At 42.1% G+C, this 144,179-nt stretch overlaps 1 protein-coding gene across 1 annotated transcript; it reads right to left on the reverse strand.

The window, feature by feature from the left end:
- Positions 1 to 1,719: 1,719 nt before the first annotated feature.
- Positions 1,720 to 107,513, reverse strand: fat4 (FAT atypical cadherin 4). The gene is given in 18 exon segments (XM_028588729.1): positions 1,720 to 4,466; positions 7,194 to 7,455; positions 10,387 to 10,604; positions 12,160 to 12,284; positions 12,754 to 12,933; positions 14,248 to 14,333; positions 18,474 to 18,781; positions 19,166 to 19,270; positions 20,861 to 25,210; positions 25,491 to 25,741; positions 29,098 to 29,278; positions 40,725 to 40,899; positions 42,550 to 43,472; positions 46,320 to 46,670; positions 47,421 to 47,682; positions 53,591 to 53,722; positions 102,299 to 104,962; positions 104,964 to 107,513. Coding segments are annotated over 18 exon segments (14,922 nt in total). The 5' UTR covers positions 107,403 to 107,513; the 3' UTR covers positions 1,720 to 2,556.
- Between the last annotated feature and the right edge of the window lie 36,666 nt (positions 107,514 to 144,179).

The following is a 144,179-nucleotide window of genomic DNA, read 5'->3' on the forward strand; positions in this document are numbered from 1 at the left end:
TATGTTTAGTGTGGAGATCTGCAGAACACATTATGGCCGACTTGTTTTGAAATCACTTTGTTCCAAGCTAAACTCTGCATCTTCGTGATTTTATAAAGCACGGACACGGTTACTTTGCTGCACCGCTCTCCAAAATGAGAACCGTAATCACGTGTGTTTGTGCGCTGTAGCATGTTCCTTGTGTCATTACTAACACACATAGCTTATCGCTCACTGAAATCGCACCACTGGAGTCGACAGGAATAACACACGTTGTATTTTTCCAAGGGCCATGTCCTACAATGTAACATGCAATGTTCGCACTTAAGATAAATACTGCAATTAATCCTTAAACACATCATAAGCTCCTCTGCTGTTCGCTGAAGTCCAGCAGCCATCTGGATAACATCCAATAACAGCACTCCCACCCTAACTCTGCCCCCCAAAAAAGTCAGAAAGACAGATTCATGTCAGTCCTCATGAGTGTTTTACATCCTACCATACTGTAGAACAATGTGCCCTTTGTGTATACAAGCCTCTCCTGCTTACCTATAGGGTAACCCTGGAGTTCCCTCTGCCTGATAGCTTTCAGATTCTGCCATGTCACAGCAGAGGAGATGCTGTGAGGTTTATTTGAATTCGTCTCCTATTTACTCGCCCCACCACCCACCCACCCACGCTCTCATTATCATTGCGAGTGTTATTATTATCTCAGCATCAGCATGTTACAGCCTTCCCCAAAAGAGGCTTCGGTCAACAGAGCTCTCGGCAGGACCGAGCCCCTCCGAGAGCTCCTAGTAATTTACCCAGATTCGGGCTGTCACTCTACGCCGGGTTCGCGGCTCCCTGCGTTTTCTCTCGTGGCCTCTCTCCTCTCGATGAGGGAGAAGATAAGCATGTTACATACCGAATCACTGAGCTATGACAAAAAAAAAAGGGGTTCTGCTCAATAAGCCAGATGTAAATAATTGTTGAAAGCAATATAGGGCCCTGCGTTGCGAAGTCCGCTTGGTGTTTTGCTTGGCTTGTGAGCGGGGGTGGCTCAGTTTCATTCAGTCCTGAAATGCCTTTTCAAATGTGTTGTTCAGGCCCAGTATTATTTAAAGACTGCACAGAGTGAGCCTTGAATCTAAAATATCTTACCCCCCCTAAATGATTTGGGATGGGAGGTAATCCGAGCTTGAAGGTGACCATTTTTTTTATAAACTGCCAACGCTTACATGCATCTAAATCAGTTGCTTCACCCTGCAGGAAAGAAAACGTTTCGAAAGCAGCTCTTAAATAAATACGTTTTTTTATTCTGTTATTGGCTTTTTACAGGTACAAAGCATACAACATGTTATAGTTTTATCAAAAGTGGAAAATACTGATGTTACATCTGTAACAAATGTAAAAAATAAGTCTTCAATCTTACTTTCCCCGAAAGTAAGAACAAACATTTCAGCATATGAAAATAGCCATAAAAACACAACTTAAGTAATTTAAGTTAATAAACAGTACAAAAATGTAGAAACCATACGTGTCAAAATAATTGGACGAGGACACCAACAACAAATGACTCCATGATTTCTCATGAATTAAAAAAAAAATGTACACATGTTCATAGTGTATTAGTTGGGGTCATGTTTATAGGATCCATACATCATCATCATCATCATCATCATCATCATTATGAAACGCTTGGCTGGTCAAAAAGAGCAAATCTGTGACAAACAACACTACCCTCCCCAAAACCTTCTCTGCTACTGAAGGCCAGAAAAACAGAAGAGGAGATGTGCTCCCCCGTACTGAAATCCTCAAATGTCTATAAGGCAGGGGACTTGATTAATCCTCACTCTTGGAGCGTTTAGCCAGTCTTCTGTGAGAAACCCACCAGGGCAAAGACAGAGAGAAAATGGTGGGGGGTCTGCCATACCGTGCGAGCAAAACGGCGTACTTACTTTCACACCGAGGGCTGCCGACTGTCACCTACAGGTGCAGTCGGATCAAACACACGTGCTTCCTTTTAAGTCAATAAAAAATTGACCCCTAAAAAGACGGAGACCGGGAGTTTTCTTTTGCTCCACGGCCCGTTGGAATTCTCTTCCTGTGAGCGTTAATATTATCTACCCTCTTATCTCTCAGCTGTAAATGTGACAGACGTTTTAAAGGAGAGGCAATACTGGTAATACAAAACAGAAATGTTTGATCAAGATAATGTGAATGGAGCTTTGCAATCACTAAATTGAATTCAGACATGGATTACTTTTTTTTCCTTTTTTTTTTTAAGTCTTTCAGCGTCAATGGATACTTTGTAATGAGGCCTCAGAGGCATGAATGCTCGATTGTACTGTTGACTCTGGACCTAGAAAAGACTGGTAAACTATTCCAAGGTGGCTAATGACAAAATCTGTCATGTTACAGGTGCCATGTTTCTGCCTTACTGCATTGAAAGTCGTCTTATAATTTTGTACAACGTGAAAAAAAAAAACGTGTAGTCCGATGTTCTCTTGAAATGTACAGTCTTCCTTTTTTTTTTTTTTCTTCTTTTTTTTTAAGAGAACATCACCATATTCTACAACACTGTAATAAATAGTCTCATACATATTGCTCAGCTTCTCCTTCGTTTAGAATGGTAACCGAGCCATCCCCACTGTTCATTTCAATGTCTCTTGCTGCCGCGTTCTCGGGAAGCAAGGCTAAGTCCTTGAACACATCTACGTAATGTCCAAAGCCGGGGCCCCAGTTCAACAGATTGTCCCAGTTGAAGCCCCCAGCTTGCTGGCCCAGTTTGTGGGGCAGGGTGTAGTGCTGCTCAGAAGGAGGCATCTGGGGAATGCCAGGTCCTCCTTCTGCCCTCCGGCTCGAGTACCGCCTCTGCTTGAGCCTCCCGCCGTAGTCCTCGTCGTCAGCGTCCGACTCGTTGACTTGCGAGAGCTTGGGAACTCGGGAGCTGTAAGCCACCGGCTTGTCCCGGTCGTACTCCATCTCTGAGCAGGTGAAGGAGTCATGTGAGTCACTTTCCGAAGAGGACTCTGGGGCAGGGATGCCATCAGCGGGGTTGCGGACCCTTGACAGCGGCCTGCGGCAGTCCTCCTCTGAGCTGGAGCGCCCGTGGTCAGCGCTGCAGATGCTGGGGTTGCGTGGGCGTGGAGTGTTCAGCCGCTCCACTTCCTCTATAGACAGCCCCACAGGAGGCCCCGTCTCCAGGGGGATCTGCTCGATCGGCTGCTTGAGCCGACTGCCGGGCCTGGATGTGTGGCCGTGGCTGGCCATGGTCTGCGGACTCTTGCTGCGCCTCCCCAGCCGGGTGGCGTAGTTGAACATGGGCGGTGGCTGGCACATGTCGTTGTGCAGGTCCAGGGGGCTGCCCTCACGGCGAGCCAGGTTGAGTTCTCTGGTTGGAGTGTTTCGGTAAAAAGAAGAGGGCTTGGTGAACGGGGCTGGAGAGTGTCTGGAGAGAGGGTTTGGGGTGGGGCACGCTGAGTGGGAGTGGCTGAGCGGGGTGGACCTCAGTGCTTGGGTGTACTGAGGCTGGTAGGTGTAGCTCGTTGCTCCGAGGGGTAAGGGAGACTGTCGGGCGAAGCCCAGCGGGCTGTGTCTCTGGATGGAGAACTTGGGCGTGTGGCTGCGGAACTGCTTATAGTGTTGGATGATGTCTGCATCTGAAGGGGCGATACTGCTGGCATTGTCTATGTCATAGTGTTCAATGTCTGCCTCTGGGCCGTTACAGGGGACGCAGGGAGCACTGGGGACGGTCTCGTTGTTGTGGGGAATGTCTGTTTCATCGTAGATCAGATAGGGGTTCTCCCTCTCAATGATGTCCGGTTTGGGGTTCCCTTCTGGTTGTTTCCGTACCGTCATGTCATCTCCGTATGGCGGGATGTTATCTGGGTCGTCGAACGCCACGTTCTCGCTACCCTTTTTCTTTTTCTTCTTCTTCTTCTCCTTGGGTTTCTTCTCCTTGGCTTCCTTTGGCACTTTGGTCTTGTTGCGGCCCTTGCAGTGGTTGCACAGGATCAGGCTGAGCACCACCAAGGCAAGGACGGTGGCACAGCTGCCAACAATAGCGGGCACCGCCCAGATGGGGAGGACCATCGTCTCCGCTGTTGGACTTGGGCTGCAGACAAACCCGCCGTTGTTGGCTGACTTGCAGACATTACCCTGAGGGCATAGGACACCCAGACAGGCCACCAAGGATTCACAAGTCTTGCCTGTGTAGAACTCAGAGCAGATGCAGGTGAAACCTGAGCGGGGATCCGGCACACAGCTGCCATGGTTCTGGCAGGGATTAGAGCTGCAGTCGCCGGGTGGAACACACTGGTACGTGTACCACTGGTTGACGCACATCAAGCCGTCCCAGCATGGGCTGCTCTCACACAGGTTGGGACCTCTGCAGCCGATCTTGACGGACGAACTGGTCTGAGTTAAGGTGACAAGGCTGTGTTCTCCGGTAAATGGCAGGTTCTTCCCATTGTACTTCACATAGGCCAGGCAGCCGTCGAAACCTGTAAATGAATGAGAGAGGAAACCAGATCAGATAACAAGAAGCAGCCATCAGCAACAAGGACATAACAGTGGCCTGGAGGGGAATGCTTTCCGATTGCCACCGGACTGATTGGTTTTTCAAAATGTCTGCCGACCCTTGATCGCTTCCTTGTAAATAACAGGAACTGGGAGCTATAATCAGAGCTAAAGCAATTTTGTTTAGACTGGTAATTGGTTCAAGCTTAGGACAACAGCAAAAAAAAAAAATCTTATGGAAAAGCAGCTCCTCAAAACAAATGCATGATTTTAAAATCAATCGCTGGCCAATTTGAAAGAAATATGAAATATTTTCTAACAGAGAATCCATCATCACAGCCATTATAGCTTCATGACATACATCTGGGTTGGATGAATGTCTCTGTGTCTAATTTAATCTTTTGCTTCGTGTGTTGCCTAACAGCACTGCCTCACCGATGTAAATAGATTTTTATTGAATTTATCCCAGTGCAGATTGAATCCATTTGTGCCTTTTCATTATTCCTAGAAAAGTGAGTACACAAAAGAACCTGACTGTTCAGACACACATTGAGGTAAGGGTTGATTAACAGGCAGTCTGCATGCTCAGAATATGTTTGTTTTATGTATGCTCTGGTCATTATGTAAGAAAGGTCAACAAATAATTCAAATGGCTCATTTTTCACCATATTAGTGCATAGTATTAGGTTAGTTTTTCCCTCCCCTGAAATTCTAAAATTTACTGTGTTGCATTACCTCCCTCTGGAAACCCCCTCTTTCACCTTTTCCAAACTCTTTCCCAGCTCATGTTCGAGGAAATCTGATCTTTGATTTAAGTCTAAACTCAGATGAGAGTCCATGGAAATAGGACCAAAACACAGAAAGTTCTCAAGATAAAGTCAAATTAAATTAATATTAGTTATGTTGTCCATAAATGATACTCTGAAACATGTATTCAACTAATGTGACCTCATAGCAGGTAAATCTCAGCAGCTTTAGATAGAAACAGATCTCAGGCCAGTTCCACAGAGTCTTGTTGGATGGCCACCAAATATGGTCAACACTTTGAGCAGCAGACTATCAATTCATTTCAGGGAATAAAAAAAAAAAAAAAAGGTTTGTACTGGGTTTATAAAGGCTCACAAGAGCATGAGTTCTCTGTCACAGATAACTACAGTATGTGCATGTGCACGAATGTAGAAGAGGTTTCCATAACGTGAAAACACTGTTGCGTTAGTAATTTACGGTAGGTGAAGAGTGGGCGAGTTTTTTTGGTCAAACGCCAGTCTTTGAAAGCTTCAGCATTTGTGTTTGACACAGCTCGTAAATACACATGTACTGTACTTCACAGAGTGCACATTCATCAAGGGTTTGACTGTCATAGTTAGTTTTGGAGAAAGCAATATCCAAACTGAGATGTTTAAACTTTAAATATGACACGTTTGTTGTCAAAACTACAGTGTTTTGCTGTGAAATATTTTCTTGAAAGGGTAGAAAAGCCTCCGAGACAACGTTTAGACTATCATCGGAAACTCAAACTGTACTTCAGAAATTATTTATGGTAGGCTAGAAGCTAGCAGCTCCTTTAAAGGAACACGACCCACTCCCAACACATGTATCAGATACGCTGAATTTACGCTGAATTGAAAAATGACATCATGTCCATTATGTGCACAAAATATATGATTTCCCTGGGCACTGCAACGATCTCTCTTATCAACTCTTTTTGTAAGGAGCAGTTGGGGGTTGACTGGCTTGCTCAAAGGCACCTCAGCTGTACCCTGGAAATCCAGAGTTCTCGCGAGAGCACAATTTGAATTTGCTCAGTGAGTCACTCTGGCATTCAGTAATGATGCTCATTAACTATGCCCTTGTAGCCGAGCTGCACCAATCACATCGGTGTATCTGATATAGGCGGGCCAGAGGCGAGCTAAACAGATGACGACAGTTTAATCTAGCAGTTAGCTCCGTAGCTAAGCGTATAGGGCTCTGGATACGTCACCCCGTGTATTGTTGTGATTGGTCGTAGTGTTATCCAATTGCATTATTACATTACATTACATGTCATTTAGCTGATGCTTTTATCCAAAGCGACTTACAATTGCTATATATGTCAGAGGTTGCATGCCTCTGGAGCAACTAGGGGTTAAGTGTCTTGCTCAGGGACACAATAGTTGATGTATCGCAGTGGGAATTGAACCTGGGTCTCCCACACCAAAGGCATGTGTCATATCCACAATATCCAATTGCATACAGTTATATTTTCAAATGCATGCTTGGTGCCACCCCTCGAGTTGGGCCATTTTCATTACTCAGTGCCATACCCTTAATCTTTCGGATTTAGGTCTGGATTTCCAGGCTACCTCAGTTGTGGTAATGAGAAGGGAATCTGCAGATTATTATTATTTATTATTTTTCCAGGTGATCCAAAATGAAAATCTGGGGAATTTAGTGGACTTGTTTTGTTAACATTCTGAGTTTTATTAAAAAAAATTTAATAAAATCTGCGTAGAATCTACGTAAAATCTGCACAATAATCTACGAAAAATGTTGCTTTTTTTTCTGTCCCCAGATTCCGTGTGGCCCCTGGCAATGAGGGAGACACTGGCAATCACAAGCCAGAAAATAAGGTTTTTAGCACTCACTCATAGACAGACATGACCTGATCTGATGACCTACTGTCCTAATCCTCCCCAACCAAAACACATGATAAATACACCGTTGAGCCTCACCTGCTACAGTTTTCTGCTGAGCAGGTCCGGGTGGGATCCCTCCCAGGGAAAAGATTAAAACGCCGAGTCCTCCAAAGTCCTGGGTGGCATGCTGGATGACCCTGGAGTGGATGCCGTCTACCTGGAGCACCGTGGCGGAGCCGTTCTTGATCAGCTGGAGCGTGTGCCACTGGCCGTCTGACAGCAGCGCCTCTCCCACGGTCCGCTCCACCTTCCCCCCGACACCCGCGTCCGAGACGTAGTGGATGTTGCCGTTCCTCAGCTGAGAGAAGGAACAGAGGGTAAAGTATAGCGATATGTCTCGGTGTTGACTTCCACATTAGACATCATATCATAAATTAGAGATGAGTAGACAGGCTGGATAAATCCATGAATCTGCATACTCTTATAATTCTTAATTTCTAGCGTAAGATAAATAATGTTCCCTGATGAGAGTTGCATGAACTAGCGTTTAAAAAGGAAGTGTTTCAGATTAATGCAATGACTTATGTCAGCATCAATCATGGGCGATGAGAGGAAGTCTTCTCTCAGTCTCCACAAAACTACCACCACACTGCTTTCCGAATCTGATGTTGAGGTCAGAGATCGAAAACAGAAATGCAGCCTGACTGTCGTAAATCTTCCTCCCGGCGGGGACATGCTGCAGTTAATCATGTTCTCACGACTTGTGTTTAGCTAATGATATTCAGCCAGATGATGACCAGGAGCTTGCTTACAACACATTCTGAGAAAACATGCTCATTCAAACGCCCACTGGTGAACCCCTCTTTCCAGAAAAAGAGAGGACACAGTGCGTCTTTAAAAGAAATGAATCAAGCTCACTTTGGCATGGACGACAAATGTGCGGCTCACACCGTGTATGGTAATCTCATATGCGTACTCTCCACTTTCGATGGAAAAGTAATCCCGTTCTCCTCTCTTTTCAAAAACCCCCCGAAAAATCAGCAATGATAAGTAGCTTCCGGAAGAATTGATTTAAAATGGGAAAAGCGGAAAGCTCCCCAAGCCAAAGAAAACTAAGTGCTCCAAATCTGGAAAACCAATCATGAAGTTTATCTATTAAACATCTTTAAACAAGGTTTTTTTTTTTTTTTTTTTTTTTTTAATATCTCAGTATATATAGTTCAGAATCTCTACACATATGTACATACATACAGAATGTATTCCCATGCTGCTCTTCTTTTTTAGGTGTCATGGTGCTTATAACGCTTGCTGTGATGGTGATTCGATGAGCACCAGAAGCTGCTCCGAAGCCGGAAAACAAAATCATAAGAGAGAGAGTCTGGTACTAAAAGTGGGAAGGGGTCGGTGGTGGTGAGGGTGGAGGGGGTCTAAAAGGAAAATTGAAGAGGATGAATGAGCACTCGGGCCTCTTTGGGCAGCTGCCCAGGATCAGTCAGAGGGAGGGGGTGCTGAACAGGATGAGAGGAGAAAAAAAGGAATTAGACTAAAGGGAGGTGGCTGAGAAAGACCCATAGAGTTTGCCTTTCGTTGGAGAGAGTGTGTGGGGTGATGACTGGTGTTGTGAGGGGGGAGTCAAAGTAAGGGGAGCTGAGAACATGTACAGACACTTATGTGTGTACACCATCCTGTTTTAAGCGTATATACAAACATTCAGGCCACCTTTCAGTCCCAGCTTAATACTGTATGTTTGCACACACACAAACCAACACAGGCTCATGACTGCAAATGCTTTTGGTGATGCAACAAATCATCTGGCAGCCATATTGCAGAACCTCATCTCTGTACGAATGGATGAGCCAAAGCTGATTTGTGTCTTGGCACTGACTAAAAACTAATCATGATCTAATTATGATTTGCACGTTCCCTAATGAGCCTTCAAAATCTGCGAGTATGGCTCGTGGCTGATGCTTAATATTAACAGCGGCTGCTCGGCAAAGTTAGCTGGCTAATTAGCAGAGTCACAATGCCAAACTAAGCTGAATCTTCTCGTACAACTTGTAGTGCTTTTCATTTGGGGAAATGCCACTATGTGTACAAGGGGACATTTCCTATGCCACAGAATCCAAAATTTGAATACAAATGTACCTTAACAGAAAGTTCACGGCGCATTATTTTGCGCTGAGCTGAATCTCCATGGGATCTCAGTGATGAATGTGGTTTAAGGGGGAATTGTTGCTGATGAGTGGCTGTTCACGTTAGTTTCTATTACTATTCTATTACTGTTTGTTGGGAGCTTTGTCTTCCACTTTGAAGGAAATTGTCTTTGGCTTCACGTGACATTAAAAACACTATAATACTGATGGGGACAAACAGCAGGAACACAGTAAGTATTGGGCAGGACCTTCACTTACCTCAAGTGAAAGATGCCAATATTTATAGTTTGATAAGTGTATTTTAATATATTTTAGTAGGAAGCCATCCTATTCTTTCATCTGCCCCTGTTGGCTATTAATGTGTTGTTGCGGTTGTGTGCAAACTTCCTCCAAGGAACACTTGCAACAGTTCAGGGCTTTTTACTTCCTTAAAAGGCTTTTATTGTGAAACCACTACCTGAGGTGCTGCGTTTCATTATTTAGAGGTGGTCTGAGTTTAATTGCACAACAGTGCACGAGAGACAGAGAGAGAGAGAGAGAGAGAGAGAGAGAGAGAGAGAGAGAGAGAGAGAGCAGTATTTCTGTTAAAAATAGAAAGTATACAGGTATGTATGTATATGAGTATTGGAATGAACATTATGATGGATTTACCATGTGAGCATGGATTTACCATGTGAGCCAATGCAGTAGAGTCTGGATAACAACAATAACAATACTCTTAACAATATTCTGCACTATGTATGGTTATTTTTATATTTCTCCGTGTCACCTCCTACTGTGCATTATGCCATTCCCTATTTATCTGTATCATATTCATCTGTATATCTGTATATGTTATTCCCACCTGTATATAAAAGAAGGGTTTATAGTGTACAGATTTACCAGTATTACTCTATTCTTATTTTTCTATTCTGTTCCATTTTTTGTGTATTTTTCTTTCCTTTATATATTTAAAGTGTGTTTTTTCTTATTTGTTGTGTTGCATTGAGCTGCCGCGACGAGTGAATTTTCCTATGGGGTCAATAGAGTCTATCTTATCTTATAATGTTCATACAGACAGCAATTATTTGAAAATGTATCTAATGTTTCTCGGAGCGCTGCCACATGTCACCCCACTTTCACTTCCTCTCTCTCACCTTCACAGTAGTGTAGTTGCTGCTCTCCTGCACATGCAGCAGAGTGCCGCTCTTGCTGCGTGTTCTGAACTTGACCTCCAAGCTGCTGGGACTGGCGGGGTCAGAGGTCCCGCCCTGCAGTGATTGTCTGAGAAGGATGTCACGTTTAGGGCCCTGCTTCAGGGAGTAGTCCAGACGGCCGGTTCCATCCAGGGACAGGGCAGTGTCTGCTGTCATGTCTGTGGGAGTAAGATAGAGAATATCCTCAATCCGGTCTGACTTCACAGACATTTCACAGGCAGTTGTAAAACTTAGATTTCCACTCCGGCGCTGGCGGGCCCTCAGGCCCAAATCATTTTCCTAATCCGACTGCCATACCCACAAATTGGTCCTTTCATTCTCACCAGTGGTTACAAATATCTGCCCTGAAGTGAAAGCTATAGGTCGATGCACAGAACAGCCTGTGTGCCATTATATGCTTGATAATGAGATTTGTTGTTGTACAATGTAAAATGATCCATGGAATTGAAGTGTTTGTTGTTTATAATGATTTCCATTAAAACTTTTTTTTGTGTTTGTGCCATTCTCCCTCACCTAAAATGCTTTTGAATAGACTGCACAGTGCAGTACAGAGCTAAATTGTATGGTCATGGAGTTTGCGGCTGGATTTAAGATGAAGCAACGCATTAAAGTGTCAAAATGTTGTGGGAAAGCAGCTGAATCAGCGATCAGTGGATTTGTGCATCTGTGCAAACATTTTCAACTTTTAACTTTGGTGAACGTTGACATGGAAATTTGTTTTTAAAAAAATAATTGCCGACTTGAGCGGAAACCTAAAGCCAGAGTCGAAAACAGGCAAAGCTATCGTAGCTCAATTGCTGCGTTGGATTAAGACTTATATAGTATAGTATACACTGTTTTTCACAAAAGACATGTGATGGTACAAATCCATATTTTTGATAAACTGGCTAGTACTTCACCAGCTAGCCCTGCAAGAAGTCACTGTAGTCACCAAGCTTCTAGCACTCCCTATTTTGCTAGAACGCAAGGATAAAGTTCCCTAAGCGACTGGGGCTTTGGGATGGGTAAAATTGACTAAATTCACTGTAACCACAAGACCATAATCAAGATGACTGGCAGTGTCTAAGTCACACTACTCATATTATGGCTCAAAATGTAGACATTTCTTATAAACCTCATTTCTTCCTTCTGAGAAGAGGATGTCCATTCCCTGTGTCATTCCCTGTACTTCATGGCATCACGTTCATTTTCTCTTTCTTTCCTGAAGATGAAACACATGACTGAGAGGTCCATTTGTATTAGAGGGAAAGTGCTGTGATCCTGTTTCGTGCCATAAAGCAAAACAGCAGATTTCCCACAAGATCAAACCAAATGGCAAACAGAGAAAAACTAAGTGTGGATGTTCCATGACTTCTTGAGCAACAATCTTGTTTGTTCTCAGTTACAATATGAAAGTTTCAAAATAAATGTGCTAATGATTATTGGTAACATTGCTTAACGTACTGTTAGTACAACACAGCACCTTAAACAGTGCTGGCAGTTTTCGTGGACCTCAAAGGTTTCTCAGACTGTTTCAGACTCTGATGTTGAGTATTGATATAATGAAACACACAAATGCTTTAAAATAAAGCTCAGAACGCAGTGATGTGGCCTATATTAAGCTACACGGTGCAGTTTGATGACTCATGAGGGAGAGGAATCATAAATAATCATGATAGAATATTACTTAGGAAGTGCAGCCTCAGCAATAAAACTTCAAAGGCATAGTCTTACATTTCTCACAGAATTTGCCAGTGAAACCATCCACGCACTGGCACTGCTGCCAAGACCAGTGGTCCAAGCAGGTGCCCCCGTGTCTGCAGGGGCTGGTGGTGCAGGCTCCTTCCAGTCTCGGACATCTGCAGACAGAACGACAAACACAACGTCAGTTTGACAAGTCAGCCGCTCAGTCGGCAGCCGGGGGGGTCCGCCGAAAAAGAAACTCAAAAAAAAAAAAAAAAAAAAAAAAGGGGGGGCAGATGAGCCGTGATTTCGCTCCCCGTACTGCAATACAAACAACCCATAAAGAACCCCAAGAGAATTAGCATATTAAAAGATCTGTTCTCGCCTCACTATTCACCAGCAGGACAGAAAAGAAGAAGAAAAAATCTCTGGAGTTCTGCAATTGGTTTCCTCCGTCAAAAATCTGCCATTTGTATAAAATAAAAAAACAATAAAACTCTTTAAAAACTGTCTCGGGGGTTTGGGAGTGTGAACAGATGTCCCACAGCGAGAGTCGAGGAGGTTAGAGAAGGTGGACAGATGGGAAGAAGAGGGAGATGATGGAGAGAGGGTGAACGCGGGCGTGGAGGGTGGGGGTATGCAGACCTGTCAAGAATGCCACGCGATGCCAGCGCCTGACTGGGCTCCAGCGGGCGGCCGTTGACGGCGAATTCCATGATGCAGCCGACAAAGTCGTGGGTGGCGACCTGACCGCGGCGATGAAGGACGGGTTCTATTGACCTGACGCCTCCGACCGAGAGCCTGTTGGGCTGCACGTCCAGGATCCTGGACACACACACACACACACACACACACACACAAATACTTAAATGCACGCAGGCACCAAAGTACTGTACATATGCACAGAAATCCAAAAGCTTACAAATGCATTCAAGTATGCGCGTGTGTATGCATACTCGCACGCGTGCACACACACACACACACACACACACACACACACACACATAGAATGACACTGTAGGTCAGCGAGTTTTACGCATCTACATCGTCCCAAGACCCTTACAAAATAAACCTTCTGCAGACCTATGTGGCCCATTTTTTATCTGTCATATCAATCTTTCTCTCCCACACACACACACACACACACACACACACACACACACACAAATGCAAAAACACATGTACAGTGTCAAGTGTTCACCCCACAAGGCCTGGCTCAGAGCTGTGTATAAAGTGATCATCCAGGAATTTAATGAAGTTTTACATCATATATTGCGTATTTACAACAGATGACTTGCATTATCATTGCAGAAAAATGTATGAGAATTGCATCTTACTTGTTAAGCAATCTGCTTTCATTCACATACTTTTACAGTCAGGTATTAGTAAAATGAGCATCAACGAAAAATGAAACATTGTAGTCTCGCTCTGAGCTGCGTCAGATTAGATATAACACAGCATATCGTAAAGGATGTTCAATTGTAAACACTTATATCCATTATTAAAAATGGAAAGAAACAAGGGAGACCTTGAATGAACGTTTCATGACGTTTTCATGACTTGGTTTTGCTGAGCTCAGCTTCAGGAGCAGAATGAACCTCAGTGGTCACCACCTCAGTGGATCATAAGATCAATCTGAGAGGCTACCAGATGATAAACAGGATAGTTTAATTTTTATCATACTTTCACCTAATCTTTTTTCCCTAGATCATTTTACCGCTTTAAGTCTTTTTAAAACATATTCACCTATAACAAAAAAAAAATTAAATTACTCTTGTCACGACTGGGAAGAAGACAACCAGGGACGAATGGTAACAAGTAGACAGAGGTCAAAAGACAAAAAAAGCTTGGAAAACCCATACAAATTAAAATTGTTGTCAATTAATAGTGTCAGAGTGCTATATTCAACAACTCAAAATAATTTAGCTAATGTGTTCAAACCAGGTGCACAAAAACTATTGGTTCTGTAATACTTTCCATTATTTTGCCAGACATGGGAAAATTTTATTATGCATCGAGTTTTCCAAGCCTTGGACCCGAAACTGTCAACACTATTTTAATGTATACAGTTGGATCATAGAAGCAGAACATCTGTGTACTCGGTGTGTGTGTGTGTGTGTGTGTGTGTAATTTTCTTACCAGTCAGTGTGCACTGCCACATTGCTCACAGCACAGTAGCCTGGTTCATGGTCATCTCCACACACGTCCACAGTCAGGGAAGCAGCCTACATGATGATAGAAAGACACACACACATGCATGTCACGTGTGATTGTCTTTAAGACTAACAGATGTGAAGTTGCACTACCTCAGTCAATGATTGCTCATTTTAGACTTCATTTTTTAAAACAATTTCTGGTAGACTGTGGTTGACATAGTTGGTTGCAGTCACGCTGTTTCTCCCTCTTTGTAATCAGCGTCATGTGGGAATGAGTGTCACTTGTATTGGTTCAGTGCAAACACTGTCAAGTCAGTCAAGTCAGTGGGTAGAGCCAAATAAGCTAAATAAGTTTATTGGGAAAAGTAGACTAATGGTGGAGTTGCTCTCTTGCTACTAACTGAGGAAATGCAGGCTTGCAGCCTAGCTGGGCTACTCTATAGATCTAACAATGGAGTTAATTTAGTTAAATTGACAAATATTGATAAAAACAGATATACAGATATACATTCATTTTATTTTGGGTCACTTTCCGTTTATTTTGAATGTGGGAGAAAACCCATTGTTTAAACTTTGAGTCCTGACAACTGTGTAACAACTTACAATTTTATCTGATCTCAAGACATTTTTTTGTCTTTTTTTATGAGATAGAAAAGTCAATATTTTTAGGAATTATGTAGAACATGGATGCATGCTCATTCATCAAAGCAAAGAACAACAATGTCAAAATTAAGTAGAAGTGCTAGTGTATGGACTTTGTTACAGAGCCAGAGTAGCTGTTTCCCCGTTTCCAGTCTTTGTGCTAAGCTACGTTAGCCGGTGGTGGTACAGTAGCTTCATATTTAGCAAAGACATGAGAGTGGTATCAATCTTCTTATGTAAGTCTCTGCCAGTAAGCAAAAACGTATTCCCCAAAATGTTGACATATTCCTTAATACATTGTGAAAGATCTAGTGAAGACTACAATGCGTGTGTCACAATGAATGATGGTCACAGAATGTGACCACATATGCGTGTTAATGCTTATTTTTTTGATGTTTCGACAGCAAAGGAGGACTAGATTTAAAAATCATCAAAGCATCTTGTTTTGCAAAATGATTCCCTGTCTAAATATCTTTTTATTGTGTGCACATCTTTTGGATAAAAAAAAAAAAACATGTTTCTGCCAGACTAAATATTTTCTTGTGCACTGCAGCATAACTTTCACTCCAGGGTTCTGGTTCAACCCATTAAGGGCATTTCAACCGCTACAATTACTTCTCCCTGAGTATTTGTGTAACTAAGTCCGGTTGTTAGCGTGAGCTTTGTCCACCACATGGTATATATAGGCCAATTACTTTTCATAAAATTCATCACAGTGGTTGATGGGAGAGTGGCATAAAAAATGCCATACATTACTGCAAAACATTTCCTATTCCACGTTAATAGTACTAAAGCTTTTGTCCAGATGTGGATTATTCTCTTGCTCTCTCTGTGCTCTGAAAGGGAACGACCCTTCTAGGAAGAAAAAGAAATGGGCTGGTGAGGAAAATGTCCGGAAAAGTGTGTGAAAGTGTTGAAAAACCGGGGCAATCACGCTCCACCTCTCCTGGATCTTAAGTAAACACGGACCACACTGGCCCGGATCTCTGACACAAATCATCCAGGAGAGCATGACCCCACCAAGCACGCACACACACGCACACACGCACACACGCACACACCCACACACACACACACACACACACACACACACACACACACAGTAAACTTGAGTCACACGCAAGTCAGACACATGGACACGTACACAGAACCAAGTCAGAGTAAAGCACACACACGGTGACAACAACGAGGCGAGGAACAACATGACAAATTTTTCTCAAACACATTCGTGACTCTCTGAAGCGCCATAAAAAACCATCAGAACCACATCAAAATTGTGTTAATCTCCGGTCTTTTCCTGTGATCAAAGGCTACTACAGCCATGACTTCAATACACTGCACTCACTGTCAAGTGTCTCACACTGTGGTGGAGCAAATATGTATCTCAAGAAGACCCTCTTGGAAATTAATACCGAATGTAACACGAAAAGATGAGGAGTGTGTTTTTGTGCTTGGCTAACACTGAATGTGAGGAAAAGCGCCATTGGAGATCATTGTTTTCCCCATGACTAATATAATGGAGGACTGCTCTTTGTTGTGGTGCAGGCACTGAGGAACTGCTTTTACGCATTTGTTTTCTTCTTTTTTCCAGGACAAATAATTTGGCTAATCAAAAGCTTGATGATTAGCTGCTGATGCTAATCAGCTACAGCAAGTCCTGATCTGTCAAACTACATTTGCAAACCTCATTCATTGAAGATTTGGTTGTTTGTACTTAAAACCCTGATTTCAAATAAACCAGTTGTGCTCTTGCTTAGATGTTTTTAGCTGTGATCTTCACATTTACTGTCACATTATTGTTGTTACTGTCACACTAATTGTTATAAATGTAATTTCACCAAATTTTCTCTAAATTTAATAAAAGTTTCTCCTACTGTCCCCTGTGGTATACAGCCGTGCAAATAGATTTGTTTTTTTTTTGCACAGATTTTGAGACTTCTGCCGCCACCCCAGCGGGAACATTGATTATTCTAATGGCCATATCTCACAAACGACTCATCCACGGGTGGACTTTATCAAGTTGAATCAAGGGTTCATGGAAAGTTTGTGCAGGTACGGTAGGTAGGTTTCGCTGAATCCAACTTGGAAGCTCACGGAAAAAAGTTTCTTGTCCAGTTACGCAGGATGATCCAAAAATTCCAAACGGCAATTTATTAAGTAAGAAGACAGATATTTCGCTCAGGAGGTGGTGGAGACCAAAACAGAACTAAAAGGAGAGTAAACATTGGACTTAAATTCACCTGGTGGACTTCAAATAAATGCAAATGATGCTCTGTCTGCTGGATGTGTGAGTATGCAACTGTTTGCTAATACATTCATTATATCAATGTCTGTAAGGTGATAATAAATCCATGGTGTGTTTACAGCTTGTTGCAATACTCGCAAGCACATGGCCAAAAACATTAATTTAATGAGTGCAGGTTTAAACAGCAAAATTGTCACAAAAATGTCACAATTTTACTGATAATGTCAGTCTACAGATTCAACCCATTTATTATTAGATACAGTACATTGGATAACTGCTATATCAGTCTGACCCTAACACAGCTCCTGTTGTACTGTGAAAAAAAACTGTCTGTCTTTTATTGCATTTGACAAATGAACGGATTTGAGCGTTGATTATAGTCATGATTGTAACAGTATCTGTGAACTTTCTGCTCCCTCTGATTACTTGGAGCCTTCATGACGAAGCAGTGCATGACCGTGTCCGTGGTTTGGGTCTGCTTTAGACAGTGGCTCAGAATTTCAGGCGGCAGCAACTGAGAGCAGACCTCAAGCCTGACCACCGAAATGACCCGCAGCACCCTTTGCAAACATAGTGATCAGGTTCACTTTACACCGCCTGAGGGAGTTGGCACTTGAGGCACGACATACCCACATTTCTGTTTCATTCTTCAAGAGCCCTTACATGACCACCTCTGCATAATATTCACAGGGCACTATATGCAGACAGAATCACAGTTCTCAACGTGTGCTGTATTCCTTTCCATCCCGTCACTCTGCACCAACTCAAAACTGACAATTTAACGATTTTACCAGCTTCCTTTGAAACTCTCAGTGCACGGTGGGAAATGACAGATTTGAAGTCCAGCAGGAGAGCTACATTATAGAAGCTTTGACAAGGCCTGGTTGGATTTTTTCCCCCTCTTTCCTTGCCACTGCACTGCTGGCAGAGAGAAGCCTCTCATTCAGAGCACAGGAGACAGAGTTTCAACCTTCAGGGCCATTTTGGATCCTCGTATTGTAAATCACAACGAGCAATAAAATATAATTACAAACCATAAAAACCATAAGCTGAGCTACCCGTGGTTTGGGGGAGTTTAATTATCATCTGATGGTGCAAAAAAGAATATAAGGCGAAATTTGGATGCAGGTTCAAGCTATAAAAGCACAAAACATAAATGCTATTGATAGTGTAGCAGACGAAAGTCCATACCATGTGGCATTTCTCAGATATTCTACAATGCTTTTGCTACTAAACCCGTAAGAACTATTGAGCCACTCAATGAAAAGTTTTCAAGGATGCATGATGAAAAAAATTTCTACCATAAAAATAGATGTTCTTACCATCCCAGCTCTCCTGGCGATGACAGTGTGGAATGTCCCATCCGAAACTTTGATCATGGTCATCAGTTTATAAGTTCCACTTCCCAAGTTGAAGGAGAAGCGCATCCGTCCCTCGAAGATCTCCAGAGCCAGGAACTCCGCCTTGTCTCCGGTCTGGTTATCGTGGTTGTACATAAGCAGTGCGTTGCTCTTCAGTGTAGCAAACTTGATATATATGTAGTTATTGTTGGGATCCAGGGACGGAAACTCCATGTAGGAGAGCTCCTCAAAGCCGTAGCTGTTAAGCTCACAGTGTTTACCGAAAACCCCTGAGGACAAAAACAGACGAAAATAGGAATCAAAGGAAGCCAATGAATGATTCACAGTGCTGCTGTGATAAAAATATCTACAGATAAAACAGAATCTTTACTGAGCGATATTATAAGTTCTGTATTTAGTAGTAACAAAGCAGAAATCTCTACTGTCAGGTCTTGCATTTTTGAAAAGTTATTCTTTTTGCTTATTTGACAGCAATACGAATAATGAAAAATGGAAACACAAAATGAAATGACAGTGTCCACTTTTGTTTAAATCATGGATTAATAATGGCGTCATTTTCTTTTCTTTAGGGGGGAATTGCATTTCTGAAACATCTTGCTTTTCAATTCATCAGGGCTCACTAATACCCTAAAAGGTTTCCTACTATTACTTACCAAATGGACAATGACAGTAATATCCATCCACCCGATTCTGACAGGACCCGCCATTAAAACAAGGGTTACACTCACAGTGATTGATGATGGAATCACACGTTTTGCCTGGGTTCACAGAACAACACAAATTAAAATGGATGGGGTGGCAGACAACACAAGGAAAACCTCGAGGGGAACACAGTTCACTTTCCCCACGGGCCAAGTCATGCAGGCCTTTCATCACCTCACAGCTGAGAAATGCACTGCAAAAAAAACAAAGATCTCGGCTCCAACAAACCCTTTAAAGCTGTAGTGAGTCTTAAAATCAGATTCTTTTGTTGAAACAGCCATAAAATATAAAATAGGAAAATGTAATTTGATCTTCGTTTTAGTGCAGTTTCACTTATTCTAAAAACTGTCTTGACACAATTGATGCTATTTTGGAATATAAATCACTTGTCCAAGATGACATCATTTGATTCAAACATCTTAAAACTCAGGAAAAAAGAAATGATCTCACTCAATTGGCAGATTCTTCTCACTAAGAACAATCAGATTTTCAAACATGTTGCAAGATCAAATTATATTTGGATAAGGCTGGGTTTTTTTGCAGTGCAGAAAGACAAACAGTTGCAATGTTTATGAATTTCTGTCACATATATAGGCGAACATCTACATGAGTTGAAAGGTTGAACATCATGATAAGGAATGTGACACCGATAATAAAAACAAAAAGGGCTTGGGGCAAGACAATAAATGATCCAGGCATGTCACAATACAAAAAGACTGACAATGAACTTGTGCAAATATATTTTAGGTTGTAAATCCTGAGACAAGTTGCTTAATGGAGATTGATTCTGCTGCCAAAAAACCAGGCAGGGAAAACAGGAAGTTGAGAGTTCACTGCGAGGGCATGCAAACTACTGTAAGTCAATAGGTGCATTTCTCCACAAGAGTCATTTATCTTGATGAAACCTAAAAGATTTGTGGTCATTTTTTATTGTCATAATAAAAAGGGACAGTAATGACTTGACTTGAGGCAAATCGCCTGCTTTGAAAATGTCTTTCAGATGCTGCAGTCAGCCCCTGGACAACATGCTGGATTCAAATGACTGTTCTAAGTAATTCCACTTAAAATCCACTCCCCTTTTATCAAGGGTAATAGTGCAGTGTATTCATTACATTTCCAAATGAAAAGGCCTGATTGGATCTTTTATAAAGCTGCTCATTTGTCATACAACTCAAAACAGAGTCAAATGAGAAATCCTTAGTTAAGAAATCTATCTGTGTTCAGGATTAGAAGTGTATCTGTGTGTGGTCATAGCTGCAACACATGAAGGCACATAATGAAATGTGATATTGGTGAACTGTGTATGGAGTCTACACTCATGTCCTAACTAGGGTCAGCTTCGCATCATCTTCTTTATTAAAGCAAACATGGCAAGCTGATATGCATCACAGCTGATACCCCCCAACTAGTAATCCAAAAAACAAACTGTTTTTGGCAGCCATGCTTGTATGCTATGGCTACAACACCTCTTGGAAACATTCAGAAGCAAATATTTTCCTTGGACCCAAAGTCATGTGTGTGAGCACATTATTGTGTGAGTGTCAGTGTGTGTATGTGTGTGTCACCACGTGTTTTTTCACCAAGCCTAACATGAATAACTGTGTGGTCAGACATAAAATGTGACTCCTACGTGTATAGTACAGTACCTGCAAAGCCGGATTTGCAGAGGCAGTTGAAGCCGCCGGGGAAGTTCTGGCACAGCGCGCCGTTCTTGCAGGGATTGGAAAGACATTCGTTGACATCCCTCTCACAGGCCATCCCGGTGAAACCTTCAGGACAGGTGCAGGAGAAACCCCCCACCAGATTGTGGCAGGTGCCGCCGTTGTGGCAGGGCGATGGCTGGCACTCGTTGATGTCTGTCTCACACAGAGCTCCTGTGTATCCTGGCCTGCAGCTGCAAGCATAGGGCTGCAGGGGGTGGTTGGAAACAAGGATCACTGGGACACTTTCTTCTGTCTTCATATCAGGCCCGACACTGAGACGCCTCTTGCAGCTGCCTCCATTCTGGCACGGGTTACGTGTGCATGGATCATGGTCCACCGCATCTATTTGCACCCCGCTCTGTCTATATAAAATGTCTTTGATACTCTGGAAGAATGTGGCCACACCACTGGGGTTGACATATTGTCCGTGGCCTCGTTTCACAGCTGCCATTAGGAAAGTCTGATTGTTGAGTTCAAATGCTCCATAAAGGAGCACCCCTGTGCCTAGTCCTGCTAGCTGAGAGTTGGCAATACGTAGGAAGCTGAGGTAGTGGTTGGTAAGGAAGCTTTTGACTCCTTGAGATTGAAGTCGAATTAGTATGCTGTTGTCCACTGTGGCATTCGTGAAACCCATGAAGAGGACTCGGGCTGTATTGCTGACTGAACCGTGGACACCATCACTGCTACGGATGGTTAGTTCAAAAGTTCCATCTGTTGAGCGGGACTTAGAGTTGAGATTACACGTTCCAGTTGGGATATTAAACAGACCGGAGGATGGGGGAATAAGGGAGCAGTGAAACCTATCCTGAATGTCAGGGTCTTGGGGTTTGACATCTCCCAAAGAACCTCCAGGAAACATGTTCCCAAAGTAGTGGACAAAGATTTCCATAGACCTTGGCTCTGAAGGATTGTCATTTTGATCGTTTATTTTGACGTGAATTGTTCCGGTGGAGGACATTTGAGGCACACCAGAGTCCTTGATTACAACAGAGAGGTAGAAGTCGCTAATCTGTTCCCTGTCGATCTCCCGACTGGTGGTTAACACTCCCGCTTGACTCAGGCTGAAGTAGCTGTTGGCAGAGCCAGAACTGAGAATGCTGTATAGGAAAGGGCCTTGGTTTGGTGGTAGATCTGTGTCAGACGCTGTTAGTGTTGTAACTGCAATGCCAGCTTTCTGATTCTCCATTACTTCAGCATAGGTGGTTGTCAAAGTTGGACCGTTATCATTGATATCTTCCAGGTTCACAATCACAGTGGTGCTTCCGGTCGCAGGAGGTGTGCCAGTATCCACAGCAAGAACTGTTAGATTATACACAGGAGTTGTTTCTCTGTCTAGTTCTGCAGCCACAGACACTTGGCCAGTTTTTGAGTTGATCGTGAAAACATTCTTATCACACTCAGGAGCAATAGAGTATGAAAATCTGCTCCAGCTTGGGACAGAATCTGAGTCCTCAGCACTCACAAAGGTAACCAGACCGCCAGGTGAGAGTCCTTCACTTACCTGCACGTCATACAGTTCTTGGGTAAAAACAGGAGGATCGTTGGCATCAAGAATTGTGATGTTAACAAACACCTCGTCAATATCTGCCCCGCGGATGCTTCCTGCATTCTTTGCCAACACCCTCAGTGAAATCTTTTCCTCTTTCTCACGATCTAGAGTACCTGTGACATAAATCTGGCCTGTTTTCTTGTTGATGCCAAACCCTTTCCTTCTGCTCTTCCCGAAAATGAGGTAGTAAACCACTCCATCATCCCCTTGGTCTCGATCACTGGCGAACACTTCCCCGACCACTGTGCCTTTTGGAGCAGCTTCAGAAATTTCAAAGTAGTACTGTTTTGAGACAAAGCGGGGTACGTATTCATTGGCTCCCTTCAGCTGAATGTTGACATTGGCGAAGCTGCAGCGCTCCTCGTCTGGGACATTGAAGGCCTTTACTGTTAAATGGTAGACCTGCTTAGCCTCGTAATCCAAGAAGCCCTGGGTGGTGATGGTGCCCGTGTTCGGGTCAATAACAAAGAGGTCACTGTCTGATGACTGTATCACGTAAGCCATTACTGTGTTAGCTCCCGAATCACGGTCTGTTGCGTTCATTTTTACCACAGTGGTGCCACTGGGAACGTTCTCCTGCACAATGGGGAAGTACTCATCGGGATCAAACACAGGAGGGTTGTCATTCACATCAGTCACATGTACTGTAACGGAGACGTAGCTTGTTTTTGCAATCCAACCACCATCAGTGGCTGAAACTCTAAGCTCATGTTGTTGCATCTCTTCAAAGTCCAGAGGGTGAGCTAGGGATAACACTCCAGTTTTACTGTTAAGTGAAAACAGGCCCTTCTCGTTGCCAGAGGTTATATTGTAAGTGATAAGGCCATTCATTTCTTTGTCTATGTCTCTGGCAGACAGGGTCCTTATTGCTGTTCCTACAACAAGGCTTTCAGGTACAGTAGCTGAGATTTGGCTTTGTGAGAACTCAGGTGTGTGGTGGTTTTCCTCTGTGACTGCAATTCGCACAGATGTTCGCGTCGACAAAGGAGGATTTCCTCTGTCATTGGCTGTGATTTCAATGAGGAAAAATTTATTCATTTCAGATGTGAGGGAGGAGGCGACAGTAATCCATCCACTTGTTTTATCTAATTTGAATTTATTTGAGCTGTTTCCTCCTGTTATTAAGTACTCAACCTCAGAATTGAGCCCAAAGTCTTTTTTGTCATGAGCTACAACCCTGATCAGTCTAGTGCCAACCTTGACACTTTTAGTGACAGGAGTAAAGTAGCTAGGCGAATCAAACTCAGGTGGGTTATCATTGCTGTCTACAATGTTTACAATTACTGTTGTTTCACTCATCAGAGGCTTGACTGCCCGGTCTGAGGCTGTGACAATGAAGCTGTGGCGATTTATATTTATACTACTAGCGCCTGTGGAGTTCTGATATTTTAACTGCTGCTTCACAAATATCTCTCCAGAGCTGGCGTTAATTCGGAAAAACTCAGACTGGGACCGAATGAAATAGAAGATTTTGCCGTTGAACCCTTCGTCGGGATCTGTGGCAGACACCTGTGTGACCAGGGAGCCCACCTCAGTGAGCTCAGGGTAGTCCAGATAGTAAGAGGGACGACTAAATCTGGGGGCATTATCGTTAATATCCGTTACAAATACAGTGACATCTGTGCTTACTGTCCATCCGGAGTCGTGGGCAGACACTTTGACAATATAATGATCTGTGTCTTCTCTATTGAGTGGCCTACTTATTGTTATGTCTCCTGTGTTTGGATTTATATTAAATGGAAGGCTGGTATCTGTAATTGAATATCGGCTAATGGCATTTGAGCCAGCGTCCTCGTCTGTGGTGGTGACTCTGGTAACAGTGTAACCCACTGGGGCATTTTCAGCCACTGTAGCACTAAAGATCTTCGAAAACCTAGGAGCATTGTCATTCACATCCAGTATGTTGATTAGCACTTTGACCGCTGTGTTTTTGGGTGGCAACCCCCGGTCAGTGGCTTTGACTTTCAAAGTGTACTGAGCCACCTTCTCCCGGTCCAGTGGCCTGGTGGTTCTTATTTCACCAGTTGCTCTATTGATGCTGAAACTGTTCTCCTTGTTGCCATCAATAATAGCGTATTCAAGCTGTCCATTTGGCCCGCTGTCCAGATCTACAGCGGAGACCATCAGCACCCGCTGAGGTGAAAGGCTCTCCAGTATCTCAGCATGGAAGGGGTCCTTATCAAACACTGGGTGATTGTCATTCACATCCAGCACTGTTATTTCCACTTTCTCATACGAGGAATAAGGTGGGAAGCCCTGATCTCTGGCTTCAATCCAGAGAACATATTTCTGAATGTGTTCATAATCTAGTGGATGTCTGATAGACAACTCGCCTGATAGCTGGTCAATATGAAAGGCATAATCCAGGTTGCCGCTGGCGATGTAATATGACAACGCTCCACCCCTCATAGAAGACCCAGTCACCGTTGTAACAACGTGGTTGATGGGCTGGCTCTCAGGGAACGTGTATGCATGCTCCTTTAGTTTGATGACAGGGAAGTTTCCTCCAGTAACAAAGCGGACTGTCACAGTGGTTGTGTCCGTTTTGGGGTTAGCTCCGCCGTCTTTTACTCGTACTGTAAGGGTGACTTCTGAACTTCCAGTTAGCTTCTCAATGGCAGTGATGGCACCTCTGACGGGGTCGATCTTGAACCTCTCAGAGTTGCGCCCTATCAGAGAGTAGTGCAGCTGGGCGTTGGAACCTGAGTCCTCATCGGTGACAGTAACAGCAAAGACCAGGGACCCTAAAGAGATAAATGAGTTTTTGTGAGAATGAGTCTTTTTTTAAGATGCTGACAATGCACAAACCTGCTGCATATACACATATTTATTAAAACAAGTTATTTCTTGTAATTATAAAGCTTATTTCAATATGTTATGTGTTCTTCTTCTTAAATCAATTTGAGACTAAAGTTAGAAGTTTTCTTTATTATGCAATTTACTGACAATGAAGTAAACCAGGTCTAAGAGCACAGTAACAGTGAGAACAAATAATTTCAGCACCTTTGAAAGGCATGTACAGACCTGCTGCAGTAGAGGCGGGTATATGGGTGACGTAGGGGTGGTGATGGAAGTGGGGAGGGTTATCATTGATGTCGGCCACCGTCACGGACACAGTGGCGGAGCTGGACAAGCCCTGGGGCTGCCCTCCATCTGTTGCCACAACCAGCAGCTGGTAATTGGCCCTGTCCTCTCGATCCAGCAGGGAGCTGGTGATAATCTGTCCCGTAGCCGGGTTGATGGAGAACTGGCCGTGTCCGCCGGTCAGGCTGTAGCTGTGGGGAAAGATAAAGTAGGGCAGGTTCCAGTGAAAGCTTTGTGAATTTGATGAGTTGAGTTGCATTTGTTGTAATCAAAGTCATCAATTCTGTCAATTCTGTCTGTAAGGTAATTTCTCATGAATATCCTGACCCTAGAAAACTGTGGCGATTAGATATCGTAAATTTCACTTTTCATTCATTGCTTTTACTCCTCACTACCATTAGTCCTGTCTGTAAAAATGCAAATACACAAATTTCCAAATGCTCAAGTCTACAGCAAATCAATCTCCTCTGTCTGTGCCAATGAAAAGTTAAATTTGTATTAGTCAAAAACGCTTCAATAACAAGATCTAAACAGAAGCTGAGAACGGCTTCAAGAAAATTAAAATAGAGAAAAGGTGAATAAAGGGATTTTTCTTTAATGCACCTGCATATATTTATGTTTTTGGTGTTTCAAATAAGTGAGTACATTGTGAAAGGACACCAAAAAGTATGAAATTACACATGATCACTCTTTCAGTCCATCAAATTCTCATAATTACATCTTCTCGGTGGAGCTACTTTACTTTCTGCATTATGAGCACATCTTATGTTACAGGGAGCTCATTGTGTTATTACAGGTGTTTCTAATAAATACTAAATACTAACCGTTGGTAGGTGTTACATCAGCCATTCTCCTAAAACAGTTTCTAAATTTGTCTGCTGCACTGCCATTGACTGAAGGTTATTGTTAAGTACTGTCACAATGTGGTCTATAGAGGGCACTGTTTCAAGCTTCACAAAAGCACATTAAATAGAACAATAAGCCCAATAATGGTCACCACATTGTACTGGCTTGTCATCAGATCAGTTAGTTAACTGAATAAAGTATCCAGTTTTATAATCTATCAAATGCAGCCACTGTTTTTTGCTTCACTTCACACACTCACAGAGAGCCACTGTGGTTCAGGATAACTCCAGAATCCTCTATTGGATTTATTTTATTGAATTTAATTTATGTTATTGGGAAACATGGTATTTATAAAAGAAACAAAAATCACGTACAATACAAATAAAAAACACAACTCTTCAGGACTGAGGGGCCACAGTCTTTGGCTTCCACACTAATATCATGTTTCACAAGCAGGACCCAGACACAAATGTAAACTGACACATACATGTACACACCAGTGCATATTTTGAAAAGGCTTCTTAAAAAAGCATACCCCTCCAGAGATGGGACGACAAATTACAGAACAACTGTGAAAGCAGAGTGGATGCAAAGCTTATTTGGACATCATCAACAACATAAACTGTCCACAGATCTGAACACAATCCAGAGACAAGTTCAGGTTTGGGACTTACATTTAATGGGCTGTGAGAATCTAAACTAATAACTGAAGGTAACCAGTTCTGGTCTCCATTAAGGGCCTAGAACCCCCTGGAACCCCCGTTGGGCACAACTCATACTGTCATAGACAATTAACATCCTCATTACCATGTTTTGGGAAACTGGAGCGCACTGTGGTACCCCCCAATGCGCAACCAGTGGGGTTACTGAGGAGAGAGGAGGGGTTGGACTTGAGTCAGTGTCCGGCTTGAGAGAGACCGGCCAGAGGCTCTTACAAGCTCCCCCATGGAGCGGGCTAGTGTGTGAGAAAAAGCTGTCGTCCAGCTTGAGAATCGCGTCCCAAACAATATGTTAGGGTGTTGACTAAAACTCTACACTCTGCTCCTAAACTCCTGTCAACAATTGCAACATCAGCCTGGAATTTTACAAAGCTGGTGATGAGGTAAAACGTTTCACTGACGGCGTGAGGAAAGCCAAAACCCAGTCCTGTTTGGCCCTGAAAGGATATTTTCACACCAGGGAATCAAAGCAAAGTAAAGCTGACCTGATTAGTCACAGTAGTTACTGGAACTACATAGATCTCCTCCGGACTGTAAAAAATGGCTTTATTAGTCCTATGCACACAACATATTTTGTTTCTGCGTTAATCTGTCTAATGAAGTACAAGTTGATATAGACCGCAAATGATCTACTGTTTCCTTTAGAAGTCCCAGGAAAAAACTTGATCAAAATGAGGTGATTTCTGTCATCTGTTATTGGTTTATGACGTTTCTTCTTTTTCTTAATGAAATCTAAAGAGGACATTTGAATGCAATTTCAGTAAAACATTCAGTCATTTAGGAAATGACAAAATCTAAGATTAAGATTATAGTTTTGGGTATTTTAGGAAAATATGATTTGTGTAATTATTTTTGTTGGTAATTTTTAGTGCTGTCAGTTAAACGCGTTATTAACGGCGTTAATGCAAACCCATTTTAACGGCGTGAATTTTTTAATCGCGAGATTAACGTTCTTTTTGGCCTAGCAAACTTTTTTTCACATGCTGTTGCAACAACTAGCAACGTTAGAAAAACTACAACACCACACTGGATCTAGCTAGACCGGAAACAAAACAACAGGCACGCCGCACACACTTGTTTGGGCTTGCGAGCCGGCCAAAGAGTAGTAGGCTAACGTTACGTTTTGAGTGGATGGCGAAATGGATGCCAATAAGATTCTGAATGGAAAGTTTACTTTTAAAAAGTTGCCAAATGGTTCCACTGACAACACCAAAGTGATCTGTGTGTTTTGTCGTTGTGAACTGAGCTATGGCAGCACCTCCACTCTGAAATACCACTGGATGGCCGAGCACACAGCTGATGCCAATTCTCCGCCCCCCTCGTCAAAGCCAGGCGACAAAAGCACAATGCAAGCCGATCCACTTTTCCATGTTGATAAGAGCATTAAAATGAGGAAAAATAACGGGACAAAAAGAAATCAAGGGACATTTAGAATAGATAAAAATGTGCGATTAGTTGCGAATTAACTATGACTTTAATTAATTAATTAAATATTTTACAGAAGTAGTAATTTTATTTTATTATGTCCTTTTAAACTAGTCCCTTGCAAACACTGCATATGCACCTTGAATGATTAGAATAACTAGATCAGTCAAACCTATTTTTATGTATAAATTGGATTAAAAGTGCCTTCCAGAGCAGGAACTCATGAACTGCAATGTCCCCAGTTTGACTTTGGTCGTGAACATTTGTTGCATGTCGTTACACATTTTCTGCCTCAACTATCTAATAAAGCATAAAAACAAAACCTTCCAAAGACAAAGTAACCAGGTCAAAAGAAAGAGAAAACAAACAGACATTTTAAGACATGAAGCATGTCTTTTATGTGGGTCAAATGTTTTCAATAGAATAAGGAGGTAAAATCTACCAAAATGAGGGCCGTTAGACTGTTAGTTTTCAAAAGTATAGAACTAAAAATAAAAAATAATTATGACAAAAAGAAGTGGAAAGGAACCGGAGAAGTGGAAAGGCCAAAGGAGTACCTTATAACACCATTTACGCCAACATCTGCATCAGAGCTGTTGACCAATAGGACATCCGTCCCTGTCGGGGCGTTCTCCATGATGGTGGTGTGGAAGGCGGAGGAGGAGAAAACAGGGACATTATCATTCACGTCGTCCACCAGAACGGTTACCGTCCCCGTTCCGCTCAGAGACGGAGAACCTGGAGGTTAAGGGAGAAAAGGAAAAAAAACTATCAGTGACAATAGCGGTTTGCTTTTCCTTCACTTAAAAGAAGTGAAGGAGAAATGGCCTCAATGGCCAGCACAGAAGCAAGTCATTACACTTTCCATTCACATGACAGACGTGAACACGGAGAATTTTCTAACTGACTGAATTAGGAACTCCTTTTTGTGCCACAGCGCGCTGGTAAAGGGGAACATGTGAGCGGCATTAAGACTCCCATTTTGACTTTAAGACACTCATTGTACATGACTTGTCATTTGCAGCGAGATCCACACTGAACCAATTCATACCCCTGTGAGGGATCAGCCACAATATGCCTGCTGCATTTAATGCAGGCAAATTTCTCTGGCCACTGGTTTGCGTTTCCATCGGTCGTACTGCCACATCAACACAGTGCAGAACACATCAAAAGGGCTCAATGTCTCTGAAACCAAATCTTTCAGGCGTCCTTCCTGGGGGTCTTGGACACTCATAGATTTAATTTCCACAGCAAGGTATCTATTTTAAGGTGCACGCCACTGAGCGAGTCAGTCTGTGGAATTTGAGTGAGGAGAAGTGCTATTTTCAGCAAAAATCCAACCGTTTTTTTCTCCCAGAGCGGGTGACGAAACGGGGCTTGCTGGGCCCCGGGGGATGGATTTAAATCAATAGCAGATGAAAACGAGCCGCAATGCAGAAAAACCTGAAGAGAGAGAAAAAAAAAAGAGTCATCTGCCTCATCTTGCTTGAGCTGGCCTTCGTAATCCATCCTTAAATGGCACGCTGCACAGCCTGATATATATTCCAAACATAAACACAAGTTCAGTGTTGAGTTGTTTCTGAAAGTCACAATATGGGATTTGGGGACATCTTTAAAGACCTGTAAGTTATTTTGAGCTCTTAATGATTTGCATATGTTTACATTGCTTATCGGGACGGAGAACACCTGAGGATTAAGAAAAACTGAGATCTGCAAGCTGTATGAGGCACTTTTCCCACCTCTAACTTGTAGTTGTTCCCTGCTGCAGCTCTCTTCGGGAATCTATGTGAATGTGTCAACTATAATACACCCAAAATAAAAACATACACAATCCCTAAGCTTGTGTCCCCTGTGCCTGTGTACTCAGCTGTTGAAAACATCAGATGCTTGAACTTGCGTACCGTGGGGGCCTGGATTAATAAGAGATAATAAAAAACACTTGGACGGTGGCCACGAAATATTCTCTCTTAATGCGGAGCTGTACAAAATCAAAACATAAAGAATCTGAGAAAAGAGGGTGTTGATGGTTTGAGAGTCAGAAAAGAAAGCTTCAGGGACACTATGGCTCTGTTGCTCAGCCAGAGTGGATTGTGTTATGAATATGATCAAAACAGGGCAACACACTTATTATATTTTGTGCCAAGTCTTCATTTGGAAGTCAGATGAATTATGACTGCTTTCTGTCATACTGTACGTCACCAAGACAGTAAACGGGAAAAAATAAATAAATGAGCACTCTCGAGAACTTTGCTTTTAGACACATTGAGACTTATTGTCCAGGCAGTAGGTTTCGATAGGTATTTTAGCAAAGCGAGCGGCATGGCTCTATGGATGGCAATGATGGCCAGTCTAAAATATCTCAACAACTATTGGATGAACTGCTGTAAACTTTGGTATGAATATTCATGGTTCCCAGAGGATGAATCCTCCTGACTTGCTGGTCAATTTTCTAAATCAGTGCCAGGGACACAAGAAAAAAGCATGGAGGCGTACAGATATATCCACATTTGACAAAGACTATGCGCTAGCAGGGTATGACAAACAGTGTCCAACCAACCAATGTCGCTGAGAAAGAAATGAAATTCCCTACAAGCTTTGCGGCTGCTGGTAGATTGCTGACACTAAACTGTGACCTCCCTGTGGGCAGAGAGGAGAAAGAGGATTTTCTTTAGAAATCAACAAATTTGAACATTATTGTGGGGTTCAGGAGACCACCGCAGCTTCTTACAGGAGGGCAGGGGATTCCTCCCAAAATGAGATTTGAGATAGTTTACTGTGTATCACTTCACCGCCTGGCTTGATGATAATAAACAGACAGACATTCGACCTTAAGCTTGTCATGGGTCCAGGTTTTCTGGTCAGAACAGAAGTGGCTAACATGCACGTTTAGAATAAACAGAGCTGAATTCCAGAAGCAAAATAAATAACAATCAATTGTTTATCCCAAAAGATCACCAGAAACCATACAACAGTAATCTTTAGTGAGTCATTACCAAAATGAGTCATGTCCTCTGCCGTTCCAACTAAGACTTAACTGACTTTTTTTTTTAAAAACCTGTTTATAACTAAATGTAGGCAATGTTGAATTTTGAGGCGATTATGTATTTCCACCTTTACAAATATTTGTAATGAAGAAGATTCTGCTTATAAACAAAATACACCAAAATCATTGCCGATTCATACAGAGGAAAAGTTGGTGTCGAATGCGAGCGGAAACCCAATCCGAGCATAAAATGTAAATCGTGGTATGCGTCAGCACTGGGCTATTATGTGATCAAACGACCACAATATGTGGCTACGTGCCCGAAGAAATGCAGTCAGCAGGAGTGCTTAATCAACATCATACTTGGATGCGGCTGGCTAATCCGCCTACGCTTGAGCCTGCGGTGTCACACGTTCAAGTGCGCAACGTGATTGGATTGACATGAGTCATCGTTCGGGATGTTGTCATGGCAACAGATTAGCACAGCTACGGCTTCTCCTCAGCTGATCCTCTTAATTGAGGAGCAATTGGAGCCAGCAAGGTGTCTGTATCACTTTAAGTTAACCGGTGCGGAGCTGCTGCTGCTGCCAGGCAAAGTGTGTGTTGACAGTCAGCGACTCACTAAGACTGTTGTTGATCAAAGATGTTCTGTGCAGGCTGGAGCTGGCGGGCTCATAAGTGGCTCTGGGAGCTAAGTGGCTTTTTCTACAAAATCCATTAGCTTGTACTGAGACTGAATAAATGAAGAAAATATTCGGTTTTGAACATCCTGCCAGCTGCTATATTTTTCTGAACAGAATTCCTTCTGTTACAGTGAGTGTGGTTGCTGCATGGCAAAAGCATTGTTTCCCCACTAAGAGCGGAAGCAGGCCAAGCTACAAGGCTAGCCCTGTGTGTGTGTGTGTGCGTGCGTGTGTGTGTGTGCGCTTGTGTATGTGGAGCACACTGCCCTCCTTCCAGGCATTTCACTTCTGTACAGGATGTGATGTCACAACCTGTTTACTGCCTCAGGAGAATGAACAACCTCCTCCTCCACCGCCTCTTGCGTGACCTTTGACCTGCATTGCATCTGTCACCAAGCGCATCAGGGACTCTAAGGCACAGGACACTGTTACTCCAGCTAATCCTTAGTAAGCATAGAGCAAAGCGAACCCAACCCCCCATTGTGAAGACCTAAATCACGCTCAAATACTGCCAGAGCCCCCTGACGCTGCTCTGTGTGACACTGAACCTGTGCCGACCCCGCCATCGTCGACAGGCCTTGGTTCAAACGGGGCATTTTTCCCATTTTTCTTGGTGTATCACTTCTCGCAGCATCATGCGCCTCTGTGCAGCCTCAGGACGTGCCTTCTTAGCGTCCTGGGGCTCACTGATATCACATAACCACTGGCAGCTGTCCCCCCCTCCCCCACCAAAACCTGTTGTCCAATGTGTAAATAGTTCAGATGTATCTTGTTACATCGCGTGGGCTGACAGATTTAGCCATCAAGGAACACTATATCTTGGCAGGTATGCAAATGTATGTAAATGACAGTTGTTTCAAATAGTTATGGTGATGGTGAGACATTCTTAAGATGCAGACGACGGCGGCTGCTAAATAACAGGGTCAACATCGCAGCTGAGTATGTCGTCTGTTTCCGATTCTTAAATTTCCACCGAATACCAAACCTGTAATAGTAAGAAAAACAAACCCAGAACGCTTTTTTATTATGTAGAAAATAACCTCCCATCCCCTTCTTCTTTTTTTTTAGGAGGGAATGACTCAACAGGAGAGGAATGCTCTGCAAGAGTGCTGAGAAATGCCAGCATCTCCTCCAAACGGTCTTTGCTGAAATCTGGCAAAGCCCAGGGAAGAGTGTCGGGGTCAATGATTTAGACGACTGCAGCCGGGGTGGGTGTCAACTCGTGCGCCATGGCTCAAGCAGAGTAAGCGGGGGCGCCGGTGGGGATATGGTGAAGAAATATGCCTAAATCTGGCAGCGTACAATCTGGCCCACCGCTACACGACAAATGACATCATTTTGCCATGGAAAGAGAGCTGGTGGAAATTTGCAGCGGGAAGTCAGCTGCCTACCGGTGGCTGCCATGCACTGTGGTTAGAAAAGTATTTTTTCCATTGGCAAATCCTGTCCCCAGACCCTTGATTCTTTTTCATTCTACATTTCTACAGTAGTTTTGGAAATTTGACATTTTTTTTACAAGGTTGCATAGAAATGTATCCTGTTGTACTTGCCTGGCATTTGAAGGTGCAGCATTCATGTTATTAGACTCCATGAAAGAAAGCCATGCAGGTAAATGTTAATCAAAACATATACAGCTAATTGAAGGGATCACTGAATGAGATACAAAAACATATCCCAGTCACTGTTTGTGCATGTTTCGACAGCAGAGAACTAGTGTTTGCATTCTTATTACCATACCTCTAATTTGTAGATCTCTTGCTGGCCAAAACAGATAAGTCAATCAATGCACTACCTCACCTCAGATCTGTGCCATGAGCATAATCTTATTTCAGGGGTTAATCTTAGGTTACTTAGGAAAGCAAACTGCCATGACCCAACACTCCTCTCCTGGTGATTACAGCCTCGCATCATCTGTACTTACCTCACGCCGAGGAGTTATCAACATGATCGCTCAAAAATCAGCACAAACTGTGTACTTTTACACAAGCAATTTTGCTGTGGCCAGAAAATTGTTTTGGAAGCAAATGCCACTCATCGCTTACAGTCCAGACGAATGCATGTGTGTATATTTGATCCAAATTCATCTTGGTTATTATTGCACACAAGGAAATGGGTTTTGGATCCAGAGAAGCATGCTCCTTCAATCAGTAAAGAAAATAGTGGACCTTGTGGTACTGTGTTTCCATGAGTCGGTTTTGCCCTAGAGAGCTGTGCTGGACTCACTGAGCTCTGAAGTGGTATGGATACTATAAAGGATAAGTCCGAGCTAAGTCCTGGTGATAACCCTGTCTCCAAGACTGAGGGTATTCTCCATGGGAATGCATCAGACTTATGGTATTCAGATAACTGTTTTTTTTTTATTCTATGAGCAGCCATTACACTAGGGTAAAGTAGAAAGTCGCTGGCGTCAGTGCACCTCATTTCACACAAAGCAACTGAATCCGCCGGGGAGCTCAAAGCGCTCGAGCCACACGAGGATTCCTCCCAGCTTTAATTGAATCTTGAAACACCATTTCCATTTAATTAAACGCAGCACATTCCCCTCAGGTCTGGGAACGACACAGTTGGGGCAGTGACAACCAAAACAGAATCCTCTGTTTGATATTTCACAATAATCCCAAAGACCTTAAAGTGCTAGTTAAACTGGCGGTGGGGATGACATTCAATTCTGTGTGCTGATATGTTATCGCTTAATCTGAGCTCAGATCTAAGAGGTCTGTTTCAGCGTGGATATCGTATGGAGAAAATTGGAGAACCCCGAATAACCCGAAATAATTGCTATCCAAAATAAAAAGCTTTCAGGACCCGGAGACTAAACTAGACCAGCTGACCATCTGTCGCCTCCTCGTCCATCCTGAAGATCCACAGACAGTTTCCTCAGTAAGCCTCTCAACCCAGAAAGTATTGTCTAGCACAAACATATGGCAGGGTCTAAGCACCTTATTAGTGTACATTACCACCGGACAAATCACATTAACCTCCAAGAAGGTGCCGTGGCCATACTTTCTGAACCGGAGGGGGTACAAATACATGTGTTAATGACGATTAAGCGATCTGTTTTTTGACGGCTGCAGCTGCTATGAGGGCGCACACTGCTGTGAGAACCTCGCAGGGGGTTGATTTGAAGGAAACAGCAGCACCCACCTCCTGGGAAAGGCTGCGAGTTGCCCCGAGTTGCTCAGTCTAAGCCGCGCTAAGAAGCCAGTTTGAGCGTCTCTGCTGGCACAAGAGATAATCTCTTCCTTCAATATATGATTGACTGATGTTTTATCGAAAAACAGACAAACAGGGATAAAGCTGGGATGACCAAACAACCGGATTCATTTAAGTGGGAAGTCCAGGGCAGGTTGACTTAGGGAAGACGGATGAATGTGTAAATTTATTAGACAGTCCATCTGTAGCCTGAAGCTTAAGGCTAAACGGTTAATTACGGTTTATGGACTGCGGCTAGATTGTGCTCTGAAGGGACAGCGTAAATAAAACACATCATTACTCAAGGGGGAGAGAATTGGCCGCCATCAAGGCAAAATTGACATTTTTCTGCCTCTGAGAACCTGTTGCTTTGCAACAAAGCTTCTTTTAATGCGACCCCGTCCAGCACCCATGAATGGCCTCGGCGGAGCTGAGTGCAGGGTGCGAGCTGTCCCAATGCACAGTTTGCCAAACATGACAAAGTAAACAGAGGTTTTCTCACACTTAACAAGCAAGAGAGTGAAAGGGATATCTGAGCAGAACACTCAAAGCTGGTACCCGGTATAAAAGGGAAAAGAATATTTCTAATAAGACGGCAATCTGAGAGGCATTCGTCAAATTAAATCTAATGTTAAACAGCTCGCCAGTTATTTATGGAGTGCCGCGTCTCACTGCTTTTGCATAATTTCTTCCCCATATGTTACGGATAGGGTTTGGCGGTTTGCATGGCAGGCAAGGAAAGCATATTGACAGACACAAAGTGCTGCCTTTTCTCATATTTTAGGCCTGTGGTGAAATTTAATGAAGTGATGTGCCTTTTGTGTTTTTATTACAATGGTGTTTTTATTTGCTGTGTTGTTGAATATTTGGAAATCCCTATTAAGCAGTGCATCTGTGGAACGTTCTGTAACTGTTTTCCATTTCATGGGGACACAACAATACCAGCAGATCACAACCAGTGTGAGAGGTGAAGAACATACACTGGCAGTATAACTCGCTCATAATACAACTCTATAATGTTCATACGCCGGCCATATAAATGTGAAATATGACTTTGGAGAAGTGCTCAAGAGGGGAAGCGGGCAAACATTTTTACACACAGATTTCATACTGCAAGTTATTTAACTAGAAAAGCAACAGATACAACGAGTTATGATAAAATTGGCTTTGCGAGAACTTGATGTGCTAGTCAGGGTCCTCAGAGAAACACAGCAAATAAACATCATTAAAAAATGCATCTTGCCAGGATAATCATCCAACCTAAACCACCTTTTTAAAAAACCCCATTACTTACCAAAGCCATTAAACATTGAGATCGAGCTATTGTTAAAGTGTACCAGGGAGTGGAAAAGAGAAAACAGGCGATAGGAAAAAACTCTGCAAGACCACATTGTTGCTGCACAGTTTTTTAAGAGCTAATCCAGAATGTTACTGCTCTGTTAAAAGTTCATTTGAGGAACCTGATATTTTATTTGGCTATGTCCTGTGTTGCCACTAGACTGCAGACTGGCTGAAAATCTTCAGCATTGGACCCCATTAAAGATTTACTGTGGCAAGCGTTGGACAGTGATCTAGCAATGCCCCGGCCACGTTTTAACACTGCCTTATCAGTGTTCGTACAGGACTTCATTTGCTCTAAATGTCCATTTGACTTGTATGCCAGAGACTTATAGATTTATCCTCAGGTTACATTTCATTTCTTGTTCTTGTTCAAAACTTGATGACAAGAGATTGACAGATCATTATTCAATTAATCAAGTCAGGGGGGAAAAAAAAACCCAAAAGACTGGCTCTGGTTTATACACCAGATTCATGGGAGCCATTTAAGAGAATAAAGGATCCTGCTTTTATGTAGGGATGGTCATTAAAATTCTTTATCTGCTAAGCGGTCGTTTAGCGCCCCACAACTTCCCCTCACCCACCAGCCAAAAGGCCATATACAAACAGCGTGGCACTATGGAGCGATGTGCTGGAGGGATGTGAAAGACATGGGATTTCTATGCGACCGTATCCGCCATAATAGGCATGGGCCAAGGGATTTACTGTGCCTTCCCTTTAATAAATGTGACCAAACATGGTGCATGTAAATACACCCCGAGGGCGCTCTCACCACCACACGCAGACAGACTCACACAAACTCAAAGGCAACAGCCATAATACACAAATGCAAATGCACACACTCACACAAATACAAATGTATAAACGCACATAAAAAGCAAAGAATACATGCATGTGCAAAAAATGTGCAGACACAAGCATGTGCATACAACCGTGCCCGAACATACAAACTAGTTTCAATTTAATCTAAATTTTCCAATCGATTCTGGTCACTTTTAACTCGATTTCTTTTATACAACATCTCAGGCTTTTTCAACCAAGGGATGTTGAGCTGAGAGCACTTACTTCCAAAATGATCTTTGATGTTAAAATCCAAGAAAGGCACACAACAGGAAGTGTCAAAATAAATAATAAAATCCTTAAAACCCAAATAAAATCATTACAAACTAACCCATAAATAGAATAGATAATTATCCATATAAAAAAACAACCTAAACACAACAATAACAAACATCTAATTGATGCCTCGGAAACTTTTCTTGGTGATGAGCAGGGGCGTCGGACTGGGGGGGGGGAGGGGGGGGGTGATGAGTCCTTAATAACTTTGCACCGTAGATAAACCCTGACCCCTAAAAGTCCAAGTCCACATTCCAAGACAGTTCCATCATAGGAAAACTATATAAAAAAAAAGCTTCTGGCAAAAGTATTTGCTTACTGAGAACATAGTTTACACAGAAACAGGTGAGCCCAGCCAGTAATTATATGATGTAAAGTACTTCAATTTATGTACACTGAAAAGAAGACAATTGTTTAGAAAATGGAAAGAAAGAATGTTATCAAACTGCGGTGCTTTTGGCACTCGGCTGCAAACACACACACAACACAACACCAGCTGCCAGATAAATAAAAATATATTTTCTTCAACCACAGATGCCCACTTAAAGCTATTCCATAAACACTGAGTGGCAAAAGTATGATACTGTTTGGCTCTGTTGGAAATCTTATTGTTTCACATGCTTCCACGGGGGCATAACTTTTGTGTTGCTAAGCAGCGGCTTACAAATCTGATCTGCCTGCAGCTGATCCCAGATGTTGGCCCGGCGTTAAGATCAGCCATGGACCCTGCAGCCCCTAATGTCTCCCGCTTTCTGCACCACTTGTTAACTCAGAAATGCTGCAAACAACTTTCCATAAACATGGAAATTAGAGAGAGAGAGAGAGAGAGAGAGAGAGAGAGAGAGAGAGAGAGAGAGAGAGAGAGAGAGAGAGAGAGAGAGAGAGAGGAAACAGAAATATCGCAGTTCTGATCTTAAAGTTTCCTCTCAACAAGATGCCTTGTAAAACACCTTTAAGCAGCTTGTCAGGATGCCACATTTTAGGTGGCTATGCACGGATTTTCAAATAATAACGCCTGCCAAATTCGGCTGCTCTCCCGGGCCAGAACACATTATGTGAACCAGCGCTTTTGTTTCAGATTTCAGTCAGCACAGCAGGCAGAAGCTCTGTTCAGGCTACGATTAAAGAGTTTACCTTCACTGAAATGACTGACACATGTCACAAGAGGATGGACAACCATAGTACAATAAACAGGCACACAGCCCTGCCCGAATATGGGGAAGTTCGTCTTTGATTCATTCACAAAATAAGTTTACAACAGCTGAGAACTTAGAGCACATTTGTCTGCTCGTAAGTCATGTGGCACTTTAAAAAAACACAATCCTATTCTGCTCATGATAAATTGTTTGCACAGTGGCTGCTGCAGTACTACCAAATATGACAGAATACAACATACAGTACAGCTTAAGTCCTTGTCTGACAGAATAATACTTTCATACTGAAGTCTTCGGGTGATAAATCCTCCTGAGTTTTTTATCTCTCTGTTACACAGTGTTTCGGAGTCAAACTAGTCAAATATGGCAGTGCAGGAAGATAAAGGCAGACGTTAACTTGTTAAGATGAATGTCTGTGGTTGAAAATGGGTCATGGTAGACAGCAGACTTGGAGACATGTCTGCACCATCCACCTTCAACATTTCCTGCCAGATAGCGCCTGGGAGAACCATTTCCCCCCACTGTCTCAGCCGAGGCCTCAAAAATGTGAGAAAACGCTGCTGGGCAATTTGGCCTGTACTATGATTATGGGTTTTTTGATATTTTGATATTCTACCCCAAATCCCTGTTTCTGCCTCTTACCAACATTGTACTGAAAAGTCCTATCTAAATATTTTTGAATTGTTGTCAGGGTACTAAATATGGACTCCTTGTGAAGCGTACGAAAAGGAATCGAATCCTAATTAGTATGTTCGCTTGTTGGGCAACTATGTCCATGTGGCACAAACCTCTGAGGAGCTCGTGAAGCAAGAAAATCTTAACAAAGCATGAAGAAAAAATACACTTCTTTTTGTTAGTTTGGCTTCTGAAAATGTGATGCTGTTGCACTTTTTTTTTTTTTTTTTTTTATTAATGTAGGCCTACCTTTTTTATAAACAAGACACTTTACGTAACATTGTCTCAATTCTCACCAAAGCCTGTGCACAGTCAAAAATACACAGCGTTATGAATGCTCACATGGTCAGTCCAGGAATGAAACAGAACCACCCTCAGACCATGACGGCCGTGCCAGAGCAGCTCGGGGAAACATATACTTAAATGGGATACCATGTGATTTGGCTCCAAAGGGGATACGCATGTACTCCGTTAACTACACATTAACTGGCCTCTATGCAATAACAAGTTAACCTTTTATCTGGCTATAACAAGCTCTACCGCTGTATCCAAATAAACAGAGAATGCTGTTCAATCGAACCCGCTGAAAGGACTTCTTAGGGGAATAAGTCAAAAAACACCCACTATTTTGCAAGCTAAAAACTCCCGAATGTTTAGGTTATTGTGCCACACAAAAGGAGCACTGTGCACACTGTGAAATCAAAATGCTGTTTGTTGACATTGCTGTTAGTTTATGAAAATATTCTTTTTCAGCTCGGTTTTGGCAGGCTGATTACAAAATGTCTTGCTTTGCTAAAATTCAACAATGTCCATGTAAGGCCATATTACACGGTGCTCAATCAATCCTCACCAGATCGTCATGAAAAGTTGAACAAGTAGAATGTGGTGCGAGTTCAGACATAAACAACTGGTTTTTGGAACTCTATAAACTGAAACACAATACTGCAAGGCCAGCATAAAATCATCTTTTACTACAAAACGGTCAAACATTTCAAGATGCTATCAGCCGCACCCACAGCTCAAAACTTCCACTGCGGTCTTACCTGAGTCGGTGGCTGTGACCAGCAGGATGTATTTCCCCCGGGCTTCGCGGTCCAGAGTCTGGGTCAGGCTCAGCTGACCGCTGGAGGACAGGCTAAACGCGCCCTCGTCATTCCCACCACTGAGCATGTAGCTTAGCTGGCCGTTGGCACCTTGGTCGTCGTCTCTGGCAACAACCTGGCCAACACAGAAACAAGCTTCTTTTGAGATTCTGGAAATCAAACCTCTTTATCTTCTTGTACAAGAAATGTGTTTTTCATTTCCAACAGAAGAACAGAACAGTTTGTGTGGAATAAACAGAAGAACTGGGGAACAGCATGGTAGCAGTGGTGGAAAGTAACATGTACTATGCAATTCTGAGGTACTTTTACTTCTGTGTTTCAATTAAAAAATAGCAAAAAAAGAAAATACAACAAGATTATGTAACCTTTGTATGTAACATATTGAATGTTAAATCCTTCCGCAATAAAACATACTCTTGCTCACTTCAGCAGCCTTACTGTACTTGGGTCTGTTATGACCAGTAGTTTATGTTGGATAACGTTGGCTAATATTGGCAAACTACATATTGCCGTTAAATGGACATTACTGAGTCAGGTTGGTGACTGTATCATTGTTCTCTACTTGGGAAATGTGAGCGCTATTCAGCAAAGGTTCCATATTCTCACTTTAAGTAAAGTACCTCAAAATTCTTTAGGTACAGGTCCTCTTGAGTCAATATATGTATTAACTTTATATCACTGGAGACACAAATGGGCCTTTGGGTTGTATAAATTGACTTAACTTGACATTTCAGTGGATTAGTTGACAAGTGATCTCTGAAAAGAGGAGTGCAGAAACACCAGCACAATGGCCTATAAGTGCCATACTCACCAAATCAAACTGTTCATTTTCTCTTTCTGGATGTTTTTTCGTGGAGCATTCTTGCGAGAAATATGTTGCTCAATTTACAGAACCAAACATAGCTGGCAGTAACCATGCTGAGACTTTCCACTGAAGCAGCTAAGGGGTTAATTACCATCACGGTGCTAGGCGGCACCTTGGAGGTAATTGTTGAGGGAAGGAAGATCATTAATTATTCACTATGTCTAAGCAGACTTTCCCAGGTAATCGACAAAAACAGGGAGAATGAAACTATTAGTGAGTCTGACTTTTCCCCTCGTGCTGCAGCATTAAACTACCACATTTCACCGGTGTGCCCAAATGCATTGTGGGCCCTCCCTGCCGTGCACGCCGCAGACAGGCACAGCCAGGTTAGCGCACGGATGTGTGTTCTTGTGTGTCAAAACCCCACTATGTCTGGACCCCTTCCCACCACATAACTGTACCCTCATTTCCTCACAAGGTACACAAGCGAGAGAAAATGGAATTGTGCCGTCACTGGAAATCAGTCCTTCCCCTCCATTTTTTATAAATGGCTCATTTAGTCATCAGGGTGGTTGGGATGTTAATTGCCTTGTCATGCAATTTAGCCCAGTTTCATATTTTGGTGAAATCCTATAACGCCCTAATTGTGCTTAGCAAATTGCAGTCATATATCACTTCTATATCATTTCAGTCACATATTTGCCATGATATTTAGCAAAATAAGACCACCTTGGTAAGTGGTTTAGTGCCCTGATACAGCTCACATACCTGCACTTATTAAGTTAGTATTACTCCAAATTAGTTTAAGGCATTAGCTTATTTAAGGTCTTAGAACTGTCATTCAGAATTCTGCCTTCTTTAAACTGAGGACGTCCTGTCTCTGAATGATAATGATGTCCCAACTGCTTAAATTGAAATGAATGGATTGACAAAAAGAAGAAAAAAAAACAACATACTGACCTGCAGGATATTTTTTGGTAGGTTCTCCAAGTTCTCCTGAACATTGACAGTGTAAGGTGAGAGCTCAAACACAGGTGAGCAGTCATTGACGTCCAACAACACAATGTTGACGGTTGCGCGGTCCACCCTGGGGCTGCTGCCTCGGTCGGCGGCTTGGACCACCAGTGAATAGGATGAACACGCCTCCCGGTCCAGCTGCTTGGCCACCGAAATCGCCCCTGTAACCGAATCAATCCTGAAATCAGAGTTGGTGTTGCCTCCTGAGATAGAAAATCGGATCTGCCCATTGGTGCCTTCGTCCGCGTCGCTGGCGAACACCTGGATGACGTCAGTCCCAGTCAAGGTGTTCTCCTCGATCTCGATGTCGTAGATATTCTGCGAGAAGCTCGGCGTGTTGTCGTTGACGTCCAGTATCATCATAGTCACATCCATCGTTGAAGACAGACGGGGTTCCCCTTTATCTGTAGCTACGACTGTGAGGGTGTAGTTGGAAAGCTCCTCGCGGTCCAGTTCCCCAACCAACCTGACGTCTCCGTCGATTGTACCGATGCTGAACTTGTTACCGAAAGGTCCTTTGAGGGAGTACTCGACGTAGCTGTTGGGTCCACTGTCGGCGTCCGTGGCCTGGGCAGTGAACACGACCGTGTCCACCGGCGTGTTCTCCTGGATGTAGGTCATCCTCTGAGAGGTGAAGGCCGGTGGGCAGTCGTTGACGTCCAGAAGAATGATGGACACCTGGGCAGTACTGGTGAAGCGGGTCATGGGAGGAGGAGCCAGGTCGTTGACTGTGATCACCAGGTTGTAGAAGGATTGGATTTCTCTGTCCAAGGCCTTCTTGCTTTGGAGGACTCCTTCCTTGCTGATGACAAAGTGGCCCTGGGGATCGCCAGAAGCAATTCTGTAGAGGAGCTGAGCATTTTGGCCTGGAAAACATGCCAAGAGGGAATCAGAAGGCAATAATAATTCAAAGTTAGATTTCTTTTACAGTGACTTTTTAAAGCTGTACACTGGGTAACTACAAAACATTTTGATCTTCAGCAGCCATACTTTTTGTTTAGTAAACTGTTGGGCTGCAACTGATTATTTTCATTTTGGACTAATTTGCCAATCATTTTGTCAATTATAGCAAAATATGAAGTTAGAATTTCTCACAGCCCAAGGTGACATCTTCAAATGTCTTGCTCTGTCTGACTAGCAGTCCAAAGACAATGTCCATTTACCATCATGCAAGACAAATAAAAAGCATAAAATCCTTATTCTTAATACGTTTTGTATTGTTGCTTTAAAAAATGACTAAAACGATTATTTAATTATAAAAATAGTTGTTAATTTTCTGTCAATCAACTAATCTTTGCAGCTCTAGTTAACTGAACGCGGCATCTTCAGATGAGAAACACACACACATGTCAGCCTAAAGTGCTTCAGACCAAAATGTACAATAACAAAGACACAGCAGATGTACTCTCTAAGATTTTAAATTCCATTTGTATTTTGCTCCCAAGGTTAAATGTGTTAATTTCCCTAAGTGGAGAATTGACAAACCTGGCACCAAAAGTTAATTTGGGCTAATAGAAGGAATCTGTGGTAGGGCAGGAATGAAGTGGGATGGTATTTCCTGTTAAATCTCCTATTTTGTACAATCAGACAGAGAGTTTGGGTGTATTTTAACTACAAACCTTGTCTGTAATCTACAAGAAACAATTTACTGCAGTATGACCCTGAATTAAAAAATAGCCAGATAACAAACAGACAGTAGAGGTTGAATGTTGGTATTCTTGACTAGAATCCATTGTTCCAGATGAGATTGTTAAATATGATGTGTGTGTGTGTGTGTGTGTGTGTGTGTGTGTGTGTGTGTGTGTGTGTGTGTGTGTGTGAATTAGGCACTTATAGGGGTTATCTACATCAATTTCCACAAATTGTTCATGTGCAGCAGCTAGAGCTCTCTGGCTGCTACTCTTGTCCTCCAAGTAGACGATCCATTCATGAGGCATGACGGATTGCTATCAAAAAAGAAACACCACTGCAAACTACTTCCGAAACTGATAGTGCTGTTGTGCCATTTTTGAAAATCCCTCACAATTGAAACATTTATTCAAATGAGACAACTACAGTGTGACTGCGTGGATGGAAGCAGTAAACTATCTATCCTTGAAATCGGGCCTAATCCGCAGCACTGCAACTGGGGGTTAAAATGATCTTAAATTGAGGGACTGTAATTCAACTCAACGGGGTATTCATGTGGAAAGCGCCGGCACCTTCCCACACTCCAGAGTGTATTTACAGTACACAAGTAATCCCTTATCAAAAGCTTGAGTGCTACTTCCATTTGAGTTTAGGCTACGCCATCTACAGACAAAGTATCGGGGTCGGGGGTCAGGGGCTTAGGAAGTGCTAACAATGGCGTTTTATTTTGACAGTGGAAAGCTGCAACTATACGGTATATGTGAAGAGGACGACGCGGTCAGATTATGTGGACAGTAGAGAAAGAAGCCAGACTCTGGTTGAGAACTAGGCAGCGTATTTCCCAGGAATGTAGGTCACAATAACCACATTAGGTCTGGGTGAAGCGGTAATTACAGCCGAGGAGAGTAGCGGTGACTGTTCAAATACCACACGGCACTTCACATACACGAAACCCACCACCTGAAACGCAGAAATAACTCAGGCCACTTAATCATACGGTGAAGACGTATTTCATCAAGTCATTCATGCACGACGCAAAAATAAAAACGAAAAATAAAATGTAGGTTTGAGAGCTTCTGTGTAACCAACTGTCATAACAAAATGACAGGCCTATATTAAATTAATCTTCTATGGCTAAGTCACACTTGATTTACACAGTAGGAGAGTACATTACCGCTAAAAACATTCTCAAAGAACTGTTTTCTTTAAATATCCTGACATCTCTGGGCTATTTGACCAGAGTTTAAATTGATTTAACTAAAAAAACATAATCTATATTTTTCTTTCACTAATCCAGTGTATCCTAATTTGGCAGTGTTGCCAAATGTTTCTAAATATAGCATGATGATACATATACCTTGTATAGAGTCAAATTGCTTTGTTTCTGATTTTGTCTGACAATAGTGATGTGTAATGATTGTCAATTTGTCAACTAACGTTACAATTAAATAAACATATTTCGACAATATTAAAACATCAAGTTGCAAAAAGATTAATGAGGTACTTTTCTCATAAAATGCTATTGCTACACAAATGATAAAAAAAAAAATTAAATAAGCTATGAGCAATTCAATAGTGGAATATTGCACCTTGTATATATTTATTGACTGAATATTTATAAGAGCTGGATCTACAGTACATATCAGTTTTTTACGTATACCTACATGTCAGTATTAGCATATGTGTGAGCACCAAAAAGAAACAGCAGTTAATGTTTTACAGGCTGCACTTACATTTCACACATTTGACATCTTTTAAGTTTCAAGCATTTTTGTTTTTTTAAATATGTTTTTATTCTAACTTCTTTCTTGGTTTTCAGTTAAGTTTAGTTTTCAAAATATGTTATCTTGAAATTATACTTCATGTCATTTCTCAAAAAATAACCAGCCAAATAACACAAATGTTTGACGGATGCCTGCCAAAAATATTTGTTTGGGTTATGTTAATTATGTTCAAAGCAAATATGGTCCATTTCATTCATTAGCTCTGGTATTACAGCATTAATAGTATTGTCGGCTCTAATATTTATCTTCCTTTTAATTCCATCAAGTTCCATGTAAGTTTCCCACATGTACTGTACATACCATCATCAGCATCACTGGCCCCAACAGTGACAATACTGGATCCAGGCGGCAGACTCTCCGAGACAGACGTGCTGTACACGCTGGTGTTAAAGACGGGCGGGTTGTCATTCACATCCAGGACATTGAAATACACTCGGACTATGCTGGCCTGCCCCCCGCCGTCCCGGGCCATTGCTGTCAGGATGTAGTACTGCTGAGTCTCGTAGTCCAGAGGACGCGTCACGTTGAAAACTCCCGTCACTGGGTTCAGGAGGAAGGTCTCGTCCTCGTCCTCCTCCTCCAGCGAGTAGGTGACCTCTCCGTTTACCCCTGAGTCAGAGTCGCTGGCCAGGATCGCCGCCACGATGGAGCCTGCGAGAGTCAGACGGGTTGTAACACAGAGGCGAGAAGTTAGACTTTACTGCCTTATAGAAAAAAATGACTTTAATATATCTACAGGGGGTTATTAGGGCTGTTTATTAATACCAGTGACTCAGTGATCACTCTGCCAGCTTCGCTTTTTTAACTCACTTGGCATGTTACTGTTTTGGAACCAAAACTCTTCCAATCATTGGTATTAAACTGAAGACGTAGAGATGGAGATAATGCTATACCAGCTAATAATGAAGTGTTTTTATTAGTACTTTACATAATCATATCTTAATTACATCCTTAATTGACATTCTTCTTTCATTTCCAAACTCAGTTTTTATCTTTTTTATGAATAAAGGGATGAGAGTAAAAAAGGAGCTGTGCCAGACAGTTGTCAGTATTGTTGTAAATCCTGCTGGTTGCTGATAGATTTCCATATAAATCAGATATCGGTTACTGTCCCTTTGACCTATTAAACTCTTAATTTCCCCCTTAAGGAAGATACAGAGGATTTGGGAGAGCTACAACAGTCATATAAAAATGTTCTTATAAAAAATCCTCTTATAAATTGCCACAAAGAAGCTGCTCCGAATAATTTGAAGCTCTTGATGACCTTAACAGAGTTCGGTCTAAGGGCTTTTGCAGAAGACAAAACATTGCCTGTCTGAGTTTACAATGTCTACATTCTTTGCGTGTTAGTGTGTTTTAGGTTGTAATTGTATGCTTCATAAGGTGACACGGAGACCTTACCTGGTGCCATGTCTTCGGGGATATCAAACGAATACGTTGCCCGGGAGAACTTGGGCGTGTGGTCGTTGACGTCTTTGACGGTGATGTTCAGCCTCATGTCGGACGACTGTTTTCCATCGTCTGCGCGCACCAGAAGGGAATATTTTGAACGACGCTCCCGATCCAGCTTCTTGGTGGCGATCAGATCACCGGACTCAGGGTCAATCCGAAAGCTGTCGTCTGCCCCACTGATGATGGTGTACGTCACAAGAGCATTGGGACCCTGAGGCGAAGAAAGAAAAATTGAATATTATAGCTTGTAACTGATCGCAGATATATAGTAACCTGAACTCAAATGAATTTGCATAATTAAATCGGCACGAAACCATGAACTTAAGCAGAATTGTGGAATCAACTTTTCTGTTTACATCTTCATTGTTTCAAAAGAATTTAAGCTCATCGCAGGCTACAAACCAAAAAACAAATTTGAAGTCAATATTTGCTGGCTAGGTTTTCTGGGGAATTGTTCCAACTCTTTCTCAGGGTTCAGAGCCAAACAGGGGCCAGTAAGTGAGATGTACTTTGCTGGAGCATCGTGATTACAAGTATCAAAGCAACTCCATCCGGTAGGAAATCCCTTTACCACACGTTAGTGTGTCACGTCTCCACATCAAACTACCTACTTGTCTAGCATGAATGAAACCCTTCTTCACGTAGACCATCCATAAAGGAAAGGCTTGTGGTTTCAAAGAGACCATGCTACAGATCGCAAATCAAGACAGAGACATCAACATGGAGAAAACGGATGTAGAGTTATTATACCCAGCTGACCTGCACAAACATGAGACAAACTCCAAACTTCATGCATGTCTTTGATCGAAAAAGAAAACACCCTGCTCAAGCACCCTGCGTTAACAAGAGAATGTTGAAGATTCACTGGTGAAACATCAACTCTGAGATAAAAACTGGAAGGAAAGAGAGGAAACTTTATTAATGTCATTAGAAATTTAATAAATCTCCATCTTACCAAATGATTTGTCAATTACCAAGTCCTAAAAGTCTTGTTTTCTTTAAAAAAAGAGAACACATATCGCAGTGCGGTAACATTATTTTAAACTGTTTCCAAATAAAAATCAGTGTGGATTCTTCCAACGAGAATTTGAAGAAATTGAAAGTGTCAGTATCTCGAATGAAGACAGTTTAAGGTGAATTGCTGCACAAGCATAATGAAATAAGTTCTTGATTCGACAAAATTCTTCACAAAATTGGACTTGTTTGGGGCAGGGGTTAAGATACAGCCACTGAAATTGTTTGATTTCTTTGGTAGTTTAAAAAAAAAAGCAACTCAAAACACCGAGGCCACTTTAACCTCTGACTTCTGTCAAAAACAGAAACTACTTTTACACATATATGAATCACATAATCTATAATAAAACATATCATTCGTATGGCTTATCCTGAAAAGGACAGGTCACAATAGACAGAGAAAAAGAAGTGGAAGCTGAATGGCAATGTTCTAGTGAGACTCCCTCTCAGTCTTTGAACTTTTGGGGGCTATAGTGTTCCTCTATAAATGCAACTAATAGATCCTCTGTTACCTTGGACAAGTACAAGCGCCATGACGCATGTGATAGCTATAGCAAGAGTTTTTGGAACAGGAGAGGAGGACTGACTGTAATAGGACAACTGAATGAGCCTGACGACAGAGCCTGACATTTATATTTGTGCCGGGGACAATAAGAGATCAGACAACTGTATCACTGTGTGTCTTCTGCCAAAAAGAAAACGCAACATCAAAAAGCTACAGCTATTCAGTGAGATGAAGCTCTGGTTACAGCCGGTTAAGAGCTAAGCTAAAAGAGACTCTTTCAGCTATGTCTGATGTTTGTGTGGTTCTTTTTGATCCTGCTGGGACAATGGAAAGGCTTATACAGAGAGGCGTTGCATTAAGCGGTTCCTCTATCTGCATGTCGACACATTTACTGCCTTGATGGACAATGGTGCTCACATAACAAACTATATTTTACATAAACGGTGTGCATGCAGTAATGTTGAAGGGTAACATTAGCACTCTGTGTCTCACTTCTCACTTAATCTGTAGCTTGCAGGCATGCATTTGCTAAGCACGCATGTTACATATTCAACCCCTCCTCAACAATTGAGCACTTTTACTTTGGGAACACAAGTGCTGCTATTTTTTGGCATTAGCATTAAGTTCAACTTTTGACAACTCCCTGTTGTTGCGTTGCTTGTCGCTGCTTAGCATCTTTGCCTCTCTGATGCTAGTGCCTTCCTGTGTAAAAGGTTTCAGATGAAAAAGACATTTCTCTGCTTCTTGACGCACCAAATTGTTATGATTTCGTTGTCTACTGCTATGAGTTGAACTTAGATTGTTTTGCCCCGAAGCATTCTTTTTTGAAAATAACCACGCTGTATGAAATGGCAAAAGTCTAATTTATAAGCAATAAGTAAAAATGTAGCACACTGATAGATAAAAAGTCATAATAAGTTAAAAAAAGGAGTAAAAAGGATAATTTAAGGAGTAAATATTTCATTATTTTACACATTTTGGTGATTGAAGAGAAGATAATGAAAATATGTTGTCTGTCACAAAGACAAATTAGTACATATTTTCTTTGCCTTTTATCTTTAAGTGCATACGACTTTGTGCATATATATTAATCCTCCAAAAAGTCTAGACAATGTGGTTGTTTGCCAGAAGTTTTAGATGGAGTTAATATCGTAAGGCCAAGTTCATGACTTGCTCTTATCTCTTTCCCGTGGCCTGTTTTATGACGGATAAAACCTCCATCTTCTTGACCCTGTCTCTCATTGCATTACCAGAGACCTGGTCAGCTATCCAGGCCTAGTAAAAAGAAAAAACGAGGGAGACGAGGAGGACGGAGAGAGGCTCCAATCATTTAAGGACCCTGCTGTCATCAATCAGTAGTTCCAGATCTGGCAATCCCATCAACCACCTGGGCTGCAGTCCGGAACCCAACACCCGCGGTTCGCCAATTAATTTTCTGATAGGGTTCAAAGGCAGAGCGAGGGAGGTGGGAGAGGCCGACCACGGGGTCCATCTAGGCCACGGTCCAACACTCACACACCTATACAAATTATGAACACAGGCATGCATTTATACACATAAACATATCTACACTCTCATGTGTAATGCACTAATCCCTCTCTATTTATTTACTAAACTAGCTTAAGTAATTAAGATTGTAAACACATTCATACACTTACACACTGGTTGCTCTCTTGACCTTAACTCAAGAGTTTGACTAGTTTACAACTTTGGTTGTTGGGCGTGGGGGGTGGGGGTGGGGGTGGGGGGGTGTACCAGAGCGTACCAGACTGGAGCAGAAGGAAACTCATTTAGCAGATGAGTGGTTTTTGGGAGCAAGCTGTTTCTATGAGAAGTGAGAGGTGCGAAGCGAGACAGCGCCGGCAGGGATAGTGAGCTTCCTGTATGCAACAGCAACGAGCATGCAAGCCAATCATAATACAGACTCATGAAAAACAAGCTACAGTATATGTTGTCACTGAGAGCTCAGACATAAAGCCCTTAAAAAGGTAGAGATGGACCAACCGGCTGCACCGCTGCTTTCTAAATCTGTTTTCAACACATTCATAACTGCAAAAAGTGTCTAGAAATATGCGCGCGGCGGGTGTGTAAGCCTCTGGAACACATTACTGTTAATTTTGAGGCTATGCTTACTTTCAGAGACCTCTCCTAAAACAGCCATTGTTATGTTTTTTACCTGTAACATATTTTCCACATAAGGTCAGAATTCTATAAAAGTCTTTCCAAAAGCACAAAAGGCAGCATTTTTCGTTCAAATGAGGTGAGAAACATTTTCAGAGAGGCCAAGCCTGCAATTACAAAAAAAGAGCAAAGTTCTATATTGATTTTTTTTTCAACCCTACTGCAACCTCTTCCTTCTTTTTGGGGTGGAAAAGGGTGTAGCGAAAAACGGATGCGTAGAAACAGCATTTTAATACCCTCACACATGAATCCCACATGTAGCACTGTTAAATTGGATGGGGTCATTACGATGTCTGAATTCAGCATGTCAGCTGGCCAACAGCTTGCACTCTTGGCTACTCTGCACTGGCTCACACATGTGGCTTTCTCAACAAGGGCTCCAATGCGTTCCGTACGCGTAACTTAAGTTTCCTGCGTAAGGATGTGGGCAAAGACTTGGCTGGCCTCATATCTGGCTCCAAGTGAGAGCTGGAATCAAGCACAGGCTTTTATTTAAGCAACCTAGTCATGGCAGCAATGAAGTTTGGAGTAAACATCTCTAGAATTTGTAATTCCAAAATAAAGGCTTCTCTACATTCTCTTCCAGTGTCTCTATGTTTTCCTTTTTCATTTGAATCCCTGCCTGGAAGCAAAATGTGGCTTCTCTTGAATGAAAGTTCTTTTAATTGATCATTTGGGAAGACTTATATGCACACGTAAAAATGAATGCTTAATTATCTCCAAATTACTTAAAGCCTAAAGTTTTACCTCATGGCTCAGGCTAATACTGAGATGTGAGGAAAAAGTGAACAACTGCACAGTTTGATTTCAATACCATATGCTTACAAGATCAAAGCTGTGACTACTTTGGCGCTAAAAAAAGAAAATAATCAAATAAAGTCCTTAAAATCCCCCTACTGAAAAGACTGACCTGCTTCCAGGTCTGAGATTTACAGTCAATATAGTATTCTGACAAAAGGAATGGCCAGAAGTGAGATTTTGTACGACTTTTCTCACATTCGGAGCGAAGAGAAGGGGGTGAGGCAACAGCTGTGCAATAAAAGACGTGTGGCCTCATAAGTTAGCATTAAATTTGAGTCCATATTCTCTCCTTTTAATCTCTCTCCCCTCTATGGCCTGACTTTTTCCATTCACTTCAACTGTGTCCTTTGGCTTGGGTGGGGGACCGCAGACCTTGGAGATGCCGGCAGGGCCTACGTTTCGCTCACTGCAGGATTTAATGTCCATATCCTGCCTAAAGCAGCTAGAGATGGAGCTTTTACCTAATTGAGAGTGATCTTGGTGATGTAATGTGAACTATAGGGGCCGCAGAGGGACTATCAGAGCGACAGGCCGAAAAATCTATCGCTGGCCGTTCTCCTACCGGCTCTGTGACACTAGTGGCCTCAACGTGTCTCAGATAACGTCAACACGTGAGACAGAGAGGAAAATTCTGTGTATGTGTGTGTCTAGAAGAGAAAATGTATAAAGACAGAATTATTCAAGGTGGTCTATGTGTTTGTGTTGCTGTGTGTGGGTGAAGGAAGCACAATCTTTCTTGATATCACCATATTTCTTCCACCAAATAGTCTACACTGACAACGTTCCACTTCTGGGATTGCTTAGGTGCCGCTACCTCCGCCGGATGTCCCTCTTTTTAGGCTGGATGTCCATCAGCTTCTGCTTTCTTTGTGTTGGCATTCTATGCTCCCGTCGATTTCTGAGGACTAGGGTTAACTGCTCCTCAGATCTCTGCAGGGTAAATCCAGACATCTAGCTAGACTATCTGTCCAATCTGAGTTTTCTTTTGCACGACTAAGAGAACTTTTGAACGTACACATGCTCCACCAAAACAAGTTCCGTCCTGAAGCTATTTTGCAGAGGCACCGTCCTTGTGTCTGGGGCTTAACGCAGCGTTAATCCCCGGACACAAGACGATTGTGATTGGTTTAAAGAAATGCCAATAAACCAGAGCACGTTTTTCTCCCATCCTGGAATGCTGTGTGGACTAGCCAGAACCAGCGCTGTGGAAGAAGGTCTGGCAATGTGAGACTATCCAACTAATAAGTATCACCTCTAAAACTCCTCCTGTGCCTCCTCTTCTCTATGAAATACCCACAATGGACAACTTATTATTGTTCTATCTATTGCTCATATGGTTTTCTGCCCTGAATATTTCCAATATTTTATGTGATGGAAATGGTCCAACATAAAGATACTAAATGTCAACTTAGGTTCATTTCATTATTGACAGCTGCATTGGCCTCAAAATCTCATTTGAATGTATAGTGGTTTCTACACTGTAGGAACAAAAATTTAGAGCATATTTTCAATTCAAATTACTCCCAGGATATCTATTTTGAAAGCAGTGGAGTGGAAAACGGGCACAGAAAAGTACAAAAACATTGTCAGACAGAATAGAAACTGGGGGAGCCATTACCTTGTCTGCATCCGTGGCTGTTAACTGCATTATCTTGAAGCCATCTCCAACGTTCTCCTCAATGGTCACATCAAGAATATCATTAGGGAAAACAGGCGGGTTGTCATTGATGTCCTGCAGCGTGATCTCCACCTGCAGAGGAAGAATAAACACCACAGTTTCTGTTAAAGCTTTGCCAAATTCTGCTTGCTACAACTGTTAAGATTGCTGCAAAAAAAGAAGAAAAAAAAAAAAACCGTGTCCATCTTCTTGGATTTCAGATGATGAAGAAGTTGCACAAGAAGGGGAAAGTTATTCTCTGACTCCAGAGAGACTGGAGAGGAAAAGCTGTGAAATGATGAACTGTAGTATATTGACTTGAAAGGTCAAAAACTAAGCAGACTGAATTATTGTTTTTCCAAATATCATGTAGACTATTTAAATTTAATAGTAGAAAAAGTCTGCCCTTCAAAGCCAAACCCAGCTACATATCCGGTCAACATTGCATTAAGACCAGAAACCTTTAACATCTGTTTTGCTATATAAAAATATTACAACATTTGAAAATCTTTGGGAAAACAGCATTTAAAATTCGTAAAAAGATTGAGAAGAGAGGTCAAACCCAAACAGAAAGGGTTAGACTCTGGCTAGTTACAGCTAGCTAGTGAGATAGCAAATATACCAACTTTTACCTGTAATTGAATAATCAATGTTAGTTCTCCAACACCTTGGTAATTCAATTTGTTTTATCACATAAGCAAAGCAGTGACTACATGTAATTATAATGGAGAGAAAAAAGAAGTAATACCAGATAAATGAGTCCTACTACCTGGCCTAGCTTAGCAGAGTAGCAGCAATGCTAACTGTAACGTTAATCATTGTAGCCTGATTCCACATTTTGATGCTCCAACTTGAGTTGGTTAAACCACATGAATCAGGCACTAGCTAGATGTAATTATAATGGAAAAGTAACATTAGAAAAACTAAAAGGTAGGGAACTAGCCTAGCTTAGCGGAGAAGCAGTCACTCCCATGTATCAACTCAATTGAATTCATGTGATTTACTGTGGTTAAGCTGCCTTTAAATCACATGTCTAAACTCATTTAATTACAGATTCATTTATTAAACTAGCTCATTATAGAAGAAAGTCAAAGAAGAAACAAGAACACTTGTTTGTTGACAATAGTAGTACTGTAGTACAAAAAGGAGTACCGCTCCAGATACAATACCCACATGTTGATCTAACATAAACTAACATATCTAGAGAACTGCATTGTGGGTAGAACTCATACCCCACTGTCATTGGAGCTCGTGGAAATTGTACAATATACAAATTGACTTGAGGCTCTTTTCCATAGAGACTTACAGTGAGTGTAACTGTAGAGCAAACTAACTGTAGCTCAGGGATTTTAACTTTCATGTCTTAGAAACCAAAATAAACACACATTACTGTAGACCACAGACCCCCCATATGCATAAACCTTGTCCCATATAGTGAGACTTGTTCTGATAACCTAAATGTATTACAGACGCAGCAGTGGCAGGAGTGAAACCTATGATTAGATCAGTTGTTTACATAAATTATGTGATTTCAAGTAAATCAAATTGACATTTAACTTTTCCTCATTTTACAAAAAAGATCCCGTGAGCCCACATAAGGATCCCCAACGGTTCTTTCATCACACTTGGAGAACCCTTCATCACCATCCTGGTTTGCTGTTAATGTACAACAAGGCCAAAGTATGTGGACACCTGGCCACCTATAGCAGGAGAGAAGCCGTTACCCAAGCTGAGCAATGCAAATGTCTGAGGGTAAGTGGATACCCTGGAGACAGTGAGAGTGAGACATTTATGGTTTCAGATGTTCTGTGTCTAGTGTGGCGATATTACAATTTCACTCAATCCCACAACTGCAATCCCTTCCACCTCATCCACTAACCCAAATTTCAAAGCCGGTAAACACGGCTCACTTTTGAATCATAACAGACATTTTGCTGCACATTCTCTGTTTATTGACTCTATAAATATGTAAAAGCCGTGTTTAAATTCTCCAGTGATAGGATCTCCATTAATGTTGACAGTGATTATGGTAATTATTGTGCCATGCATCACAAGATGCCCCAACCTCTCTTTCACAACCCGCTGAAACACACACAGATGAGATGAAATAGGAAATTGGAAAAGAACAGTTGTCAAAAGTCCACAATGGGTGCAGCTTTTTGAGGCAACAAGAGTTTCCCAGCAGGCATTTATAGAGAAGACAATAGGCCTCAAGGCCGTACAACCACAAAGGTGGGGGGTCAGATACAGCAGCCTATTCATACCCAGCTATTGACAGGAAAAGCACACTTCATGTCCCACAAATCTGCTTTGCAACCAACAGTAGCAGGAAACTCTTCATAAAAGCTGCCACAGACTCCTTTTGGAAAAAAGCTCAGTTCATTAAAGATGACCCAGAACAAAAAGCTTGAGGGAGACATAGCTAAAATGGTGTCAGAGTCTGGCTGAATAAAACATGCTCCTTGCTGTTTACTGCTATGACAATGACTGCAGCAGGGCAAGTCTGCAAATCTCATCAATTAACACCCATTCATCCGATCTGTTTGTGCCAGGATGAGTACGTTGTCCACTTGTTGAACCGACTCTGAGTTGGTGTCCGCATGAGTGGAGATAATTACAGAAGAACAGGACAGGTTACGTACTGGGCACCAGCTATGCAAAAGTCGTATTTAACAAGCCACAATGACAGCGGCTTCTCGACTCAACTTGCGCCTGAGCCGAGGGACCGGGGCAAAGTCAACAAACAATGAATATTTATCTCCCCGCCCTGTGTGTCCCCTTGATGTGTAAATAATGCAAGGCCCACTTCTGAGGAGTGAACTAATTAGGGTAGAAGTGCAGTTTTGAGAAATAATTATGCCTCACGCTTCCAGTTTGCATTACCCAGGCTCCCACGGGACAGGAATATATCAAAGAGCTTTTGTGAAAAATTCATTGGAGGAAGAGGAAGCAAGGTCAGGGGGGGTAGGATGAGAGAAGCAGGAAGAGAGGTTTTGTTCCCTCTACCTGGCTGCGGTGGACCCAGACGCCCCGGCCGAGGCAGGTGAAACACATTAGTTTACAAGGTAAAAGATTGTGTTTCACGAACTACTGTTTCAAGTTGCAGGTGCTGCTAACTGGCTGCCAGGGTTTTATTATTTATGGGGAGGTATGAATGATTCACGCGTCAAGTGGTTCCTGAGCACTGTCGATTATGAGACCTAAAGTGATGGAAGGTGTTTGTCCAAGAGGTTGAGACTGGAGCTCATACTCAGCAGTGATAAATTAATCCTGTCACAAAATTCCCAGAGTTTATATGATATATGCAGAACTGACAGGTGGGATTTAGATGTCTGAGTTTAAATTTAAAGGCTCACTTCATCCATATTACAGAAATACACATTTCCCCACTAACCTCTAGTAGTATCTATGTAGATAGTTTTGTTTTTATGTGCCAAGGTTTTGAAATATCTGCAATTTCTGTGGTCACCCCAATATAAATGGGAAGAATGGATTTGTAATGTGCTCAAAGCAGGAGAAAATACCATCTAAAAAATTCACTGGAACTTCCAACCAAAGAAATTGTCCATATGAAAGCTGTTGAGGGAAATATCTGTGGATTATGACCAAAGAGTAATCAAAACATTGATTCTGGAAGGACAATATGCTGTTGAGTTTTTTTTTAAATGTCTTTTTTAATGCTATGAGGAGCACAAATGAAATTCCATTAAACTCCAATGTACTTGGGTGGAGGCAGAAGTTTCAAAAGAGTATCGTCACAAAATACCAAAACTTTCTGCGTGGCTAGGACTAGTTGAGAAATTACTGTGTATGTTTTTGTCATTTGGGTGAACTAACCATTAGAAAGTATCAAAGTGTTGCTGCATCATTCATTTTGTATTACTGTCAGCCCACATCTAACCATCTTTAAAATGGCTTGCTTGTGGAAGCAAAGCAGACATCAAAGTACAGACATTTACCTCAAGAGTAACAGAATACACCAAAAATACTTCTTCCATCCTACCACACTGTAACTTCTGAAGTGAGAAGAAACAGTTTTGGTTACAGCTGAAGGTAAAAGCATCACCTGCAGAGCAAACAACCGTTGCCATTTTTTTCCCCCCACATCTAAAAAGTGGAAGTAGCACAGGCTTTCATATGTTTCCACCTTAAAACGTCTCATACTTGCAGTTATGCCAAGACCTCTGCAGACAGACAGACAGACAAGCAGGGGGAGAAGTCACTGCAGGAGCAAACAATCTATTATTTGAGCACAATCCCATGTAGGCTGCGCATATTTTGTCAGTTACCTACTCAGTTATTTCCAATAACCAGTAGAGGGGTCTGATTAATTAAGTGAAGAATGGTTTGTATAACAGATGAGTAACACAGTGCGTGCTTGCTCCATTGAACACCCTGAACGTCTGAGTGAAAAGGTTGAAATTCACATCATTAGCATAAATTTCTTCCAAAGCAGAAAAAAGTGAACTCTAGTGCAACTGATGCAACAGTTGGCCTGTAAATGTTGAGCTCATCTGATCATAAAAATTGGAGCAGGGCGCGCCTGCTGCAGGAAACAATCATTTCAAAATGTTTAAATGTCTCCTTATATGCTGTTGACGACTCTGGGTCAAGGGTTGGGGGAAGCACCGACTTCCAGCACTCGTTACACTTGGCCTCTGAGATTGAACGATTCCACTTTGCATCATCCATTTTTCATTGATGTGCACATGAGCCCGAGTTGGACCTAGTTTGTCAAAAAACCTGGGATCACAAAGCAATTCCAAATATAACACTTCATCATGGAGTCAGAGCCAGAATCATGTGCTGTTAAAAGAAATTAGTCAGGCTTTGGCGCAGTATAAAAAGCTAAATGGCACAAAGGAATTTTTGCAATGCCATAAAAGACGGTCTTTGAAACGTGCTGATTCCACGACGTATGATAAATAACCAAATCTAATCCAGTCTGAGGTATATTATATATATTGTTTACAATGACATGATGGTTATCTAAGGTTACATTCGTCTAATGCCTCAGCTGGGGCCTTGTGTAATGTGAGGACCGTGACCGAGTCGAAGGCTGGTACAGCTTGGGCTGGTTAGCAGAGTATTCCAACAGAAGCAAAAAAATACAAATGCTCCAATTGGCGTGCTTCTCCAAAGGAGCATTGATGTCATCTCTGGGCCTTCTCATATGCAGACGGAGAGGTTATATCCCTTCCAACCGCTGACTGTGAAAACTTTGAAGAGCCACTCCCAAGCAGGTCAGTAAGAACGTCGCATAATTCCCACAACTGCTTTAACAAAGTATTTAACTCCAAAAGGGTTTTTTAACCAACTCCCTGCACATTGAGAAATCATACTATCCCCAAAGTTCCTGCTCTATTTAAGAGCCACCATATTGGACAGAGGAATCTGTCATTCTCGCAACTTTGAAAAGGGATTACCGACCGACGTAGAAAAAGCCCAGGCCTAGGTCTGCGTTTGCCTTGCTTAAGCTGAAAACCGTATGGCATGATCCAAGCACATCTGATGAATGCTCTGCTATGTAAGAGGAATTGTGAAGTGCGTGATAAAACGCCACATTCAACATAAATAATTCCCTGCAGCACCGGAGATATGCAGACAAAGACCATCATTATTTCACTTCATCTTCACTTCCTTCTCTACCTCTCCTTGTGGTGGTTTCAACTGTTTAGATAGAATGTCATAAACTCTTGGCTCCAGATTTATGGGAAGTTAAAGAACGTATGGGTTCTGTGGGTCAAAAGTGCCACCTCAGCTCTGTCTTTTAACAACAAAAGAAACACAACTAAAAGAATCAAGACAAGGTCAAACCGCACGGTTTCTTTAACACGTGTACAATCGCAACGGGCTCGATCTGTCAAACAAATGCCTGCAAAGTCATTCATCTTCCGACCACAGTCATCAGGCTCTGCAAAGTGCAAGCGCGCTCTGGAGACTGGAATTTGAGCGTGCCGGAGATGGGACTGTGCCCGGGAAAAATCAGACAAAGCTGGACGTCAGCCAAACCTCAACGCACTGTGCAGGAGAGAAGTCAGGATACGATCATATCCCCCTCAAGTTCCCCAAAATCTTCTGCAGTCCCACGGAAAGAAAAAAACAGAGCTCAAGTGAGTAAGAGAAAAAGACAGACAAAACAAAACAGGGCAGCCTGCAAACCATCACAAAGCACCTTGGCCTTATATAACCAACAAGGGGAGAGAGAGGAGAGACAATGTCGGACAAGTGGTTTTAATAAAGGGGATCACGGTCCTCTCGGCGGACCACTTCACCAACTGTTAAAAGATTGTTTGTCTACAGCAGGCCCCTTCAAGCCCCCTGCAAACCCTTGCCAAGCAAGATTCCCTCTGAGCATTTCGGGTGAGACACATAATCCAACAGAACGAATAACCCACCAGGTCATCTGGACCAGTCTATTGTTTCACAGAGATTCTGGATTTGCGGACATCTCTGCACACAGGAGAGTGGAAACAAATCGTGATGGATTGCCATTTATAATGGTCCCGTATCCGGCCATGAGCGGTGCAAACTGGGGTTCTTCTTCACTATAAACAGCCATAACTCTTTCCCCCTCATTCGTACCTGAGAGAGTTAGATGGAAAGTTTAATTAGACCTTGTGCAAGATCAGAGTAGAGCTAATGGAGGCGAGACAAGATTTAGCTCTCCTTGAAGCCGGAGCACAATTCAAAGCCATCACCGAAATTACCATAGCCTATTAAATGCTGCGTGTTCTGTATCCCTGGATTAGGAGGTTAGAAGAACATCAAAACAAGCATTTTCTCCTTGTGAGAGATGAAAGATAAAAAACAAAATAATTAGGCTATTTGTGAAAAGTATGCTTTGAAGATGTGAGGAAAGAAATGTTCTTTTTTTTCTCTTTTTATCAGTTATCTGTCTTTTTTAAGGACTTCTTTAAAAAATGGAAGGAGACCAAAACTGGAGTCAGTCGTCTGTCCATTTCCATGTTGGTGCCACTGCCTCTGTGTGAGTCTACAGCCTAATCACTGCGCTCTCTCCACAATTACCTCCAATTACGGCACTCAAACCATGCCGACCATGGAAAGGAGAGAAACTGAGAAACACGACACTTTGTAATTGCTCATAAAAACACTCAAAATAGATTTTAAACCATTTCTGGTACTGAAAACCTACAGATTTGATGATTTTTTTGAGGGTTCACACTGTTGCGCCTCTACATTTCAAACCAAAATATTATACTTTTTATTTTGTTTCCTACTTCTGATAGCTATATTTACCACTTGCTAATAAACATAAGATAAGCTCATTTGCAATTTTCAGATAACAATATCTTTTCAAGAGCTGCCTTGTGTTAAACTTGATGACAACGCATTTTTACAAAGGACAAGAGGTACTGTAGGAGGATGTTTTCCAGCATGTAATTCTTCAACTAATATCAAAGGAAGGAATATCACCAAAATTGGAGATACAAGCGTAAGCTTTCATCCGACAGCTGCAATATAACACACTGCTACAGTTTAAACATTCCAAGAGTATAATGAAGTAGTCAGACTCAGCGCCACCTGGACCACTTAAAAAAAAAAAAAAAATATATATATATATATATATATATATATATATATATATATATATATATATATATATATATATATATATATCAATATTTAACACACTGAGTAGGTATATTTCACTGTTGGATTATATTTGTAATGGAGTACTTTTCCCAATGCATTATCTATGTACTTAAATAAGAGATCTGAGTATTTCTTAAAGCCCCCCAAAAAAAGTAATATTATTGTATGCTTTTGATGCTAATTTAATGTGATTTGTTTGAAGCCATCACAAATAAGATGGGGAGATTGTTTCAAATGGCCCAATATGTACTCTCAGGCTTTGCATCAGTGGAATTTTAACAGATAAATGTTAGATCTAAGTGATATCAGGCATCTTCCTCTAAAGCCAATGTTTCTTTCTAAGACTTCTGGAAGGGTTGCGAGAGGCTTTAAAAGACTATTATGGCATCTATTTCATAGTTGCTGTCAACCAATGATAAATGCATGAGATTTACAGGAGCTGGGGGTGGGGGGGAGTGGGGGGGGGGATGAAAGACGCATTAGCGAAGCATCTCAGTCTGGATTGAACCTTATTTTTTAACAAGTCATGTCTGTGATGACATCCTCTCCCCTGCAGTAAGCTAATTCCTCAACCTAGAAATCTAAGTGAAATAATTAGCCTACTGTAATGATGTTTGGCACTGATTTGATTATCAATTCATTAGATCTGGTTTCCATTATGGTTGGGAGTTCAGAAAGCATCAGAGGAAATGTTGTTCCCAGACTTTTTCCTGTCTACTTGCTAGTTGCTGACATGGTGTCAGGTTTTAAATGTGTTTTTAGTTCTAGCAGGTCAGGACAAACACAAAGACCTGTCTTTTGAGGGTATCCACGGTCACTATAGCAGCACATTATTAATTAAGAATGCTCTGCAAGTCACTACAGGATGACAGTTTTCATCCGGATCATAAAGTTCAGTTTTACATTTAACGGTTGAACTAAAGCTGAACTGAACACATCATCGCTGGCTGGCAGAGTTCTTTGTGAGAAAAAAAAAAGTGCTGAGGTGAGAATTAAAAAAAGATGATACTCAACTGCTGTTGACTTTATTTAAACAAGCATGAGTGGAGGAGTGGAGGACAGCAAGTAAGGAACGTAAGTGCATATGTGTATGCGTGTATATACGAAGGGAGGTGAAACCAGCTTTAATCCAAAACAGGAGTCGGATTGTTGTGTGAAAAGCTCCAGGCACCCCCGGTAGCCCCTGTTAATGTGGAAACCCCCTGCAAACATTAATGTTGGGAGGAGAAACATGGTGGGGGTGGGTAGGGTGTATGTGTGTGGGAACAAGGGGTGATGCAGTAGTCGACCTTGCGGCTGACCTGTGTCCCAGAAGGAAGCCGACTGCCACCCAAAGCTCCTGCTGATCAGGCTAACTTGGAACAATGAACAGAAGTTTAGATTTTACAACGGCAGTTTGTTGCATTTTGATGACGGGCAATTCTGAATGCACTTGAAGTAATAGTTTGCCATTTTGGCAAATATGCTTGATCGAGTTCTTACTGGGAGTTGGATACCATAGATACCACTCTCATGTCTGTTACGTATAGAGCAAGAGGAGAGAAGTTAGCGTAACAATTTCATAGGGCAACAGACTCTCAGCCTGCATCTGATTTCTTCTGCCCCTAGTGGCCAAATTGATCAATGCAGTCCTATATTTTGTATACAGTGGCTAGCAGCCTAATCAAGCTCTTATAAATAGTCAACCTGGTTATTCCTATTCCAAATACCCTTCTCTTTTTTTTTTTTTCATCGTCAAGAAAGCTATTGCTCTTTGTGGTGCACAATACATCTGCCGCGGCCATTTATGCCTTAGCAGGAACCAGCTTGGCAAGATCTCCTGATCTGAAGACATTCTGAGGGGCAAAAGAAAGAAAAAAATGTCGGAGAAATGTTGATGAATTTAACATGCGGTGGCGTTAAAAAGCCTTCTGCCAAATGACTTGACAATGAGAGACAGTTTCCCCCTGCTGAGGCCATTCATGGAAACAGACTGGAGGGCCCTGAGATAGCCCTGCCTCTCTTTTCTCTTTCTCACCCACAGATACAAATGGATGAAAATGCAAACTGTGCACCAATCACACGACATGACATGCTCATTCATACATGTGTGATTGTAAGACCACCCCTCCCCCTGTCATACCGCACACATACCTCCACACGCACTTCCGTACTACAAGGAGGTCTTACACGGCTTCACATGTTTAACTCTCGCTTATTATCATGAAGATGAGCTTTTAAGAAGTACCATCCATCTTAATTAACAAGCCATTTGTATGCACTTCAGCCTCCCAAGACAAAATAGCATGGGAAGAAATCCTGTGGCCAAAGACGAATTCTAGGGCTCTAAGACATCATTAGCGGATTAAAATAAACTTCAATGGCCTTCCCATGTTGCCTGCACATTTCATTATCTCCCACCGTTCGGGGCAATTCCCAGCTTCATCCTTTGCGTTTTACGGATCTGATCCAAAACTTTCTCCATGGAGCGAGAGCCCATTCCTTTAGAGTTCCACATAATTTGAGGCACTCTCTTCATGATTTACGGTCCGACCGTTACATCAGTGCCTCGCTGTCTGTAAAGCAAAAGCGACTGACGTATAGCATGTCGTTCTGTGGCTACGGAAATGAGTGAATATAATTTCTGCCTTCAAACGTCAAGCACGAACAAACAAATGTCAGCCTCAATATTCTCTGTTTTCCCTCACCAGTCCCGTGGCTAAATGGCTCGCAATAAGAAGAGCTGTTGAAAGATCACTATTTTAAAGTGGCTCATTTTTGGCAGATTTCTGGCTTTCGAAATGGTCACTTCACTGGGTGGTGTGTGAGTGTGAGCGTCAGAGTGAGCGGACACAAGTGTATGGGGTCTTCCCATGGGGCCTGTGCCTGCAAAACAAAAAGGAAATGTTTCAAAAACAGCCTTATGGGTAATTCGCCTTCACAGCCATCTCTTTTTTTCTTTTCTTTTTTTTCTTTTTGTCTGGCGGCACGCTTGAACGCAGCTGAATAGCCAAGAGACAATTCGTCTCAATTCCCCATTCAGGAAACCTACAGAGACTATTAATTGTCAACTCAAAAAGGCTCCATAGACGCCCCATGAAAGAGGAAGACTTTTTTTTCTCATACTCCCCTCCTCCTTTCTCTCGGTCTCTACTATCATCCATAACACCTTTAGGTTTTCTCCAGGGTTTAGAGGGTCAGCGCGCGAGGTCAGAAGGTGATGATTAATTCCTCTGAGCAGTTGCATTGTGGGAGCCCTTGGTTACTCTGGGGTCAAAACCCCAGTTTAGCGTTTTACGTTGTAATTTGTTATTGACCTCTCCTGCAGCCCTGACATGTATTCTGTGGATCAGTAGAAGAAAAGCAGAAGAAGGGACGACTTCTACTTCATTTTTATCACTCCTAGTTTAAATAAATCCATCCTTTTACCCCCAAAAAAGAAAGAGACAGGCGGCCCAGACAACAAGACTTGTGGGCATTTGGGAATTTGACAGAAATAAATACTCAGACAACAAAAGAGCAATGCTGTCCTGACTTTGGAAGTGAAACCAGCAATCAGCAATCACTCAAACAAAGGGCTTCTTAAAACGGTGAACACCAAAGTCTGTCAAAGTTGGTGTTTACTAGCGAGGAAATTGTTTAGTCTAGCAACAAAAGCAAAAAAATAAAAAATCTAAAGTCATTATCAATATCTGTGGCAAGCAATGTGGGGATGAAACACAAGATATACAGTATATCCCAAACTCACTCCACACCCAGGCAAGCACACAAACAGAACTCTGACAAGTGGCATATTAATTCAACATTTACACAACATTTTAAACAATGCATCCAGGAAAAGGCGGATTGTGTTCGGAACCATGATCTTTATGAGATATGTTTAGACTGAACAGCTTCGGATAACAAAAATACACACATTTCTTGCAGGATAACAAGCAAAGGGGCAACATCTCAACCTGAGCATGTACAACGTTATAAAATCAGATCTGCTTTCATTTTCCCGTCAGTGCATGGGACAGTTTTAACAGGATGTCAACGATGAGTCCTTGTAATGAAAACAATATTTGCCCACGAACAAAGTCAGAACCAGTTTCATGACTTTTTGTTGATTCACGGAAAACATCCGTATGACCACAAACTGTGCCAGTATCCCTACCATACAGCTGGTATGGACACCATGTCAAAAAAATCAAAACATTGGTTTGACGGTTGCACGTCATCCAGGGCAGGAGGGAAAACAAAAGCTTCTAATGTCCGAGCTGGAGGACGTCTGGCCGCTGTCAGTCAATGCAGAGAAGAGGATTGAAGTGGGGCTGCGCTGGGGTAAAAAGGCTTACAGTGTCACATATGATCTAGTCACAGACAGGAACAGTCACCACCTCCACCTCCACTCGTCCAACACAGCCCACCCCACCCCCACCACCTCCCCACCTCCCCCCACCCACCCACCCACCGTCAGGCCCGGTATGCATTGACGAAACCAACCACTTGGCATTGCGGGACAAAGAGACAAGGGGGTGTGAGAGAGTGGAAAAGGGGAATGAGGGCAGCAATTGAGAGACCAGAAAAAAGACAAGTGAGGCCCTAAAGTCAATTGGGCCTCTTGTCTCTCCTCTCTGCTTCTTTTCTCTCCATACTCTCCCCTCCTCTTAGCCTCCCTTTCTTTTTCCTCGTGAATCCCCCACCTCCACGCTCTCTTTGAGTCCTTGTCTCAGTTGTCCTGCTGGTTTTGTTCCCAAAATGTCGGGCCGATATAGGCTGATATGACGGATATCCTTTTCTCAAACAAAGCCACAAAAAAGTCGTTGGATGACCAAAGTCATTAAGGTTTATACCCTGGGGACTCATGGGATAAATGTCTGGTACAAAATTTCATGGCACTCCATCAAATACTTGGTGAGGCATTTCCATCTGGACCAAAGTGGCGGACTGACTGACCCATTGACCAACAATGCCATGCCATGCCATGCCAACAATGTGGCAAAAACCCAACCAATAAAACTCCTTTTAAACAATCCCACTTTCCAGCATTGGATCACACTGACTTGTTTATTCATTAGATTGATCCCTCATTGTATTATGTCCTGCCTGTACATCCTGTCTAAACAGGAACTACATCACATTAAGGAAGTAATACAATTTGCTGTTTGAGATGCATGAAAACAATTCAATTCTAGATGGGTCCCTAAATAGAGCATGATAATGAAAAAATGTCTGCTAGTATCAGCAATACCAGCCTTCAATATCCACTGTCTGTCAAACTAAAGTCCTTCTCCAAGCCAGCCACTACCCTCACATGAACATCCCTCATGTCTCTCTCTCTCTGTGGGTCTTAATTCCTGTTTCTATTTTTCCACTGCACGCCAGCGCTCCTCTTTCATTTGACATGTAGCTCAGATTTCAAGAAAATCCAGCTCTGGGCCATCACTGTTTATTCCTAACTGTTTAAACCATAGCGCAAGAGTTAAGAAAAATAATGAGATATTTTTAACAAAATAAATGCTCCTGTACATCTCCATTCTGTGAACTATAGCACACCGGACTGTCACACAGCGAGGAGTTTATTTTCTATTACGGTGATATAATTTCCATCTGACATGAAGCTTGGTTCGTCAGTGAACCACTGAATTCTCATCTTTCTACCCAGGGAATGGTTTTGCTGAGCAGACGTTCAAGTAGTCTGCTTCACATTCACACAGTTACACACATTCACACCTGCTGCTCAGTGCAAGCGCAGCCATAGGCCTACTGTTGGCAACGATACGCTCTGTTGTGGCTTGAATGAGTGGGTAAGTGTCTTTCTCAAGGGCACCTATGTTATTTATTGAGGAGGTTTTTGTCATTCAAGTTCTTCTCCCCATGTTTTTCCAGCCTGTCCGGAAAACTGGACTTTCTGGATGTTAGTCTTACGAGCATTTTATTTTTTCTCAGAGCGGCTCTGATAGCATTAACAATGTCATTGGATTAGCTAAATGGTCAGTTTTTCTTAGATAATAAAAGAGTTGATGAAGAGGGACTTATTGAGTTGTTTCCTGTCTCGTCACTCTACATTTAATGTTATTTTTATGTATTAGAGAAAAAAGGAACCCCTGAAACTACATTGTGAAGCTAAATAACCATTTTCTCCACCGTAAGTAGCTAACTGGGAACTTAATCACACAGGCCTATGACAGAACAGTAGTCAAAAAGAAATGGAACATAAAGGCATTTTGTAACTCATTTATAGTAGTAGTATTGGTGATTTTGGAATAAAAGCTAACTAAGTACCTTCTTTACCTTGACAGCTGCAGGCTAAAATGGCTTGTTTGAACATTGGACGGTTACGGAGTTAGCTTAACTAGCTAAAAAGACTGCTAGCTCTCCTGTCTCCACTTTGCCTTTTCACAGGGCTTTGGTCTAACATTACTTATCCAGTGTAAAATGGTTCTTTGTCTCTATCCATATAGCTTTCACTCAAGGAAAATAAGTATACTTCTGAGGAATGTTTTCATAGTTCAGACTTCAAACTGCCTTTCAGTCTCTCTAACTCTTTAGCTACCGCCTCTGTGTGTCTCCACATTGTCTAGGAATGCCTTTGCATAGCACGGTAGCCCTAAGACTCGGTAGGCCAAAAAAATCTCTCCAGCCTAGATGGTTTGGCCGGACAGCAGTGGCTGTCTAAGTGAAGTTAGAGCTTTTTTTCTGTTTTGCTCCAAGTTCCATGCAGCATTGTGTAATTCGATGATTCAAACTCATTGGGCTGCGTGAAGTTTAATTGAGCAACAAGCTGTTAATCCAAGGAAAGAAAATCGACTAATCCAGATTAAGGTCAGCCAGACGGGGAATGGAATTGTCAAAAGCACTCCCTGGCCTGCTGGGCACCTTTAAAAATCGGGCTCATTACTAGAAAGCCAAAAACACTCACGTGAAACAAACACAGAATGGACTGGAGGGATTTTGTCGCGCCGTGAGAAGATTTTGACATAATCTTACACCAATGACTGCCTTGTTTGTTTGTTTTCGGCTAAACTAAGGATCCAAATCAGGAAGAGATCAGTATGAGAAATGTCTGACTGGACTGATCCATGAGTGGAATTTTAACAAGAGTTGTAAGGGGTCCGAGCAGACAGAAGGTTATTCGATAGCATAAGCAGACGAGGTTGGCATTGCTTTCACTCGCTTATCTTTTGCACATAGGCAAACACACTTTCTCACTCGGTACTCTCTCTCTCTCACAAACACACACATCCTGACCTTATCTGCATTTCAGTATCTCTCTTTCACCCTCCCTCTTATCTTCTCTCATTAAAGGAATAATCGGGCCAACGACATATCTTTATGAATGCTGTGTTGACAGGCAAAATTTGTAAATAGTTCTCCGTTGCTCTGGTGACAGTCCCATTCTCAGAGAAAATTGCAAGATTAAGTCAATTCGGTTCACCATATCAATGCAACAGCGGGACATTTCTTTGGGCTCACACAGTGCTCAATGAATACCAATAAAGTCTGTGAAAAGTATAAAAAAGTGAATGCATTAATACAGCTTATACACTCAAAGGGGAAGAATTGGCTTCAAAAAACAAAACAAATTCACAAAATGGGATGACGGTGTAGATCAATAATTGGTAACACTTTACTTTAGGTCCCTCTATTTAGCATTTAGAATCAGTTCTAGCATTTCTAACACACTAGCTGTATGCAGCTTTAGGGACATAAGGGGCCCTATTTTAACGATCTGAAACGCAAGTGTGAAATGCAAAACGCAAGTAGCTATGTGGGCGGATCTCGAGCGCTGTTGCTATTATACCGGCGGGATAAATGAGTCTTGCGCCCGACGCAAAGTAATAAATGTCTTGTCCGGGTGGCGATGTTGCTGCGGCCTCTCGGGCGCATCTCCTCAAGTCTGGAGAGGATTGCTGCAGCCATGGAGCGTGGGCCTCCAAACGCACCACCTGCTCCTGTTGTGCCCCTTTCTCCTCCCCCCCCACTCCATCTCCGTCCACCCGCTCCACCAGGAGCGCATCGCGCATTACTCCCGGATCAGATTCCGCCGGAGTGTCCAATCCCACCGTAGTTCAACGGTGTCCCAAGTCTCCTTAAGTCCTCTAATATTTCCTCATTTATGTCATCAACACATCCATGATTCATGGAAATGTTGTGTAAAACACAACAAGCCACAAAGAATGCTTCGACTTTTTGAGGACTGTACTGTAAAGTTCCTCCTGATCTATCCAAACACCTGAAGCGCATTTTCAGTAATATTTTTCTTTGTAATTATGTATGGTTTGCAAAAATTGGAAACTGCTGCGTCCGTGTAGATGAGAGAAGTGTATGCACGTTGTGCACACGCTACATTATGGCCAAGCATGCACCCCTAAAATAGCATCTGAATAACGCGCTACTGACTTTAAACTAGCGCCACTGACTATAGACCAGGTTTTTCCTGGTCAGTGGCGGAATTGTTTTCTGAAACTGCAAAATAGCATCAGATAACATTTGCGCCGGAACACGCCTCCCCGTTTGGCTGAACCGCCCCCGGGAGCGCAAATACATTCCCTAATTAACTGACGTGCGTCTTTGGAGGGAAAAGTCTGCTGTGCGTCGGCTCCAAAATAGGAATGATACATGCGTCGGTGTACAAAGGCAATTGCGCTGAGTGCAAGATAGGGCCCTAAGTGTTTATCAATGTACAGTATTTGTTAACAATCCTAACTTTTTTTTATGAAGAGATTTACTACATCATCATTGATGTCTATTAAATACACCAGCATCCGGTCATTGATGTCCACAAGAGGTTTTAGTTGTTGACAACTACATTAACGCTTAAATCTGCGCACAACTACATTATTAATAATGATTGCTAAAAAGGGGCACCTAATAAAAAGGGTTTCCCAATAATCACGAATCAATGATAACTAGATTCCCTGCTTATTTTGGAAGGAAACTTCCCATTTGCTGAATACTCAAAATGGTCGCAGTCTCCAACCCCGGATTAGTATTTTCAATTCAATGATGGAAGACCAATTGAGACACTGGCAGTGGGACATTTATCACTTACAATTGATAAAATACGTCCTTCACACATGTAATGCCATTCAAAAATCCATACAGTATATGTTTTTTTTTTACAGTATTATTTTTTGTTGTCTTCTTAGAGACCAAGGATAATTTTAATAATTAATAAATAATAATTTTTTATTAATAAATTCGGTTTACTGCCTAATTATGTCAATCTGAATCACTGTGGTCCATTGTAGTTCAGCAATTAGGCTATATCATGCACACTGCCAGGTTTATAAATGTCCCGTGGTGCTGTGAGGTGCTTTGGATTCATCTCTTGAACAATGACAAATGGCATCAAGTGCTGTACCCCCCCGGGTATGCAGTAATAACCACAGAATGTAAAGTATGTAGAGCAAGTATATGTATTAAAGTAATTTAGAGAGACAACCCCAGGCCTTTATATGATGATTAATGTTAGTTTATAGTTTTGTACTATTGTAGTTCAGTTAACATGGTATTTTGTGGTGTCGGTCCATATCACAATCAACTTAAGTCTTAAACTAAAAGCTACAACCATTTGCAAAATTATTTATTCAGAGGACCGATCTCTTCTTTTTTTACATCTCTTTCTGAAAATAATTGGATGGCTTTACGGCATGTCAACAGATGGGACTACTGCTTGATAATTTACAGCTGAGGATGGTCAAACGGTGTTCCCAAGGTGGACATGGATAATGCATCCCACACTTTATCCCATACGGCACTGCTCCAGTGATTTCAGGTGGGACTGGACTCCATCATTTATTCACAATGTCTTTGTTTTTCTTGGGGCAGCAGGGGGAGAGGAGGGGGGAGAAAAAGGACCAAATTTGACTAGGCAGCTGTGTTTGGGAAAGGAAACTATTTATCAAAAACGGGGAGTTATATATGCTAGTCACTGCGCTAACCTCGACTCGGCGTGTGACGTCTCATCTGTGACCCGTCTCATCTGCAACTGTTCTCAGAGATCCATCACGGCCTCAAAGACAGATACGCAGCGCTCGGAGGCCTCCGAAATTAGTGCATCAACAGCTGGGGACACCATTAGACACTCCTGGGTGTTTGCTTCTTCTCTTTTGTTTAAAGAAGGCTTAACAGCATGGACAAATACAGCACACTAATGAATGGTGTCTGTCACTGTTAGTGGGGACGCTTGCGTGGGAGCCGAGGGAAAGGCTTTGAGCGCACAATGTGAATTTTGGGGCAAAAAAGGCAAGGGAGAGGGCTGGAGCGACGTCACACAAACTGTGGAGAGCCGTTTGGAAAATCTTATTAAGACATGTTATTTTTGCAGATGTTTATTACACTTTGGCTAGGGCTTAAGAAAATAAGTCGTATTACAGTTTTGTCATTTGTCTTTGGAGAATAGATCACTGGCTGAAGCCTTGACTATGAGCTATTTGAAGCCATTGTAACGTATGCAAGGCAATCAAACCAAAATGTGAACGTAATGTCGGCCTGATGAACACTGTGTACATTGTGTGCATTCATTCTCGCTCTGGAGAATTCAAGTCACTGAATGGGTCATGGTACTGTGTGTGGCCGCTTACAACATTTGGGAGCCCAATTATCTGCATTGATGCCAAGTCCACGTCGATGATGTTGATTCACATTCACACTACAGGTAGGATCCAAGACGGTGAAAAAGTAAGAGTGTGGGAGTCTGAGAACTGTCCACCTTATCTTAAAGAATTAAGATAACCCAGAAGTGAATCACTCAACATGGTCTGAACCTAATCTAAGCGCTGGCTGACGTATTCTGCATTATCTCACCTACACTCACACGCCAACATGTGCACACACTCACACACGTATGAAAACAAACACAGATTACAGATGCCATTTATCTTCTATAAGTCAAACTGAGGGCAGGGTACAGTGCATGCACAGATGATAAAACCTTTACCCTAAATGTGGTTCAGTCTGCTTTTAGGAGATACTGAAAGAGATGAGATAGTGTTTGCACCGTGCTGCCATGATTTCCAAGAGAGTGACAGTGATCATTTTTTTCCTTCTTTTTCTTGGGCGGAGTTCAACAAAGATTGTAAATGTAATCCATCCAAAAAGGAGTGCACTTCTCTTTGCAACAGGCTCCCCTCGATGTTGTTATTGGCACACGCCCTGGAGCTGGCAACTGAAAAGAGTGATGCTATTTTCTGTTAAACACTCTCCTTTCTTTCTTTATTTTATTTTTTTGTTTGGTCTCTCTTCTCATCTATTCCTGAAATGTTATACAGTAAATATGTTGATTCTTTTGGTCAAGTGTGGGCTAGAAATCGAAGGCCTGTAATCAGTTTTCCAAACCTCTGCGCCTTCTCTTGGCCAGCCTGTTCAGTTCTATCTTGATGACATTGTCCAAAGTTGGTTCATGCTTAAGTATGAAACGTCAGGGCTTCCAAATCCACGCTGCTCTATTATGGTTAAAAACGGTCAAAACAGGCCTGCTTTTTGTTAAAATTAAATATAAAGCAGCATGAATACAGAGTATAAAAAAAATTATACTTTCTCTCCCAGCATGATCAAGATCTATTCGCCGAGTATGGAGATGTCAAATTTAAGGGTACTACATCTTGATCATTTTCCACGCATTCCCCAAGTGTAACACAAGTGCATTTATGTTGCGCAGCACGCTGCCCATAACCTATGACATAAAAACAAATGGGATAATTAAACCACTATTGACACTAATGAAACGTTCCCCCAGCATCCAGATTTAGAAGATAAACAGAGCTGAGCCAGACTTAGTTCAAACTGTAATCGACTGTGGCCATCGTGTCTGTAAATCAGCTTTACAACCAGTATGTGGGATTTATTACCTAACCAATGCTACTCACCACTGGATGCTATTATGCTCATATAATCTATATGTGTGAAGATTAACAGCAGAGAATAAAAGGTGTAGTGCTCCAATATATTATTTGAAATTCATGGCAAGTTTGGACACAACAGCTGACTTGATTATCAAACAGCCACATTTTTTAAATGGAGAAAAATGAGCTACTAACCCATCCGTTTACCTTGATGTCAAGGGTCATTTAGTCAGGGGAAATGTGACAGTTTTTCTCCATTTCAGAACAAGATGCTTCAAAGGACGAAAAGCTTTCAGCAGACTACTTTTACAAATGACTTGGAAGAACTCAACATGGAAAAAACCCAGAGTAAGGAACATCTGAGATGGAACCAAGAGTTTCCAAACTATACTGCAATACTTCTGCAAGAGGAATAAAGAGCACGTAGAGGAAACTTGTGGACATGTGTAAACTGACCCCCTTCAATACTCCATAACTCCTCCTTTGGTCTTTGCTTCTAAATAAGGCAAAAAAAGTACAAACAAACATTCCTGAGTCACAATGTGATCGAAACAATGCCCAGTGGCAATGCTTTGTGTTGAACCACTTTAGGCCAGACCTGACCGAGGCGAAACGAGGCTGAAGCAGGTCGTAAAGTTAAGTCAGCAGATGAAGGGAAGGAACGAAACACAAGGGTGGGGATTGTTGGAATTCTCGCAGCGCAGCCAGCACAGCTTCCTGTTATTTGTTTTGTAGTAAATGCTGACTCCCAGGGGGATATGAGTGGCCGTGCTGCTGGACACAAGTCGCGGTCTGTCCTCTGACCGCCGTTGTCTGCATGGCTCGATGTGTGAGTAAGTGTGAACCGTGGGTGTGTGTGAGTTAACTGTAGACGTGTCTATATGTCTGAGCTGGGTTTGTTTGTGCTGTTTTTCACAATTAAGGTCAGCTTAGATACTGGGGCCGCACGATATGAGGAAAATACACAAAATGCAATAACGTTAAATATTGCGATTACGATATTACTTGCAATAAATAAACGGATATTAAAGTGGACTCAGTTCTGCATTTCTGCTGCTTTAAATATTATGTATCTATTTAAAAATACTGAATGTGTTCTCCAGACTCTGGTTCGTACACAAAGATTAAAGGGTAATGACAAAGGTTAATGTGGTATTGTCAATATTGTTAAGTATTAATGCATGACACCAATGTCTTTTTATTTGATGCCTATCATTTAAAGTCCCGTCTTCCTTCCTTGTTGCTGTTGTCACACAGACAGCACAGTTGCAGACATAAGCGCATGTTTCATTCCCTTCCGAAGAAGCTATTTAGTGGCATTTACTAAAAATCGGAGTAAACGTGGTTTCTTGCCATGTAATCAATTAAACCTCAGTATTGAGAGAGTGTGTTCAGAACACAAGAATGTGAAACATAGTCTAACATTATAAACACCTACAGCATGCACCGCAGAACAGCTGGTAATAAGTAAACAGGGCATGAAGAGAAGTGAAAGAGGCTGCAACCTTCACTGTTCTTGTTTATGCGGCTGCATGAGTCAGTATATCACTATATTTACCAGTGAGCGATTTGACTTAACTGACTCAACAGCGTGAAAGAGAGTCATACAAGTCTGCTGCTCTCCTCCATCGGAGGCTAATGGGCCGGGACCTTTCCTCGCCTCATTATCTGGTTCTGCTCCTTCTCAGCAAAATACGAGAGAAAGTGGAAAAAGAATGGTTAATTGAGAAAGAGAAAGAGGCAGTGACAGAGACGAAGGGAGGGAAGTAGGACAAAATAAAAAAGGAGAAAAAAAAGAAATAGTAGAGAAAATATGAAAATGCAAAACAACGTGCAAAAGGAAGAGAAAGCAGGAGAAAGGAAACAGAATAGAAAGAGATAACATGAAGACGTAAATAATTAAGAATACCGAGAAAAGACGAAAGACGAGGACAAAATAAAACCAGGACAAAGTAGTGCAGTGAGAGCCTGCCGTGGAGGACTCAGCAGACTCCACGGCGTGAGTTTTATTGTCCAACTACTTAATTGTAAATAACAGGCCTCAGCGATGTGAACGGCCATTCATTCGCCCAGACAGAGTGATTAATCCATGCTGGGCATTGGGAGAGTGGGCAATGTGTGTGTGTGTGGGGGGTGGAGGGGGGTTTGGTGAAAGAAAGAGAGAGAGAAAAAGAGACGGGTCTTTCTTTACCCTGTCTCCATCTCACAACCCTGCAGGTCCTAATTGGTTAATTTCATAAACTTTTCAAAGGGCCGCTCGCTGAGGCCCTCCCTTCCTTTAATTGAAAAAAAACAGGAGCGCTAGCATCGCTACCTGCAGCTCCTCTGTTCTTTGTTGCGGTGGGGGATGAGAGTCAGACGGCGGCTGCGGGGGTTCCTTCACACAAATACAGCAGGGAGATAATGGGCAGCCAAGCTGGAGCTCTGCGCACGACATGAAGCTGGTCACTTCCCAGTGTTTTGTCCATCGCAAGAGTCCGTGACCTGCTCATTATTTCATTCTGGGGTGCTGCCGTAATATCATGGCTAACAAGCGAGTCGGGGAATTGAGGATCAGATGTGGTGCCTTGGGAGGTGCTTTTGGACGCCACGCTGACCGTTTGGAAATATATTTAGTTTCCTACATACTCAAGTCACTCACACAACAGTGCAGGAGCCGGTTTGCGAAATGTTCAAACTTGGCCTCGTTATGTTGTAAATATCAGTTACACATCACTGAATTAAAACGGGTTGCACCACATACATGACTATGACCATGTGTCCTTACACCACTGTCACCGTAGTCTATTTCAACGACCTTCCACTTCCGGGATTGCCCCCGGTGCCGCCGGAAGTTTCCGCAGCGTGGCCCTCTTTTTAGGCCGGATGTCCGTCACCTTCCGCCTTCATTGTGTTGGCGTTCTAACCTCCGGTGGATTTCTGAGGACTAATGGTTAACTGCTCCTCAGATCTCTGCAGGGTAAATCCAGACAGCTAGCTAGACTATCTGTCCAATCTGAGTTTTCTCTCCCACAACTAAAACAACTTTTAAACGTACACACGTTACACCAAAACAAGTTCCTTCCCGAGGTTCCGTGCGCCGCCCAAGATGATTGTGATTGGTTTAAAGAAATGCCAATAAACCAGAGCATGTTTCTCTCCCATCCCGGAATGCTGTGTGGACTAGCCAGAACCTCCTGGGCAGCGCTGTGGAGAAAGGTCTGGCAATGCAAGATTACTGTCACCATAAAAAAATGTCCATTCTGTCCATTCACTTGGTACCTGAAGCGACTCAGATTTTAATTTTGACCAAACTACTTTAGTGTCACGCAAGGGAGTAATTTGGCTTCATGCACAAAAGTGTGAATGTTTATTTGCCAGCCGACCCGGGAAGTTGTTTCTTCTATATTTGGCTGAAAATAGATTTGATACGCTTGAAATAACATTCAATGAATGAAGCATAATTGTGCATTACCAAAACAGTCAACTATAATCACATAATAATAACTGCATTAAATGGCCGCCTTCAAAATTGGTGCAGCCAGACATTGAAACGTCTACATCAGTTACTCTGCCCCTGGAGTACCCAAGCAAGTGGTGCTCTTTTGGAAGAAAGGCATTATGGAAACCACCCTATCAAGGCTCGGGATCAGAGTCCTTAAAGTGTTTTGCCCCTAATGTGAGCAAGCGAGCCAAGGCTCTGAGGCCGTGTTTAATCTCCCCCTCCACGGCAAAGTAGACCCTGCATGCACGTCTGGTCCAGGTAGGAGATACCATCGAGGCCCCATTTTGTTGCATGCGACGAGCATAGTGCTGATTTCCACCCACTTTGACCGATTATTCTTTTCATTTATTTATTTATGCGATTTTGCACTGCAGAATTGAGCTTTTACGAGAGGAATTCCAGCCTTTGTACGGCGGAGGGCCCTTCACAGCAGATAAAAACTCAAAGTATAAACACGCTCCCATTAGGGAACTGGCGGCCAACCAGCCTTTACCTCAAAGGGATCTGTGTTATCTGCTAAGCGGCCTCGGTCTGCGTCTGAGTGATTCACTGCAGGGACCGCTGCAGAAGACTTTGAGATGAGCCAGGTCTAGGTGCAGCCGCGGCGTAAAGGCCAATCTGTCTCCATAAAGTTGACCTCTTCGCCCGAAATGAAAGAACAATCGGTGTCAGCATGCTTGCATGTGTATCTTCTCTCAAAGCAATTTTAAACTTGCTATGTGTGAACTTTTGCGTTTCAAGTGTGCGTTAAATCAATAAGTATGAGCCTCACGGACCATTAAGAGTGCAGTGTTCTCATGAAACAGCAAGACACATACCTAAAAAGACTGAATTTCCCTCAGGTGGCATTTGGCTTAGAGCTGTTTCACTTAAGGGTTGATAAATATTGTCCTGGGGGGATCAGGGTGAAGAGGACCCCTCCCTGTAGTCATGTGCAACACTAGAGGTACTGTACTGCTGCTGCCATCCATCAGCAGTTTACAGTTCTATAAAAGTGTTGCTGTCTTTGCCTATCTGTAAATCAGCTATGTAGAAGACTGACATCATCAGTAGCTTAAGACTAATAAAGCAGCAACTAAAATCTGAAACGGTTTCATAAATAATGTATACTAAGAAGGTAAGGTGGCAATAAAAATGGAGACTGGTGCACCATGGGAATGATGTCCTGCTGCTGAGGGAATTTTGTATTCCTCGTGGAGTTTTACGAAAGGTTTATTTAAAGATGTCAGTTAGATTCAAAAGCATAGAGGTTCGCCTTGTAGTTGGTTTGAGAAGGGACAAAGTTTAAAACAGAGTCGTAACACGAACTGTAAAATGAGCTATCAGAAGAAAATAGTCTGTAGGGCTGCTCCCTCTTAGTCGATTCGCCGACTAATCGGTCATTTTGGTCTTAGTCAACTTAGATTTCTTTAGTCGATTAGTCATGTTTGATGCTTTTTTTCATCTTGAATGACTTATTTCCAAGAAACGTACGAGCACATCTCTGGTAAACCCAAGAATTAAAGTGGTGCTTTTGCATGACTTTTTGCGGAGAAACTCAGATTTACAGTATACAATTGAGCGAGTGTTAGTCGACTAAGAATTTCTTCAATCGAGCACAGCCCTAGTAGTCTGCAGCATGTGTTTCAGTGAGGGAGCAACACACAAAAAAAAAGAAAAGAAACACAAACATTCACATCTGCAACTTTCTTTCATCTCAACTTTCCGTGCCGTTAGCCATGACCACTGTTCACATTTGCATTTACATATACAACGCTGCAAAAGCTATCTTATTTTTTTGCTTATTGAGGCTGCTTATCAGTTGCTGTTCCCAACCCGGCATAAATCCTGGGGATTAAAGGACTTTAAAAAAAAGAACTTTTTGAGGGTGTAGGAGGGTGGGGGGGAAGTGGGGGTTTGGGGGGGGGGAAAGCCGACAGGATGAAAAGGAGTTGGGGGCCCATAGAAATGCTAAGGAAGTGGCTCTCTTTTTTTTTTCCCCAAGTTGCTCAGGGGTAGGAAGTTCCCAGCTTCGCCACTTCATTAATTCATGCTATTTAACAAGCCGGATTGTGGTGGGGCTTCTTCGGCCCCCTTCGCACTGAAACCAACAACAGTGCCATCAGTAACTGACAACCCCCCGGGCGGAGGGGTTATGGCCTCCGGGGTTCCACGCTGCAAACAGAGCCACGGGAAGCAGAACCTTGCCATTCAAGAGTTCAGCTTTTATTTGTCATCCCTGGTTTCTCCCCGCCATACACATCCCCAATCATGGGCCTCCGGGGGTGGACAGCGGATTGGAGGATGAATCTCCCGTTTCCTATTAGGACAGAATAGAGGAAGGGGGGGTGAGGGAGGGGGGGGGGGTCTGCTCATCAGAGGAATCAGTATGCTCATCCATAACTTCTTAGCGTTTGCTGACCACAGGGTTTGTGAGACGCTGTGAGAGGAGGAGGAGAGTGGAGGTGGCAAGTGCCAAAAAAAGAAAGAAAAGAAAAGCAAGACCAAATCATCCAAACTTTTGTGGAGTATTTTGCTATGCTTTTGTGGGTAAATGATTCACGGGGTGTTTTCTCTTCCAGGAGCAATGAAACAACCAGAGCTCTGTTCAAAAGATATTTACAGTCTGTGAAAAATGCACCAGCACAAGCTCATTTAAAAAATGATCTACAGATAGAGCTGATTAAGGCATTCATCCGCCTAGATAAAAAAAAGAAAATTGACTACTGAACTTTTTATTACTTCAATTTAAAGATGTTAATATGTTCAAAGACTCATGAGCCTGAGCTAGTCCAGTTGCCTTTGCTTATCACAAAGAGCTACCATGACCTGGATGACTGAGAACCTTCACAGACAAAAAACAACAACATAGTTCTATCACGCAAAAGTATATTCACTTTCTGTAATCTCTCTTCTAGTCTTAGAATACAATGCAAATCCATAATCTTGCATGCTGTATCCTATATTCAAGTTCTTAAAGATGAAGCTAAAATTGTGAAATTATTGTCTGGGATGTTTCTTATTGCCAAAGTCATAAATCACAATCTAAAGGGGGGGAAAAAAAGCACGTTACGGAGATTTATAAGAGATCAACAGACCTGTTTCTTTGACAGACAGATTCCCAACTGGGCTCTAATTAATGTCAGGAATGTAACCCTTTAAAACAATGCCAAACATATTAAAATAAAACACAAATAATGGTTTTAACATACATGAAGATATGCACCAGCGTTTAAAGTCCCATTTATTGCGGTGGGTCTAACTTCATGAGCTTACTGCAGTGACAAAGCTACCACTCAACTCATAATATTAACTACAGACATAAAGGGTTTTAAAAATACTACTTTTTTTTTCTCCAATATTTTATTTTCAGATTTCAATTTTACAACAGTGACAACACACAAACGAAACAGAACACGTCACCACCATACGATACAAAACTTTACGGCTGCCAGTTTACAAAGTAACAAAGTCTCTCAGACAATATGACAATATTTAACATATCATGAGTGAGGTAGGTAGGTTTGTAGGTAGAAAATATATACACATCTCTTAATTATGTTAAAAATACTACTTAACTAAACTAGATTTTCCCACCTTGGGTTTTACTCACACAGGAAACAGGGGGAGCTGATCCATAGACAAAAAAATTGTTTAAATGACAAAGTCTAATGAGGTTATGAAGGAATATCAGTCCCTGTTGGAACAGCTCACAACTCCAAGACACAAGACGCAATTAGGGTTCACAAGTAGACATCACTTCTTTTTAAAACTCTCTGTACTGAATATACATTGTGCAAATAAGTGCCCTATTATAATATGCTGCACATGTGGGTTTCGTCCAACAAACATGCTAGGAACCCCCAGGGAAGCCTCACAAGGACATAAGCTGACAGATCATCACCGCCATGAGGGGAGGCTTGTAATGTAGCCTACAGAGACCTGCATGTGAGGTTTCCTATGATTATGGATTGAAAGCTGGGTTATCCTCTTTGTGAATTATTCAAAACTGAACTGCGTTAATGCCTATTTGAAAGAATGTTACCCAGAATCCTTCAGATCCTGCCTGGGCCCCACATCACTCACCGTGCCTGAAGGTGTTGAAATCGGGGGTTAGATTCCCATATCTGTAACCCTCAACCTCTAAATTTCACTCAGCCTCAGCTGTTCCACGATCGGCTCATTTATTATCTTACACAGCCGCCGAGGGACGGCGACTGAAAATAAACACTGCGTACGGTGCTATTTCGTCAAGTGACATTATCTTGAGTCTGTTATCTATTATGGTGTGACCATAATGGATCCGGGTTATGGAGTACGTGGATGATGTCTTCTCACAGCCCATTAAACCCGGCCGCAAGCGGACGAGATGAGGGAAGGCGGTGCAATTTGCGAGGGCGGCTGCAGGCTCCGATTGCGGCTCGGCCTCGTCTCTTAATTGCTAATACAGTTATTAAGGGATGCCAACGGGGAGACCACCGGGGTAGGCTTGTCCCTGAATTATCACAGTTGCCTTTCAGGGCCGTGGAAATCCTCTAAAGGCCAGTGATTCAGTGTCACACAAGGCTTTTATCGTTGTCCCACTGGGGCCCGGGAGGATCCCCACTAAGTCCCACAAAGCACCACACCAACCTCGCGCACACAGATACACACACATGGACTTTGTTCGCACATACCCCACACACGTACGTATAAGAATCCATATATGTACGAGGTGCGACGGTTGCTGTATAACCGGCAAACACAGCCAGCGATCACTTTCTCAAGCTGTGTCCCGTCTTCATGTTGCATTTCATTTCAAATAGTGTGTTTAGAGCTAAAAAATTATAGGTTGATTCATTGGTAAGTGGATTGTCAAGAAAAAAAACTTATTGGCAACTATTTTGATAATTATTGAAAAACATTTTCTACTTACAGAATCTAAATTTGTCTCATGTGATGGTCAACTGAATAGGTGTCATGATGGTTATGACATTGTTTTTTTTTTTTTGTTCTTAGATTTGTTATACCAAACAACTAAATAATTAATTGAGCAAATAATTGGCCGATAAAATGATAATGAACACAATTCAACACTCATTCGTTTCATTGAAAGGAGATAAAGTTACGTACGTATGTAAAATGTCAGAAAATACTATGAATCGGTTTATAGTACTGACTATTACACAGTATATCTTAATGTTATTCTAAGCAGTATAGAAGATGCAATCCTCTGAATCTGCAGTGGGATAGGGATGTTTAGTTAGGAACATAATTGCAACAGACATCCAGAACTTTCTAACGAGCCGAACCGCTGAAGCTTCATACAAACAAAACACGGATCCGTCTTTAGAGAAGACAGCTAAAATTAATGGGACAATTTCATTTTAAGAGAGGTCATCTTTTAGCCAAAATAGATCTGAATAGAATCAAAAGTGCTGTTTATTCAAGAGAGGTACACAGAACCGAATGGAAACGTTCGCAATTAATGCGTACACGTCTCCTCCTTGAGTAAACTTTATTCCCATTACCAAGAGCTAAATGTATCGTGACAGATGTAAAAAAAAAAAAAAAAAAAGAAAAAGATCTACCATTTCAATGACAAGCCTCTTCTCTCAAGCCTTTGTCTCCATGTCTCAGTTTTAAAACATTTCCCAGGATGGGACACATCTTTTCTGAATGAAGTCATGAACATTAAGGACGCCCTTGCACACATCGACCTCAATTTTTTTTCAGTGTTTTTTGGTGCGTTTTTTTAAAAAAAAAATTTTTTTTTCAACTGGCTGATGACTTTAACATACACGGATGGGTAGAATGGGTAGACGCTACTTTTTTTTCCCCTTAACCAAACAAGGGGAAATGCCTGGGAATTACCTGTTGGACCCAAGAGATCTTTGCAAGCCCCATGCCAGTGCAAAGGGGCTGCAGCGAAAACACTCACTTTAACAAACAAAGACAGAGGCAGCTTAGGTCTCCAGGGCAAAATCCGCTCATTAATTCCACTTAGCTCAATTTTGCATGGTTTTCACTGAGCACTGACGGACAGAGTTTCCCACAAAGACATCATTGAGACATCTTCACTTCTGTGGCGAAAATCGTTAAAAGTTTGATAAGACTACTGTCACGCTGCTGGAGCAGAGAAACTGCCACTTTGACCACCAATTTGGCAGGGAGTAAGATTGTGATCCGCCTCCCCATACGACAACCAAGGCTCGAAGAAAAAAAGACTCTTTAACACACTTATTCCAAATTAAACGCAAATATGCCATTACATCTGATTGCTGGAGTGGGCTTCGCTCAGCTGGGTTAAGTTAACCATCCAAACGGTTCAGTGCTTTTTAATGTGACTTGCCAGTGTTGCCAGGAAGGACAGCAGCGCTCAATTAATTGTCAAAGGGAAAACGGAAATCCTGCAATAGGAGTTTCTAGGACAGTGCGGTCAATAAGCTGTAAAATGAGATGGAAAAATAAAGACGCAACTTTTGGGCTGAGCTGATGTGTCACAGTCCATTACTCTTTTCCTCTAATTCGGCCGTGTATTGTTCCATCGGAGTCAGTGCGATAACTAATGGTGGAAAAGAGCAGGCATCCCTTTGAAGGCAACGCAAGGCTTGTGACATCTCGGCTTGGTAGCACGTAATCTCATCGGTCCCAGGCTGTGCCACTATTACTGTAGCAAGGCAGCAGGGGTGCACAGAGAACCGGCCGGCCTCTACGCTTGCACAAACCTCGGCTAAATCTGTCTGATTCTCATCAAACACAGAGAGGTGGAGAGCCCGAGGGGGGGGAACTCAAGCCTAGACTCAATACAGACACTGCACCACACAACTCGCCTGGCAGGCAAAGCTGTCACCATTCAGTTTACTCCAGTCCTCCGAAGAGACAAGCCAGCTACGAAAACAGTCTGGTGGTGCCTTGAATCACGAGAAGGAGTGAGGGTACAGAGGAAGGGAGAGACAGGAGTGAGGTAATCTCAAGTGAATGGAATATGATAAGGGGGAGGAAAAAAGAAAAAAGTGTCTTTACCAAAACAAGTCAAGATGACAATTAAAAGGGTTTGTTTTAATGGAGTTATCTCAACTTCTTTGAGGCCTTGGCAGCAGTGTGGGTGAGATGAATCCTTGACCTCAGTGTCTGAAGAGTTTCACTTCTCCTCGAGGGGGACTTCACCTTTTATGTGACCCACTTTTACCACCTCTATCAGTCCACTGCGTTCGCTCCGACTGCGTTTGTATTTTTACCGCCCCCCCACCTCCCTTCCCTGCTCGCCAAAGGGTTTAACCTCGGGTCACCACCAACTTCTTAATCAGTTCAGCACATGACCATTCCTTTCAATCCCCACATACCAGGAGAGAAGCACTCCCTGATACAGTAAATTACGATAAAGAGCTCACGACTAAAAATCGAGGGACCATATCCCCATATGAAAGCAGGGGACCTGATACATCAATAGACAGATTTGGGTGTGGGGTGGCGGGGAGGGGCTGCGAAGCACTTCTCCAGAAAATCCGCACTTCAAAAGAAGCCAGTATTAGATTTGGGGGGATGGGGGGGGGATGTTGGGTGTGTGGGATGTAAGGAGGATAGAGTCCCTCTACAAAGTCTGCCATGCCAATCCATTGTGGTCACCACGAGAAAAAAAGAAAAAAGAAAAGAAAAGTGAAGGGAACCAAGATGTTGTGTGTGTTCGCAAAAATTCTTTGAAGGATACGTCCGAGTATCAAACAGCCTTAATGGTTACCAGTTGGCTTTGCATCATTTTGATGTCTCGAAACTAAAATTCATGGACTGTGATCTCCTACTGTCAGCACTGCATGATTTCTGAGCATAGGACTCTCCATTGTGTTCTGATTATGGTGCTTTCACCAAAACGTCGGAAATACGGTACTGGAGGTAGTGTTGACTGGCTGTCAAAGGGAGGCCAGGGCAGTTTCCTGGGTTAGCCTAAGAGCCTGAAGGTTAAAGGTCAAAAAGTGCTCAGAAAGGTTGGAAGCCAAGTCAGGAGGGGTTAGAGTTCAGCCTCCGCAGTTGTATTTCTTTTTCCTGCTCATAAACCCACAGAGGCACACCCCCTCATTTCTGTTAAAATCACTAACAGCTAAAACTAGCGGGATCGCTTTACGTCCCACATCATCGTCTCTAATCCCTTTGGTTTAGTGTGTTCTTTTAATCTACGTGCAAGATTACACATTTAGCCGTAATAAAATAAGCATGCCGTGCAATTTCAGACCCCAGGATTATGTCAGGCGGATGACAAATTAAAATGGGTCCTTTTTTGCCTAGAGTTCTGGATCTGTTTCGTATGTAGAAATAACAAAGCGATGACACTTGAATCTTGACTCTTGAGTCAAGACCCGGGCCGAGTTTGCAGCGGACAGCGCTGCACTGCATTCTTCAGAATCAAATCAGGTTCCAAACTATTTTTGGCGATCCTTGGCAATATATTATGTTTTGAAACACACTGAAAAACACACTACCAGAAATGATTCCATCCTTTGCGCATACTGGACGTCTGCCCAGGCTAAGCCCACATACAGTATTTATCAGCAGGGAAATAGAGCCAGGGCTTTCTTCAAAGAGAAGCCCTGATAAGAGTGACCCGATAACCTACAACCTAGACGAGTGTACTACACACTCTGATGAGTGGCCAGGGCTCTTTGGCTGACATGAACTTGTAAAAACAAGAGCAAGTCCTTGAGAGCAGGACTTGACCAGTATTGAACTTGTGTTTTATGAAGATGTTTTTGCAATAACAGCAGCCAATATGCTAATATATTCTGCCGTTGTTTAGGATCTAGACTATATTTTATTCTCCTAGTATTTCAAATGGCTACTTTTAATGTGATCAGTCCTACGTAGAGGTATAAAGTAGCACAAATGGAGATATGCAATTGAAGTACAAGTACCACCAGTGTACTTACATGGGAGCACTTGAGAAACCGTAGGGAAAGAGAAAAGTGTATCCTTAGTGATTAAGAAATGGCACTGATTATTACAGTAAAAGGCCAAAAGTACGAGCGTAACCCCTACTTGAGGATTGCGGTCAGGCTCCCTGTTTGGCCCGGGACAGATACAAGTGAAGAGCACTCTTCTGCAAATGAAGATGACAAACAACCTCTGCACTCACAGGCGATGGGACTCAGAGGGAGGGTGTCAGGGGTCAGAGAATGAAACGGCAACACCTCTGCAGCCACTTGACAGGATGAAAAAAGAGCGGGAGACGGGGGCGGCGGGGTGTTTGAGAGAGGGTGGGAGTAGCACTTGAGGCCAGAATGGAAGACACAAGCCTCCCAGCAGCAGCAGTCAGAGGCAAGGGGACACAGGGGCTACTGTTCCCATTGAGGTCTTTGTCTTCCAGGCGCTCTCTTGTTTTTCCTCAGCAAACCGTGGGTACAATGAAGGCGGCGTGCTCCCCTCCCCTCCCGCAAAGGGCTGTCAATACTGGACCTATCAGACCCTGAAAGGCCGAATCAGCCTTCCCATGAAAATCTAGTCAATGACCAGCTTCCCCTGGCTCTCCTCCTTGTGAAGTGGGTGACAGCTATAATTTCAATAAGTAAAACAGAGGGAGAAAGACAGAGAGAGAGCAAGTAATAGGGAGCGAGAGAGAGAGAGAGAGAGAGAGAGAGAGAGAGAGGGAGGGAGTTTTCTCACATGTTGCTGAGGGGACTTTGCCTCAGACTCGGCATCCTCATATAAAATGCATTAATTCCTTCGCTGTGAGCTCACCGTAAATGATTTGATTGTGGCCAATTCGACATAGTTTTCCGAGCTTCCCTGAGCGCCATTAAAAAAAAAGGAAAGAGAAAACATGATGCTGGGAATGCTAAGACAATTTTGAACCAAACATTTAACTTCAGCCTTCTGACCCAATCAAGTGGAAGAGAAGACAGGCTTTGTCCACCTTGGCCCATCCAAGAAAAGTTAGCCAGGGGGAGGGGGAGGAGGGGGGGGGGCGGGGAAAGGAGGAAAAGAAATGTAAGGATTTTGCCAAGCTTTTGTCACGCCTTAAGGACTGGCTTAGTCAATTGCTGTCAGATCAAGAAGACAGAAAGGAAAACAGCCGTGGTTGCCTTATATAAAAAAACACTTTCTCTCGCAGCCAAGTCGGGAGAGTCCCCATAGACAGAATTACACAGTTACTTTTAAAGGATTTGCATTTAAAAGATTGCGTACAGGCCTGAATGCGGGTCGTTTCCCCGTGACCATAGAAACACAAGAAAAGGTGGAAAATTCAGTCCGCTGAACTTTAAACGACTTTATTAAAGTGTCACTAATCAGACGTGAAAGACACAAGGTTTTAGTGTTTGGGCAAACTTACAGAAAAAGTAAAAAAAAAAAAAAAAACATAATCACCTTAAGAGCATTACTTTGAAAAGCCTTGTTGATGTCCCATTCCGTGATAAAGAAAGGACCATTGCTCACGTCAGGAAAAAATTAATACCCAAAATATTCCAAGAATTCAACTTAAGCATTGTGCTGAGGAGTTCTGATATCAGGCCATAAAAGTTAGAATAACAATCCCTTAATACCTGCCTCTTGTATCATTTTGTAATTTTATAACAATTTATTATAGTTTATGCCCACACTAAGCAGGATATGCCTTTACATTTAAATACAGGACATCAGAGCCTCAATGAAAGTATTTTTGGATCCAGACGACAATTGAGAGAGCCATCTAAAAAGTCACAAGCCGTGGAAATTTAATCTTACATTTTTTTTTTATTATTTACAAATTACCAATGATTCAAAAACTTTCTGGCATGTATCCCCCCACCCCTCCCAGAAAAAGATAAATTCCTAAGCAGAAAATTGCTACCATTACAGCGTAATGGGATAACAACCCGAAGAATAATCCCTCGCTAACAATGGCAAGGTTTGAAAAGCCTCCTGTGAGTCCTGTTTGGTGTCTGCCAGGAGAGAGCCGCATTTTACAGCCACCAACCGACGATGTAATCGCCGCTCAATGGAAACCTGGAGAGAGAGAGCCTCCGCACGGGGGTCTCTATCCCCTCCTTCCATCTATCCATTGATCTATCCATCCCATCCCTAAAGAAATGGGTAGACCTCATTTCCATCCGACGCCAACTGTGTGAAGGGGTTGGGGGTCTTATGATCGGAAAGAATAAAACCGCAACAAGACAGGAAGAGAATTGAGAAAAGGAGGGGAGTTTGGGAGGGGGGGAATTGGTAGATGAATTAGCATCGGTGCTACATATTAAAAAGAGCCTCTGATCTTCCAGGCTGGTCCTAATCATATACAACCTAAATGAATCATCCTGGGACTTCTCCCAAGTTCATTTCAGTGCAAGAATTAATTAACACAAGAGCGAAGAGATGGATGCAGAGCAGCGGGAAAAACAACAATGTAAGCAACCCCAATAATGGGCTGTTGATTGCAAGGGGCTAATTTGTGTCATAATGATATGAATTTGATTTTGTGAACCGAGCAGGATTAATGAGGGAAACAAAAACGCTTTCTTTTTCTCTTTTATTTCTTTCTCGAGGATGAGAGGTTTTCAAATGAGCGTGGAAGGGATGTTGGTACTCTTTTCTTCTTTTAAGCTAAATCCTGAATAATCTGCGCTCACCACTGCGCAGGAATGACAGATTTTTGGATCTATGAGCTGCAACACTTCTAGTAAGAAAAGCTGCCAACCAATATCACCATTTTGCCTGTGTACATATGCAAATCTTAACTCTGTAACTATAAATGTACTGTATGTATGCTTTAGCTTTTTGCTATCCTTGCTTGCAAGTCGCTGTAGGGTTTGATCTTTGGGTGTATTTGTCCTTGTATTCCAGGTTTCCATTAATTTCTGTACAGTATAAGATGGAATTAGATTAGAGAATGGCTGCCTGAAATGGTTTGCAAAATGATGAGCTATGATGTGTAATGATTTTTAAATGAGCTTAAAGATGCAAAACCAATAGCACTGTCCTAAATATTTATTATATATGTGCCACAATTATGACAAGATTGTAAAATGTACAAAATTGTAAAAACTCAGTCCTTAGCAGTATTGTTAAACCCTACAATTCCCAGAGATGACTTGTTACACAACACGACACACAGCAATTAAACTGTCTTTAGGTCAAACTGCTTTTAAATTCCATCAATAAAGGAGAGAGAATACCAACATTTTAATGTATTTGTATTAAAATTCTGTCGTTTGACTACGACAACACCAGGCATCTACAGTAAATTCCAGAAATTTAAAATCCGAATATATACTTGGCGTCCATGTCACATCCACTTTATACTTCAACATTCTCCATCGTAGTAATCTAACCCCCCCTCCCTCCTCCCCCCTCCCCCCGTGGGGAAAGAGAAGGAGGGATATACAATCCCAACTCTTGTGAGAGACTGGAGTCGTCGTCGTGTTAATACCAAACAGCACCATGTCCACGCAGCCTCCATATGGAGTCCAACACCGGGGGCAGACGGGGCATTTTGACAGTCAGGGGGATCAAACTGGTTCCATATGACCACAGCTGGCATTACTTCAGGCCTGGGGCAACTACGGCTTCCTTACAGCCCGAGCAGAGGTCTCATGCTAACTCAACTTCGGGGGGCGCGTATAAAGCCTGAGAATAAATCTTGAGTTTCAAAGACAATTCGAAATCTGATGCCCATGCCCCATTCCTAGTTGATTTCCATGAGGAGAGTTTCATTCCCAAAAAGGGTACCTGGAATTCAAAAGGGAAAAACTTCTTACTGTAAAAAAAAAAAAAAAAAAAACTCCTACAGACTAAGCTACTATGTGGAGAATTTTGAATATCACTGTCCCAAGACATTAAAGAGATAAACAGAGTTATATGTTCCATCTTTGACAGCATAATATGATGAAATTACACATCAGGCTGGAGAACAGTTTTGGGAATGAGGTTCCATGAGTGTGTAGGCATGTTTCTCAGCAGAGGGAAAACGCTTCATAAAAGAGCACCAAAGTGCTGGTCTCCATAGGCAGGCCGACGAGGGACAAAGAGAATATACCGCACTGTTTTACGGCTCGGCCTGCAGCGAGGCATGATGGGAAGTAATAACCACATCATTACCAACAGCGCCTCAGCCTTGTTAGACGTCAGAGGAATAAAGGAAGCATGCAGAGTTCACACTCGGGCTGCCAGTCTACCGCGCTGTCGGACCCTGTCGCACATTTGCTCCCACGTACATATACACAAACATTTATCGGCCCGATGAAACACAACTGCACTTCCTAGAAGAGTATATTCACACAAACGCACACTTAAGAGACACACATAGCTGGTTGTTTAGCTGCCAAGATGAGAGGCACCGTTTCCGCTCAAGTTCTGCCAAGACGGGGCGAAGGTCACTGGGAAGTCTCTGAGAGTGTTGCTTTCCATTGGATCACTCGCTCATTATCAAATAACGGCATCAAATGGCACGAAGGCTCTGCAAGATCATGTGTAAATCTGCAAGAGGAGGGATTAGCACTGAGGCAGCTGGCGTGCTGGATGGCTGCAGCGGTTTTAGGGGAAGATGCAAAGACACATGCCTGCTTTCTCCTTCCTGCACGTCTGGGATTTCTCTTCTGCCACTGCCTCTCTCTCTTTCTGCAATCTTGCTGTTCAAAATGTTGAAGTCTCTAAGCCCAAGCTGTGACAACCCTGGTGACATCACTAGGGTTATTTTTTACACTTGACAAAGCTCCTCCGGAGTCCAGAGCCACGGAGTCATAATAATGTCATCAAAGATAATTGTTTTCAAAGGCTGAGCCTGCCCCATGATCGGTAACGTAATATTGATGTGTACAGTCAGTGAGGTTTCCCCTTAAAATCGCATTTTCTTAAAAATTAAAAAATATTTTTTTTTAAAGTTTCCAAAACAAATCATCGGCTTTCCGTATTTCATAAAACCAAGATTTATTTTTCTTGATTCTGTGCAGCTATTTAGTCTTTCTTCTTTCATAGATACTGACATTATTTTAGTTTTTATTAGAAATTTCAATTGTCTTACTGCTCAGGAGGATTTTCAATTAAAGAGAGAAATTACTTGTAATTTATAGAGTTTTTGCAGTGGAAAGAGCATGTTGATACAGATTTTGAGGGAGCTCCATATAACTTGCATGTGTTGTGTTGTTGTACCCCCCCCCTATATACCCACAGGCTTCTTTACTCAAGTCTGTGGACCTCAGTGCAAGTGAAGCCCCAATAGCAGCAGGAGATAGAGACACAATGTAATATCTGATCACCCTGCATGTAATACCATAAGAACACAATGTCCTGGGAGGGAGACTTCATTACAATCTGTCCATCAACAGCAGGCCAGCAAAGTTTAGACAAAGTTTGGATGATTCCTTTTTCGGTGGGCTGTGTTTTTACTTCTTCATCTCGGGGAGCTATACGTGTCAGTGCCAGAGACGTCGAGCATGATAACTGCAGAAAAATGAGGAGAGGGCGCCAAGATTTGGTAGATTGTGCATAAAAGTATGCAAGAACAGTACGGTTTAAGGCTGTTATATGAAAATATGCATGTGAGCAACCAGACACACATGTTCACACACACACACACACACACACACACACACACACACACCAATCAATGCATACAAAGTCAGAATAGCCCAGTGTTTGAAAGGAAAGACCATAAAGTCAACTTTCAGAACAGCACTTTGTTAAATTACACCTCAACATCCACACACAATAGAGCCTGGTGAAATAAGGCCACTTCATCCATTTGCATAGGAAAATCACAGAGTGGGCAAAAAAGAGAAGACATAAAAAGGGTAAAAATAGCACACTGTCAACGAATGTAATCTAAACCAGAGCTCCAGCTCAGAGCTCAAAAGAGTCACACTTTCCTTTTGTTTGCAGCTTGAGATATCACCAACTTTAATAAAAACAGAGCCAGGGAGGGCGGCTCAGGTACCCCAATTGTGAGCGAGAGCCTGAGACACGTTGACTGGATGCGCACATCGCTGCCCAGAACCCTTACCAGCTGCTTTCAATTAAACAGGCCCAACTGGAGAGGGGAGAGGAAGGCCACATTCACCAAAATGGCTAGCTATTTCAAGCCAGGAGTTCTTTCTGCTCTCTGTTTCTGACAGCAGATCAGTTGTTCGAAATTTGTGTAAACACAGTGTTTTGTTTGCTATCCAGGGCCAACCCTTGCTCGCTGCCATGCAGAGTCTGACAGTATACCACGCAAGATGGAAATGTTTGAAGTGCAAAGCTTGCATCCAGTGTGCTCTATGATATTTCAGTGAAAAAAAAATGAAAAAAGATGCTTTAAGATTATTTCTTTGGAGATACAGAGAGCAGCCGCGCCAGCATCTAGCCGATTCTGATCCAAGAATCTCCTTGAATGAGATAATAATCCTCCAGAGTGAGGCTCATGCTCGGCAGTTATTGTCTTGGTCACCACAAGCTATTTTCCTGAGACGTTCCACTGGGCTGCGTGCTCCAACAACCACAGGCTTTCTGCAAAACGACCCATGGGAGGATGATGTGTACAACGAGCAGGGAAAGTCTGTGTGTTGAGGAGGTTTTTGTAAATCAACAACGCTGCACAGACACACCTGATAAAAAGCACCTGTCAGTTCAATTAAAGCTTAATGGGTCAGTTCACCCAAAGGACAAAAAAAAACCCACAAACTTTCCACTTATAATATCTTATAATGCAGATTTGGCATTTGGCCAGTTTTGGAGATATCTGCCTCCCTTAAAGTGGAATTGGATACAGAAAACCTGGGCATATTACCCCAAAACCAACTGCATGTGTAGATACCACGGGAGGGTTTTTATTTAGGTGAACTGACCCTTTAACCTGAGGTTTTCTTTTTCTTTTTTCCCCCCTTAAGTAGCTTTCAGACAGCATCACGTATACTCTGTAAAACGTCAGCTCTTTAATGAAGATATATGATGCTTACGCTGAGGGAAATATTTAAACCCAATACTTTTTTATGGCTGCATTATTGCAATACATGAGAATGTCCAAGGTGATTAGCCTCGTACATTTGGCCTTTTTTGGAAACTAGAACCTCCGCTAGAATTTAAAATAAAGTTCTGTGGTTTTGAACAATGTTCAGTGGCCCAGCATGACTTTGGAATTAATTGCCCACTGCTGGGCCGATGGGGCTTTGGAGTTAAATAACACTACACGTTTACTATACCTACCTCTTTACAAAAGAAGGGTATAAAGGATTTGATTTTGTTTTCAAAAAAGGAACAAAACAGCTTTAATGAGGGGAAAACTCCATTAGATCACACTTGATAGGTCAATGGATTTTCAATGTCCGAGCCAAGGCCAGCAAGCTTTCAAATGAAGGGCACGCACAGAATTTACGACTGACACTCTTAAATGATTCACAAAATCGAACAACTCACATAGAAATGGAGTGCTGTATAAGTCACACAGGGGACATTTTGAAAGCTGAAATATTGCAATTCCAAAATTGAAAACAGCTGCGAAATCGACTGTGGCTTGGCTTATTTTTTTTTTGGAGTTAAGACCTGCACAGCAGAGCAAGCGAGGGAAAAAAAAGATTTTGAAAGCTTGAAAAGTAGCAATCACAACAACACAACAAGAAAACATAAAACTTAAGCTCTGTACAAATGCTAAATCACAGTATGGTCATAACCTCTTAATAAAGTAAGAGTGTGTGCTGCACACAGAGCGGGAGCTATGGTGCATCTCCTGATGGAAAACTCATAAAATAAGAGGGGAGATAACAATAACAAAGGCTCTCGCTCTCTGGTGCCAGTCTATCTTTGCTTGTCTCCCGCCTCTGACACTAAAGCCCTACTCCATCCCTCCCTCCCTTGCTACCAGCTCAAACCTCACCCCCGCCCCCTCCCCCCACACACCTTCCTTCCCTCCCTCTTTTTCCTCTCTCCATCTCCCATCTAGGTCCTAAATTATCCATCCGGGCTGTGGGAGATACCCCTTCCTGCCCGGGGTCGCTCGTCTTACCGCAAGCTGTGGAGCTGAGGTGTGTGTACGTGTGTGTGTGTGTGTGTGTGTGTGTGTGTGTGTGTGTGTGTGTGTGTGTGTGTGCACTTTAGAAGAGTGCTGATGCAGAAGCACACAACCTATGTGCCATATCGTTTGATGTCCCTGGAGGTGGGAGGATCTGTGAAGGAGGTGACCACACTAGATGTCACTTTGGAGGTGCCGTTGATGGACGGCCGGCGGGAAGTGAGATGTGCAAAAGAGCAGGAGCTTGCTCTTTTTTTATCTCTTTATAAGACAGAAAGCAGAGACGGAGAGAGAGAGAGAGAGAGAGAGACAGGTCAGCGAGGCAGCACAGTGAAGTTCGAGCTCTGAAAACAATGGAAATTTGCTGTGTGTGTTTCTGCATGTGGATGTGTTTGAGTGTTTGTTGATGCTAGAGAGCTCGGTAAGTCACGTGTAAGAACAAATCATTCTGTAGCTGGGATCCATTATTACCGCAGAGAGTATCTGCCAAAATCAACCCTCCACTCTCCCTCGTTCTCTCTACCTCCCTTCGTTTTACAAGTGAAAGTAGTGGAACATTAGTTTTTTTTTTTTTTTTTTTTCAAAGCTGGAAAGACTTGGGCATATTTTATGGTCCCTTCATAGTCAAAGCAGTGCAGAGAAAGTGATGAAGAAATCTCTGAGATGTAGTCATACTCAGGCAAATATTAATTTCCCTGTGTAGCTCTTGCTCAGGGAAAATGTGCGACCCATATCATAGCTATACCTGATCATTCCCACTTCAACTACTCCCAATCAACCTTGCAGCGGTTGAGTGACTACAAAGCTCGGAAACTTTAGATCACATCTTCTGATGGACCTGTCTGATTGCGCTTAAAGAAATCCCTCCCTCATGGTACAAAAACGGTAAACGGCTGCCTTTTGATCACGCCTGATTCTGCGTACCAAAGGAGAAAGGCATTCCCAGCGGAGATTAATACTATTTCAGTCGCACATTTGGTCCGAGCATGTGTGCCTAAGACAGAGGAATGACCCCTCCCTAATGAGGCATGACAATCAAAGTCACAGAACAAGAGAAATGTATCTCTGATGTGAAAATAAACCTGATGATGCAAAACTCCGCGGAGCATGCCCAGCTCTGGCCACATTCATTTATTATTCTAACCCAAGGTATTGACTTTGCATGAGGCAGAAAGGGCAAAAAAAAAAAAAAAAAAAAAAAAAACGTCTGCGGACAGTCAACCGCAGAGCTGAAAGACTTTTCTTTTAATATACATGCACATTCCCTTTATAAACATAATTTAGCGGCAAACCGAGTTTAAAAATAGAGATTGTAAATAATTTTAGTTTGAACCTGTTTAGAGTAGCAGCAGGGTGGAGTTACCACTCCAGGACAATTCAGTTTGCCACAGAAGACAATGAGTGCTACAAAGTCAAGACAATGTGATTGAAATCTCAAAAGGTAATTTTGTATACTTTCACTTGAGTTTACTACAGACCTAACAAATATTTAGATTTGTGATGACCCCTGATCTAGGCCTGTGTATTGAACATGGACAGAAATGTTTCCACAGCAGCATCATCATCAATGCCAAGTACCAACAGTGCCTGGTCAGATAGAGAATTATGGGTTAGGGTTAGGGGTTTGTGGTTAGGGTTAGATTTTTTTCGTTCCTGATATAAACCAAATTTGAACATTTCTTTTAATAATATTTCATAAAGCAACGTCCTATAACTGCTTGTTCATAGGCGGCATTTACTTTTGGCATCCCGACAAGATGTCACAAAGCAAATCTGAGCGATCACTAGATGAGTTTGAACAAGAAAGAAATCCTTTATCTCTTACCCCGAATTAAGTTTAATGTTTCAGACTTTCCTCTAATTTTATTTTATTTTTTAGATTATTGTAAATTGCTTTGAAGTTCAACTGGTCACAAGCATACCTTTCTTAATTTTAAAAGGGTCATGAGACAAAAAGGTTGGGCATCACCGATCTAAGGTATTATAAAAAAAAATCATTTTAAAATATCAAATATCATAAAAAAAAGTCATTTTAATATCCGTATCGAAAAGCAGGCATCAAACTGGCAGTAGTAATTTTTTTTGGGGCGGGGAGGGCTTTTCCCTTTATTAGTAGTAGAGACATAACCTGACTCTGGGTCAGGATTGCTTGGCATTTGCTCGGCATATCCATCTGGGAACTTTCAGTTGGAGATCTTTTGGGAATTGGCGAAAATACTGGTTAGCTGATTGGATAAACCATCTGTCTACAGGCCAAATCAACCAATCAGATCAAACTCTTGCCGAAACCAGTCGTGAGAAGCCTCCAGTGCCGTTTTTTGCTCTTCTTTCAATGAAGAAAATAAAATAAAACTTGTGCGATAGCTACGCTCATCTCATCCGTGGAAGCTGCCATGTTGTTTAGACTTAGTCGCTTCTCGTTGCGTCACACCTAAACCCGCCTCAAAACCTACGCTGATTGGTCGGTCGTTTGGCGAACGGCTCCAAATTTTCTCTATCTCAAAATGCCAGACTGATCTGCGAGTGGAAAACTGGAGCTCGCGAGATCGGGACGGTCTCACGAGGCTAGTAGAGACAGTGGATAGACATGAAAGGGGGAGAGAGATGGGGGATGACACGCAGCAAAGGGCAGCAGGTCAGATTCAAACCCGTGCCGCTGCAGGACTTACTGGGTGAGCTAGAGGCCGCCCCGTATTGACGCATTTCTAACAATATCCAGCCCGACCTAGGTCATGAGAGACTCCTCTTCCTTCTCTACCGGTTTATTAAAGCAACACTATGTAACTTTCAGCTGCAGCTGTAGTTCCATTGAGACAACCTGTAGGGCTAAAAGTGACATAGTGTTGCTTTAAAGGCATCATGTACTGTATGTGTGTACCATTTTTCTAATCACGCATGATAAAGTCTTAAACATGAACATTTTGAATCTTAAACAGGTTAAAACAAATACTGAACATGACAAACAAGCGAGCAACACAATAATGTGACTTCATGTTGGCGAGAGACTTCGTCATGGATAACGAATTTCACTCCACAGTCACTTGAGCAGGTAACCAGCCATGTACAAAGATCTGAATCTCTTCCGAAAACCTGCCTGGCTCGTCAATGTACCGAAAACTGACTGGCGAATCGTGGGATTTAACAGCCTTTGTGGCTTGTGGCCAAAAAAAAAAAGTTAGTTTTGCTCTTTCATTACTAACCTGACACTTGGCTTAACTTTAAAGAACATGGCACAGCAGAATAATATGACCCTGCTCCTGACCTCTCAGCCCCGAGTTTGACAAATGCGTAGTGAGCTGGGCCAGTCGCTGCTTTCTGATGAGAACAAAAAAAAAAAAATGTCAAGACATGGTGAAATGTGAGACGGCTTGTTATACAACTCCAGTTAAAACTTAAGAGACTTAAAGCTATAAGAGCTCTGTAGAAAAACACAAAAGCACCGTCACTTTAATGTTCATCTGAAGTGGTCAAATGGGCTCGAGAGCAGCCGTAACTGCTTTACACTTTTCCAAACAAAGTTGCACTGTGCCACAAAATAAATGGAACAAGACAAACACTAACAAACAGTCTTGTGTAATAAAAGGAGGAAATAAACCGCTGGCATCATGGGGCTCAGTTTGAATCTGCACAATAGCAATCACAAAGTATCTCGATGATCTAATTTGACAGCAACATAATCATAATAATCTAAATGAAACCGAATTATTTTGACTGTGGTTACCATTTAAAGTGTTCCTGCACTCAAGAAAGAGTGTGAAGTTGTGGTCAGTGTGTGTGTGTGTGTGTGTGTGTGTGTGTGTGTGTGTGTGTGTGTGTGTTGTGTGTGTGTGTGTGTGTGTGTGTGTGTGCGTGCGTGCGTGCGTTTGGCAGCATTTGCTTGCACGCATCTATGCATGAGCGAATGTTTATCCAACTTTTATGGCGATTGTCTCGTAAAAAACGGACATGCGCTCTGGGACAACATGCACTCCTCGGCAACCGGCTCACCCACAGGTTCACCCGGAGCGACCACCTACCAGGAGGGTCTGAGCAGATGCTAACCTCCACAATGACCATTTCAAAAAGGCGTGTCCAGACGGATTACTGCATGAATTATTACCTTGGTTATGGCCGGACTGGACTGTATCCATCCTTTCTCAAGCACATGTGCACACCCACTGAGACACACTCGAAAATTCACAATTAGACCATGAATTACAATGCACAAGGAGGCAGTTTGTTCTGCATCATTCGTCTTCCAGTTGTTGTAAAATGTCCCTTCTGAGGATCATGAAATTTTAATGCTAAGCTTGTGTATGATTTGAATGTAATCAAAACTGTATTTTTTTGTGTTCGGTTCGCTTCGACAAAGAACACTAAATGCTCCGCTTAGGGGGGGGGCTATCAGTATCACTGTTCGACCTTTCTCCGGAAACTGTAGTCATCAATATTTCAGTTCTTAATAATACTCTCACGCACAGATACAAACACACACACAAAAACCAGCATCCGTATCATCTTGTCCAGCAGTACAGTACATGACCTTAACCTCCCTGCCTTGTTTACCTGGCTGGCTTTACAGGTTTTATCTCATCCTCCATCTTCTCTACAACCTTAATACCGCCTCTGATGTCCTAGTCATATTTCCTTTCATGTTGGAGGAGGTTCGGCATCACCAAAACACAGAGAACGCAAAGGAGGGAATGAAAGAGAGACAGAAAGAATAGCAAACTTTCAAGTTGGTTGAACAGTGAGATTTATGAATCAGACCGATCCACAACACAGAGAGAGAGACACAAACAGGTTCCCGGAGACACAAAGCAGGCAGGCCAACACAAAAGAGTTGCAAAGACACAAAGATATACAACTTAACAAAGAGAAGGGTGAATATAACAGAGCTTTCATAGCAACAGACAGCAACATTCCCTGACTGTGATGTCCAAAAGCTCTGGACAGGGAGATTTCTAGCTCCCACTTGCTTAGGACATGATCAGGAGCATTAACCTTGGCCTCTTTCATCCCATGATTCCTTGCAACGGTGCCTGTGTCTGGCCCTTCCAGGACCCTTCCTTAAAAAGTTTCCCGTCCACCCCTCCTTTTCCTTCATTCCCACAACTCCCAATAACATCGTCTGACATGTCCAGAACCCTCCCAAGCCCTTTCTTTCGTCAATCTCACAACTCCAAACAGCTCTACCGTGCGTCCCTCACTGTTGAGGAGAGGGGAGGAAAGCTGGCTGACAGGGGCATCCATACACACTCCTAAATCTGCCAAGGCAAGACGCTGGCACAGACAAAAAAATAACAAAAGCCTCCCGATCTGCAGCCGGGGCTGCGCAACACTTTATCTGCGAAGGCAAAACAAAGGAAGGCCTGTTGAACACTCCGACTGTGTTTACTTTCAAGGGGGAACAATGACTTTAAGAGGAGGGGGTAAGGACTGATGTGGCACTTGAGGGCCTCTCCTAAAAAACAGCACTTCATTTTGATTCACAGTGAGTTTAAGAAAACAGTTGCAGCAGACGGGCCTATAGGAGCTGGAGGGATTGAATGTGAATCTCTTTTTTTTCTCCCATGGTTGTATTTTGTTTTAAAAGGAATACTCCACCATAAACCTATCTTTTTGAGTAGGAAACAGGTTTTGAAAGGTGGCTCTAAAAGATTTGCAGCAATTACATTCACGTTTGTTGGTCGCAAATGACAAATGTAAACAGCTGAAAACACCAGAAACTTATGCTGCTATTCACATCCCAAAAGACCAGACTAGTAAAATAAAAAGTCACAACTACATATTTTGGAAAACAAACTTTTGAGAAGATAAAAGGGCATGGTTCTTTTTGTTTGACATGAAAACAGAATCACCATTTAACTACCCATCATCACAATTTAACTACCCATCATCTGCCAAGCCACAAACGTTTCAGAGTCATATTTTAAGCCTACAGGTTGTAAGTGTTAAATGAATGAATTTTTTTTTTTTTTCTGGTGTATTCTTTTAAGACTTGCTGCTATGCCTTTTGGCTTTAACCTTTGCATTGTTCCCATGCTTTTCTAGTATCATCTGCAACTATAGATCATTCTTCTTGGAAAATCAACACATGAACCTCTCTAATTGGCTAATAGCTTTCAAGCACATCGCGCTTCTGCTCATATCCCAGTCGATGATGTGCAGGTGTTTTGTCTTCAACACCTGCTGTCACATCACTGATCAAGTTGTGGCCAAAAGTGGAACCGATACTTGGAAGTTTCAGCTCATGGAGGGCAGTGTGCCTAAGGAGATTCAGTGGGGAGTTAGTCAGTATGAGTTATGAAATGCTTCTCTTCACCTCTAAACGAGGACATAAGCAGGATGCGATGAATCAAAACTTGGAGTGAAATAATAAAAAAAACATCCTCCTGAACACTGTGAATGGAATTTGGATTCCCCAACAATAGATGAATCTGCTGCCAAGAGATTTTTATTTTTATTTTTTTCAGCAGCATCTTTATCTGGATCAGCTATTAAGAGGAAGAAACACAAAGATTTCTAGGAAATGAGGTCATTTGCATGACATTCCAAACTGACACTTAGAGGCTGCTGAAGTAGAATAACCAAATATGATCATATCAATTTCTGGAAAAGCCTTGCACGACCGCTAGTTGGCTAAAAGAAATGCCCATTGCACATCATACATGACCCAGATGTGAGATACAAGCCGCATCCAATCCTGTAATTAGACAGATCTAATCAACACTCACTGACAATGAAACATTCTAAGATGCCAAGGTCAGGTAAAAAAAACCACAATCCCCTATCTCCCCTCTTTTCAGTGCAGGCCCAGCAGGGTCCTGAGTTGTTTAAGATCACAACCGTCGATAACGCATGTCCAGACAAATTCTCTTTGTTTGAATGTATCCAAAACATCACACATGGTGCATGGAAGAAGAAGAAAAAATGCCAACTTTCCCTCATGCATCCAATCAATGGGGAGAATGGGAAATGGAGAATGTGAAAGGGTCACAACCCCAGGGGTGGAAATAATCCCCCAGTTGCTACCGGGTATATGGTGTATAAACACTGCATTGGAAAAACATTATTCTAAGTCTGAAGGTTTACACTATTGTACCGCACAATCCTTTGAGAGCCCCATTGACAGAGGAGGTACAAGTACTATGAATATGACCATTTTTGTTATTTAAAATATAGCCATAAAGACGACTGCCTTTTGACTTTCAGCACAAAACTGGTCCACATTTCCAAATGTGCAAGGTCATTTGAATTCCTCCAAGTTATTAGATCTCACGCTTCTCAAACTGGAGAGACGGACTACTCAGCCAGGTGGTATGGTAAAGTCATCTTTCCAAGGGGTGAGAAAGTTCAAGCTTAGCATGAAACCAATCTAGAGTTTAAGGTTTGGGAACGGAGCACTAAAGCACTATATTCTCTCATTAGGCCGACAGTAGAGTGTGCAGGAAAGCAGATTGCCATCTTCGCTGCAGGCAAAGTGAGAGAACATTTGATATTCCCATTTGGCCCGAGCAAACCTTTAAGTTAACTTAAACACGATTTTGCCAAGTAATCCTTGATTTCAATAACGTGCGAGTTTGTCTCCAAATAACTGATTGCTGTATTAGATTTCACTCTCAATATTTGCAGTGGTTGACAAGGCATCAATAACAACTGTCAAAGACATCCCGCTAATCTTAAACTCTTCAATCATCTCACATCAGGCATTTTTTGAAATGCGGTAACACCAAACCCACTTCTAAGAGGAGAAAAAGCTTACACCTTTTTGTTTTTGCTTTGACAAGTCAAATGGATATGCATTGTGTGTGTGTCATCAAGCCTGTAATAACATGGCATTTCAAGTCCTGGTTTAAATTTCCAAAACATATATAGCCACATTTGTTTTTCATTTGACTAGCGGGGAGGCCTTAGCCACCCAAAACTGGGTTTAGGGTTCCCGCATTACACTTAAAGAGAATTTAACTCCCTATTTATTTAGGGAAAGCCTGAAAAAGGTGCATCGCATAATGCAAACTCAGTGGACAGCTTAAATTTCGCTCTCTCTGCCCTCAGCGTCTTTTCACAGAGTCTTAAGAGGTCACCCAATTGTAATGGTCACTTATTGCCTGTGGAGCAGTTCCCGGTGGTATAAAAAGGTACACCAAGACCACCCCAGTGCCATAACAGCCGCAGGCTCAAGGGCTCAAAGTAATACTGGCTCTGATGATGCATACCTGCACTGAAAGACCTTATGAATGACTCTACTTTACATTTCTACTCGAGACACTGGGGAAACCAGCATGGGCCTTGAACTTGAAACAGCAGCCCTGAATGATTTATGTCTACAATGGGGAAATTAAAAAGTATTTTGATTTGTGCAGTTCATATCCGCTGATAAGAATATTTCAGTCCATGAGAGCAGGAGAGGAGCTTGTGCAGAAGACATGCAACGTTCATTTCCCTTTCCAAGACTGCTCAAATATTAGAGGAGACACATTCAAGATGAATTGTTATGGCCAGTATGATTTTGGAAACGGGAACAATAAAGTTATCGTGCCAAAGAACAAGGCCTTTTTACTTATGTCCAAGAAAATTATGATTTAATATAATGCAGAGCCATGCGTAAAAAAGGAATTTAATTAATAAGCACACAAATGCAATAGGTGGCTCTGTTTTATATGCGACTTGGACAGTCCCACTCTCCATTTTTTTTTTCCAGTTCAAAACTTGATCTCATTACACTTATTCCATCCAAATGTCTATAACAAATGCCAGTGGCTGAGTGCATGCTCTCTCCCTGCCAAAAAGATCAAATAGACCAATATAGCAATATAAGGCATATAAGGTGGCTTTCCAGTACCTGTAGAGAATAGAAACGTCAGCAGTGTACTAACCTCAGCACGCTGTGTTCTGGGCTGGCTGGCGTCTGTCTCGATGGCGTACACATCCACCAGGTAGAGGTCAGAGCCTTGTTCTCGGTCCAGCTCTGCCGCCGTATGTATCACTCCAGTGTAGCGGCCGATGGTGAAAAGGCGTCCCACTGCTTTTCCACCACTGCGAACTGCCACGATGAAATACTCCACTTTGGTCGCTGAGCCCCGCGGGCTTGAGGCATCCAGGGAGATGACGTTGGTGCCTGGCGGCTGGCCCTCTTTGAGGATAGTGATGTATTTCGGCTGGGAGAAAACAGGCCCATCCATCCCTTGGAGGATGATAGTCAGCTCAGTTCTGGAGGTCTTGCGGCTGGTGCCGTGGTCCGTGGCGGACACTGTAAGGGTGTACATGAGTCGGGACTGTACCAGCTGGGAGGCCAGACGAATATCTCCGCTGTACCTGTCCATGATGAAAGTGTCAGAGTCCCCTTCTACAAGCTCGTACTCCACTTCTCCATTCGCCCCCTCATCGGGGTCAAAGGCCAACACTGTTGTCAGGATGGAGCCGATGACAATGTTGGGCTCAGCCACAAGGGCATTCTGGGACACAAAAGTGGGAACATTATCATTCAGGTCTGTGACCCATATTGTGACATTTTTCAGGGCAAAGCGGCGGAATTCAACTGGAACTGCCTGGTCAGTGGCTTTGATAGTCAGCTCGAACAGATTTGAAAACTCCCTGTCAATTTCCTTGTTGGTGTATATGAGCCCGGTGCTTGAGTCAATACTGAAGTGGCCTCCCCGGGGAATCTGTTGAACAATGGAGTACTCCAGCTCCCCATTTATGTCTGCATCTGTGTCATGAGCTGTGATTGTCATGACTGAAGCTGAGAGAGGGAGATTTTCGGGAATGGATTTGAAAATATCACCAGGCATAAATATCGGAGGATTGTCATTAAAATCCCTGACATGAATGACCACAGGAATGGACGAAGAGCGGGGTGGTTTGCCATTGTCCTTTGCGGTGATGTTGAGTTTGTAAAATGACTGAGTTTCAAAGTCCATCTTTTTAACCAAAAAAATGCTGCCGGTGTTGGGGCTGATGCTGAACGTGCCGTGGTTGTTTGTGGCTGTGATGCTGTACGTTATGTCTGCGTTCTGACCAGAATCTGCATCAGTGGCGGTCACTGAGGCCACCAGCTCCCCTACCCTCATGTTCTCCAGGACGTCCACAGACAGTGAGGATTTAGGGAAGGAGGGGGAGTTGTCATTCTCATCCAGAATGCTGATACTAAGCATACAGGAGGAGGACAGGGGCACAGTTCCAGCATCAACAGCTATGATTTTCAATGAATAGGAGGATGTAGATTCATAGTCCAGCTTTCCTACTAAAGTAACCTGTCCAGAGCCGCTATCAATAGTGAACTGTCCTTCCTCATTACCCTCAGAGATTCGATAATGAACCAGTCCGTTTTTGTTCTCATCCACATCGGAGGCGGAGACCCGCAGCAGTTGTGTCATGTTTAGAGCTGACTCTGAGATGGAGGCCTGGTAAATGTCTTTGGTGAATTTAGGCAGGTTGTCGTTGATGTCTTGAATGTAAACTTGCACTTTGGCCTGGTCCCTGAGGGGCTTGGGGAGACCCTGGTCCGACGAGACGACCACAAAGCTGAACACGGCGGCGCCTCTTTGTCTCATGAGCAACTCGCGATCAAACTGCAGTGTGCTGGTCAACTCCCCTGTGATGGCGTTTAACTCAAAGTTGGAGTGTGGAGTCTCAAATGTATATCTGACCTCACTGTTTGGACCGAAGTCCTTATCCTCGGCAAAAACATGCCCAACTAGCGACCCCCTCTTCTGCTCTTCCTCAAAATGAAACACATAATTGGTGCTGTTAAAGAGGGGACGGTTATCGTTTACGTCATCTAGAATCACACTGACATTGACGGTGGCACTTAGCGGCTCCACAGCACGGTCTTTGGCTATAACCACTAAGTTATATCTGTCCTGTATCTCCCGGTCCAGCTCTGCTTTGATGTACAACTGCCCGTCTGGGAAAATGCCAAACACATCACCTGTGTTGCCACCGGCGATGTCATACATAATTTCCCCATTAAGACCAGAGTCTTTGTCGGTGGCCTCCACTTTGAAAAAGCGACTGTTGACAGGCTCAGACTCCAGGATGATGACCTCATACGAAAGCTGGTCAAACACTGGCGAGTTGTCATTGACGTCATAAACGCTGACGATGAGGATGAGGCTGGAGGTGTGCTGGGGGACCCCCATGTCTGATGCGATGACCTCGATGTCGTAAGAGCTTGTGGTGACCTCCAGCGGCCCGGTCAGCGTGATGAGGCCGTGCTTTTCGTGAATATGAAACAGGCCTTTGGGGTTTTGTTTGAGGCTGTAAACCACCATGCCATTTGTGCCTTCATCAGGATCTGAAGCTTTGGCTTGGAATATAACATGGCCTGTGCTCCAGTTTTCCACTGCACTCACATGCTCCACAGCATGAAAAAAATTAGGGGCATTATCATTTAAGTCCTTCACAGTGATGTTGACAAAGGCCTCTCCCGTGATCTCCCCAGCTCTGGCTGCAACTTTCAGCTGATAGAAACCCTGCTCCTCTCTGTCTATCTGGCTCGATGCTGTGATCTGACCTGCACTGTTCACAGCAAAAAGCCCCCCTCTGGTCTCCTGAGGTGATTAGGTATGAAATGTTTGTGTTCAAATCTACAGTGGTGGCTGACACAGTCCCTATAACTGTCCCGATGCCCACATTTTCAAACATGACAAAACTGTACACTCTCTGGCTAAAGACTGGTGGGTTATCCTGTGTGTCTATGACAGTTACAGTCACTATGGCCTGGGTGTGTGAGCGCAGGCCGCTACCATCTGCTGCCGTCACCTGCAGCTGGTAAGCAGTTTTCTCTTCTCTATCCAGGGGCACGATGGTGGTTACTTTCCCTGTGTTGCTATTAATGAGGAATTTGGACGCATCTCCAGCTGTAATTATATATTTGAGTGTGCCATTTCGCCCCAAATCGGGGTCTGTGGCTGAAACGGTGGTTACATAAGCACCCGAGGGCTCGTTCTCTTTCACATTGGCGAAATACTGCACGGGGTAGAAAACTGGCCTATTGTCATTGATATCCCTCAGAGTGATGTTGACTTTTCCTACAGAGTGCAAAGGAGGGCTGCCTGCATCTGCTGCCTGGATGTGGAGTAAGTATGAGGCCTGATCCTCCCTGTCTAGCTCCACGGCTGTGCTTAATCGCCCTGACACGGCATCCAGGCGAAACAGCTCCTGGACACTGTCTGGAGTCTCTGCATCAAATGAGAACCTGATAGTTCCATTGGCCCCGACGTCGTCATCTGAGGCAGACAGCACCACCAGCTCAGTGCCGGCAGGAGCATGCTCCACCAGGGAAACGTGGTATGTGCTCTGCGTAAATGTGGGCACTTGGTCATTCACATCAGTAATGTTGACTATCAGTTTAGTGTAAGAAATCTTGGGCTGCAGCCCCTGGTCTTTGGCACTAATGTTAAGCACTATTTCAGATGCTATTTCCCTATCCAGCAAAGCGGCGCTTGTAACCAGACCACTGTTTTCACTGATGGAGAACCAGCCCAAAGCGTTTCCAGACACCAGGGAGTAGCGCAGGTTGGCATTCTGCCCAGAGTCCCCATCTGTTGCAGAAACCCCTTTAATGTAGCTGCCTTTTGGTATGTCTTCACTGATATCTACTCTGTACAGAGTTTCCTGGAATATGGGTGGGTGATCATTGATATCATTCACAAAAATAACCAGACTGGCAAAGGAGGACCTAGCCATAGGCTTGCCATTGTCTGACACAGACACGGTCAGGTTGTAAGAGGAAATTCTCTCTCTGTCCAACACACTGGCCACTTTGATCAGACTCAAATTAGGCACAGGAGACGTGTGCACTTCAAAGTGTCTCTGCTCGTTGCCTCCTAAGATTGAAACAGATATGTTACCATTAGCTGTGGGGGAGTCTGAATCTGAAACGGTGAGTAGAGCCACAACTGTACCAATCTGTGCATTTTCATCGACAGACGCGAATTTAGAAGTTGTGGGGAAATACCTAAACTTCACCACTGGGTCGTTGTCATTCACATCTAAAAGTTTGATTGTGGCTTCTGTTCTGCCTGACAGAGAGGGCACCCCGTTGTCTACTGCATGAATAGTCAAGGAGTACTCTTTCTTACTCTCATAATCCAAACCCTCTTTTATAATAATAGTACCTGCTTTGGGGTCAATTTGGAAAGGTGTTCCTTCATCTAAGAAGTACCTGATTTCAGCATTGGCTCCCTCATCCTGATCTGACGCTGTAATCTGCAGAACACTAGAACCCACTGCTGCATCCTCGAAAACACTGGTTTGATATTGATCTTGGTCAAAAACAGGGGGGTTGTCATTTATGTCTTGGATAGTGACGTTTACTTGCAGGTAGCCAAACTTTTTCGGCTCTCCTTTGTCCTCCACTTCGACCAGGAGCTGGTAGAAGGGAGTAACTTCCCTGTCCAAGCCTCCGGTTGAAACGAGGTGCAAGAATGCCCCCTCTCCACTAGGATTGACTGTAATATCCAAGCGGAATTTTCTCTGCTCGTTGCCTTTCACTATTCTGTACGTGGTGTGATCAACTCCGTTACTTCCAATGTCCGAGTCTGTAGCAGTGTCCAGAATCACTTGCCTGCCGCTGCTGGCATCCTCCTTAAAAGACACGACAATCGACGTGTCTGGAAACACCGGGGAGTTATCGTTAAGATCCAAAACTACTATCCTGACCTCAGTGGGGTAGGTGGGTTGGCTGGAGAGCACCACGACGTTGATGACATCGCTTTGCAAAACCTCTCTGTCAATCACCGTGGAGGTGGAAATGACTCCGGTGGTGCCGTTAATTGCAAAAAGTTTGTGGTTCTCGCTGAAGCGGTACGTGAAGCTGGGCTTGGTCTCTATCGTGCCCACGTAGGTGCCGATGGGCTGCTCTTCCAGGACCTGGAACTCTTGACGGACTTGGCTGGATGCTGAGTACCGGGACAGAGTCCATAAAATGAGCAAAATCAAATGAAACCGGCCTGAGCCCCTACCTGCGAGCGCCATGGTCAGTTAGCCAGTCCACCTTTCTCAGACAGAGTCCATGCCTATGATGCATCAACTTTACTGAGGTCGCTCGAGTCACTTAAAGCATTGTATTCCAGCAAATGTGCAGAGAAAAATCAATGGGGTGGGGGAGAAACCCCAGCAGCAACTCTTTCCACAGTTATTCAGTGTCACAAAAGTACTCCAGAAGTGTTTTTAGATATCCTGCGCAGCGCTGCGTTTCAATGCAATCACAATCCTCTTGAATGGAGAGAATGATTCCTGAAGATCAAAAAAAATAAAAAAAATAAAAGCATTTCAAAACGGAATCTGACAATCCCTTGAGAAAGACCAACACAAAAACAAAAGTCCCTGGCTCCTTGGAGATGTGTAGGGGCGGGGGGAGGGGGGCAAGTGTATCCAAAGTTAGAGCGCAAGTGAGCGGTGTTGAAGTGCGAGCAGGCGGCTGAGCCTACGCACCGTCCCGTGGAATAACGGTGGAGGCGCTTCAGTCATATTGTGCTCAGGAGTCCCAGTAAGTTAGGACAAAGCTGGAGTTCGACAAAACTCCCTCCCATCACTGATCCCATTGGATAGCGGGGCTCCTGCCCGCCCTCCCACCGCCGTTCCCCCCCACCACCATTGTGCAGCGCAGCCCGTTAGTCTCCGCTTGGGGAAGAGGATGTCAATCAAATAAGACAGGTAAAGATGTCCCGAGCGCTCTGAACTACTCCACTAACCGATTAATGTGCGTTAAAACGGTCCTAATGAGCCCAGAATATGAATGTGATCAGAAAACATACAGATTCAATGTTAGAATTCATGCTCAGAATAAATATTTTAAAACAGTAGGGGTAAGACTGCGCTTGTGAAAAGTTGCTTTAAAATCACATTCGAGTACCACAAAGTTTTGTTTGGCACGTTATTAGGAGTAGGCTTTAATAACAATACCCTTAAAATACCATATGAGTATGTCTAGATGAACATTATTTGTGCTATAATTCTCTGTGGAAACAACCCTTTATTTAGATGTAATGGTCTCACTTTGTTGGCTGATTCAAATAATGTCCATTGTAGATTGTTATTTTGGAGCCTCAATTCTGGTAGAATATATATTTCTCAATTATAATTAGGTGTCCAATTAAGCTTAGCTCAGCTTCAGAAGTCATAATAGCCAGTGAGATGTTTGCATATAATGGAAGTTGCAGGAAGCTTCATATGCGTGGGTAAGTAGCGCCATCTAGTGGCCAAATGATGGTACCTCCAACCCAAATACATTTCAGTAAAGCTTTCAAAAGAGCAGGAAACATAGAACTTTGGTGCTGTGTGTGCAGGTACTTTTTATTGTCACATACACATACATGTAGCAAAATTCATTCTCTGAATTTAACCCATCCCTCAAGGGAGCAGTGGGACAGCCAATCACAGCACCTGGGGACCAACTCCAGATCTGAGCCAGTGCCTTGATCAAGGGCACTGACTGGAGAACCTAGTACATGTTTTTGATGGTGAGGAAACTGGAGCACCCAGAGGAAACCCACACAAACATGGGGAGAACATGCAAACTCCACACAGAAAGGCCCCGGAACAACCTGGATTTGAACCTTCTTGCTGTGAGGCCACAGTGCTAACCACTGGGCCACCATGCTGTGTAGTAGTTGTAGTAGTAGTTTTTTTTTGTCTTTAGGCACTTTTCAACTGTATATGTAAACTGTGTACTGATTAAGAGTATGATCATTCTGGTAGAAGTTTTCTTTTTTTAAATGTAAAATTATACTTATGCAAATGTATTAGTTCTTCCTGCTGAAAGGTGTGATGAACCATGTCACCAACCAATCATAATTTTGCAACACACACACACACACACACACACACACACACACACACACACACACACACACACACACATCAACACAGATCTTGTTTGGTATGTACAACACAGATTATCACTCTACAAATTATAAAATGGGAGGGGAGTATCATTGTTTTTGCTGCACAGGCATCATATTCTCAACTTGGTGAACATTGCATTGACATGAAATGACAGGCGTTTTCGTTTAAATGTACTTTTCCACGAAAACCAGTGATTAAATGTTAAAAAAACTTCAAAATATAAAAGCTAATTCATCCAACTTGTTTTTTGGCACAATCTTAAGTATACAATTTAAAATATGACACAGTTATACGCATGCAACATTCAGGGTTGGGATGATACAAATACAAAATTATATATTGTCAAATACAGTATTTGGACAAATTAAGGGTTGCAAAATTGAACTTAGCCTACTTTATTTTCGTTTTGTATTACTGTAACTGGAAAGTTGGACATTCTGGTGACAGCTCATGGCACCTTCCCCCTCACCGTCCATTCTAAATGCATTGCATACATGTTCTTAGCTATTTGAACTTTACTGAGCTTTCTGAAGTGACACTAAAAACAGTCACTTTTTAAAATGTGTCTAGTCATGCAAAGCTGTCTATCCATTATGTAAATATTTTAGTAAAGTAAAAAACAAAACATTTTAGTTTTATCGATTTCTGCTGGAAGAACAGTGCACTTTCACATTGGTGAATTACATTATTATTTATATTTTATTATTTTACACATTAAAAATATTCCAATTTTAGGAAATATGGATTCAAATTTAGTCTTTCAAACTTGTCTAGCAGTTTTCAAATCACAGTTCAACTTTCATAAAGAAAAAAAGAAAGCCATCAGGATGTAGAAATAAAGCAGATCACAACCCTGCTGTAGTACTTTCTTTAATTACTTTCCCACAAAAGCCTAAATACACAGGTCTGAATTAAGCGCTTGCATGTGAGCATTAATTGTACCATACGTTCATTGTTTACAATGTGGGAAAAGACATAATCATGTGGAATTGCATCGATCATTTCTAGAAACATATGTATGGTAAATGTCTTGTGGGATAAGGTTTGGTCCAGGTCAAATGAGTTCATTGAAAAGTCTAATTGCAGTAAGAACTGTTTGAATGTCTACGGAGATGATCTGGGAAGTGAACTGCTGTCCTGTGAAATAGTATTAGGGAGCATAATTACAACCCTCCTGGTTTTGAGAGACATAAATGTTTATTCAGGTTTGGTATTTGACAATTTGTGGCTTCCGTAATCAGGCTGTTGGCTGCCTGGATGTTAAGTAGGACATGAGTCAACTCATGTAATTGAATTACAGAGTAGGCTGGACTGGTTGGTAGCTGCTCAGCCTGACACAGATTCAATGTTAGGTAGCAGACAGAGCATCAAAGTAGATTACTTCCCCGCAGGAGACGTTTCGCTAACCTGATTACACCGGCTAAGCCAGGAGCTCTCCGGATGCTTTTGATATATATATCAAGTTGTTGTTATGTTTGAGTAAATTCCCTTTTGCTGACTGATGTTTCCACTTGCTATGATTGATCCAAGCACCCATTTGACCCGGAAGAGATGTTGATCGATGGCCTGCACCGCCATTGAAAACACATGCAAATACAGTAGCAAAATGAAAGTTAAGACAACTTTTGAAGCTGTCTGTATATTAGCTTTTACTCAGATTGTTTGGATTGGCACTGGTATTAGCCTGTTTTTTTTTGCTATGCATCAAACACCTATCAAGAAGGATTCATAAAAGTCCTATTTGTCTCTTATTTTCCTTTGTGTCATCATTCTCATCTGTTGCTACTTTGTGACATACATTTTATATCTTTTATAGAACCGTAAGCTTTCTTCCCTGTTTGAGCACAGACTTAAAGATAAATTGGTGAAATCGGTTTGGCAGTGTAACAGTGGGTCATTCATTAACGTTTAGGTCCAGAGCACAACATCTGGACAACTACTGGCCAGATTGCTATTAATTAAGCCTGGTATTAATTATATATATATATAATTCTCAGAGGACAATTCTTAATAAATTTGGTGAAACTTGTGACCATTCGTCTGAGGCCATAGTCTGTTCAAAATCTCAAAGACAGAGATAGTGCAGTTCAATTACTTATTTCCTAGTCTGTATCGACCATGTTTCATTTACGGGATAGTTCCTGTGCCGCCGGAGGTTCCGCCGGATGTTCTCACCTTCCGCCTTCTTTGTGTTGGCATTCCAAACTCCGGTCGATTTGGGAAACGTCCTCTGAGCTAGAATCGACAATCAAATTCTATCTCTTATCTTATCTATCTATCTGTTTTTTGAGTAAAATTCTCATCGCACACTCGACAGCCTTTTTAATTCCAGAGCTGGCCTCCCTTCCACCAAAACAAGTTCCTTCCCGAGGCTATTTTTCAGAGGCACCGTTGCTGCGTCTGGCGCTTAGCGCCGCCCAAGACGATTGTGATTGGTTTAATGTCAATGCCAATAAACCTGAGCATGTTTTCCCCTCCTATCCAGGAATGTTGTGTGGACTAGCCAGACCTTCCTCCTCAGCGCTGTGGAGATAGGTCTGGCAACGTGAGACTAGTTAGTTCCTCATATGTAAGGTGCAAAGGCTTACAGAACTATGAGGCAGGCAAGGGTTAAAACCAGAGAGGCAGTCCAAAACAGGAAGGCAAAGTCCAAACAATCAGGCAGAAGGTCAAACTGGCAGAAAGAGACAGCAGGCTGGAAAGCTAGGTGGAACACTAGACAATCTGGCAGAGGCACAATGCATCTGGGCTGGTAGTGAGTGGCTGATGAGGGAATGAGGTGCAGAGATGGGTGTTGGAGCTCGGAGGAGGGTAATTAGGTGTTGCAGGGCAGATGGGAGTGGCAGGATCTGGAATCATAGGAGAAAGGTCTGAAGGCATCTGGTGGACAGATAACACCGAAGGGGCCTGGGAAAGCGGAAATGGCTGAAGAGAGGGACGGAGAGGCCGAATGAGCAGGAATACATACAATGGAGGCGGACATTGTGACAATCTGTTGTGGTGGTAAAACAAAATAGAATGGAAAGATTATAGCGAGGTTTACTCAGCAGATTCATGCTCCTCCGAGGATGTACAGTACCATTTCTCTTCTGCGCACTCTGTGAGCTTTCCCTTTATGCCACCTTCTGGCTGACATGGGCTCCCGGATAGCTCAGTTGGTAGAGCGGGAACCCATATGTAGAGGTTTGCTCTTCAATGCAGCAGGCCCGGGTTCGACTCTGCCCTTTGCTGCATGTCATTCCCCCTCTCTCTCCCCTTTCATGTCTTCTGCTGTCCTATCAGAATAAAGGCTGAAAATGCCTAAAAAATGATCTAAAAAAAATACTTCTGGCTGACATGTCAACTATGCACACAGAATGCCCTATCTCCTGTCTAATAAACAGTGTTTCTCTGTTGCTAACCACAATAAATGTTGTTCTGCACATCCAATTGATCTCACATTTTTTAAATAAAGTAGCTCATTATTATAAGTGCATTTACAGCAACTTGTTTTTTATTATTATGAGTGTATATCATGAAATTTAAGGAAGCCAAAGAGACAGATCTGAGATTGATGAGTCAACCTCTTTTTAGACAAAATGTTACTGCTGTTAAGGACACAGTTTGTATCTTACCTCTATATTCTTTTGGCACATGCCATGCTTCTATACACATAAGGAGCAATTTTGGGGGTTCAAGAACAGCCAAGGATCAAACTACCGATTCTACAATAAATGGGGCATGGTTAGCTCACCTGGTTGACCATGCACCCCATGTACAGAGGATTAATTCTTGTTGCAGCAGGCCGCAGGTTCTGTTCCGACCTGCGGCCCTTTGCTGCATGTCATCCCCCTCTCTCTCCCAATTTCCTGACTTAATCTATCCTATAAATAAAGGCAATAAAAGCCAAAAAAAATCCTTCAAAAAACCTTGTCAACCACCTGAACTACAGCTGTGCACTTTTTCATGTCACTTCCACAAAGATTTGGTACAGGCAACTTTCTCTGCTGCGACCCATTTTGTGATTCGGGCTAATCCATTGGTTGGATATTTACATACAAATAATGGTGCTTTCAGTTTAGAGTTGGTGCTTGTAAATCAATCATGCACCAACTGAGTAGTTTTGTTGTGAGTCATTTCAGTCTGGGAAATTACTTTTCTGAGGCTGTGCAGAAAGCTGCATTAAAAACAAGTTCATGAAGATGCTACAATAAAAGTGAAATGAAATTATCTTTGGCTCAGATGATAACCGAACGTGGACCAGGCAGACAGATTCCAGATAGAAATTTGAAATCCCCTCAATAAGATTAGTTCAGACCATCAAAGGCTGTTTCCTCCACTCTAAAAAAGCTCAGCGAAAGTATACGGTGCCTCCTCTCATAACATCTATCAGCATATTGTAAAGTCAAAGCTCGGCCATAAAGATCAAATGCAGGAGTCAATGAGAAGATGAAGGGCTGCAGTAATCCAAAGCAGCCATTCATGCACCATGCTCTGTCTTCTATGAAGTGCACGGAAATGGGATCTGACCAGAATGAACTGATGCAAAGGACAATCAGGTTTAAACTTGAGTTAAATTAAATACGAGGACAGATAATGAGATGCTAATCGTCTTTTCATTTTGTGGCACGCAGCTTTCAGGGTCAGTCCTGTCTCATCCCTCAACGGTCGTGGAGACACAATGTTGAAGAGGAGGGTAAATTGGTACTTTATTTTTTTTAATTATTTTTTACAAGCAAGTCTGTGGTTTCAGTCTCAGGCTACGGTAGTTTAGTTGAATAGAGCTATAAAAAGGTTATTGTATGCCTTGGGATAGTGAGAGCCAGCAAAACAACACTGCCTTCTTTTCTAATAACAAGTGTGTGAACGGCCAAGCATTAATGCTGACAGCGGATTGCATGTCTGTATTTGTTTTAACATGCTTCTGGCTTTTAAATTGTCGTCCTACTTTTCTGCAGCAGTTTTCCAAGCGAGCCCTTGTTGCCGAGTCTAATGTGAGGTCCTGCTGTTTCCTAGCATGCTCGCCTTCTCCCAGTTTCCATCTCCCTCATCTGCTCACGCTGAGAAAATCTCAGCACAAGGAAATAAATATCAATCAATAAACTTACTCTCGGGTACATTGCATGGCCGTTGTATGAGATATCGTTTGCACCAGCATATGCCAAACAAACCAAACAGTCATTCGTTTTGGGGTGGAGGGCCAAATATTGCAGCCATGTTGAAATGTAGAGTTACAGAATACAAATCTTTTGACGAAAAGACAGGAGGTATTTCAGAATCTTCTCACTGGAGTGAGTCGGAAGGGAAAAGGCCGCGATGATGACATGAGATGGAATGGTTAACCCATCCTGGCACTTTAGAGCCACAGCTAATTCACTAATGAAGCTGCCAACACAGTATGATCTAACATCTGACAGTTGAGGCAGATGACACACAGCCCTGTCTGTTGCATGTCTGGTTTTCCTAGTTTAGCGTGGGTCAACTTCACTGAGCCCTGACTTCAACCCCGTCCAACACCTTACGGATGAACTGAAATGCAGACTATGAGCCAGGACTTACTGTCCAACATCAGCAGCCAAACTCACTCAATACCAGTTTTTGACCAAATAGTTCCAGGATCTATTCCAGCAACCAGAGAAACTACTGTAAGCTAGGAACTTTTACAGTGCAGATAAATATGTTCTTATCTGACGTGCCAGATGGTTGGTAACACAGAACCTCCTGAGAAGCCCTCATTGTAAACTGTTTTGGGAAAGGGAAGGCACTTTCAAAAAAATACCTGGCAGGTAAATGGATAAACCATCTGTCTATTGTGTTTGCCATTGTTGTTTTGAATGAACAGGTGCCGTCACACACCTAAACCCTGCCTGTAGCTGAGTTTCTCCTCACAAGGCGCTAATTGGTTCGGTCCGCTGCTGCTCGGACACTAACGCGTTACTTGAAGCCTAGTCTATATCCACGACGTTCCACTTTCCAGGATTGGTCCGTTGCCGCCCGAAATTCTGCCGGATGTCACTCTTTACGGCCGGATGTCCGTTACCTTCCACTTTCTTTGTGTTGGAATTTAAAATTCCGGTTGATTTATGAGGACTGTGGTTAACTGCTGGTAAATCCAGACAGCTAGCTAGACTATCTGTCCAATCTGAGTTTTCTGTTGCATGACTAAAACAACCTTTGAACTTACACGTGTTCCACCAAAATAAGTTCCTTCCCGAGGCTATTTTGCAGCGAAGACGATTGTGATTGGTTTAAAGAAATGCCAATAAACCAGGCACGTTTTTCTCCCATCCCGGAATGCTGTGTGAACTAGCCAGACCCTCTTCCACAGCGTTGTGGAGGACGGTCTGGCAATGCGAGACTACTTGAAGCATGACAAAATGGATGTTTGTGTGATTTGTGATCCTGCGATTCTTTCAGGGTGTAAACACACTTTTGTCCATATACTGCAAGGGAATGGTGACAAGGACAACAAGCTTATAAAAAAAACAAAGTCACAAAACAACGATGGATGAGATTCAACAATGCGACTTGTATGATAGTCCTCTCTTCTGTTTGCTAATTTAATTACTTGTCTACATCTGACACTATTAATAAGAAAAAGGCAAACAGAGTGGAAAGCTGAATGGTGGGGCTGATTCACTCTAAAACAGCCACTTATTCCTTTGATTCACAAAGCCAGAATGCCTTGAAGATCCCCGTTTTAAGACATAAAAACATTATTTGAATAATATTTTTTGTCCGATATGGTTTTACCCTGCGAAAAAAAAAGTTAAATTATAAAACAATCTTAAAATTACACTAACTCCCACTCCCTCATTGAAACATCCAGAATCTATGAATATGCTGATATGTTTTTTATTTTGAAAGTTCAACTGCTGGACACAAGATGGCTCCTACTTCACTGTAAAGTCCATTCTCAGTGTTTCAAGTTTTCACACTTGTGGGTGTTGCAAACGGGACCACTATTGGCTTCCAAACTAGTTGCAATGTCACAAAATCCTGCTTGTACGTACAGTACACATCTTGAACTCAGATTTAAGGGAAAATAAACTGTCCTCCTCAACAGATAGTTGAATAGTCTCTAGTGACAAACTCTGCACATCCATCATTCTGCACAGTGCGGGTCAAACATCCAAGTGAAGTAACCATATTGCGACGCACAATTTTTGAGTGGAGGGAGACTTTCTTTTGAAAGACTGGGTTTATTTTTGAAATTTTTTATTTAATAATTAGAGAGTGAAAGAAAGATGTTAGTGATGGAGTAAATGCCGGCCACTCTACATGCAATACCCCCGCTGAACCACAGGTGTCACTGTTGTATAATTACAAAACTCATCTTACCTCCACAGTAACAGTAAAGAAAGTAATTTTTTTTTATTTTTTTTTTTTTTTTTCAAAAAACTGTTTATACCTCAGGACACAGGCCTGCTTAAAGCAGAATCATGCTGATGGAAAGCTGGGAGAAAAAAAACAACTAAGTATTTGCATGGGAGTCCAGAGGGGAATGACCTGCTTTCTGCCTCTTCTCTTCATAAACCCCTCCAAAATAGTAATGCAAATATGTTACGCCATAAGCACAGAGATTATATATATGAACTATTTAGTATTCATTTTGCAATCAGTGAGTCAACAATGAGATGTTGAATGTGTCATGAAAAGAATTAGCCTAGCAAATTATGTGTTTTGTTTATTTTGTATCATTTTTATGCCAAAGTGGTCACTGCTGTGCCTTCAACCAGCTGGGCATAATTGGATAGTGACACATATTGCCATATATTTACATGAACATGTTGCAGAATAATACGCAGGCTAATTAAAACTGAAGATGATGAAACATCAATCAAAACCTGAAAGGATGTTGATTTGAAGGTTTGTACCAACACAAGCCAGTGAAAAATAGCATCTAAATTAGGTTTTCAATGGCTAATATCGGCTTGATTTCATGAAAAGGGAATCTAAATATCTGATGTCTGAATAGAGTTGAAAACAGTTGCCTAAACTGTTTTCATATGAATTTGAACTCTGCCATTATAATGAAATGCTTACCGGGAGAGATTCTCTTCTTCAGGTTACACAAAGAAAAGTCTCAAGTAACTGAAGTCATTTCAATAACAATCTGACCTGTGAAAGATACAGAATTCAAGATAATAAAAGAAGAAGAAGACTGTACTCTTTGAGTCCTTTGAAACTAATTTGAAACTCTACACTAAGGCTGCAGAGGAGAGTGAGGAGGACAGTTACAAGTTGCAGCGAGTGGAGTGTGGTGATGTTCATCAGACCAATTTTCCAATTTCACACTCTCACTGGACCCCTTTCTTTGGATGCCCTTTCAAAAACACAGTCCAGAGGTGTGGGAGTTTGCCTGAGTTTCTTCAAACACCCTGAGGTGCAGGGGACACATTTAAACAAGACAAATGTGAAATCAGCAGGTCTGTTTTTGGTAACTTTATCACACAACATTTGAGTTTGAGAGTTGTCTGTCTGCTTCACTATGTTTTGACAACACAAATTTAGAATTAAATTTAAGAATGACAGAAGCATTGCAGCCATTATGTGTCTAGAATAGAAAGTCACATGTGACACAAACAGAAAATACTCATCTTTGATTGGCTGGCAGATACCTTACAGTCACACCACATGACTTCTTAAAAATAGGTTAGACAACAGTTTTAACCACCTTGATTAAGCAAGAAAAGCCTGATTTTAGAGCCTAATGCTAGTACTAACTGGGAAAGCCAGCCAATGCTACTGGGTTCACTGCAAACACAGATAACTGGTGTCAAATAACAAGAAACATTTTGTTTTAGAATTTACCAGGAGCTCCAATAATTTTGCTAATTTTCCTCCAGGCCTTCTCCTTTTTAGCTCGGTCTCTGTACAACATTAAGATTTTTAAGATTTTTATTTTTGTTTTGATTAGGACAACGCACATGAAATCAATATTTCTGTAAATGCGCCAGTGTTAGCGTGTCGGCAAATTTTCAACTGTAGTCCTAGTTGCACTTGGATTTGTATAAATGCCACTGGCACAGCTAGCAAACTGTTACTATTGGTTTGACCTCCATCTTGAATCTCTGTTGACATCTGGGAAACCCAACACTGATTGGCTTTCATGTCATGTGACCTCACATGAATTTTTGGTTCAAGTTAAGACATTTTTCAACTCTGCCACGGTTCAAATTCCATCCACTCTCTTCATTTGACTTCATATGCAGTTTGCATTAGCCCGTGTGCTTAGCATTCAGGTTGAACACAGGCAAAAAATTTGTACATCGACAACTTCTCAGTCCCCCCCCCCTTTCTGCTAAAGCCCAAAACGGTCTCCTAAGCCCTAAGCTCTGCAAGATAGAGAGCGTGTGAAGAGGGGGAAAGGGGAGGAAACCTATCTGCAGCTCGTGCGCAGGGAAGGGGGAGGGGAGGACGCTATGAAATATGTGTGCCTGAGCAGTGGTTGACACGCAGTTAAACCCCCCCCACCAGCCCTGATTGGTGCATCTGAACAGGGAGCGGTGGATCGCACTACAGGCTGTAGGTGGTGCCAGAGGAGCCGGATTCTTTTTTAAATGACCTGCTTCATGTAGTTCTACTGGAACATAGGGTCACTTTCAGCAAATATGACAGAAAGTTAGTTTTATAAGGCTTACCTACTGCATCTTTAAGTCAGCGCCAAAACCTGTAGGTATCCACAGCAACAGCACTTAATACTGTTGCTACATGCTAACTGTTAAGCTAACTCTCACTGCTGAAAAGGAACGAACCATTAATTAAACTAACGCCAAATTAATTTAAATACATTGATGTTGATTTAAACACAGCTTCTCTTTTTTTTCCTGTGGTAAGCAGCCATTGTATAAATGTAACATGCTCTTGTCCATTATTTTTTTGTATATCACAATATCTTATCAGGTATAATCACTTATTCTGCCTGAATTAGAAAATGCAGATAGCCTACGCATAGTAAATTGCATAGTCTTCCCCTCTCTAGCTGTGAGGTCCTACTCCTTTTCTAAGGCGTTAAACATGTACCTCATTTAATAAACCAGCTCCCTCGTCACAAATAAAGGTAATGGCTTGGTAAAAACTGAAATGAAGGTATTGTGTACCATATCAGCAGGGGCACCATTTTCTAAATCAATGAAAACATTCCAGTTGCAGCAATGTGTACTTAGGAAGGTTTATGATGTTGGTTTAATGACACAGGCTAATAGGAGATCTGAACGGCACACTGGGTTTGTTGTCAGACTGATGGCATCTTGGGTTAAGTACTAGTTGGAATCCTTGCAAATGCTAAGGTAATTCACTTGAGCCGGGCCTGATTGCCCTTTTCAGATGAGTTCATATTTGAATGCACTGCCTCGTGTGGAGTGAAGAATCAATGCACATTGACTTGATGTCAGATAATACTGTGTTTCCTCCAGGACTGGGCTTTCACACGCAAACGTGTTTTACTGATGAAATAATCTTCGCTAAAAGGCACAAAAGCAATTTCTGCAATAACATCATAACACTAGACTTGATGACTATGGCATCATTGTCGAGGCTTATGGGAAGGATTAGGGTTATAGCTCAACAAACACTGCCTAATTGTTAACACTGCACATGCTCTCAGCGGTGGAAAGGAAGAAGTTACATTTACTGAAGAACAGTGCTCAAATACAATTCCGATTGGACTTTTACTATACATAGTGTTCTTCATCACATTTTATAAGGAAATATTGGGCTTTTTATCCCACCGCTACATTAATTCGACAGCTATTACTTTGCCAAAAACTACAATAAGCAAATCAAGCAAGGTGTGTTATTATAAAGCACATTAAACTCGACAACAGTGGACCAGATAATTAAAATTAGCTGCACCTTGACAACATTAAAAGCTGATTAAACACGAATGCATTTATAATAATTATCCATTGTAACAACATAAAACTGAAATGGGCCATTATGTCTGCAAAAGTACTTTAATTATCCTAATACATTTAGCTAATCTTACTTAACAATTGATTCTGATGGCCTCTTGTGGCAACAGAACAAAGCTAATAACATAACAATGGCCCTACTGTATAAGTCATTAATAAAGTTGTTTGTTCCATTGACAACAGCCGCTGTGAACACAATGAGCAAAAGAAGTCGAATGCAAGACATTTACTTGTAATTAACTATTTTTTACCATGTGTTATTACTTCTTTTAATATATTTATACATTTTCTTTGTCACTTAGATGCAGCAGAAAAAGCTGTAAACACAACACTGACACATTCACTTCTTAAAATTGATACGTGTTAGCAAGATGCTAAAATGTAGCGCTGAGGGGAGCTGCACAGTTGGGTGATAATTCTCTGGGGGTTTGTCACTACAAGCAACTCCTCTGTCATTACCGTTATTTGATCCATTGTTATAAAAAATATTGATTAGTGCAGGTTTAAGGATGTGAGCACTTCTTCACCACTGCGTGCGTCATGCAGCAGAGAGTGTGCAGCGCTTTATCTATTTACTCAGATGTGAACCATGCAGCTCTGTACAGTCAAGTATGTTATCCTCTGTGGCCATGTGAGAGCCGTGTATCATACACAGATAAAAGCCTGAAGCTGTCTGAGGAGAAGTGTGTAAATCTTTCACTGTACATTAAGCCACCTCTGTAAATGCCTCCCGCACTTCTATTATTACCAGGGGATAGATTTCATGTTTGTCAAGGCAGAAAATAATAGCTTTGAAAGTGTTATGTTCCTCCATGAAAATTGTGATAAAAAAAACAAAAAAAGCTCTGCTAAAATGTGCTGACGGTGGGCGAGCGCGGGCTGTACTTCCCACAAGGGAAAGGGGGGATCCCTTGATTTGTGTCCCTTGATTCAGCGATTGCATATCATAAATGGTGTCACGATGAAGGGAAAAAAAAGAGCAGAGGTGCAGGTGGATCCCTGAGGCACCCCATTAAGCAAAGTTTAACATCGTGGTGGTGCCTGGGGATACACGTTATGAATAAAAAGGTGAATTCCGACTCAGGCCTTGGGCTGTTGCTAGAAAAATGGTTGAATCAGGATTAAATCTATTTATACACATCGCATTTACCATGCTCGGTATGAAGCAAAATAAACGTCTGTCTCCTGTATGATAAGCTAGAAACAACGTTTGGACATAAAGGTCTATTTAGCCAGCTAGAAAGAAAAACGGGAGATTCATTAGGCTGCAGGAAGCTGGTCCTGAAAGTTGGCAAGCCACTGCAGAGAGTTCCACTGAGGTTGGTAGATGTTCTGTAATTTCCGACCCCAAACTAATCTGTACAGCATGGTGTGTGGTGAGAGTGAGATTTCCACTCGGGGCGGGGGGATGACAGATTCGTTGCATTTGAACTCCCTCATGTCTTCCTTGTCACGTCTGTAATTAAATATGTGCTCCCTGGGAGACAGTGGGGTTGAGGGTAATAAAAAGCTTGCTTTGCTAGTTTCCCTCCCCCCCCTCTCTCGCTCGCTTTCTTCTGCTGTTTTAGTTTGTGTTTGTCGGCATAGTGACAAACCCCCAGACACTCTTTACATGGAATTTTAATGTGTGCAAAGTTAATCTTTATATGTGCCAAGAACTATCTCTGCTCAAACCAGGCCACATGAGTTTTTATGCAGCTGAACAATCTTGTCTAATCTTAACTAAACGACTCTAACAGGCTTCTTCTTTCATAGAACTCTGAATGCAAAAGAACATGTGGAAATATGAGGGACTGTATATTTATTCAGCAAAGGTTGTTTAGTTTTGCCAAAAGTCATTTGGTTTTCAAATGACTTCCGTTAAATATAATTCGTTTTCTCCATTTGTGACATCACAGCTCTTGCGTTTTATAATGTTAAGCACTAAAAAGGCCCTGCTTTATTCTTCTAACAGAGAAATCCATCCCTATGCTAGCTTTCCATAATACGCTCTATAAGTTGATGATTATGAACAATTTAGCCCATGTGTTTTCAAATCTCGAACAATGTGTGAAAGGCTGTGCTTGTGTTACATGTTTTAACAATGAAATGAAATTAGGTTTCAACAATGTGTGCCTTACAGTGCCCCCAGCATACATAACTGGCCATAAATCCATTTTTATCGCTCCTGCATTCCTGAGGATAAATGTCCTCTCTATAAAGCAGTATTAGGTATCACTGTGCAAACACAAAACCAGTGATATCTCCTCCATCACACGCATTGCTCATACAGTATCTTTGTGATCAGGGTTGAGGGGTCGTTTTCCGCTGAGCGTTTATCTCATATTCCATCTGTCTTTTCTAACAACACAAGAAGCAGCCAGTTTCTGATTCATCGCCCTGCTTCTTTTGTCAGCAGTTTCATACAGCGATAATAACCATGTTAAGCTTTTGTGTTTCTTAAGCATGACTTACCGTCTTGAATGTACATCTCCCAATGTCTTTAATATGCTTGAACATATAAAAGTGTGTCTTAATTTTCACCAGAGTGGAAAATGAATACTGGTTCTGATATTGTCATTTCAAACAGCCTTTTTATGATCTTATTTCAGATCTTATATGTGCTTTCCTTCTGCATGAAATGACTGTACAGTATGTGCAAGGAAGTGGCATACATTCCCCGACAAACTGCCCAAGCCCAAACTGTATCTCAACTTTCATCAGACTGGATAATGCACTGTGGTTCCACTCCGTTGCTGGTGAGATTGCAGTTTCGAAAAAAAAAAAAAAAAAAAAAGGTCTGAGGGAAATGCAGTGTTTATCATATCTGCCCTGATGCCTGCTGTGTCACAACGTGGATGCTGTGCTTCTTGTACACACCCTCAGGCCGTTTATCACACTTGTTATGATGGACTTGGGTTTGTGTTGTCAACCCTGCAAATGATCTGTGACTGAGGCTGTCTCAGAGCCCAAACATGCTCATACGGCATAGAAATAGCATTATTTTTCCCATTTCTAAGAATCATGCCCCTTTTTTGATATCATTTACAGATATTTTTTCTGATACAGCTTTTGTTCAGTCTCATAATGGTGTTCATTACATTTACTCAATTGTTCACAGTGTTTATTAAAAGCTGCTGCATTCGCCCGCAACATAACAATTATCATCCTGTGGCAATCTGACATCAGATGTGTGGTGTTGTCAGGTCATATAACATGCTTATAATTGTGGATGTGTGTTCCCACGTTTGAGAAATGTATAGTAGGCTGTCTGAACCAATGATTTACTTGTTTATTGTATTAGACCCCTGCCAGCCAATCAAAAATCTGTATGTTGGTCACCAAGGATTTGAATCAATTGGATATATTTATTTTTATACAGTTAATTATATTATGGTTTGTTTACTAAGCAATACACTAGGAGCGCAAATGGACAGTATGCATGAATCAGCAATTTCTTTGCCAAGCGTTGGTAGCTTGGTTTCCGGACTTATGAATCACTGCTCACATCCTGGATTTTTTTAGTGAAACAATAAGTTTGGTGTTGTGTGCATTGACAGCTGTTCAGCCCAGTTAAAGAAAGAATCAATCAAAGACCAATAAGAGCTTAGAGTAAGCGGCATTGAGAAAAAGGGATGGCACCTTCCTGTGCCTGAGCCAGAAAAATAGCTTAATCCATTACAAATTGTGACAGAAAATGATGGCCACAAAAATAGCAAGCCGCTGTTCAGTTGCTATAAGTCAACTGACAGGAAAAAAAAACAATTCCTAAATTGTCTGGTTTCTTCAATCATATTGAAAAACTGCTCTGAGCAATCACAGCTTTAGCCGCTACTAAAAATGACAACAATAGGGCGGATATGTCACTCATTATTGATTGGTTAGGCCAAAGTTTTAAAAAAAATCAACGTTAGCATGAACAATACAGTATGTCATACTCAATCATGAAGTGAAACAAGATGGCAATGCAGTCTGATCATCTGGCTAAAGATTTGGGGCTGACAGTGAAAAGTTCTGTTACTCTGTTTCTCTAAACTACTGTAATTAAGACTAGTTTTTCCGAGCCTGTACAGGTCACAAGACATTGGGGCAATCTTTCAAAAACCTTGTAATGATTAACCCTTTTCTTATCTAATCAAGCTTCACCATTTCAACTTGGACAAACAATAAGAGTTTCATTGATATAATAAAGTCTTGAGCTGGTGTTTAAATCACCCAGAGGTGTGGTTTTCCTTTTTCTCTGCTATAATGTGGATCATTGTTTGAGTCCTACCTATTTCCTAACATCACTGCCAGATTATTCCTCCATGACTAAGGCCAGTTCAGAGCTTTCTTTAATGGACACATTTGGGCCGCAAGCCAGCAGTCATTTCAACTCTGCTGCTCTATGAAATGACTCACAATTAGCTCCATTGAGGTAATTGAACTGTCAGCGCACTAATCTCTGGCTTTTTCATATAATTAAAGGAGATGCTTTCAGGGTGTTTACACAAAAACATGATCAGATTTTTTGGGAACAGTGGCCTTGTTCATGAGCGGGAGCTTTGTGTTTGATCCCCCTGAGGCCTCAGAGTGTTTCAGAGACTTGATGGACCGTGTGGGGAGACAGGCCACCTGCATGAACCAACCAACCGCCCTCTCCACCTACACCTCCACCCTCCCCCAGGATGATGAGGGTGGACAGATGAGTGTTGACTAAGTGGTGCTGACAAACCATTCCTCGCCTACCTCTATTTGTGTGTGACTGGAAAAAATATGCATATCTGTGCTGTTGTGTGCAAAAGGCAGGATTTTAACTTAGAATTGAGTATTTTACATTGTGATGTTGGTACTTTCACTTACAGTGAGTAAAGGATCAGAATACTTCTTCCGTACACCCGAAAAGACTGTGTCCGAAAAGACTGTGTGTATGTTGTATAATTTGGCGGCAGTTGCTGGATTGTTAGTCTCGCTTTGCCAGACCTTCCTCTACAGCGCTGTGGAGGAGGGTCTGGCTAGTCCACACAGCATTCCGGGATGGGAGAAAAACATGCTCTGGTTTATTGGCATTTCTTTTAACCAATCACAATAATCATGGGTTTTGCTAAGCACTGGACGGAGCCACGACACCGCTGCAAAATTGCCTCGGGAAGGAACTTGTTTTGGTGGGACGTGTACGTTCAAAAGTTTTAGTCGTGCAACAGAAAACTCTGATTGGACAGATAGTCTAGCTAGATGTCTGGATTTACCCTGCAGAGATCTGAGGAGCAGTTAACCATAGTCCTCAGAAATCAACAGGAGTTTAAAATTCCAACACAAAGAAAGCGGTAAGGTACCGGACATCCGGCCGAAAAGAGTGAAATCTGGTGGAATTTCCGGCGGCAACGGAGCAATGCCGGAAATGGAACGTTGTGGATATAGACTACTGGACTGTAAACTTCCCTAAATCCAATAGAGAGCAGGACAAAGCTGCTAACAATAGGCTACTCTGGTAGCATCAAAGATCAACTTCAACACTGTTGATGCGCCAGTTTTAAATAGTACTTTTTCTAGTCTGTAAAGGGCCTTTCAGACCTAAGGCGGCAATGGCACCGCTGCTGTTTTCTGAAACCAGTTGTTGTTGTTGACCACGGCGGTGTTGTGCTGCATCTAACAAGGTTCAGGCACTGAACCCAGTGGCGAGCGCAGTGCAAAGTGTTTGGTCTGAAAGCCCTATAGTATAAACCCACAAAAAAGACCTATAGACCTACCCTGGCCAGGGATGGGCTGCTGTAGGTAAGCTAGCTAGCTGGGCCCACTAACATTAGCAGCTTGCGTTAAAGAAGATAAACACACTGTTTAATACATTCCTTACTCTTTCATGTCTTTAAGCTATCACTCTTCTTACAGCCATGACAGGGCTCCACAGACCTGTCTCACCTATTTACAGATGTTATGTTAGGCTATTATCGGACAAATAGCCTACTGATGAAATGAGGAAATTTTAACCTGAACATGGTGGCAAATAGATGTCCTTACAAACATGGAAAAATGTGTAAAATTCTGCCGAGGGAGGACATTTTGCAGGTTGTCACTTCTTTAAGTGGCTATTTTGAGTCAAGGGAAAAGAAGGAATCTTATCACTGAGCATGGTGATGAAATGGAGTCAGGGAATGAATGTAGTCACTGAAAGCTGCTGTGGGTGTGTGGCAATGTGTTATTTAGAAGAAATTCCTCTAGAATCTTGTAGAGGAAAGGAATAAAGGATAGCTAAGATATGGCAACAAGAGGAGAGGAAGGAAAGAATAAGAGGGAAAGAGAGAAGGACGGAAAGCAAATTAGTTGATAAAGGTAGGAATGAGGAGGAGACGAGGGGAGGAAGGACAGGAGAGCGAAGGATGAAAGGAGAGGAGAAAGGAAATAAGAAGTAAAAGGAGAGCAAATGCGGAGAGGAGAGGAAGGAGAAGAAAGTAAGAAAGTGGAGAACAGTAAAGGAGGAGAGGAGGAATGAAAGCAAAGGAGGACAAGAGAGCAAAGTAGGAAGGAGAGGAGAGGAGTATGGGGGAGTCTGAGGCCAAAGGCTAGATAGTTAGCTGTCGGATTAGTTTACTGCCCTCAGAGTCTGTCTTTGTGAGGGCGGCTGGTTGCGAGTGATTGTTGTTGGAGGTGGTGGTTGTTTTTTTTTTGGGGTGGGGGGGGGGGGGGGTTGATAGGGCCTGTGCCTGTGACTCACTGGCCACAGGTGTCAATCCCACTCACCCTGGCTGCCAGAGGAATGTGGCAAACAAGGCCGTGTGGTCCCAGAGACCTGCAGCGAGCTGCAACCATAACGGCGGTTGGAGCAGCATCCTGGCGGCTGAATCAGACGCTCAGCTGCTCGCCGCAGTGCAGGTAACACCTGGAGGTGATGAAGACAGAAGAAAACTCCTCTATCTCTGCCTCTGCTTTGTGCTTTTTTTAGGAGCTGTAATAGTACACCGGGTCCTCCTGCCCGCAGGCCATGTGAGCAGAGGTTATTGTTCAGTCATCTAACAGCGCACCTTTCTTCCTTCTCTGGTTCCACTTGAGCACATTCATTTGTCGAGTCAGAGAGATTTCTTTTAAAAGCCACTATTTCTAAAACAGACCTGCAACAAATACAATATTTTTAACCTGCTTGATGGGATAAGCAAATTGTCTAGTAATATACTATTTGAGGTTGCAAATACTGTATGTCATTGTTCAAAATATCAACACAGCCTGTTCTCATGAACCATTTGTTCCACAAGCTACAAAACGTTAAGCACTATAATTCCAAGGATTCCACTTTTTTTTTATGCTGTTTGCACCACATTGACAGACCATGTATAAGGGGCCATCCACACGGAGACGCTTTTTGATGCAAACAGACATGTTTTGCATCGTTTGGGCCGACCGTCCTAACAAATTCTGTAAACGTACTGCCTGAAAGCGCACTTGTTTGAAACCTGGTCTCAGGGTGAAAAAATACGAAAACGGCTCTTGTTTGGCTTCGTTTGGATGGCGAATATGAATGCATCCGTATCGATGATGTCATCGCCACACCCCTCGACCTCTAGTGCACGGCCACACACGACTTCACTCACTGCGGTGAAGCTAAGCGAGCATATCCCATCTCCATGGTCACACCAGCTCACTTCATCTAGCTAAATAGTTTGTCTCTGCTCCCTGACACTTCCCTCTGCTCTGTCCTGGATTCTACACAAGATATATTGCTAACGTTATGTAGCTAATGTTAAACTTTTTCCTAATCTTTACTATGGTTTTGGTGCCAAATCGTAACTTTCGTCACGGCAAAATGCTCATATTTTGTGGACAAAATTTCACCTTAATCTCCACCGAAACGATCAGCTCATGGTGCTCTGTACCTGGCTCAAAGTCACCCATTTTCGGCTAAACACATCTACTAACTGCCGCTGATACAACTGAGCTGTGAAGGAGGTCCGTAGTCCGCGTTGCGAAGCTCTGTAGCGGCTTAAACAACTAGCAACTGCCGCTCGGTGCCATGGAGCTCGTAGCCAGCCGGTGTCACGTGACCACCTGGCGTCACGTGACCAGCAGGCAGGCTCCTAATTTCGTAGGATATCATACGTTTTGGTGTGCATACATTTTCGTACGATATCATATGGACCCTTTCATGAGAATGCGTTGGAAAAAATGTATTGCCCAGATGAATTTATTCTGCATCACTTGCCTCCATGGGCTCTACCATTGAGGACTTTGAGGTCATGTCCATAGCAACATTTCTTAGAATATGCAGGTTTAAAATTCTATAATTACGCATATTACATGTGCTGTTTTAAGGCTGTTTGTTATATATTATATTTCTTTCAGTCCTAATGTGTTAAATTGTCATAAAATGCTACAGAGTTAGTTAAGAATGTCTTAGGCAGGTAGAGTTGGACTGGGGAGATTTGGACCTCCCATATTTCAAAAAGTTTTGCAATGGCCCAGAGTAGCACCACTAACTCGACACATAAAATTTTAGGTAGACGGCGTGACCCATTTTGGCTGGCAAAATGTTAGCTTGAATGTTGTGCGATTCAGTGCGAAAATGAACGGAAACACCTTAAAATGTCTCAAATCAATTTGATATACCAATCTGACCGCAAAACAGCGTGTGACGACATTACACACAGGTTTTTATCCTCTTTAAAGCCAATGGATGGAAATGTCACCGGCTTTATTCACATGAATGTTTTTAGCAAACTTCAGATAAGTCGATTGACAAGAGGACTGAAACTACTGACTTTGTCTTTACTTTGGCTACATAGCAAAACAATTTTTTGTTGTTCGTTTATACAGTCACTACTTATACAGAAATCTACTGTAACATGACACAAACACTTACATTTTAGTGAAGCAGGAAAAACAAGAAAAAAAACAAAACTACAGAAAATGTGGCTCCTCACAATAGAAAGACTGCAACGTGGCGCAGCTGCATCTGGTGGACACACACACACACCTAAACACACATACACACTCGAGCAGAAATATAAATCGATTACCTCCAACCCGTCGAATACCAGCACCGACAGTACCTACTGGCTATTTTTGTTGATTATATCTCTGTCTCTACTGGCATCATTTCTGCCATGCCACCATGTATTGTTTTTCTTCACTTCTTGAAAGAAGAAATAGAAATCCTGCGCAGCGATTCGTTGTCTTGCTGTGGTGCAGCTCCGCGCTGCGGCTCACCCTCAGATGACCTCAGGCTGGAGAAGAACTGCGGATGTTCACCGTGTGCCTGAACATTTAGCCACTGTGCTTTACTGTCTGCTCTCCTCTATCTCCTTCACTGCTGTTTTTTCTACAATTTCTTTGGGTTGTGACAAAAAAAAGGGGAATTTGAATTCATGAGTCACAACATAATATATACTCAATATAGGCTTATATAATAAAAATAGTTTTTTTCAATATTTAAATGTCAAACTTTGCAAATATAAACTTTGTTGGCAGTAATGTGTTCTTTTTCTTAGAAAATCTTACTGTGGAACCTTAGTATAAAAATGTACTTGCAGGTATGATTAAGATAAGAAATATCAGATAAATACTGCTCATATAGTTGCTGAAACAAATGAAGATGCATTTAAAGCAGCCCTATTATTATTTATTTTACAGTTTTGTTGATTGTATAATATGGGTACATCTGTAGTTAACTTTACTCCATTTATTTGGCATTTGTTGAAGGTTGTGCACTGTGATAAATTCAGTTGTGTTATAATTTTACAAATATTTCATTATTGTCTCACAAACTAATTATGAAGTAATTTAAAAGGAATATGAAAAACTAAATACTTACTGTTATAATTCAAAAAATTGCACTTTTTGTCCGTAAATTACTAAAATAGATATCTGATCTTTGCAAAATGTAATTATTTAAAAATAAAATTATACAATTTTTCGATTAAAAAAAAGGAAGCTGAAATGGATTTTTTTTAAGCTAGAGGAATTCCATTTTTTTCTTGAAGATGATGAAATTCAGTGGTGTAATATAGTTCATAATAGTTCACATCAATTTTCTATTTTTCTTTCAATCAGTCTTTTTTTTTTCAAGCAAAAAACATTTGATGGTTCCATCCTTTAAAAGGTGACTCTGATTTTCAACTTTCTATGTATGAATGAACAGAATCTATAAAGGAATATGCATAGCAAGCATATCAAGCGAGCTGCAAATGACATTTAAAAAAATGACATGTGAAGAACTTCCAGGCTTTTAAGTAAACAGTGAGCCGAGTGTAGCTCAGATGGTCAGACGGCTGCCAGAGACATCCCTCTCTCAGCCTGGCAGCGACCTTACAGTATGCCCAAAGAGAGATTGTGTGTGTTTTCTCATCTATAGCTATATGTTTCTATTTACTCCAAACAGACTGCTGTTGGCTGTTGACTTCCGAGCTAAATCAGTCACATTATCACGCCATTTTTGCCAAGGTTGGATGTTACAAAGACTTCAGTAAAAATGAAAAAAAAAATAACAAAATAGAAATAAAAATAGAAAGACAATTATCAATAGGACAACGTACATACATGTATGTGTGTGAGTGTGTGTGTGTGTGTGTGTGTGTGTGTGTGTGCGTGCGTGTTCTCATAAACGGGTTTGTATAATACCATAAGAAAAGTTATGCACACTAAAACGTATGATATCATACAAAAACTGTGTGTGTGTGTGTGTGTGTGTGTGTGTGTGTATGTGTGTGTGAGTTACATTTTTTTATCAGGAAACCCCATTGCGACATATATCACATTCGTTACAAGTACAACAGAGTGACAGGGAAAAAAAATAACAAAATAGAAATAAAAATAGAATTATCAATAGGACAACGTACATACATGTATGTACATGTGTGTGTGCGTGTGTGTGTTTGTCTTCTCATAAACGGGTTTGTATGATACCATAAGAAAAGTTATGCACACTAAAACGTATGACATCATACAAAAACTGTGTGTGTGTGTGTGTGTGTGTGTGTGTGTGAGTTACATTTTTTTTATTAGGAAACCCCATTGAGACATATATCACATTAATTACATTACAACAGAGTGACAGGGGAAAAAAAATAACAAAATAGAAATAAAAATAGAAAGACAATTATCAATAGGACAACGTACATACATGTATGTACATGTGTGTGTGAGTGTGTGTGTGTTTGTTTGCCATTTGTATTTTCTCTCTGATTCAAGGCCTGATAAAAGCAGACAGGTCAGCTTGCTTGAAATTCAGGTAAAGGTTGTTCCCCCCTGTCCTCGGTCTGATTATCGGAGGGTGATTGCCACCTGCAGATTTCCTGCTAGCGTCTACGTGCATGGCAGCATGTTGGCGCTCATGTATAACTGCGACGTGTCCGCGTTTGCTATTAAACACCTCTGTTCCATGTCAGTGCACGTTTCCTACTGTCGGCATGTAAAAAGATCTTTGAAAAAAGAGTTGATTTATTCTGTAATGCTTTGCCTCCCATCTGAAATGAGCTTGTATTTCATTCAACCTGTTCCAGTATTTCACATCCCACAGTATGAGATATGATTATGAATTGTGATTATGAAGGATTTTAAGGCACACTCAATAAGGAGCAGTTCTTTTTGTCATTTTGCCAAGATCTATATAGTCTTGGCCCCTGATTTTCTCCGTCTGCAGTCTGCTCTGAGCTGTGATGTGATTTTTATTTTATTGATGCTTTGGCACATGGTGCTGTTTTCATTGTTTATATACGTCAAGGATTCTGCTCTCTTGGCCCAAACTTTTTAGAAAGAGTTTAAATATCAATGCAGTTCAAGGAAAAATTATTTTTTGTATACTACTCTTGGACAAGTATACAGGTATGTGTTTTGGAGGATTTCTTTCAACATTTTAGACCCCAAGGTTGGGAACCACTGACATGTTGCACATTTAGATGTTGAAGAATTTTCTTTCTTTGAAAAAAAAATCTTCTTTAGAACAGGTAAGAAATGATCATGGAACATACAAACAGAAACAGCATCTAAATTTAGGGGCCTAATATCAAAATACACTTTTTTGACCAGTTCAAAACAGTATACTCTGGAGACACTGAAAATGATCTATCTAGACAATTTGGTATGATAGCTGGAAGGAAGTTTACAAAAAAAGAAAAGTTTCAGGTGTACATACAATATAAACCCTCCTCCATCCAGATACTAGCATACATCACAATGGTGAGTATGTGATGCAACATTCAACATAATGGGTTTTTACTATAGACTGTATATTAATGGACAGCGCATGTGTGACGTCACCCATTGGTTTGTGGAGATCTGCTATCCGTCGTTGAGTTTGCCGTTACGGGAGGGAGGAGTGAGGGAGGAGCCACGTTACGTTACAAACTTTCACTGGCAATCAAATCATAGCCACGCCCTAAAACACCCCCTGTTTCATCGCCAATTTTAAGACCACAATTCAAAAAATTAACATCATTCTGTGCTGCAGAAGACTTAAAACTAGCGATTGAGACCATGAACTCATTATGAAAATGTTTACTGAGGTAATAAATCAAGTGAGAAGTATGTCACTTTCTCATAGACTTCTACAGAAACAGACCTCCTTTTGCAACCGCATGTGTCGCCCCCTGTTGGAAATCAATAGAATGCAGCTTTAAGGCACTTCCGCATTTGCAGCATTTGCCGAACCGGATGCGTTGTCCATTAATATTATACAGTCTATGGTTTTTACTCTATAGTGGTGCGTTATGAACATCTTGATATTTTCTTTGTTCTGTTACTTCTTATCACTGTTTCAAGTTTCACTTTCTTACAACATACAAACAGGAAAACCTTTGTGAATTTCGTTTTTTTGTCGACTTATCCCTGTGGCTTTACTATTCTTCCAATTTGCGACAATACTGAGAGTTAATCTTTCTGATAAGGCACCAAGATACTTTCATGGTATATGTAGCTGCAGACCTGAAATCTAGCACAACAAAGCTTTAATTCAGGACTCAGTGCTATCTAATCTCTGTAAAGAATGCAGTTCAAACAGCCTGCCGGAGCCGCAGAAACACTCAGCACTCTCAGTGTTTCAACCACAGTTAAGAGACGGCACTAAGTGCACCACACGGAGGGAGGGATCAATACTTACGTACAGCCCAGCAGCTGTCCTAACAGCCTGCATGTCTTCTCCCCCCGATGTCTAATGCAGCAGTGAGAAAAATCTAAACATCATCTGTTAGGAGATCTGGAACATGTCAACTTGACAACTGTTTGTCATTTTAAATGTTATGACAAAATGACAACATTTTTTATAGGGTCACGTTTCTCTGCATCTTTTCCCCGTATTTTTACAGCTGAGAGTGATGCCTGCGCTCCAGCTGTACCTAAAGATTCTCCATACAGAGATAGCTTGCAAATGACTTGTTTGCAATAAAGCAGAGTGTCCTCAGCAGTGGAGATCAAAATGAAAAATAAAATGTTGGTTATACAGTATGTTTCAAAGAGAGATGTGTTTTCATTATGGAAGGAAAGAAACGATAGCAGATTTTTTTTATGTGAAGATGGTATCCATCCATTTTAGAAAAAGTAAAAGTATATTGATTGATTAGTTTGAAATTGATAATTGTGTTGTTTGCTGTGCAAGTGTCTTTGCTATTTTAAGACCGTCCTGCGCCCACGTCGTTCAAATGCACCTGCGCCCATGGGCGTGCTGGTCTTACAGGGAGGTGTGTTCAGGTGAATTCCTGGCGTATTGCTATCATGAGGAAGCAGGAAGTGATCAAGCCATTGACCAACAAAAACCTGGCCTGAAGTTAATAACATTTCATTGTTATTTTAATAGCGCATTAGTAAAATGCGCCTATGGTTTATGCACAGCGTGCACACTATGCTTGTTACACACAAACAGGGAAGCGGAGAGAATGGGAGAGGACACTCTGATTGGTTTATAACATGTTACGCCCAAAACACACCTATGAATGAATGAAGACACTAAGTACAATCCTTTTGAACCATGCGCCCGGACCCTTTTTTTCTGCCGTCAAACTAGCAAAAGTGGATTTGGACACGCCCTAAACGCACGTGCACCATGTGCTTCACGCTGTGCGCTTAGATTGTTAAAATAGGGCCCCAAATGTTTAAAAAAATGTTGGAAATTTAAAGGTAGGGAATGAGTCCTTACCCCAAGTGAAGGAGTTCAAGTATCTTGGGGTTGTGTTCGCGAGTGAGGGGACAATGGAGCGGGAGATTGGTCGGAGAATCGGCGCAGCGGGTGCGGTATTGCATTCAATCTATCGCACCGTTGTGACGAAAAGAGAGCTTAGCCAGAAGGCAAAGCTCTCGATCTACCGGTCAGTTTTCGTTCCTACCCTCACCTATGGTCATGAAGGCTGGGTCATGACCGAAAGAACGAGATCCAGGGTACAAGCGGCTGAAATGGGTTTCCTCAGGAGGGTGGCTGGCGTCTCCCTTAGAGATAGGGTGAGAAGCTCACTCATCCGTGAGGAGCTCGGAGTAGAGCCGCTGCTCCTTTGCGTCGAAAGGAGCCAGTTGAGCCAGTTGAGGTGGTTCGGGCATCTGGTAAGGATGCCCCCTGGGCGCCTCCCTAGGGAGGTGTTCCAGGCACGTCCAGCTGGGAGGAGGCCTCGGGGAAGACCCAGGACTAGGTGGAGGGATTATATCTCCAACCTGGCCTGGGAACGCCTCGGGATCCCCCAGTCGGAGCTGGTTAATGTTGCTCGGGAAAGGGAAGTTTGGGGTCCCCTGCTGGAGCTGCTCCCCCCGCGACCCGACACCGGATAAGCGGACGAAGATGGAAGATGGATGGATGGAAATTTAAACATGCTGAACAAGGTTTTGTGGTAATCTGTGTGAATGGTAATCTGCCCATATTAGTATACGTAGATATTTATTCTGTAATAGTATAATTTTGTCCCCACCATTTTGTCTCCCCACCACACACACACACACACACACACACACACACACACACATTACAGTGAGTCATCAATCCAAGGACCAGGAATATTTGCAGCAATGTTTTGTTGCTGTCCGATTGCAATATCTTGTGTATGAGATATACTAGGGAAGGCAACATCTGTCTAATGGTCTTCGCGGTCCACCACCTTGGACCAGGTTAAAATAACTCAACAAATATTAGATGGCTTAAATATTAAATTGCCATGACATTCTGTACACACATTCACAGTCCACAGAGGACAAACCCTGATGACTTTGGTGATCTAAAATTTTTTTCCTCCAGCACCTTGAGGTCAAAGCATGAGCATGTTAGCATGCTGGTTCAAATTTAGCTCTAAGCAAGGGGTGGATAACCATCTGTACCAAATCTAAGGCAGTTTGGACAGCAGATGTCAAGATATTTGGCTCTGGACCAAAACGTAAGGGGGAAAGATGGTCAGACTGAGTGACCACCTTACCATCATTATGTTCTACTCAGTCAGTACATTTGCAAAATAGCTCTCCTTGTATCCTGTTCCTGTAACACTGTCACTCATTTAATCTCAATGGAAAGTTAATCTGCAAGAAAAGGGAACAGAAACCAGAGTGGATGACAGTCTGGAGCTTAAGAGGAAGGAGAAAAACAGAAACACCTCTCTGTGACAACTAAACTTAGCTGTGGAATTCCCGTTTCTGTTGCCGTAAATAATTTTGACCGTAACTTAAATCTGATCCTAAAATGTAAACAGAGAATTTGGACACAAACCAATCAGAGTTACGATTAAACATGTGATGACATCTGCAAAAGGAGCATCCTGTTTTCTGCACAATAAATAACGTTGCATTAACATACATTTTTGCTGTGATTGTTATAAATCAGCGGCAGCATCTTCATGTGAATGCAGTCATATTGATACTGACTTCTTTTTACTTTCTCAGATCCAAGGTAGGTGCATATAGATTAATAAATACTATTATCATTACTATAAGTAAATGTTTTGTGGATTCAACTAACCGTAATTCACTTTCACTCCAGTTTTATTTTAAGCGCTTATTGCAGATTATTATTTCCGTAAAACTAAATGATCTCATTCAAATTTAAATACTTGAATTATCTCATGCAAGCTTAATTTTGTGCTTGCTCCAAAAGCAAACCACAAATGAGATTATAGATTTTGGTTTTATCCTTGCAAATAATGTAAAAAATTCTTCATTTAACCAGCAATGCTTTTATTAATTAAGCAGGAGTTTAATGTAAACGTCATATCTGACTAGACTCCATACTTATAATAAATATAACAATTGTTCAAGCACAAGTAAGCAGTGCTTATTAAGCACAAATAATTGATTGGAGCATACATATAAATACGGATTCAAAAAGGTTGTGAAAAGGTCTTAAGGACTAACTTTTTATGTCTATGAAAGTGTACAGTATTTGTGGCTTTACAAAGATGTCAAAATGTTTCCTCTACAGGAAACCATAATCAGAATGGATTTAATGGAAATGGATGAGGACACATCACTCACAAAGGACGGCCTCGCTATGGACGGTACAGTATCAGCCGCAAAACACATGGACAGACAGAATATTAGGAAAAATGTGTTTGCTGTTGAGAATTTATTGTTTATAATAAAGTAATTTCTAGGAGACCGGCTTGAAAGTTGAGACGCAGCGATGATGTCTATCACTAAATGTACCAATTGTCTGATTTTAACTTTTTAATGTGGTGGCAATCTACTAATAAGTGGAACACCATTTGACTGTAAAGTGATAGAAGATGTTTTTAAGATAACTGTGCATTAAAGCTGTAGTGCGCAGTTTCTGTCACCCCCATGAGGAATTCTAAATAATGACAACAAAACATGATACAAGCCTTCCGTGATCACCCCCACCCCTCCACGCAGTTGCTAGTAGCCAAGGAGGACACGGAGGATTAAAAAAACATGATGGACTCTCAATAATATAAAAAAAGTTACGCACTAAAGCTTTAAAGTCCAACTGAAATTAAATGTAGTCTCCTTTAGGGATGCACCAAATCTAGATTTTTGGGGTTCAGCCGAATACCAAATTCACTGGTTAACATTCTGCCGAATCCAAAACCGAATACCGAATCCTACTCCCATCCTCAGTCCACGGTCTGGTTAACACAAGTTTTTAGCTGTGACTGTCCTTCCTTTGCCGTACCTGAAATTGCTGCATTTTGGCTGCTGTCTGTAGATTCCTTCATACACAACTCGTATTCTTTCGGATGTTTCATACGCAAATGTTTTAACAGCGGCGATGTTGTGTATTGTTTAGGGTCCTTGCCACCATGAGACAAATCAGCATTGCAAATTGAACATGTAGCTCGACTTGAATCGCCTTCTTTTGACTGAAAGTACTGCCAAACAACACTTTTTTGCTCACAAGTTTCATTTTTACTTTCTCTGTAAACACCTTCCTGTAGTCAACGGCGGCGTCATAACGTCGACCAGCGTAGCGCGTGTAGTGCAAGCGTAGGGTTCGGTGGAAAACAATTCTAAGGTTCGGCACAAACCGAACCCCGTCAAATAGCCCAATATTCGGCTGAATGTATGACCTATTGCATTAATTCGACAAAATATACGTCTACGTAGATGGAGACCTTATTTTGATGCAGCCAATCAAATGTGACATAAAGCAGAACGCGTCAGTGTTCTATGATAGCTTCGGCTGCTCAGCTGAAACCCATCAAACAGCATGTAAAGGTACCTGCAAATGTCTGGTATTGTCCTTACTCTTCAATACCAACTAACTAATGACACGCTGTCTGCCAATGAAATGTAGGCTTCAGCACAAGTTTGTCTACTTTGTTTCTCGTTCACAGTCACCGACATGCCCCTCCAGCCAGCTGAGAGAAAAAGGATTTTGCCTTTTGATTTAGTGGATTTTCGGAGAATAAAGCTGTCCTATAGGTGTGCGACTGTGTGTCTTGGATTACTGTGTGCTGTCCTGTTGGTTGGTACCATGGGACAGTTTATTTACCGTAAGTGATTTATTTGTTGTCTCTGAAAATATGAATGATTTATTTCGCAACTGCCAACTGTCCTTGAATGTTCGAAGCCAGGTGATGTTGTAAACAATCATACAAAATAAAAGGAGAGGAAAAACGATAATATTTTCATAATCCAAATCTAAGCAGATATTTTAATACTAAGGTAAAACTATGGCTTAAACAGAGGCAAATTTGCGAACACTAAGTCACATGTTTGATACAGCATAGTATAATTTACGCTTCTCTTCTGTTCATTCTTAGTTGTTATTTTAGTAAATGTCTTTACTTCTTATCCTGTCTGTTCTTAGTCTGCCTGTCTGAGTTCGTTTTACTCTTGGTTTTTATGAATTCATGCAACTGTTTGCTTTAATTGTCAGCTTTTAACCATCTAGGTTGACGCCTCAGTCTGCTGTATCGTTCGTCTTTATACATGAACTGTATGTGGCTGCTGGTCCATGTTTGCTTTACTGTTCAATTTTATGCATCTGTGACTGCCTGTTTGTCTGCTTCAATTAATTAATTAGTTAGTTTGTTTGTCAATTTTATAGTGTTTTACCATGTGTGTCATTTCAAAAAGCCTAACCAGGGACAAGTCCCACATACATTGCATTGGACTGCACTTCAGATGTAACAATGCCTATATGTATTGTCCCTGACAAATAAACTGATAAAATAAATAAATGAAATATGTTAAATTTCTTTTATTCAGATGCCAGCCATCGCACGTCAGACAACACTCAAAGAAATCGACTGCAGAGCACTCATGATGCTCTAACTGCAGAGAGGAAACAGTTGGAGGTCACACTGAGTCACCTGACTAAAGAAAAAGACCAGTTGCAGCAAACATGCAATACATTGAATATGAGTAAAAATGACCTTCAGACCATCTACAACTCATTGGAAAATTATAAAAATAAGTTACATAGCGAATACATTGATTTAGCAAGAGGTTGCCTTGAGATAGCCAAAGAGTACAAGAACAAGATGGTGAAGACGGCGGTTCAAATAAGAAGTAGGATGTTTCTCATAAGAAGTTGAATAAATCATTTAGTATACAGTTCTAATTGGTGTTTTTCTGTAATCTTAACCTTTTTGTGATACTTTGTCCCTCTCCTTCAATTTTCAGGCATGCCCTGTCAGACAGGCTGGAGGAAGTTCGGTGACAGCTGTTACATTGTTTCAACTGTGAAGACAAACTGGACATCAAGCAGAGAGGCCTGCTTTGCAGTGGGAGCAGATCTGGTTGTCATAAACAGCAGAGGTGAACAGGTGAGAACGAAAGAAAGAAAGAATGAACTAGGAGACATCAAAAACATGTGCTTTCTTGGAGAATTAATGAAATAGTTTGACTGAAAGAATTTATAATTTATGTTTCAATCATTCCTGTCTTCTCTATGTGCTACACTAACAGCCACTTGTTCTTTGGCTCAGGGGTGTGTGTACTGTGCTAAAGACTGTGTTCTACTTTTTTAGTATATGTGGTAGCGAACTAACACAGTTAACACAGCTGCAACAAGAGTCTGTCGATGCGCAGCAGCCAATGCGCAGCAGCTCGTTCTTCTCGGTCTCAGTACGGAGGGAACTGCTTATTATTTCAGGATTTTGAAATCTAATTTGATATACTTCCCAGTTTTTTTTGCCATTCAGATTTGGCAGGGTGGTTAATAACACATTTTCTGTGGTGTCAAAGACACATTTATTTTTGCTTTATCGGGACTTTAAGTATGTTTGTGTCAGGATGCAAACAAGAAGAAAAAAACATTTCTGGCTGAATGAAGGAACCAAAACCGAATTGATTCATAGTTGTCTGCCTATCTATCTATGAGGAAAAAAATGTTCAGAGATTATTATTTGTCTTTCAATCATTCCTGTCTTCTCTATGTGCTACACATGTGCTTGAATTTCCCCTTGGGGATCAATAAAGTATCCATCTATCTATCTATGTATCTATCTATGTATCTATCTATCTATCTACTTATCTATCTATCTATCTATCTATTTATCTATCTATCTATCTATCTATCTATCTATCTATCTATCTATCTATCTATCTATCTACACTAACAGGCATTTGTCAACGGGTTACTGGAATCAGGCCAAAATGTCTGGATCGGTCTGACTGACCGTCTTAAAGAGGGGACTTGGATGTGGGTGGATGGGACTCCAGTCACCACAACGTAAGTTTTAACTTCCAGAGTGTGAAATATCTGACAGGAGCAGGACAATAGACGTCACACGATCAGGCGTTTCCTTAAAATGCCCATATTATGCTCATTTTCAGGTTCATAATTGTAACTTGAGATTGTACCAGAATAGGTTTACATGGTTTAATTTTCAAAGAACATCACATTTTTGTTGTATTACACATTGCTGCAGCTCCTCTTTTCACCGTGTGTGTCCAGGTCTCTGTTTTAGCTACAGAGTGGGACCTCTAAACTTATTGAAGGTCTTTGTTGCCAGTCGCACATGCGCAGTAGCAAAGCAGGTCTACGGAAAGCCGTTCCACTCCCTGTCCAGCCCCATTGTACCGGATTTGGTTGCAGTTCCACCAGAGTTCCACTGGGGGTGATCGCGGTCCAGTGCAAAATGAATGGGACCCTATGGAGCTAGACGGCTAAATGTGTATCTTTCGTCTGAGTGTCGTTGAGAAACCTCAGATTTGATTGTAGATTTTGCAAGTTCAACATGGATTATAGGTCGAAAGTTGAATGAATGAGTACTTATGTCCTTTTGATTTCTTACAGGTTGAGTCGTTGTAGCCCATAACACGCTAGCATTCTGCTAATGAATGCTGATTGGTCAGTGAAGGACTGATTACGATCGGATATCCCGCTTGACGGCATCCAAAGCAGAGCCAGAATGTCAGAGTGAATATTTCGGCGTGGTCTTTAAAACAGCAAACCTCTTTCTAGCATCTGTATTGACAGGGAGAGCCTTACCTGTTAGCTGTGTTGTCGATGCCTCAAGAGAACGAAGGAAGGGACTCCGAGCTTGCCGTAAAGCAGTATCTCCGGCCGTATATGTGTATGACGTCATTGACATTTTAAAAGGCTTTTTAGAACAGAAAAGCGACTTTAAAAAAATCTAACACCCAGCAGTGTGTATTTTCTTTGCCTCCCCTTTCGAATGCAACATTCAAATTACTAGACAAAAAATTATAAACTGCAACCAGTTCAGAAGCCGGAAGTAACGAGGGAGTGGAACTTCTTCCTATATTGGAAATTCTTTGGCAGTAGCTAGATAAGGATTACATGAGCTAGCTAGCTGTTTCTCCGACTTCGGCATGTACAAGGCAGGATTAGCTGGGAGACTTCTTCTAAACGAGGGCACACTTCCAACTTTGCGTGGAATACCTGCAGAACAGGGACATGCATGTAGTTCTATACAATTTATTTTGTAGATTAGGGTGAATTTGTGTGTGTTGTAGCAGTGTTTTGCCATTGAGAACGAGCTAGCATGCTAACGGTTAGCCCTCTAGGCCCCTCGTTTCGGCTAGTGACCTAGAAAGCCAGATTTTGAACAGCTCACCCGGAGACTGAAGGCAGGACACATTCAGAAACCGTATCTCACTCAAAACAGCATGGATAGGGGGTTTTCAAAGTTTGTATGTGTGTGGAAGCACCAGAGACACAAAATAACACCCCAGATCCCAGAAAAGTGATTTTTTTCATAATACTTTAGTTAATGATCTTTTCCTTTACTGTATTAAGTTAGTCTGCAGCTCTTTAATATTCCATTTCATGTTTATATGATTGAATTGTGTTTTTGAAAGCATGTCAGTAACTGAAAAAACAGACATTTTCAGTAATAACAATTCACTCCAAAACGTGTAGGTAGGTTTTGAATGCCACAAAGTACAGCACGTTCAGCTCAAAGATCTGGTCCACTCAGTCAGGAGGTGATGCACTGTCAAGACCTGTTGAGACCTTTCTGCATCCACATAGACATTTTGTTTTAGCAATATTTATTATCTTGTGTTTTAAAACACGCAGGGGTTGTGTATATGAGAGCGTTTCAGTATTGTGCGTGAGAGCGTTTTAGTAGTGTTTATGAGAGCGTTTCAGTTGTGTGTGTGTGAGGTTTCAGTATAGTATGTGAGAGTATAATTTTTCACTAGTGTGTATGAAAGCATTTCAGTAGAGTGTGTGAGAGCATTTCACGTGTATGTGTGTGAGGTAATTGTGAATAATATCCCAGATGGCCCCTTGTACTCTAGTACTACTTCTATTCAGATGAGACTTCATATTATGCTTTTTGGCTTTTTCCCTTTCCTTTATTGTGTTATATATCTTTTTTGTGCACGTTATAGGTTGACAAAGTGAAAAAGCCCTGATCCAAACAGCTCTATTGTAGTCCAGCCTTTACTTCCGTGATGAACTTATAATGCTCATCTAGCTGCTAGCGTGGCATGCCCTCATACTCTGCTTCTGACTGGCTAGTAGTCCTTACCTAGCTACTGTGCATGTGCGACTCACAACGAAGTGCAATGCCTCACTCTGTAGCTAAAACAGAGAGCTCAACACACAGGGTGAAAAGAGGAGCTGCAGCATTGTGCAGTACAAGAAAAATATGGTGTTTTTTGAAAATTAAACCATGTTTCTGATATAACCTTTAAATACAATTATAAACCTGAAAATGAGCATAATATGAGCACTTTAAATCAAAATCAAAATTGGGTTACAATCCTTTCAATCACAGTTTGGGTCAGAAACTAAAGGTCAGAGCAGTTGAGAAACAGACAGTGTGTGCTGTAAAAAGCATTTATGTCTCTGTTATCTTGTACATCAGGATCTGGGCGGATGACCAGCCCAACAGCTACAATGGGAACCAGGACTGTGGAGAAAGTGTGCAAAGATCATCAGGAGTGGGAGATTGGAACGATGAAGGTTGTTCTGCTGTTCAAGGGTTTATCTGTGAGCAATAAGATCACAACTATATATATATATATATATATATATATATATATATATATATATATATATATATATATGTATTTTTATGTTTAAGTCTCGTGATATTCTATGTTTACAAACCCCATGAAAAGACCAAAACAAATAGTGATTTTATGCTACTACCAATTTTTTTCTTCATTATGATGAAAACAGAAAATGCAGTTTATTTTAAGTCAATGTCACATACCAGCCTGATTTTGCAGAAATATGTGGAATGACCATGCCATGTCATCACACTGCGTTACATGGTGGTGGCACCTGTTAAAGTTACGTCCCCACACCACAGAAACAGCTCCAAGTAAGTTTTTTTCTTTCAAATGCCGTGATTAATTTTTTTTCTTATTTTGTAATGTGAATGACTAGACAAAGCACATGTCAAGAAACATACACAAATGACCTGTGCACCCACTGTTATACATTTCTTTCAAAATCATCATATTTTTTGTTGCAGAGAGCCAAATCATACTATATTGACTTTGATGTCTTTGTTTTCATGATTTTAGACATATAGACTTTAATGCAAATATGTCTATTAATGCAATTAATGCAAATGTACTATTTAGCTGATTATTATTGTTTAATCTAATGGAATATTACTTTGTTTACTTTGTTGTTTTTTGTTTGTACAAACACAGATCTTTCTATCACTGTCTCTATGCTACAGTATTTTGTGGCTTTCGGCATAGCTTTGTGTTTTTTTTTTTAGATGTGCATGCAAATTGTTATCTGTTGGATTGATCTATTAACACTTTCGGCCTACTCCCCCTTTAATAAAATGAGCTTTTGTTGCATAAAATCATTTCCTTTCTCCTTTGTACGGTGGCCGAAGGGGCAAACGCACTGCAACTTAATGAAACACACGCAAATAGACCAAACACAAGCAAATAAAGAAAACATCTTCATAAATTTGAAACACATGCGCAGCATTTAGCAAACACGCTGCAAATACACACAGCACAACCAAATACACAAACGCGCTGCAAATACAGAAATGATGCAAAAAGAAAAGCACACAAACTCCGAAAACATTTGGTTGTGTTGTGTGTATTTGCAGCTGAAAGGGTTGCTAACTCCGCCCATACATCTGACGTATTCACGTGATGCTTCAGAGGAAAGCTTAGCACCGCCCAAGGCGATTGCGATTGGTTTAAAGAAATGCCAATAAACCAGAGCACGTTTTTCTCCCATTCCAGAATG

The sequence above is a fragment of the Perca flavescens genome, chromosome 10 (assembly GCF_004354835.1).
Source record: "Perca flavescens isolate YP-PL-M2 chromosome 10, PFLA_1.0, whole genome shotgun sequence".
Taxonomy (NCBI): domain Eukaryota; kingdom Metazoa; phylum Chordata; class Actinopteri; order Perciformes; family Percidae; genus Perca; species Perca flavescens.